The following is a 119,988-nucleotide window of genomic DNA, read 5'->3' on the forward strand; positions in this document are numbered from 1 at the left end:
AATTTTAAAAAATCAGGTTGTGCTTTTACCTTTATTAAATGTTTTCCCAGTATCTATTGAGATCGCCATGAATTGTCCTCATCTGACCTGGTAACCATCCTACTTACATTCATGGGATATATCCTTCTTGATCACACTATATTCTTTGTACTATCAGAGTCAACTATATCTTATTTTGGATGTTTGGTCTTGTTCCCATCCCCAAGATATCTATTATATATTTGTGAATATTCTAAAATCTGAAAAATCCCAAATCTAAAACTTTGGGATATAATTCACCTTCTACTTAGGGCTAATATTTGACAATTCAAATGAGAAATAAAGGGAGGCCCCTTTATCCTCCTTTCTTTACATTTGCATTGTTGGATGTATATTTCATCTACATAATTAACACCACCACAGGCAATGTAGTGGTTTTTCTTTCCATAGTCACACATGTTTTAAGCAACGTAAGAGGAAAAAATAATCTACTTACCTAGATATTTATATTCTTTATTCATCCACACATTCCCTTGGTGTGTGTCATGTGTGTCATTTTCCTTCCACCTGAAGAATTTCATTTAGTATTATTTAAAGATAGGTAGGCTACCAACAACTTCCCTTAGTTTCCTGTCTCAAAATGTCTTTATTTGCCTTCATCCTCAAAAGGTGTTTTCATGAAATATGGAATTCTGGGTAGCCTATTGTTTTCTCCCAGCACTTTATTCATCTGTCTTGTGCCCTATATCTAAAGTTTTATTTGTCTCTGGTTGATCGCAAGCTGTATTTATCGAGCTTGCTCCTTTTCATGATTTCCCTGACATTCTCTGGCTCTCAAGGGCCCCCCTTTCATGGTCTTTTGATAGAAAGCTGGTGTTTTAGCCTCTCTATATTGTTATATATTTCTCATAACTGGGTCTGCCTCAGCAGAAGAGGGTAGAGAGAAAAGAGAAAGAAAACACGTAAGAGAGATTCCCCAATGCTCTCCAGAGCACAGGGACTCCCTTTTCAATTCCTCTGGTAATGAAGGAGTTTCTCGGAGTGCAGGTGCCTGCAAACTCACCACTGCTGCTGCTGTTGCAGTTTCATGACTTGCCATCAGGTGAGGCCAGGGGCTTAATGAAAGAAAGAGAAAAGGTACATTTTAGATCCTGCAGGGCTCCCCACCTGGTCCTCTGGCTAGAAGAAAAAAGCCTGTCTGGAGCTTTTCTGTTCCCTCCTGCTGTGCAGTTCCAGGATTTGGGCTGCCCTAGAGTTATATGTAGAAAAATAAGAAGCAGGAAACTCACTCCTGTACTGATTGTTCTATGAGTTTTGAGGAAGAGATAGAATGGAAGAATTTTACTCGTTTTAGTCAAAGCCAGAATTCTGTGAGATCAAAATTTGAATAATCTAGGTCCCTGATTACATATGGTGATAAAAGATTGCTAGTGCCACAGAAGCTTGCCAAAGCATATGAAAACTCTTGGAGAAAGGTAACAGAAGTCTAGGCTCAACTTACTAAATTTTTCATTTATAATATCTGGTACTGAATAAAATACAATCAGACATAGTTCCAGAATCCACAGAGCACTGTCAGTTGTCTGTAAATTTTATTCTTTGAATTTGGTAGACAAGACTGGAAAGAAGTTGGCGGGAGCTGCTGGGGTCTCTGCAACACTGGAGGGCATAGCCTGCCCTGAAGAGCTGCCACACACCACTCCATAGTAGTGGAGAAGAATCCGGCTTTGCCAGCTGTGACTTTTAAAGCTGAGGCTGGCAGGCCTCCCCAGCTTGATTAACTGCTAACGCCAAAACAGGCTTTCTTAGCTTGAGAGGCCTGAAGCTTACATATTCCCTGCCTGCCAGAAGAAGTGTAGAAACTCTGATTTCAGTATCTGCTAATATAGAAATTTCGTACCTTTTCAGGCAAGTATATCATTTTAAATAATTTGGTAAAAGATGAATTGCAATATTTTCTGTCTGCTGTTTAAGAATTTTCTTTATAGTAATATGAATAATTACATCATGTAATCTGATTTATAAAAAATGTAACTACTATAATCTGTAAATTTCTTTACTCCCTAAATTGAGAGACATCTATATTTAGATTCCTGTAGATAAAACTTCAAGTGATGGACATGTGCCATGTATGTAGTTGCTTCCTCCTCAAGGGGACTTATGCTTCATCTACTTTACCATCTCTATTTCTTACTACTTTATTACTTATAAAGGGCTTATTTATTATCTAAACAAGACAAAAGCCTGAGACAAAATATTTTATTTATTCAACAAACAACACAGGTAGTTGCAGCTATAAAGTAAACCTGCCACAATTATAGCACTAGACAGGGGTACAGTACTCTTCAGTTAAGGTTATGGATCCTTTGCGTGGAATGAACCCTTCTGTGAACTTTTTTGGGGGGGCTCCCTTAGGAGTTGCTCTTCATACACAAATGTGTGATCAGACACACACACAGCAGAGGGCGCCACAGCATAACACAAGAGCCCTGGGGCCACCAAATAGCTCCGTGATTATTGGGCCTTTGCTCAATTCTTAGCCTTATGGTTTTCTTTCTTTCTTTTGTACCAGGGATTGAACTCAGGGGCACTGGACCATTGAGCCATATCCCCAGCTCTATTTTTTGTATTTTATTTAGAGACACTGAGTTGCTTAGCACCTTGCTGTTGCTCATGCTGGCTTTGAACTCGCAATCCTTCCTGTCAGCCTCCTGAGCCTCTGGGATTACAGGTGTGCGCCACTGCACCTGGCACACTTATGATTTCTTGACCAGCATCTGGAGAATGTTTATAATGTACAAAGCATATTGAGATGCAAAGATGAATTTGATTCGGTTCCTGCTTAAAAGAAGCTTATCTGCAGTCAAGTAGAGGAGATGAATGTGTATGTTAACTAACTAAAATAACAACAGCTTACTTTACACAATGTTTTGGGCACCATGCTTAGGGCTTGACCTTTATTATCTCAACTCTTCAAACTAAGAGTGCTTCTAATTAGGTATTATTGATAAGTCTAGCATCATATTGAAAAGTGCAATAGTAGAAGAATGAGAATGCTTGGGAAGAGATAAGAATCTACCTAAGGAAGTTAATAGAAAGGAAGGAGGAGGTGGCATTAACTATTTACCTGTTTGCTTTTTCCTCATCTGTGAGCTAGTGGGGTGCACATACTATCTTATTCAGTTTCAAACCTCAGTGCCCAGCCTCAATAAATACCTGATAGATAGATAAACAATGTTTGAGCTGGATCTTCAATGGTGAGTAGATTTTCATGAGACAGAAAACAAAACAAAACAAGACAAACAGACAAAAATATCACCCCCTCCCTCAGGCCTACTAAGCAGAGGGTGCATCATAACAAAGCCATTGAGATAGGATGTGAGAGTCAGAGAATATCAAGTAGTTTGAATTAAATAGATTGAATGAAGTGGGGGAAGAAACTGGTTGGTTTCTCAGCAATTGCATAACAAATATCCTAAATGGAGTGGCTTAAACAACAAGCACTTAAAATTGCTTATGAGTGTACAGGATAGCTGGGGGTGAGGGTTCTACTGATCTGGGGCAGACCTGATTTTAGCTGGACTTGGTCATAGATATGCAGTGATGTGGTGGGTAGTGTGGGGCTGGTTTGCTTAGGATGTGAGGTGGTTGACTGATGTTGGCTGGGTGGATAGAAGCAATTGGGCCATGAGTCTTTCATCATTGAATATGACAGCCCTGGATTGTTCATGTGGCAGTGCAAGGGTTCCACAGAGGTGGGTAGATATGGGCAAGGCCTCTTGAGATGTGGCTTGGACGTGGTACTTTATCTTTCTGCCACATTCTACTAGCCAAGGAAAGTCACAACCTGGCTTAAATTCAAAGTTTGGGGGATGGACTACATCCCTTGATACGAGGAGCTACAAAGTCAAATTGTAAACATGGGGTGCAGGGAGGGGAACAGGCTTGGAGACATGTTTGGTTTCAAGCTATTTTAGTTGAGGTCACATACGGTTATGATTTGGATCTGAAATATCCCCCAAAATCTTATGTATTGAAGGCTTGGTCCCCAATGCAACAATATTCAGAGGTGGGGCTTTTAGGAAATGATCATATCATGAGGGCTCTGACCAGTAATTAATCAATTCAATGGGTTAATAATTTGAATGGACTACTCGGAGGTTATAGAAACTATAGGCAGGTGGTGTATAGGTCAGAGTGTTGGGGATGTAGATATAGTTCAGTGGTAGAATGCTTGCCTAGCATGTTTAGGGTCCTGGATTAATCCTTAGTTAATAAAAATGGGCATGGGGAGCATGTCCTTGGGTACTATATCTTATTCTTGGTCTCTTACTCCTGGCTGCCAGGAGTTAAGAAGCTTTCCTCTACTAGATCCTTCCACCATCATGTTTCTGCTTCAGAGACAGTTGACCATTGACTGACCCTCTGAAACCATAAGCCAAGATAAATCTTTCCTCCTCTAAGTTATTTTTGTCAGGCATTTTGATCACAGCAACAGAAAGTTGACTAACACGGATACCAGAGGGTTATCACATCTGAATGCCAAGTATGCACTTTATTTTGTAGGAATTGGAAGCTCTCAAAGGCCTGACATAGGTTTGCATTTTCAAAAGATCTCTCTGGCAGTGGCATGATAAAAAGTTCAGAGGGAGAAAGCTCGAAGGCAAAGTTCCTTTGAGGAGCCTAATGCAACTGTACAAGATAATATGGGTTTGAACAGCATTCATGACATTAATTTATTCCATCTAGTCTGCCGAGTTAGATCAAGATCATCTCCTCTATTCTCTGCCTCCACTAATTCATTTCACACAGAGATTTATAGAAGTGAGTTTAAACATGTGGGTCTAGAAATTAATTTAGATGGTCTCTAAGTTTTTTCCCTATGTTATATTTTCATCATTCTGAGAATCAGAAACTTGTCTATGGTTGTTTCAAATGCTTTCAGCATGAAAACTCTCTTAAAGTCATTATTTTATATGAAAGAATAGTTTGTGGAGAATCAAGAAAGTTTTTTGAGCTAGAGAAAAATGTGATCAGAGCTGCTACCTTTGGTAAGTTAAATTTCACACTGGAATAGGATGGATTAATTGGGGAAGTTGTATTGGGGGACCTATTTTGAGACTGCTTTGGTTTGGATCTGGAATGTCTTTCAAGGGCCTGTGCATTAAAGGCTTGGCCCCCCGTCTGTGGTGCTGTTGGGAGGTGGTGAAATTTTGGGGGAGGTGGGGCCAAGTGGAAGGAAGTTGGGTCACTGCGGGCATGCCACTGAAGGGGATATTGGGACTCTAGCCTCTACCCCTCCAGCCCCTTTGCTTCCTGGCCACCATGAGCTATGAAATCTTACCTGCCACTTACTCATATCATGATATATTGTGCTACCACAGAACCAAAACAACATGGCCAAGTGGCCTGAAACATCTGAAACTGTGAGCCAAAGAAACTCTTCTTCCTTCTAAATCGACTATCTCAGGTATGTTGTCATAATGATGGAAAGATGGTGAATACAGAGACCAAAAGAATAGTTCATATATGAATTCATAAGGACCTGAATTAGATAGGGAGTGGTCAGTGGAGGGTGAGCTGTAAGAGTGGGAAAGGAGGAATGGTCTGCATAGTAGACCTAGTAAGATTGAATACTAGGGTAAACTGTGGTTGACAACAATTATTTGCATGTTTCAAAATAGTAAAGATGATTTTCAATGTTCCCAACACAAACAAATAATAAAGGTTTGAGGTGATGGATATGTCAAATATCCTGATCTGATTTTTATACATTGTATCCATGTATTAAAATATCATTCCATACTCCATAAATATGTACAGTTGTTCCATGTTTTATTCAGATTATACTCCAAGCACTGATTCTGAGAAGGTGAATTACACGGTTAAAAGTTCAAACATTCTTTTGGGCTTCGTGGCCTCGTGATCTGACTTTCTTGTTTGGCTGTCCATATAAATTAAGCAACTAATCGTGAGTTTCCACTGTGTGATCTGAACCTAGGAGACTCAAGCCTGGCTCTAGGCCAAGCAGAGGTGAATAACATTCACTTTGTCTGTTCTTTTCATCCCTTTCTCTTTCTTCATTCCTTGATGAATCTGCAGAGAATGTGCTATGCAGGCACTGTTCTGGCACTACCTGAACAAAGAAAGTAGGATTCCTGGCCTGGAGGAGCTTCAAGTCTGGGGAACAATTACAATTTGGTGACACTGTTTGTAAAGGACAGGCGCAGAGCTGAGCTGAGGGAACAACAGAGAGCTTCCTCAACCAAGACTTGGAGGTTCAAGGATTTTCAAAGGAGCTAAAATTTGAGTTAAGGCAAGCAGAGGAATTAGACACTGGCATGAAATTGGCTCCACCATTGCTATGTACTAGATGTAAGACCTAAAGCAAGTTTTAAGCTTCACTGAACCAGTTCTCTCATACATAAAATAGGGATAATTACGCCTACTCCACAAATTATTGTGGAGGGCACAGAGAATGCTTGTCAAGTATTTGGTACATAATGATAATAGTAAACAATTGTGTAGCATTTACCTGTACCAACCATTATTCTTATTCAACAGTTATTTGAATTTCTCAGGCAGTTATTCTCAGGCAAGTAAGATCATCAAATCCTTATAAAAACCCTCGGATGTGGATGCTTCTTTTCTTCTCATTTTATAAATGAAGACACTGAAGCCAAAGGTGTTAAATAAGCAGCTAGCTTTTTCGTCACTCATAAGTGGTTAGACTGGAATTTTTAACCTATGCTTTTAATTGCTATCCTATAGAGTCTCCATAAAAAGTGCAAAAATAATGGGTTATTAGTAAGAAGAAAAAACACACAAAGCAGAAGAAACAGTATGTTCTAGCACAGGAAGTAAAATATAACACTGTGGCTTATGAATAAGACTGGTTCTGGTGTGATATTACTGTATTCAGTTAGGATTTTTATTAGCCAGATAAGGAAACCAACTCAAATCAGCTTAAGATAAAAGAGAATTTGTTAATAATGTCAGGGGCTCACCTGATGGATAGGAGGTTGAAGAACCAGGCTTTAGAAACATTTAGGATCCACAGAAGCCTATGGATACCAATAGGCATTGTGGGAAGGGAAGAGTTTAATGAGCAGCACCTAGAAAGAACAACACCTACCCTAGCCCAGCTGGCTCAAGTTCAAAGCCCTTGGAAAATGCCCTAATGGTCGAGCTTATTAATGTGTTCTAAGGATGGGGGAAGGAAGATCTGAGCTTCTCATCTTCTACTAAGGGAAATGGTTTCCAAGAATTATCCTCTCTCCAAAACACACAGTGAAGAGTTATCTCCCACCAGAAAACTGGGTGCTATTGGCATGGACTATTAGGTTGGGATGAATATCAAAAGCTCGGTAATGACCTGGAGATGTACGTGTATTCAGATTAATGACAGTTGATAGAAGTGTCATTCCTGATGTCATCCAATAAGTATTTATTTGAACTCTGAGGCTTTGAGTTCCCAGAAGAGACATTTGATCATTTTTTCTCACAGTCATAAAAGTCGACATAGCCTCATTACTCTTGGGGGATTTGAAACATTTCTGGAAAAAAGATAATACCCAAAAGATTATTCTTTTTTATCATATTTGAAGCCTAATATGTATAGCTCCCTCATCCTCAGCTTTGAAATGACAGTTTTTTGGCTTTTTCTCTCTTCTTACAGTTCCCTGGTAAAGAGCTGATTCTTTAACTAAAATTAAGTTAGATGAAATATCCCAGAAATTACATGTTCTGTTTTATGGCTGGGCTAATCTTTAATACAGAGTGAGAGAATTTTTAGAAGTGGAGGAAATGTTAGAAATTGCCTAATGTCTTCATTTTCTGGATGAGGAAACTAAGCTCCAAAGACTTCTGTGGCCAGCCCAAGGTCAAACAGAAACAAAACTCAGGTTGTTGATTTTAACTCCCTACTTTTTCCATTCTGATTCAGATTCTTCAGTAAACTGTCTGAGCTTCAAAATTTTCAGGGATTATATTCTCTCTGGGGATTATAAAACGGCTTCTCTCCATTTTTTCTGCATCCCAACATTGTCTCTTTTTAGTTTCTACCTCATTTAGCTCTTGCGTCTGGCCAGTGAGTATTTGATCATATCGGAAGGATCATTATGTTCTCTACACTCTGAGTATTAGTTTCTTTTCCTCTGCTCCTTTATTTTTTTGCCCAGATACTTTGTGCCACATAACAGTATTTCAATACATGTGTGAATGGAAATTTGTAGATTGACTAGTTTGATTTCCCAGTCACTCCCCACCTCCCCCCAAATTCTGTACTTCAAGCCTCAGGCTGCCCGCATGCCCGCTATGGCAACCTACTCAGGCTACAGCCATGTGTTCATCTCTTTCCTACTCTGTTTCTAACCAACAAAATGAACCCACCATCTTGGGCTTAGTTACCCTTGTTAACTTTGATAACCTCATTATTAGGCGTAAATGGAGAATGTCAGTTTCAGATACCTACAGCTGCATCATAAACCGCCATGGAAATTAGTGGCTGATAAACCCAATCATTTAATATTTCTCATGAGTCTATGTTTGGATGCTTCTGCTGCTGTGGTAGAGCCTGGTTAATCTTGGCTTGTTCAAGCATCTGCCGTTGACAGACCAACCGGGGACGGGTTGATCTAGGATCACTTTGATAAAAACAGTGTGGCTTTTACCACCTGGTCTTTGGCCTTCTGGAAGGCTAACCTAAACTTGTTTTCATGGTAGTGGCCAAGCTCAAATAGAGAAGCAGTGGAAAATTCAAAGGTTCATTTTCAAGCCTCTGCCTGTGTCATGTTGATACTATTGGTGAAAGGAATGCACAAGACAAGCCAGTTGTCAGTGGGGGAGAGTAGACAGATTAAATTCAGGAAATTGTGAAAATTGGGATGGTCTAGTACAACATCCAAATTGAATTAAACATCAAATTTTGTGTGTGTGTGTGTGTGTGTGTGTGTGTGTGCACGCGCCCACACTCTGTTTTAGTACAAGATAATAATAGTAATCAGTGGAGTGTACTTTAGTTGTTGCTTTGGCCCTCTGATCCTCTGTTCATTTCTACCATTTCTTGCAAAAGTACCTGTTTTCCTCAGTGACTCCTCCTCTTCGTGGTGTATGTAGTTTGGGAGAGTGGCACATGACCACATTTCATCAATCAGAATACCACCTCCCCCTAGCCACAGTGTTGTTCAGGGATGGACATACTTCTCAAGTAGGGCTAGTAAGGGTCTGTATTCAAGATCTTTATTTGAAGCAGCCTTTCCCAACAAACTCCTTGTCAGGGCACAAAGGTAAAAGTATCAAGCTTCGTTGCTTTAGTTACTGACACTGTGGAGCCAAGAGATGGAGACAAACTCAATTCAGTGATGTTTTTTGAACCGTTAGATGTATCTATATCTGAAGCTAGATGTATGACTTATTTTTTCAGTCATGTGTGTAACCAAAAAAATGCCAACCCTAACCTCATTTTCAGTCATGTGAATTAATAAGTCTTGTCTTTTTATCTAGATGAGTTCAAAGGTTAAAAACACATAAGTAATTAGATCATTTATTGAAATAATAAGCACTTGATATGTGTTATTGCTTGTTTATACCAATTTGAGTTGGGTTTTCTGTGGTTTGCAGCACAAAGAATCCTAACTGATGCAACTAATGAGAAAGATGTCAAAAGGATCCATTTACAAAAGCAACAGGAAAAAAACTTAAAAACCAAAGCTATAGGGATTAACCTACTGAGAAATAAGAGAGACAAAGATGAAGACAATGACAACACTTTATTTAGGGACCAGAATAAGACTTAAGTATTTGGCCTGGGAATGTGGCTCAGTATTAGAGTGCTTGCCTGGTATACATATGGCTCTGGGTTTGATTCCCAGCATCACAATAAATAAATAAATCTGAATGAATGAATGAATAAATAAATAAATAAATAAATAAATCTGAATATTTGAAAAGAAGCAACCAGAGCCTGAATAGGAAATTCCTCATTTTAAATAAATCAAATTTCCATAAAATAATCTACAAAAAATTTTCTTTATTGGCGCCTTCTTCCTTTCCTATACCCTGATCCACCTACCCCAACTCTTTAAACAGAAACTCTTCTCCTTCTGTAATCATGGACTAATTCCTTCTGATTTACTCTTTCAAACATTTTCTGAGTCTGTTTCTTCTTCTGCATGCCTGCCCCAAACTTTCAGTTTGGGTCCCTATAAACTGTCACCCATAGTGCAATATCAACTTCCCAACAATCTTGCAGACACCTATTATTTTTCTAAAAATTTTACTGGTTCTTTTTAGTTGTACATAATGTTCGGATTCTTTTTGACATAATTATAAAAATATGGAATATAATTTGCTCTAATTCAGTTGCCAGTACTTCCCCTTCTCCTCCCCTGCCCCTCTCCTTGTTCCCTTCTCTCTATTCTACTGATCTTTCTTGCAGACTTATTTTTGATGCTTCAGATTCACCCTCTAGTCCCAGCTCTTTAACAAAGCATTGAAGACCTTCATCATCATCATTGTCATTCTTACCCCACACTCCCTGTTGTCTGACAACACTCAGTGGCTTGCAATGCTCTGCCTAGACTGCTCTTCCTTGCCTTCATCCCTTAGTTCATGTGGTCCCTGAGAGTGGCTTCTCCCACGGCACCCAATGTTCAGCAACAGACATTCCAGTTGCCTCCCTGAAGGGCAATGACCTGTTTGTGTGTCTACCTCCCAGCTTAGTTTGCAGGTAAAGAGTGTCTATCATTCATTTTGGTATCCTGGTGCCTAGTACAAGGCCTGGTAAGTAGCACACCTTCCATTAAGACTTGCTGATGAGTAGATGAAAGAATGCATCTACTCATTGGCTATCCAGCTCTCTGATTGCACAAGAGCAGGAGAAGTGACTATTTCTTTGATGGATTTTCCAACTATATAATAGGACCATAAGGAAGCCTCCTTCAGGCTGTGAGTGGGAGGAAACAAAGAATATTCAGGGTTGAGCAGTGAGTTGGAAAATGAATGTGGTCACTTGTGCTGAAACTGTCATTCCGTGCAGCAGCAATAATAACAAAACATAAATATTCATGTTCATTATACAGAGAATTATAAAGTGTTGGCAGGGGATGTGCTGTCTGGAACTTTTGCTTCAGTACCTGAAGTTATTACTGATTAAAAACAAAAACAAAACCTAAACTAAACCCAGTGGTCTCTGAGAGCCAGCAAGGTGATGAGAAACTCTCCCAGTAATGGCTGAGCAAAAGGAGGTTCCTGGTGAGCACCATTCCAGAGGGCTCCTGTCTGCCAAGACTTTTATTGGGAATATCATTAGGGTCAGCCCCAACTCCTGGTGGCAACCGGAGCCTGATTGTTTAAGACAGTTACTTCTTGTCTACCAAAGAACATGCATACATGTTGGCTCCTGAAGCTATTCTTTCTTTCTCAGAGAGTATTATTTTATTATTTAAATGAAAAAAAAATTTAAAGATTATATGCACTATATATACTCATGGAAGAAAATGTTGAAAAAATAAGATGTATAAGATAAAAGTAACCACTAATCCTTCTACTCAAAGATTACTATTTTAGCATATTTTCTTTCAGTTATTTTTCTAAAAAATACAGAATTTAACTGCTGAACTGGTGGGATCTGGTTGTATCTGGAGAGGGTTAAAAAAGCTGGTTTTGCAACATACTCTTGCCAGTTGCTGACTGAAAAACTGTGATTGGGGCTGTTCCCATTATCATTATTTTTAATAACTTAAGTCATCTAGTGTCAGAAGTCATCCCATACTCCTCCCTATATTGCATCACTATAACCAAGAGTTAGCAAATTCTATTGTTCTCACATAGTTTGTACTACTCAAATAAATTTCCTCCACTTTGAGGGACACAATCTTATTCCCTCAATCTCTTTGGTTCAGGCCCTTGAACCAAACCTTGACCTAATACTTGACCTCATAATCAATGCAAAAATTAGCTCAGAATGTATCACATATTTAAATGTAGAGTATGAAACTATAAAACTTTTAGAAAACAAATGGAAAATCTTCAGGTCTTAGGGCTAAATAAAGAATTCTTAGGCTTAGCCAGGCAGGGAATGCACACCTATAATTCCAGCTTCTCAAGAGGCTGAGAATTGAAATTTTGAGGCTAGCCTGGGCAACTTAGCAAGACCTTGCCAAAAGAAAGAAAGAAAGAAAGAAAGAAAGAAAGAAAGAAAGAAAGAAAGAAAGAAAGAAAGAAAGAAAGAAAGAGGGAGGGAGGGAGGGAGGGAGGGAGGGAAAGAAAAGAAAAGAGGTATATAGCTCAGTGACAGAGTTCTTGCCTAGCTAGCTTGTGCCAGGACCCTGTGTGTGATCTTTAATAACACACACACACACACACACACACACACACACACACACACACAAACAAAACAAAACTTACACTTGACACCAAAAACATGATTCATTAGAGGTACATTGATATATTGGGCCTCACCAAATTTAAAATATTCTGTTTTGAGAAAGACTTCCTTAAGAGGATGAAAAGAAACTACAGACAGGGACAAAGTATTTGCAAACTGAATACCTACCTGACAAAGAATTAGTATCTCATATATACAAAAAGAAATCTTAAAATTAACCAAACAATCCACTTAGAAAATGGGCAAAATCATGAACAGACATTTTACTACAGAGGATATAAAATGGCAAATAAACACATGAAAAAAGATTTTAAATCCTTTGTCATTAGGTAAGTGCAAATCAAAACCACAATGACACATCCCTGTACCTCTATCAAGGGATTGGAGATTGAACCCAAGAGTGTTCTACTACTGAACTACACCCCCATCTCCCCTTAAATTTTTTTTTTTGTAACAGGGTCTTTTTTAGTGGCCTCAAATTTGTGATCCTCCTGTTTCAGTCTCCTGTCTCAATTTTCTGAGTTACTGGGATTACAGGAATGTGCCACCTACCCAACTTCCTTCTATAACATTCTTGAATTAATCAAACACTAACAATGGAGTGGTTGCCAGGGCCTAGAAACAGGGACTGAAAAAGGAAAATACATACAGCTATAAAAGGACAGTGCAAAGCATTCATATGGTATTGGAACCATTCTAAATATTGACTGTGATGGTGATTGTACGATTTTTTTTTCCTACAAACATGAAAAACACACAAACACAAACACACACTTCCAAATTAGTACATGTAAATCTGGTAAAATCTGAACAAGACAAATGGTTTGTTATTGATGTCAATTTTCTGGTTGTTATATTGTAGTACAACTATACAAGTCATCATTGGGGAAAACAGAACAAAGGGTAGATGAGATTGCTTTATGTTATTACTTATAATTGAATATTGTATGAAATACAATTCTTAAGGAGTTTAATAAAACATGCTTTCAAAACTTGGAAAACACCTAATTAATGTGATTAAAAATGTTAATCCATAAAAACAAATAAACCCACAGAAAATTAGTGGCATTTTAGATAGATCCTGTTTAGATGGTCCATGTATACATACTTTTGTGTAAATGGAGGTAATTTTTAAAGAGAGGACCCTTCACATTTATGTAATTTATTCATTCATGTTAATTCAGTTTATATTTAAAAAGGGTCAGGATTTAAATGGGTAAGAATGAGCAGGGAAAAGACATCAAGCCAAGAAATTAGCTATGTGGCTTATAATAAGGATACATATAACCTCAAATCTATAACTTTATAATGACGTTTAAGTAGCTTTCTTGTAATTGGCATGTGTTTAATATTGTTTTAAGTTCATCATGTTTATTCTAGATCATGAAAAAAAGGTTCAGATTATTGTTATTCTGTGTGATACTCTTTGGTTTATTTAAGAATGGACTCTATCTTGTTCTGCAAATGTTTTGTTCCTCTCTTAAAATAAGGTCAGAACAGTTGAACCCTCAGAATTGCATTATTTGGGTTATATTGTTGCCTTTAAAATTCCTGGGTTCATTCGAGGAAGCACAAGGCTTTTGAAATAACTTCCACGAATAGTCACTTTTATTGACTGAATTAAGCCCCCCAAATCCAATAAGATATATTAGAAATAGTTATTTGGGGCAAATTAAGGAAAAATGAAGTCATAAAGGTGAGGCCCTAATCTAATAGTATTGGTGATCTTATAAGAAAAGATCTCTTCCTCTCTCCTCCTGTCTCCATATGCATGCAGCGAAGAAAGGCCATGTGAGCACAAGGTGAGAGGTTGCCATCTGCAAGCCAGGAAGAAGGCCTTCACCAGAACTTGACCATGCTGGTACCCTAATCTCAGATTTTCAGCTTGCAGAACTGTTAGAATGTTGTTTGAGCCACCCAGTGTATGGTATTTTGTTATGGTGCCCTGGGTAGACTAATACAGTTGTCATGGTACACCTAGGTAGTTCTATTCACTGAGAGGAAAACTTTGACTAACAAGAGTTTGTTTTCTCCAGCATCTAGGAGACTGGCCATCCTGACAGACATCTTGAGAGAAGGAAACTCTTTGAAAAAGGCCATCAGTGGGAATCTGTACTTGGGGCAGCAGCAGGTTTGGCTATTATAGAAAGGTTCCTAAGAAACATTCGAGGTGGGGAGGCAGCCCATCCTCCAAGGCTGGTGTCCAGGGTGATGGCCATCCTCCTCTATGCTAACTTGTTTGCACCTCCAGAGATGAAAATAGAATGCACAGTGCTTCTTTGTTTAGGGGTAGGCACAGGGTCAAGTTACACTAACAGTAAAGTTAGGGAAAACAAAGGGTATGTTTCATTCATTTCTAAATCATTAACAGCTAAGGCCAAACCTTGTCAGGTTTCAGTGGAGAGCAACCAGATCAATATTCTCTAAAGCAGTACTTCTCAATTTAATGTGCACATAAATCACCTGGTGAGGATGTTAAAATGAAGATTCTCAATTCAGCTGGTTTGAGGAGGGGCATGAGGTTATTAATTTCTAACAATGCTCATGCTGAGGGGACAAAGACTGTATTTTGAGAAGACCCTAGACTATGAGGTCCCTGAGAACAAGGCCAATATCTTGTTTCTAATTTGATCCTCAGACTTGCCACGATGTCTGGCATGAAAATAAATTTTTGATAAATATTTGCTGAATATTTGAATTAGTAGGGACACTGGCTATAAGGACAAATTTTATAGATTAATTTTCTGTTAGAATAAGCTCCTAGCTAAAAATCAAATGGACAAAAACCAAACCATAATTAAACATATATTTATTACTTTGGAGTTTCCCAAACACTTTAATTAATAATACCTTATTTTATTTTTGCTGTTACCACAATCCTTTGAAGAGCAATTGTCATTATTATTTTATTACGGATGGTGAAGCAAAGTCAGAGAGGTTAAGTCAGTGACTTAAGGAAGGCCAGAGCACATACACTGACCAGTACATGTTTTTTGCTGTTGTACTCTGCAGAAAAGATAAAACTTGACCAAACATGACCAAAAAAAGATACTCTTGGTATCCTACAGTTTGAGTTCATGTCTGTATTTTTCTGTATGTTATACACTTGGCTCAGAAGAGCTAACATGTCAAAAATGTAGTATGGTGTGAGGATATTTGTCAAAAATAGCCAGTATGCTCTCTGGGTTACTTGGACAAACCAGCTGCCACTGAAGGCTCCTTTCTCCCAGCAGAGTTTGCACCCGGACTTAGCTTCCCCTAAAACCAAAGAATTTCTTCCCAAGGGCAACATCCCACAGACCAAGTGTTGGGAGCCACTCTGGACAGGAGCTATGTATACACCTTTAAGTCCTGAGTGTACTGAACTGGTATTGCACCCATTGCAATGCAATTGGACCTTACCTCCACTTGGATAAAAGAGGTGGAGCTCTAGGAGTGGGCGTCACCTGATGGAGTTGGATTACACCCACATGTTCATTGTAACCCTACCCCTTGCTCCATTTGAATGGCTTCTCCTTAATAAAACCAGGTGTGCTCTTTCTCTTTCTTGCCTACCTTGCCCCCCTCGTGGGAGCTGTGGCTGAGGAACAGTCACTGAACCCAAAGAAAAGGTACTTTCTGTGCGTCTTTATTTAGTCAGCCCAAATTCACTTGGAATGACCCTGATTGGTTTTGTTGCGTGACTCCCATCCAAGGACTCCAGGTGCTGGGCTCCACCTGGTTTCCAACCAGCTGGAGGTAGGTCCAGCTTGCCTGGCTCATCACTCCTCTGACACAGCTGCTTTTCTGCTCACCATAAAAGAAAGACAAGTGTGATATGTCTCTATATACCTGAATTCATATCTGCTGTTAGAGTTTGGATCCGAGGTGTCCCAGAAAGCTCCCCGTTAATGCAGGAGGTGAAGTGATTAGATTAGGAGAGCGTTAACATAATCAGTCCATCTTAGTTTGAATGAACTAACTAAGCAGGGAGTGGTTGAAGGAGATGGATCACTGGGGATGTGCCCTGGAAGAGTTTATCTTCCCTGCAGCCCCTTCCCCTCTAACTCTGCTTCCTGGCCACCATGAGGTGAACAGCCCGTCTCCGCCACCACCCTTTCACCATGATGTTCTGCCTCATCTTGGGACCAAAGTGATAGGGTCAGCTGACCTTGAACTGAGACTCCTGAAACCATGATCCCAAAATAAACATTTCCTCCTCTAAATTGGTCTTTTTAAAAATATTTTTTTAGTTGTTGATGGACCTTTATTTTATTGATTCATTTAAATGTGATGCTGAGACTCAAACCCAGTGCCTCACACAAGCTAGGCAAATGCTCTACCATTGAGCCACAACTTCAGCTCTCTAAATTGGTCTTTGTCTGGCTTTTTGGTCACAGTGATTTAAAGACAATACCTACAGTGTGTCTAGTACAGTACCTGTCAAGCCTTGGGGCAATGGAAAGCACTCATACCTTCCTGTCTTGCTGATTCTGACTTCAGAAATTTCCCTAAAAAAGCCTGTTTCAAACCTGGAGCCCCGTGATGCTGCAGAATGCATCTGAACCCATGTGTGCTAGGCAATCAGAAAGGGACCCCTTACCTGGCACTGCACAGGGGGGTTAATTATAGTTTTACAAGTTTAATTTGTTTTCTCTTCTCTTTGACACACTTTCCTAATTGCCATAAACCTGTCTTCTATGTCCCAAAGCATAGCACAGTCCTAGGTAACAGATGAAAATAGCCAACATTTCAGTCTTGTAACCTTGCCCTGACCCTTATCTTTACCATCTCTGCTGAGTTTCCATGAAATATCCCAGGGAATTAAGCACAACACCATTTCTGTTAGTTTTTCTGATTAGCAGCATTCTGGAGGTTATCTTAGGTTGATAGGTCACTAGAGAGATTTTCTTTCTGAAGAGTGCACCTGCCCAAAGCCCCTGTATTTCTCTTCCCACAGAAATGCCCTGCAGCATCTGGCCTGAGGATGCCCTCAGCCAGGCTCCACAAACCCAGCTTGATGAGGTTTCCCTCCAGGGAGCAGGAATGAAATATGCAGCACTATCCCACCTGCCTGGGAAGGCAAGGACCAGGAGAAAGAGCTTAAAATATTGTCAAAACTGTCGTGTATCAAAGGGAGGAAATTCTGATTAAAAAAAATGTGGGAAGTCCTGAGGAACAGTGAGGCAGCATTTGTGATCTGCAGGTTTGAATTCATCTTGCAGATATCTGAGCAAGAAATATTTATTAACACACATATTGCTTGGGGCAGTATGGTGTGTGTGTAAGTGTGTATGTATGTTTGTATGAATTTTTTTTTAAAGTGGGAGAGGAATTCTTTTTTTTTAAGAGAGAGAGAGAGAGAGAGGGAGAGAGAGAGGAGAGAGAGAAGAGAGAGAGAATTTTTTAATATTTACTTTTTAGTTATTGGTGGACACAGCATCTTTGTTTGTATGTGGTGCTAAGGATCGAACCTGGGCCGCACGCATGCCAGGCGAGCGCGCTACCGCTTGAGCCACATCCCCAGCCCGTATGTTTGTATGTATAAGCACACACATGAGTGGGTCTGAGCATCGTAGGTGTTTATAATCCACCAGTCACCTGGAATAGTAGAGAAGAACTCTAGTTAGATAGATAGTATAGCATAATGATTAGATGTCTGGGCATAAGGCCATTTACCTCAAGGTCTAGCTTTTCCCTTTACCTTTCTCTTGAGACCCTTAGCAATAAGTCAAGAAAAGAAAGTAAGAGTGCACTACCCACAATCCCAAAGATTCAAAAGCTGAGGCAGGAGGATCTCAAGTTTGAAGTCAGCCTGGGCAATTTGGTGAGGCCCAGTCTCAAAATAAAAAATGGAGCTCAGTAGTAGAGTGCTCCTGGGTTCAATTCCCAGTACTAAGAAAGAAAGAAAAGAAAGCAAACAAAAACCGTTTGATTTCATAGATTGTCAGGAGATGACACAATCCTGGGACATGGCATAAGAGCTCATTAAATCTTAGCTCTTGAAATGGAATCCAAGCCAGCATCTTTTCCTTCTTCTAGGACTTAATGTTATCTCTGTTCTGCTTTCCTGCCTTTTGTCTCTAGATTAGGGAAATTATCTCTGTTACTTCCTGGAGAGTTAGAGGCTTGGCTTTGATACAGTACTTGCCACTATGGCTCAATTTCCCACATGTGGATGTGGGCTCACTGTGCTGAGAATTTTAACTTTTCTTTTTGTCTGTCCCCCCTTCTATCATCTCCCATCCCCTGTCCTCACACTGTACCAACTCTGGTCCAGTCCTCACTCCCAATTTGAGTCTGGTCCCTTATGTTTTATGGGTCAATGTAATTTGTAGCCACGAAGTTGGAGTGCCAAGTTTTATTTCCCCATTACTAATTTTGGCACAGTTTTTGAAGTTGAAATTGTCAGCACAGTCTAAGCCCATACCTTTGAAAGGTCTCTATGATTTGGGGTAGAACCCTATGATATACTTCTCTTGCCAGAGATCAGAAAGTGAAAAAACAAGGGTTGTATTTGCCTAACAGAGTTGAGTGGACAATTCTTACTTACATTTATCTCTTGGTCTACTGTGGTCACCTAACATCACAGTTTCTTAAACTTCCCAGTTTACCTTGATGTACTAAAGAAATTAAGAGCATCTTCTTTATCTTTCAAAAGTGACCTGGCTTGGAAGATATGCTATAAAATTCACTCTGTCTTTAGGAGTTGGTGTATAGTTAAGTTTCTTTTCAAATATAGGAGAAATGAAGACTTTTTCCCCCCCATTACATTAAAATAACAAGAACTGTGAGAAGGAAAGTCAGGTTGAAGTCTCAAGTTCCAGAAATGGTGCTTCAAAAAAACATTTTTTTTTCTTTTCCTGTAGTCCAAGCTGGAATATATTTTAATCATAGCAAGCAGTATTTTAAAAACACTTGAAAGAAGCTTGCTACACAATTTACATTTTACGTGGTCAATCCTTGTTCAATGGAATAAATATAAGCAAGCTAAAAATACTCTGGGGAAACACATGCGTGCGCTTGCACACACACACACACACACACACACACACACACACACACCACATTTCTGGAGCTTTTGGAAGCTCTCTTTCTCACCTTACTTTGTGTTACTGGGTAGCAGGCATCTTCCAGAAAGAGGTGTGAATGAGAAATCTAATAATATTCAGAACTAGGAGGAGTTGGCAGAGCTTTTTCAAAATTGTGCAGCCATGTTAAGATACAACAGAGAGACAGCATTAAAGGAGCTGAGAGGGGAAACTCTTAGCTTTGTTAATGTCAACCATCTCTACCTGAACAGAGGAGACATGAGCTGGTGTAAGTGCCACACACTATCAAGCCATAGCAGTGACATGGGACCACAGTGGATAGAAAGAGACAGTGCCCACATGTGGCTGACAGAGGCTGAGCTGCATATACAATAATGCCTTCATCTCCAGCAGCTGCAGCTTCACTGGCAATTGAGCATTCTCAAGACAGGCTACTTAGGAGGCTTGCCGTTTCTCACTTCCCAGGAGAGGAATACACATTCTTGTCATTACTCATGATATGCATCACATGTTAACCAACTCCTTCTCCTCTGCATTCTAAGAAAAGGCAAGGGATTCTAACAGAGGCAATGCAAGATGCTGCCACCAGGTACAGGATCAAAAAAAGGCAGAAGATGAATCACACAGTCCTGGAGGAACTAGATTAGGAGAGGAAACAATGGGTAGTATGTGTTTTCCTCAGCTGTCTAGCAGTGGCCAAGCAAGATGGTATAGGAAATAAGGAAGAAAAAGCTGGATCTTATTCTTTCATTAAAGCACCATAAGACCTTGAAAATAAAGAAGTCTTTCAGACGTAACACATGCTTACTCACACCCAGTTAATCTGAAAGATGGCATGATTTACAATCAGCTTCAGGTCATCAGTCTTTGACATTCTACCAGATCACATATTTGCAAATTCAGAAGCTGTACGAGCACAAAAATTATTAATATGAAATCTACTCTCCGTTACAGTAGAATGACATGTAATTTATTCATATATCTGACAGTTAGGCAGTACTCAAAATTCATTTAAATAAGCAAGTGATTACACAAACATCTAATAATACTAAAATTGATAGTCTGAAAGTATAAAATACCATGGGTATGAAATGCCATGGTAAATACTATTCAACAGACTACAATCATAATTCCAAACTAAATCACATTTTTTAAAATGATTTTTAGCAGTTTTGGAATGATTTCACTTTACTTTTTCCAAGCAATTTAATTCTTCCACTGATAAGATCATTATTTTCAAGAAATATTGCAGAATGATATAGTTTTGGTTTCTATATTGCAACATATTTTCTTGCAAATTGTTTTTTAATATTGCCCATTGACATAGAAAACAAACCAGTCAGCACTCAGTTCCCCAAGCGAAGATGCTTGGATCAGAACAGTGCTGGGGGATAACTCTGAGTTCAGCAAGAGGCGGGCAGTGAAAAACCTTTTGCAGCTTTTGAAATAGGCTTACTTCTCTTCTGAGGCTCCAAGAATCATGAACATATTTAGACACCCAAGCCAGTGAAACTATGAGAATAAAAAAAATCATTTGATCACCAGATGACCATGATACAATTGCAACTGGGGTTAAGATACAAAATAATTCTGCAGAACTTCACACAAAAACAGCTCCTACCTAAAGTTACTTCTTGTAAGCCTCATTACATTTTTGTGAAGCACAGCTATGTTTGCAGGAAGAGTTTGGCTTATCATGTGTCTGTCTGTATTATGTTAAAGTCTTATACTTTATCAGAAATGAGGTCCAAGCATGAACCTGGCTTGAAAAGCTAGCAGCAGTAGTCATGAAACATATCAACAAATTAAAAGGCTTTCACAGAACAAGATTCAGCTAAACCTCTTACATACAAAATACAGCTAGTGAAATCCAAGTCTTTAATGTTGAGTTATGAGGGGGAGGAAAAAAATTTAAAAAAATAGAAAACTCTTTCCATACCTGGGTGTCAAGGCAAGATGTAACACTGCATAATGCCATAATATAAGCAGTCACTGGAGGACAGATAGTCCAGAAATAGCGATATTTGGGGATCTTGGAATTATGACCAAGAGATGAAAATACTGTATCAAAAGGCATGCATATAATCACTGTGTGCATTCAGTGTGTGAGCTGTGACCTAAGCAGAGACCTAACACGACAATGAGGCAGTGTTCCAGGGTATCCATTAAAATCAGTGTGGGCGACTACATGTTGATTAAACCTTCAGAGGCAGCAAAATGCGGGCACAGCGCCATGTCTGGATTTTGCAGCTGTTTTATGATCCTCTTGCGGAATTTCTCCCTCACACGATTAAATTCCATTATGTCCATGGGATCTTCTTCAATCCAAAACTTGTGAAATTCATGCATCAAATAGCCTGTTAGAGATAAGGCAGTGATAAGAACACAAGAGATAAAGGTTCTTAAACATATTAAACAACCATCCTGAATGAGTTAGACCAAAATCACAGAACCCATGGAGCTCAAAGAAATTCAAAATTTAGCAAATAAGACTATTTAAGATTATTTTTGGGGTTGGGGGGTAGCTTGGTGTTAGAGTCACTTGCTTAGTATGCTTAAGGATGTGGGGTTTGATAATCAGCACATCAAAAAAAATTCTTTATTCTTTAAGACCAGTGAAGCAGAAGCTAGCAATTGGTTAAGATTTTTACAGTTGGTCTTAGAATTATTCTCAATTTCAGGAAGCAGGAAGACAAATCAGTTCTGCCATCTCTTGAATATGGATCACATGGGGAATATATTCTGAAAGGCCAACAGTGACTACTTCATCCTTCTCCTCCTAATTAAATTAATATAATGGTTCAATTTTTCAAAATTACTCTGCTCCACCTTTTCTGTTTTGACTTTTGATTTAACTGCTTTTTAAATTACCATGACAAATCAAACAAATGCATTTTGACAATCTATTATGAGACAATAAGAATGGTAAATCAACTCTGAACAACACAGACTGGTCATTAAACTATGTGAAATTGATAATAAGACTTCCTTGCTCTGAAGCATAATTTCATATTCGAATGCCTTTGTGTCTCAAAAATGTTATCTATGAATGATCTGGAGTGGGAAAATTTTGAAAAAAATGTGAAGACCTTGATACAAGAATCTACTTATTGTGTCTGTTTCCCATAGTGCCCCCTCCCCTCCACCACATTTAAAATTGAAATGTGGATTGTTTTTTTTAAAGACAATTATAGGTATTTGTATGTAATAAATTAATTGCAAACTCTATCTTAGAAAAGATAGAAATCTATCTTAGAAAAGAGTATTTAAGGAAATAATCCTATCAAAACAAACATTACACAAGCTTTTTTGTTTGTTAACTTTAGAAAGTATTTGAAAACAGGAGCCAAGACTGGAGTAAGACACCTGGTTTAAATATCAGCTCTTCTACCTCTTTATGTGAACAGAAATGAAGAATCATATTAGAAAGAATATACTCAGTTTGAATATTAAAAAATTAACAACTTTTGTTTTTCTGGTAACTAACAATGATTGGGAATCCTTTTGACAAAATTCCATAAACAGATTTAAAAAATCTTTATTCATATATATAATACAAATTAGAAGTAACCTCCCCTCAACATATATGGCCAGGTGTAGACCCACTTGTACTCCTGTTCCTCCCATCATATTCTTCTCATTATTTTTGTTAGGTATGCTCATACACCCATAAGTACACGGTCTCTACACAAATATAGGACAGGGAGAGAGAGTATTTATTTTATGTTTCTTTTGGGTTCACTGTTCTATTTCTTTTAGGATAGTCTGTCTTTGGGCTCTTCACATGCAGTAATTGACATGACTGCTTTTAACATTTCTGATAAGAGACACAATCTACCCTCACCCAACTGGCCCATGGTTACACACACTAGGGCTGACAATCAGAAAATACTCAGATCAGCAGTATCAGTCACCTGGGAGCCATCTTCTCTGTCTGTGTTCATCTGATGCTTGGATTCCCCAAGGCAGCCCAAGGTGGCATCCAGGCTTGATGGTTCCATGGGTGAGAAGCTTGTCTCTTAAAACGGTTCTCACATGGAGCCTAAAGCTTTAGGTTTTATGGAGCAAATTCAATCCTCAGTCAGATCCTTCAGATCCAAGTATCTGAAGTGTGCTTTAAGCCCAGTGCTTATCTCATCTCCAGGCTGGGTATCCCTATTTCTCCTCACCATTTCCACATACCCTGTTGGAGTTTATTTATCAGCCTGGTTGTTTTGGTGCACACCAAAGAGAAACTTGTTTCCTCTAACCTCAGTCTTATCCAATGAAAAGAAGTCAATAATCTGCCCATTTTAGTAACTAAACAAATTCTTAAAATATCCCAGGAATGATTTGGGGTACCTGTTAATAATGCAGGTCCTTCCAGATTCAACCAAACTTGCAATCCATTAAGAATCCTGTGTTACTAAAGTTTGAGAACCTATGGTCTAGAAGATGACATCTTTTTAAGTGCCCTTGGCTTCCTTCTAAATATTAAGATTTCTATGGGTCTAAAAGAAATCTATGATAATGTATAATTTCTTCTCTTTTCTTAGTATATAAAATACGCATAATTTTCCTGACTGGTTTTTGAGCTCAAATAAACATATCTGAGCTATTTTGCATGGAAAGTCAAGTTTCTAATACTATGAATTAAAAATGTCCATGATGTATCTCATTAGTATCTTATAAGTAACAGCATCTTTACTCCTGTTGACAATGATAAATACATACTGTGAAAAGTCATCTTTTAAAAATTTTATTTTTAATTGCACTATTTATAGGGTACAATGTAATAATTTGATACATGTATACAGTGTGGAATGATCAAATTAGTGTACATAGCATTTCCATCTCAAATGTTTATCATCATCTTTTAATAATTAATTTTTCTGCAACATACATAAAAATGTTCATTCTTCTATAATGTGTAGATATATTTGGCAAATACTCTAAAGATGATGTAGTGTGGCACAGAGTTCTAAAATAACGCAGTTCCATTTAGTTTTTTTTAATAATGCTTTCATTTACAGTATCTTTTATATATTATATATATTTTTAAGTTGTCGTTGGACCATTTATTTTATTTATATGCAGTGCTGAGAAACGAACCCAGTGCCTCACACAGGCCAGGCAAGCACTCTACCGCTGAGCTATAACTCCAGCCCAGCTCCATTTAGTTTCGCCTGTTTTCTACCTTATGCACAATTACAGAACATCATCTTGGAAGTTTTAAAAAATTGGCTAGATGAAGTGGTTCATATCTGATACCACTCTCATGATACCTCCTCTTAAGGCTACAAATTCAAACTGTAGAGCTTGTAGACAGATTCCCTGGGATTCTCTCTATTCATTAGGAAAGCAATTAGAGATCATATAACATGATTGTAATAAAAATGCAGAAATGGTGGCCCAGAATCCCAGGTATATATTACAGTCATAAAACTCTTCTCATTTTATATAATGTGGGGTGTTCAAAAATTCATTTGACCAGTTGGTCAGGTAACCCATCCTCCAATTACAAATATGTAACTGATACAACATTAGGTGCTGAGGATGAAGAGAAAGGTCGAGTTCTGTGTTTCCTAATTTCTCAGTCTCCTGGAGAGAGGGAGACAGGTATGCAATTTCAGCTGATGATCTGTTAGCTCAGGAAGCTAACAAAGCAGTGAGGAAAGCAGGAGAAAACAGAGGCCAAGGTATGGCTAACAGTCTCTCACTTAATTCTTACAACAGCTTTGTGGGGTAGGCAATGTAGATTTTATATCTCTATTTTACACCAGAGGACACTGGGCTTAGATAAGATTCTTGAAGGGTGCATAGTTACACAATGACAGCAGGAAATCAGGACCACAAACCAGTTGATTTCCCACAGCTGCAACAGCCAGCCTTTCCTATGCATTCTGTTCCTCTGGTTCTTATTCTTACTGAATAGTTTTTCTTCTGAAGGTCAAAGAAAAGAAAAGACAATTCCTTTTCCTCTTCCGGCCATTGTGTGTTCCTTTGCTCACTAGCCTAACCTCACTCCATTTTAATGGGGCTGTGTGTTCAGTAGAGCTTTAGATTGAATGCAGTTTCTGTAACATAGTCCCTTGGCAGTGCAGTGTTCACCGAATAATACTGTGAAGTCATAATGATGGAGCCATTATGTTCTTATATTCTTCCACCTAGATGAAATACTTATTTTGAATACTAATTTGGCTTTCCATCTCAAGCCTGCAGCAAATTTATTGCTGCTTCAATGTGTCTTGGTTTTGCTTCACTGCATCGGGTTACTGGAGAGCAGAGAGATGCGCAAGGACACAGGTAATTGCAAAAATATTACAGAGGAGACGTGCAGAACTGATCATAGTTGGTGAAGGAATAATGAAGCTAGGGCACAGTTTGCTTTCTCTAAAGACTCCCCAGTTCCTCTGCCTATGAGCCAATCTACAGGGAACTGCTGCTGTTTCCAAAACCTGAGGAGTGCCTTGGGAAATAAGTAATCCTATGGCATGCTTACTCATCTGCTCTGGGATTCTCAGAAACATTTCAATCCAGGACAAGGCTAAAATTTTCCAGATCATATAGTGTCCCCTTCACCTTATAAAGAACATTGCCCAATATTGTAGCTTCCTTTCCATTCACCCATCCATTCATCCATGCATCCAATAAATAGTTACTCAGTGTTTACTCTGCACGAGGATCTGTGCTGAGGGTATGGCAGTGGACAAAACAGAAATGCTATTTCCCTATAATTTTAACTTTGATTATTTTCCCGGGAAATGCCCTTCACTGTGTGGCACTGATTTTCTTCCTCAATGCTGATGAATTTCAAATCTGTAGCTTGTGCCATTCAGATTCTTCAGAGCTCCAGAGCCTTATATTAGAATGTCCATTCTGTGGCTCTACATGGATTTCACTCTGCTTGCCTAAAATTAAACTCACTTTATTTTCCCTCAGAATTTCCCTTATTTCCATAAAGAGCATGGAAAATACAGAATAGGCTAAGTGTAATGGACTAAGGAAATGTAGCATGAGGTTTTATTTAGCTACACGTTCATGCTCTTTAATGTGGCCTTCAAAGCTCTTTGGGATCTGGCCCCATTCTACTCTAATATTCCCAGTATCACCTCTAGTCACGCTCTGTCTCCTCCCCGACACTCTCTGCTCTACTACTTGATTCCACTTTCTTCTGTTTTGTGACCTTTGCCCTGCCACTTCCTCTGGCCCAACCAGTCAGCTACTATTGCTTTATTTTCTGTCACTTGTCCTTCAGGTCTCATTGAAAGTGGCAGTTGCTTCCAGGAGCTTTCCTTAATTCCCAGACTTAGTGAACTTTGAAAGCCATAGGTGTTTGCAATTTTTAAAAACTAGCTTTACTTTCTCAATCACAAAAGTCTTCCCAGAATGTTTTACTTCCTTGTTTAGATGTCTGTCTTCTTCATCCCAGAACCTGACCTGCAGTAAAATCTCAATATTTGTTAGAGATGGTCAGAGTTATTACAGGAGTACATATAATCATCCAATTGTCAAAATAGGAGCTGTAATGGCATTATATGTGGGACTCACATTTTCTATGGACAAGTTATAAAGTATATGCATCTTTAAATTTCCTTTTAGTTTCTAATCTAAGTTACACATGCATATTGTTCAGAGTCAAATAGTTTAACAAGTCTAGTTGCAAAAAAAGAGAACAAAACAAAACAAAATATTCCAGTCTCACTTGCCCTAATTCTTGCATTTCAACTCTTTGAGCTGATTATTTTGACTACTGACCTCTATAGTTCTAAATAACAAGATTTCCATTGCTTGATTTTTTTAAACTCCCTTTTATAAGAGATGAAGACTTAGCTCCCTTTCACCCACCTAGACATATGACCATTTATTTTCTCATCTCTTCTTAGATTTTTAAAATTGCCTTATTTTTTATTTGCTTAGTTTTCCACTTTAACCTTAAACCATCTCTAAAGTACGCTAATGTCCTCTTAATGTGCTTGAACGTGATAGATACTATATTTTTTATGGTATTAGGAATGGAACCCAGTGGTGCTTTACCACTAAGCCACATCCCCACTACTTTTAATTTTTGAGAAAGGGTCTCACTAAATTGGTAAGGCTAACCTCAAACTTGAGATCCTCCTTCCTCAGCCTCCCAAGTTGCTGGGTTTACAGGTGTATGTCACCATGCCCAAACAAAAAAATGGTAGATAGTCTATCAGTTTTATAGTCTTAAAACAGTCTACTAGAGCCTTCTGTACCTGCTAAAATACAAATTTCTTAGAGACTATTGCACAGACTTTATCTTGGGCTTTCTCTTCACATTACCCTAAAACCCCCCTTCACTTCTCTCATGGGATAAATCCTGTCTTCTGGATCCATTTATTCATTTTAAGATTATTTTTAGGGCTGGGGATGTAGCTTAGTTGGTAGAGGGTTTGCCTCCCATGCATAAGGCCCTGGTTTCAATCCCCAACCCCACACACACCAAAAAAAAAAAAAATATTCTCTTATTGTGTGGAATTACATTCTATTAGGAACTTCCTGATAAAAGTACCAGGAAGTAAACTGTTCAAGATCTTGCATTTTAAAAAGTGTTTATTCTATTTCAGTATTTAACTGGTAAGTTAGACCGGGACTAGAATTATAAACTGGAAATCATATTCCCTTCATGTTTTCTTAAATATTTGCAGACATTATCCCATTGTCTTCTAGACTACAACGTTGCTATTGAGAAGTCCAATGTCATCTCTAGTCCAAATTCTTCATATGACAACTTTGGAAAATTTCAAGATCATATCTTTCCAGTGTCATGATATTTCACAGTGGTATTTTGGTGTGGGTCTATTTTCATCCACTATGTTGGTGCTTAGTAGTTTAAATATGAAAGTCCATCCTTCAGTTCAGAAAATTTTCCTGATCTATTTCTTTGGTTCCCTTTCCTTTGTTTTCCTTTTTTCCAGGACTCCTGTTTTTCAGATATAAAACTTCCTGGAATAGTCTTTTCTTTTTCCACCTTTATTTTCTATTTTTTATCAATGCCTTTTTTTTTTTTGTTTTTTTTTTTTTGTTTTTTTGTTTTTTTTTGGTTTTGTTTTGTTTCTGGGCAAGGTTTTCAACCTTATCTTGTAATGTTGGAGATTTCATTTCTGCTAAAACATAGATCTGGCAGTCAACTCAGGCTGTGTAGAGAGCTGTACTCTTGAGTGCTATGCCATGTGGGATCATAGGGAGAGAGGCACTTGCAACATCTTTAAGTCAACCAGAAGCTGACACATTGAATATCATGCAAAGCAGGAAAGAGTCAAATTCATGAAACCTAAAAATATGAGTGTAGTTTCTGAGTGAGAAAATAATCTGTTTTAGTCAGATTTTTTTTTTTTTTTTTTTTTTTTTGTCACTGTGATCAAAAGACCTGACAAGAACCGCATAGAGGAGGAAAAGTTTATTTTGGCTCATGGTTTCAGAGATTCAGTCCATGATTGGCTAACTTCACAGCTCATCATAACAGAAGGGTGTGGCAGAGGCAAGCAACTCAGGTTATGGCAACTGGGTAGCAGAGAGAGAGAACTCTGTTCACCAGGAACAAAATATAAACCCCAAGGTCATGCCCCCAATAACCTACTTCTTCTAGTCACACCCTGTCTGCCTGTAGTTACCACCCAGTTAACCCACATCAGAAGATTGATCCACTTGATTAGGTTGCAGTTCTCATGATGTAATGAGTCATCTCTGAGTATTCCTTCTATGAGTGGGGGATATCAAATAAAAAATTCACAACCAAATAAAAAATTCAAAACCAAAGGAAAGATTTCAAAGGGCCCAAAACAGCACAAAGATTTCTCAGCTTTGATCCTTTTCTGGAGTGCTCTATAGACACTTGTATTGATAATTAAATGACAGAACACTTACAGAACGTTTGTTGGAAGTGAGACAATGTTGGAGCTTCTGGAGCGATGTTGTAGAAGTGGGTTTTTAGTGCTCCACTGACCAGTAGATTATATGCCAGATCGGTTATATTGATGCCCACAATTGCAAATGAGTACCTGTGAGGTGAAAACCACAAAACCAATAGTGTTGCATATATGGGAAATAAGCATTTCAAAAAATGATAACTTGGGTTTTCAATTCCTATTACATTATCAGAGTGGAAAATTGCTCTTTCTTCTCCACCCCATCAAAACTTTGACTTTTATAATTGATCATATGGTTTAAATAATGCATACCCAAAGAGTTGAGAGTTCATATGGTTTGACTTGGTAATTCTACTTCCAAAATATCCAAAGTGGCCTGGCGCGGTGGCACACACCTGTAATCCCAGTGTCTCAGGAGGCTGAGACAGGAGGATCACGAGTTCAAAGCCAGCCTCAGCAATAGCAAGGTGCTAAGCAACTCAGCAAGATAATAAAATACAAAATTGGGCTGGGGATGTGGCTCAGGGATTGAGTGCCCCTGAGTTCAACCCCTGGTACCACCCCCCAAAAAAATAAATAAATAAAAATTTAAAAAGCCCAAAATATACAATGTGGGCTAATGTTTACACACAGATATTAATCACAGCATTATTTATAATAGCAAGATGTGGAAACTATTCTTAAAAATAATGACTAGAGAAATAGATTACAGTAATCTCATATACCATATTACAGCTGACTAAATCTATGTTTTTAAATCCTATTTAAGCAGGATATAAAACTTTATGGATTTAACAAGCCAAGTTTAAAATATATACAAATGTGCATGAAAAAAGGCTAGAATGAAATGCCACAAAATATTAATGTGGATACACAAGAATAATAAGATCAGGGTGATATTTTGGTTTACTTTCTATGCTTCAGAATAAATCATATATCATTTAAGTGAGAGAAATTTAAATAAGCATATTATCACAAAATGTATTTTATAGTCCCTTTTCTACATGCTTATTTAAAATGAAAGGAGAAATAAGTTTTAAATCCTCTTTCTTATTACAAACCTGCACAAAAATATTTTTGGATGAAATGGGCATTTTAAAAAAGCTTCTAAAGTAAAATTTTATCTAATAAGTTCAATACTTTGTAAAAATCCTTCAAAGAAAGCTACCAAATCGAATTCTGAAAATCCCTCCCATACAGTTATAACTATCTAAACCTCATCAGTTGGTTCCAAAGTGGTATAATGAAGTCATAGAAATAAATCCCAACACATATAAATAGTCCTTTTTAAAATTCAACAGGCTTACATATTTCCATCAGGACAAGTGGAGTTCCATCCTTGTCACCTTTCACAGCACTCTTGGGGCACTTTTGCTCTGCTTGTGGTTTAGTCTGTCATTCTTTGTGTATGAAATTCTATACTCACCCAATTGCTTTATCCATCCTTTTCTTCTCCCATTCTGTTTTGCTGAATTTGCTGAATGAATGAATGAATAACATTTAATCCTTTATGGGTTCTTGCTTTCTTTCACTGCTTATGTTAAAGTTGCTAACTGTATGCAGAGAAGTCTAGAACTTGAATCAATTTGAGTATTGTCAACTTCTAAAGCAACAGTGAAATACAGCCTTAAAGGCCAAACATTAAGTACTCCTTTACACACTGTCATTACTTATCAAGTACTCCTCCTCTGAAAGTTTGCCTGGCATCTCCTTTCCCCTAAACAGAGGTTGCCTTACACACTCATGTTTCCCCACCGAATTTTGGTTGGGTTTTCATCTCATGGTATTCATCCTGCCCAGCCCTATATGTGATGCCTGGTTCACAGTAGGTGCCAAATAAATGTTAGTAAGTAAATTATTGAGTTAGTAAAAGAAAGAAAAGAAGGAAAGAAGAAAGGAGGGGGGAAGGGAGAAGAAGAATGGGAAGAGGAAGGAAAGACAGTAGATAGGTTTTAAAAAATTCTGTTCTCCAAGTGCGATGATACTTCTTCTGGTTGAGCTCCATTTTAATCTATTTTATAATTTGAGATCCTGAATATGACTGTTTGAAGAATCTTCTGAAAATCCTGCCTTACATTCTATTATTTTGCATACTGTATATCTGCCCCTTCCCAACAACATCTTGTAGGCAGAATAATGTTCCACTCTTCTTCTTGAATGATGTAACCTTCATTCAATGTTTTGTGCTGAAAACTGACATTAGCACTGGAATGAAATAAAATGCAAAAACTAAAGACATGAATACTTAGCTTCTATCTAAGCAAAAGAAAGGAGAGTTCTCTCAAATACATGGCAAAACATGCAGATAATACACACAGCACACAACCACAAAAACATTAGGCAAAACTGATATTTAACTCTGTGTGCTTTCTGGCTATGTAAATGACTGGCTATAATTAAAAATAACTGCTTTTAATTCATTTAAATATGCCATCTGTTTTTAAAGTATAACTTCTAAACAACAAACCAGTCTGGCCAGAGAGGCTTCAGAAGATTTTTCCTTATAATACTCATATACAGCTGTGCAAAGTGGCATACACCTGTAATCCTAGTGACTCAGAAGCCTGAGGCAAGAGGATTGTAAGTTTAAGGCCAGCCTCAGTAACTTAAAGACCCTGTCTCAAAATAAAATTTAAAAAAGGGTTGGGGATGTAGCTGCATGGTAAAAACACCCCTGGATTCAATACCTAGTAACAAAACAAACAAGCAAACAAACAGAAAAAAAAAAACTCATTCAAATTAAAAAGAATTTTATGTAAAATTTTAAAAAATTGTATGAGAATTTATAAGCATCATTTCCTTTTTAACAAAGTCTTTTTAGCAAATAGTGTCTCTGTTTGTTAAATTAAATCTTTATTTGCATTGGAAAGTATTGAAAAGGCCGATATCTTCCAATTATTTGATTATAGAATACAATCCTACAACCAACAACAAATGGGATCATTTTCTTCAGAAAAAATAAATCAACATAAAAGCTCACAGTTATAATTCTCCTTATAAACTGATTTACTTGTATCCCTCAAGTTCTTTCTAGACTCTAAAGGTAGATATTTAGGACAGCAGTAATACATCATGCTTGCTGAAAGACAGGGAAAGAACTTTCTCTAGTGTGTATGTTGACTTTTCACTGTTGAGCACCTGAAATATTCAGGGTCTGACATAAGCCACGTTGATATCATAATTGACTTCTTTCAGACATCACTGAAGAAGAATAGGAATATTTTCAATACATTTTTATTTGTATCCAGTGACATTTACCATCAATCTGAAACAATAAACACACAAGCTTTCTCTAATCAATTGTATTGTAACTTGAGGGATAAAACATGGTAATTTTACAAATAAATTTTTTTAAAAAATTATAATTTTATCTTATGCTTAGCAAGCACAGGACACACTCACTAGTCTCTTCTTAAATGAGAGTAGTCACATAAACCTGCAAGTAATTCCTCTCTGATGGTGGATACAGGAGTTAACAACTATAAAATGATTTTTTTTTGAGAATGGTTCACAGACAAAAATCTCTTTCCAATGGTTAATCAAAAATATTTTAAGCTTGACATGAGTCAACACAGAGGAAGGGTGGTACAGTTGGCATAAGCTCTTTTAAACAGATGTATGAATGCTGCTATAAAAGATGTAGGTGTTCAACCTGAAGACATATCCTATGTCAACACACATGCTACTTCCACACCATTGGGAGATGCTGCTGTAAACAAAGCCATCAAACATCTTTTTAAAGACCATGCATAGGCCCTTGCAGTTTCTTCAATGCAGGCAGCCACAGGACATCTTCCGGGAGCTGCAGAGGCAGTTGAGGCAGCTTTTGCTGCATCAGCTTGTAATTATTGAAATCTACCATCTACTTTAAACCTGGATTACACAGAACCAGAATTTGATCTCATTTATGTTCTGCTAAAGGCACAGGATAGAAAACTGATAAACGATGTATTGGACCCATCAATTCCTTTGGTTTGGGGGATACTAATGCAACACTTTGTATTGCTGGCACATAGTCATTTTTAATTAAACATTGGTTTTTAAAATGTTTTTAAAAATATTTTAAGCTTATTGTTACTTTCCAGACCATGAAGGGTTCATGTCTTCTGGCTCACACTTCTCTGGCACCACAGAGCACACACAGACTCTCAGCCAATTTTAATTACAGAAGTATAAATTCAGATGAAGTTACAACTGCTTGATTTTAACCATCTAACAAATCAAGAAAGAACAAAGTAATTTTAGTGTTTTCTTAAAATAAATAAAAGTAGGTCTCTCCATTCTTGAGCTAACCCACATTCTACCTGGAGTGTGCCTACCTTCACTTTTCACTTTCTAATAAAACTCTTCCTTCTTTTGCTAAATAAATGAAGCAAATGAATTTTCAGTCTTATAAAAGATTATAAATGTAAACCTAGGAAAGTGGTTCACCAAATGGAACTGTAATGAATATAATAAGGAGTGGGAGTCTAAGCCACCCTCTCCTGAATTTTGAGAAAGTTATGATAAAATTTTAGATTTGTTTAACCAACATGAACACTAACAACTAACCTGCCATCATGCTGAGGGAAAAAAAGTGATACAAAACCATGACTGCAAAATAGTGAAACTATTTATAAGAGCAACTAATAACACACACAGACACACACATTAGCTGTTATATACAATCAAATCAGATACATAAAACAGAAGGGAAGATTTGCTCTATGTAATGAAATTCCCACATGAAATGTCCTTCCTGGGGTCAAGTGTTACCCCTCGAGGTAAAGGGTTTAAAACTTCCTGAAACTGGGTACAGTCATGGCTATCAAAAGGCACTTTAATATTTTCCATCAGATTTGTTTAATCAGATTTTCAGCTCATTGAGACACAGCCCCCAAATAATTAATTATAACATAAAAAGTTGAAAAATGTTTGCTTTTTGAACATTTTTCATAAATTTATATTTCCTTTAAAAAGTCTTACCACTAATCATTCTCAAATAAATAAAAGCAATAAAACATGAAAGCAAAGGGGAAAATACCTTATTTCTTCCTTAGTGATATCCCTTCATGTAACGAATTAAAGAAAAACATTTAGAAAGGTAAATTAAAATGCAAATAAGTTAGAATCCTAAAATTTACAAAAAAAAAAAAAATTAAAAAGCTTCAATAATTCCAGACTTCCTCAGTTGGTTTCTTACTTCATGACTTCTGTTCCTTCTTTCTCCCACCACACTTGCTTGTTTCTCTGAATTCTTTTCTTTCTCCCAACCCCGAACTTCTTCCTTGCCTACCTCTCAATCTTCCTGGACCCAGTGACATTATCAGTCTCTTTAATTATATATCTTGCTTGAATGGTGCCACTTTCCATCCTAAATCCTGGAACAGTACCTGAAGTTTTGCTCCTCCTATTCAGCATTTGTCAAAAGGGCTTGTTTGAGAGAACTTTAAATCTCATTCCTGGTGGGCTGACTCTCCTGATAATCTTTATCTACAGATCCATGTAAGAGGTCATCTTTACCTAATTCATAAAGCCTAATCCATCTTTTATTTTCAACAGTTACCTGCATTTTGGATGAAGAGAGTCAGAGAGGACCTGCTGAGCTGCTGTAGAATCCCTTTCTGCAAAATACCTGCAGTTGAAGAAAAACAAAACAAAACAAAACAAAAGCCATAATTCTGTACCAGCAGAATAAATTCACTTTTATCCAGTTTGAGGATATTTTGAACTCAGAGATGGGTACTAGCATAAGATTATTACTAGTTTCAGTTCCTTTAGAGAACAGTTTTTTATAATAGGTGCCCCCCACCAATCTAACATGGCAGGGTGGTTGTGAAAGCCGCAGTTTCTATGTGTCAACTAAGGCAATGTAAATTGCTGTGGGATTTAATTTGCAGAAAACATCTTTTAAAAAAGCATAAGAGGTTGAGGTTCATTGGGATTTTCAGAGAAAAGGAAGAAGGAAGCTAGCCCTGATGATTAAGACCCCACTCAGCCAGGTGCAGTTCAAAGCCAGCCTTAGCAACAGCAAGGCACTAAGCAACTCAATGAGACCCTGTATCTAAATAAAATACAAAATAGGGCTTGGGGGGATGTGGCTCAGTGGTTGAGTGTCCCACCTCAAAAAAAGATCCCACTCAGCATGTACTTTTCTGCTCTGCTCCCCCTTCCCTTCCCTATAAAAGTCTATTATGTTCCTGGGTCCCCCAAGATGAAGCTGTGAGGATACAGCCCCTCCATCTTCTTCTGGGCTGGCCCTTGAATAAACCTGATTCCTTCCTGCCAACTCTGGTTTCCTGAGTATTGGCCTTTGAGCAGCAGCAGCACAGACCTTGTCCTGGTTACACTGTTCATATTTCTTTATCTAGTGTATCAAAACAATTCTCAAATAATAAGACAAACAACCTCACAGAGAATAATGGGCTGAATGGACCCTTCATCATTTATGTGAGTGCCAATCTTGTCTCATTTCACTTTCTCTTTTAAAAATATTTTTATTTATTTTTTGTTCTTTTTAGATATACATGACAGTAGACGGTTCATTTCACTTTCTTTAAAAAAACAATTATTTTTTAGAAGTAGTTGGACATAATACCTTTATTTTATTTATTGATTTTTATGTGGTGCTGAGGATCAAACCCAGGGCCTTGCCCGTGCTAGACCGGCGCTCAACCCCTCATTTCACTTTCTTTATGGTGGCTTGGCTCACAAAAATAATCAGTTTTAATATGTGAAAATTTTTAATCTTTTTTTTCAGTCAATACTTTTTTTTTTGTCTGTCTGTAAGAGATCCCACCTTACTCATATATCTTAAAGATTTCCTCCTAAAGGTTAAAAAACCTTGTTTTCACTTTCAATTTTTTAATTGAGATGAGGTAGAGATTTAACTTTTATTTTTTCTAAATGGAAGGCAAATTGTCCCAGTTCCACTTCTTCAAAAACTCAGCCTTCAACAGTGGTTTGTATCATCACCTTTGTCATTAAGGTCTGCTTTCTATTCAGTCACTTTACATGATAATGTAGCATTTCAAACATTTTATAAGAAAATAGGTGATGATTAAACTTCCTAAATTTAAATCAGAGGGAAGAATCTAGGGAGAAAATGGGATGACACAAAAAGTGACTAAGGTTTCATTCCTTTTAAAAGTATATTACTCCCTCTCCTCACTAATAGGGTTGTGTCAAAAGACAGAAGAACTTATTCAAAAGGACTCTCTTTGTCTTGAAAAATAATGACTAGTGATAGCTGAATTTAATCATAAAAAATATTAAGTACAATTAGTCGGATCACAGTAAACATATAAAAGCACAGAGTTAAGGAGCAATATTCTAAAAAATAGAGAAAGGAAAAAAAATGTCAACCACTAACAAGGGAATGAAGACACCAACTTCCCACCTGAGAATTGGCAACTAAATAGAAAAATCAACATTCTCTCCAGCTGTATTTTAGAGAAACCAAATAGCTATAGTTAATAAGAAAAACTTCTTACAGAATTCCAGGCAACAATTGTGGGAAGAATAGCAGTAGAAAGGCTTTTTTTTTTTTTCACAATAAATTAATTGGTTCAGCAAAAACCATGGAAGGAGGAAAGGCTGATGGGGGATATACAATACAGCCATCAGGCCATGACCCATCCCAGCACAAGGGCTGAGAGTGCTGGGATGACACAGACTCCTGCTGTGATGTCAACCTAAATCTCTTCAAGCTTTTCTGAATACCTCCAATTTTCAGGAAATTCAGGGATGGTTACAAATGCAAGCAGACAAATCTGGACCATGGGACATTTTACAGGACAATTGACCTGAAAGCTTCTCCAAGTTAATGACAGAGGAGAAGAGGTGAAAGAGGGAACAGTGGACCCAAGGGACATATTCACTAAGTGCAATGCATAGGTCTTATATGGGACTGCATTCGGACAAAAACCGCTGTAAAAGACATTTTTTTGAGCTGGGCATGGTGGTGCATGCTTGTAATCCCAGTGGCTCTGGAGGCTGAGCAGGAGGATCAGCAAGTTCAAAGTCAGCCTCAGCAACAGCTAAGCGCTAAACAACCCAGTGAGACCCTGTCTCTAAATAAAATACAAAATAAGGCTGTGGATGTGGCTCAGTGGTCAAGTGCCCCTGAGTTCAATCCCCATACCAAAAAAATTTAGAGAATTGGGCAATTTAAATATGGACTAGTTATACATTGTTAGCAGTGATAATGGTATTTTTGTTAATGGAATGCTGACACTTTTTAGAACTACCTATGGAAATACTGAATAAGATTGGATAGGTAATGGTCCCCGATTAGGGAATTTTTCAAATGTAAAGGCCATTCCATGAAAATGATCAGAAAAAATTCCAAATATTCCAATCAAACCTTTGTCCTGGGGTGGAGGTAGGAGGGTGGGGGTGCACAGAAGGGAGAGGGAACCTGAATGGAGGTTACAGGAAAGTTCAAACTCAAGGTCTATAAATGCACAGCCAATTAGAAGGTCATGGGCAGAACCAATACCATTGGTACTTTTCCAATACCTGTTTTGCAAAGATTTTGACCATTAGCTTTTGTACTTTTCCAAGACCTGATTGGCATAGATATAGATCAATCCCCCTACCCAGTAGCTGTATCAGCTCCTAGCCTAGTATGCTTAAGTGGCAACCCCTACTGGGTCCCCTCTCCCCCTGCAAAAGCTCTCTCTCTCTCTCTCTATCCGGTATGGGGATTGAAATCAGAGGCACTCAACCACTCTGAGCCACATCCCCAGTCCTATTTTGAATTTTATTTAGAGACAGGGTCTCACTGAGTTGCTTAGCGCCTAGCTGTTGCTGAGCCTGGCTTTGAACTCAGTGATCCTCCTCCCAAGCCGCTGGACTTACAGGCCTGCACCACTTGCACCCGGCTTTTTTCCTTTTCACTTGAATAAATCCTACTCTTTTGCCTTACTCTTCCTTGTCTGTGGATTTCATTTTTTGAATTCAAGATACAAGAACCCCGAAAGATGCCACTGGCAGGTAGTTGGGATCTGCTGCAACACTACAGCAGCAGAGGCTGAAAATCCAGTTTCAATATGAGGGGTGAAATGACAAACAGTATAGGATTTTCATTAACATACTTCTGTCAGAAAAACAGGATTGCAAGTATTTCAAACCTTGACAATTAATGAATCTAGGTGGTCGATATAAGATGTTATAACATCTTCCTTATTTTTTACATATGCTTAGAGTTTTCATTTTAAAAAAGTAAAAAATATATTTGACATCATTTTTAAAAATATGTGAAGTCTGCTGAAATAGAAGAAGATGCTAGTAACTTTTTAAATTTTATCAATGTGAATTACCTCTGAGAGAACTTGAGTGTTTTCTTGGACTTTTTGGAAAGTGACTTTTATAGCAGTAACTCCACTTTGTCATTTCAAAACATCACTCTAACATTCAACTATTCTTCATTTTACTTACTGCAAATTGTATAGTCCCAGAAGTCCCATTCCTCGAAAATCTGTCTTAGGATCATCACCTTGGAAACCTATTTCACACCACTGCTTAGAAATGCGAGATTCCAGTGGAGTATTAGGCTTCAAGAATTTCCATAACTGAAGACAAAGAAAAGAGAATTTCCCTGTTTATATGCACATGTAAATATCCTTTCCTACTGGTTTAGATCATGAAAACTACATTATGAGAAAGGAATTTGCAAAGCTGAATATGTGCAAATATATTATAATTAAAGATATGACCGTCTTTCAGTTATCTGCAATAGCAGTTCTCTAAGTATGGTAAAGTAAAGATCCTTGGAGGTACCAAAGACCTTTTCAGCATAGGTAGTAAAAAACCAAAACCACTATTCCCTAATAAAAGTAAGAGGTTAGTTACCTTTTCACCCTCATCTCAGGAGTGCTCTGAAGGCAACAGAATGTGTACTTGTGTATTTTAGCATTTTAAACCTTCCTGATTTGATTTCTTAATGGAATTAGGTAGGTGACAATCTCCCACAAAATAAAGCTCTTTGGAGTTCTCTAAAATTTTCAAGAGTATAAATGGAAAGGTGAAAATTTGAAGCCATTTATTATTCAACTCCTCAGAAAACACATTTCTAACATTAAATTAAGACATTTAGCTACATTGTTAACAAAAAGAAAAGTGAAATTACTTGAGTTTCATTTATTAAGTTTTACCTCTAACAGGAGTGAGTTACGTATTATTGTCTAGCTGAACAAAGGAATACTGGTGAAGTTCATGATTAAATCTCAAAGGATATTGTCATATTTAAGAGTTACCAAAAAGAATATCAATTAAAATCAATTATATTCTAATGGAAAACATAAATTATAAACATTTTATACTCTTTACTGCTTACTAAACTAGTTTTATTTTTCTAAGTTTTCTATAGAAAACCAGATTTAGCACATATCATTATGAGAGAGGGAGGGAGAGAGGGGGAGGTAAAGAGAGAGATTGAGACTTACAGTTATATAAATATATAATACTTAAATTATTCTTTATTTAGAGAACAGTAATACAAAATTACCTTGATTTACAGTGAATTGTGCCATGTTACACAGTATAAACCATAATATTCAATGACAGAAAGTATGAACAAATAGAAATTTGCAGTTCGTTTTCCTTTTTTTAAAACTCATTTAAAATGGATTCACGACTTTAATCTATCATCTTCTCTATTTTTGTGTATGCTGAACATTTTTCACAATAAAAAGTTTTTAAAAATTACATAGGTGTAGGTTGAAAGAATATTTAATGCCAGAATTTTTTGCTTATAATTGTAACTTAGTATCCATTGATCAACCTTTCCTCATCCTTCCCTCTCTTCCCCAGCCTCTAGTAGTCCCCGGTCTATTCTCAACTTATGTCAGATCAATGTTTGCAGATTCCACATATGAGTGACATCATGCAGTACTTGTCTTTCTATGTCAGGTTTATTTACTTAACATAATGATCTCCATTTCTGTCCATGTTGTTGCTGATGACAAGATTTCATTCTTTTTAATGGCTTAACAATATTTCATTGGATATATGTCCCACACACTCTTTTATTTCTTCATCAGTTGATGGACACTTTAGTTGTTTCCACTTCTTGGCTATTGTGAATAGTCACAGTGAACATGAGAATGCAGATGTCTCTTTGACTGATTTCATTTTCTTTGGATATATACATACTAGTGGGATTGCTGGATTATATGGTGGTTCTATTTTAATTTTTCGAAGAATCTCCATACGTTTTTTTCACATGGCTGTACTAATTTGCATTTCCATCAACAGAGCATAAGTATTTCCTTTTTTTCCAGGTTTATGCCAGAACTTGTGCTTTAGTCTTTTTAAAATTTTTGTTTAAAAATTCTAATCTGCTATATATGACAGTGGAATGCATTACAATTCATATAGAACACAACTTTTCATATCTCTGGTTGTATACAAAGTATATTCACACCATTTGTGTCTTTATACATGTACTTAGGGTAATGATGTCCATCTCATTCCAACATGTTTTTTACCCCCATGCCCCTTCCTTTACCCTCCCATCCCTTTGCTCTATCTAGAGTTCATCTATTCTTCCCATGTTCCCCTTCCCTACCCCACTATGAATCAACCTCGTTATATCAGAGAAAATATTTGGTATTTGGTTTTTTGGGATTGGCTAACTTCACTTAGCATTATATTCTCCAACTCCATCCATTTACCTGCAAATGCCATGATTTTATTCTCTTTTATTGCTGAGTAATATTCCATTGTGTATATATACCACTTTTTTTATCCATTCATTTATTGAAGGGCATATAGGTTGGTTCCACAATTTAGCTATTGTGAATTGTGTTGCTACAAACATTGATATGGCTGTGTCCCTGTAGTATGCTGTTTTTAAGTTCTTTGGGTATAGACTGAGAAGAGGGATAGCTGGGTCAAATGGTGGTTCCATTCCCAGTTTTTCAAGGAATCTCCATACTGCTTTCCATATTGGCTGCACCAATTTGTAGTCCCATTAGCAATGTATGAGTGTGCCTTTTCCCCCACATCCTCCCCAACACTTATTGTTTGTATTCTTAATAGCTGCCATTCTGACTGGAGTGAGATGAAATCTTAGAGGAGTTTTGATTTGCATTTCTCTAATCGCTAGAGATGATGAATATTTTTTCATGTATTTGTTGATTGATTGTATATCCTCTTCTGAGAAGTGTCTTTTCAGGTCCTTGGCCCATTTATTGATTGGGTTATTTGCTTTTTTTGGTGTTTAGCTTTTTGAGTTCTTTATATACCCTAGAGATTAGTGCTCTATCTGATATGTGAGGGGTAAATATTTGCTCCCAAAATGTAGGCTTTCTATTCACCTCACAGATTGTTTCTTTTTCTGAGAAGAAACTTTTTAGTGTGAATACATCCCATTTATTGATTCTTGATTTTAATTCTTATGCTACAGGAGTCTTATTAAGGAAATTGGGGCCTAATCCTACATGATAGAGATTAGGGCCTACTTTTTCTTCTATTAGACAAAGTGTTTCTGGTTTAATTCCTAGGTCCTTGATCCACTTTGAGTTGAATTTTGTGCATGGTGAGAGATAGGGGTTTAATTTCATTTTGTTACATATGGATTTCCAGTTTTCCCAGCACCATTTGTTGGAGAAACTATCTTATCTTCAATGTATTTTTTGGTGCCTTTGTCTGATATAAGATAATTGTAATTTTGTGCGTTAGTCTCTGTGTTCTCTATTCTGTACCAGTCTATTTTGGTGCCAATACCATGCTGGTTTTGTTACTATTTCTCTGTAGTATAGTTTAAGATCTGGTGTAGTGATGCCACCTGCTTCACGCTTCTAGCTAAGGATTGCTTTAGCTGTTCTGGGTCTCTTAGTTTTCCAGATGAATTTCATGACTGCTTTTTTTATTTCTATGAGGAATGACATTGGGTTTTTGACTGGAATTGCATTAAATCTGTATAGTGCTTTTGGAAGTATGGTCATTTTGATAATATTAATTCTGCCTATCCAAGAGCAAGGTAGATCTTTCCATCTTCTAAGGTCTTCTTTGATTTCTTACTTTAGTTTTCATTGTATAGGTCTTTCACCTCTTTCGTTGATTCCTAAGTATTTTATTTTATTTTATTTTATTTTTTTGAGGCTATTTTAAATGGGGTAGTTTTCCTCATTTCCCTTTCAGAGGATTTGTCATTGATATACAGAAATGCCTTTGCTTTATGGGTGTTTTATATTTTATATCTTGCTACTTTGCTGAATTCACTTACTAGTTGTAGAAATTTTCTGGTGGAACTTTTTGGGTCTTCTAGGTATAGAATCATATCATCTGCAAATAGTGCTAATTTGAGTTCTTCTTTTCCTACCCATATGCCTTTAATTTCTTTTGTCTAATTGCTCTGGCCAGTGTTTCAAGAACTATGTTAAATAGAGTAGTAAAAGAGGGCATCTCTATCTTGTTCCAGTTTTTAGAGGGAATGCCTTCAATTTTTCTCCATTTAGAATGATGATGGCCTGGGGCTTAGCATAGATAGCCTTTATGATGTTGAGATATGTTCCTGTTATCCCTAGTTTTTCTAGTGTTTTGAACATGAAGAGGTGCTGTATTTTGTTGAATGTTTTTTCTGCATCTATTGAGATGATCATATAATTCTTACCTTTAATTAATCTATTTATGTGATGAATTACATTTATTGATTTCCATATGTTGAACCAACCTTGCATCACTGCGATGAACCCCAATTGATCATGGTGCACAATCCTTTTGATATATTTTTGTATTCGATTTGCCAGAATTTTAATTGAGAATTTTTGTATGTACGTTCATTAGAGATATTGGTCTGAAGTTTTCTTTCTTTGATGTATCTTTGCCTGGTTTGGGAATCAGGGTGGTACTGATCTCATAGAATGAGTTTGGAAGTGCTGCCTCTTTTTCTATTTCCTGAAATAAATTGAAGAGTATTGGTATTAGTTTTTCTTTAAAGTTCTTGCTCTTAAAGAACTTGGCTGTGTATCCATGAGGTCTTGGGCTTTTCTTTGTTGGTAGGATTCTGATGGCATCTTCTATTTCATTGTTTGATATTGGTCTGTTTAAAATGTGTATATCCTCCTGATTCAATTTGGGCAAATCATATGACTCAAGAAATTTGTTGAGAGGCGAGAAGATGGCGGCGAAGGGAGTGCAGCACACCAGTACGCTGCGCCACTGTGCAGGAGAAACACGAGGTGAAATGGCTGAAGGCTACCTTGGTGGGAATCCCCAGTGAAATTGAGGTGCTCCAGAATCTAGAGGACAGAATTCCAGCGCGCGGGATTCGGCTGCAGGGGCTTGGTTGCGAGCGATTTCTCCGCACGGAGGGAAGCAGTACCTGGTCGGCGGACCGCCCCGGGGACGGAGTCTGGGACGCGCCCGAGTTAATTAGCCGCGAGGTACCAGAGCGGGATTACAGCGAAGCGGATTCTGCAGGCTCCTGCCAGTGGCACACTGGCCGCGCTGAGTGCTGAGTTCCAGCTTTGAAATAGAGGAGAGAACCGGTCCAGTTCGATTCCTGACACCGGTCGGAACACGGAGGAGGACAGCAGCCGCCATCATGGAGAGCTGATGCAATCATCCCTGTTTTCTACTGATCTCAGCTCATTCAACTACAGAACAGGTGATTCCAGGCTGGTATTTGCCTGCGTCGCGCAGACAGATCGCTCAGGCTCGGGACTGGAAACTCTGAGGAGAATACTCTTCAGGCCTCACCCCTGGCAAGGCGGGCGCCGGGCTTTGAGCGGCCAGATTCTAGTTCCCCAGGTTGCTTTGGCCCAGGGCGGGAGATCCTTCGGGGACTCTGGGCGGAGGACAGTTACAAGTGGATTGTGCGCTGAGGGGCGGCGTGGCTCTAACTCCTGGAACAGTTTTGGCCCGGGGCTAGGGAACCCGCGGCGACTGCGTCTTTGACCCTGCCCCTGTCAGAGCGTACACTGAGCTGGGAGAGGTTGGAGCTGCCAGGCTCGGGCTCCTGGGGCCGCCTGGGCCTGAGGCTGGGGTACCTCTGTGGAGCCTGCTCCGAGCAGAGTGTGGCAGGGATCGGAGAGGCTGGGTTCTGGCTCTCGTGGCTGCTTGAGCCCAGGGCCGCGGAGCCTGCGGGGACCGCGAGCTGAGGCCAGCCACAAGTGAAACTTGCGACGAGGGGCAGCGGGACTCTGTCTCCTGGAACAGTTTTGGCCCAGAGCTGGGGAGCCCGCGGGAAGTGCGTCTTATACTCTGCTCCCAGCGGAGCGTGCACCGAGCAGGGAGAGTCTGGTGCGGCCAGGCTTGGGCACCGAGCAGGAAGAGTCTGGTGCGGCCAGGCTTGGGCTCCCGGGGCTGCTTTGGCCTGGGATTGGGGAACCCGCGGTGGTTGCCCTGAGGAGCCTGCTCCTAGCAGAACGTGGCGGGGAGCGGAGAGACCGGCTCCTGGCTCCCGAAGCGGCTCTGGCTCAGGGTTGGGGATCCTACAGGGACTGCTTCTTGGTCCGGGTCCTGCTGGGTGCTGCGGGGGCCTGGGGGGCAGAGTGGAGCTGCCTCCTGTGCCCAGAGCAGGCTAAGGGTCCTGCCGGTGTGGTATCGCGACACCCCAACTGCAGCTGGGGCCGAGGAGAGTAGCCGCCCACGCCTGGAACAGGACCAACGACCCGACGGCAGGGTAGCCAAGTCAACCCACTTGGAGTGGAGGCCGTGAAGAGCTGCCGTCTGACCCTGCAAGGTAGGCAGTCCTGCGTCCCACTGGCAGGACAGGCTCGGCAGCCTGCCAGTGTGGTGGACGAGTAGCATCGAGGCAGTTACGTCACACTGGTTGGAGTGGGGGTTGAACAGAGCCGCCGCCAGCGTCCGGAAGGAGCCCAGAGACCCGTTGGAGAGGCAGTTAGGTACCCCCACTGGGAGTGGGGGTTGAGCAGAACTGCCACCCAGGCCCACAGGGTGGGCAGATCTGAGACCCACCGGCGGAACAGGCTTGGAGGCCGACCAGCGTGGTAGACACGTCACATCAATTGGAGTAGGGGTGGAGAAGAGCTGCTGCCCACATCCGGATCAGGACCAACGATCCGAGGACGTGGTAGGAACGTCACCGCAATTGGAGTGGGGGCAGAGTAGAGCAGCTACCCGTGCCCGCAGGGCGGGCAGACCTACGACCAACCAGCATAGTGGATAGATCACCCTGATTAGAGGAGGATCATAGCCACTACCCGCCCTACAAGAGAGATATCCCAAATATACAAGAGCAACATAAATAAACAGGGGGAAAAATTTCAAAAACACAACAGTTTCACCAAGCAGAAAGAAACGCAAGCAACATGAAAAGACAAGGAAAGAAAGGACCACAAGCAATGCAGGTCAACTCAACTCTAGAAGAGGTAATAGCTGCAACAGATGGAATGTCAGATAAAGAGTTCAGGATATACATGCTTCAGATGATCTGAACTCTCAAGGAAGACATGAGACAGCAAAATCAGACAATGAAAGATCACATTGACAAGGAACTACAGAAACAAATCCAGGAAGTAAAAGATCAATTTCACAGGGAGTTAGAAGTAATAAAAAACAAACAAATAGAAATCCTAGAAATGCAGGAAGCAATAAACCAACTTAAAACCTCAATTGACAATACTACCAGCAGAATAGATCACTTAGAAGATAGAACATCAGACAATGAAGACAAAGTATTTCAACTTGAGAAGAACATAGACAGTTCAGCAATACTGCTAAGAAACCATGAGCAGAACATTCAAGAAATATGGGATAACATTAAAAGACCAAACTTAAGAGTCATTGGGATACAGGAGGGCACAGAGCTCCAAACCAGAGGAATGAACAATCTATTCAATGAAATAATACGAGAAAAATTCCCAGACTTGAAGAATGAAACAGAATCCCATATCCTAGAAGCCTACAGGACGCCAAAAGTGCAAAATCATAAGAGATCCACACCTAGACACATTATAATGAAGATGCCCAACATACAGAATAAGGAGAGAATTTTAAAAGCTACAAGAGAAAGAAAGCAGATTACATTTAGGGGCAAACCAATCAGGATAACAGCTGATCTCTCAACACAGACTCTGAAAGCTAGAAGATCCTGGAATAACATTTTTCAAACACTGAAAGAAAATGGGCTCCAACTAAGAATCGTGTATCCGGCAAAATTAAGCTTCAGGATGGAAGATGAAATTAAAACCTTTCACGATAAACAAAAGTTAAAAGAATTCGCAGCTAGAAAACCATCTCTTCAAAAAATCCTTGGCAAAACATTACAGGAAGAGGAAACTGAAAATAACATTGAAAACCATCAGTGGGAGGTAGGACAGTAAAGGGGGGAAAGTAATCAAAGAGGAAAACTAATCAGGTTTAGTAACATAAATAAACAAATATGACTGGAGGAACAAACCAAATCTCAATAATAACCCTAAATGTTAATGGCTTAAACTCACCAATTAAGAGACACAGGCTAGTCGAATGGATCACAAAACAAGATCCAACAATATGTTGCCTACAGGAGACGCATTTGATAGGAAAAGATATACATAGACTGAAGGTGAAAGGCTGGGAAAAATCATTCCACTCATATGGACTGCGGAAACAAGCAGGAGTGTCCATACTCATATCAAACAAAATAGATTTCAAGCCAAAGTTAATCAAAAAGGATAAAGAGGGACACTGCATACTGCTCAAGGGAACCATACACCAACAAGACATAACAATCATAAATATATATGCCCCAAACAATGGTGCAGCTACGTTCATCAAGCAAACTCTTCTCAAGTACAAGAGTCTAATAGACCACCATACAATAATCATGGGAGACTTCAACACACCTCTCTCACCACTGGACAGATCTTCCAAACAAAAGTTAAATAAGGAAACTATAGAACTCAACAACACAATTAACAACCTAGACTTAATTGACATATATAGAATATACCACCCAACATCAAGTAGTTACACTTTTTTCTCAGCAGCACATGGATCCTTCACAAAAATAGATCATATATTATGTCACAGGACAACTCTTAGACAATATAAAGGAGTAGAAATAATACCATGCATCTTATCTTATCATAATGGAATGAAACTGAAAATCAACGATAAAAGAAGGAAGGAAAAATCATGCATCACGTGGAGAATGAACAATAGGTTACTGAATGATCAATGGGTCATAGAAGACATCAAGGAGGAAATTAAAAAATTCTTAGAGATAAATGAAAACACTGACACAACATATCGGAATCTATGGGACACATTGAAAGCAGTTTTAAGAGGAAAATTCATTGCTTGGAGCGCATTCCTTAAAAAAAGAAAAAACCAACAAATAAACGATCTCATATATCATCTCAAAATCCTAGAAAAAGAAGAGCAAAACAACAGCAAAAGAAGTAGAAGGCAAGAAATAATTAAAATCAGAGCTGAAATTAATGAAATCGAAACAAAAGAAACAATTGAAAAAATTGACAAAACCAAAAGTTAGTTCTTTGAAAAAATAAATAAAATTGACAGACCCTTAGCCATGCTAACGAAGAGAAGAAGAGAGAGAACCCAAATTACTAGCATACGGGATGAAAAAGGCAATATCACAACAGACACTTCAGAAATACAGAAGATAATCAGAAATTACTTTGAATCCTTATACTCCAATAAAATAGAAGATAGTGAAGGCATCGATAAATTTCTTAAGTCATATGATCTGCCCAGATTGAGTCAGGAAGATATAGACAGCCTAAACAGACCAATAACAATAGAGGAAATAGAAGAAACCATCAAAAGACTACCAACTAAGAAAAGCCCAGGACCGGACGGGTATACAGCAGAGTTTTACAAAACCTTTAAAGAGGAACTAACACCAATACTTTTCAAGCTATTCCAGGAAATAGAAAAAGAGGAAGAACTTCCAAAGACATTCTACGAGGCCAACATCACCCTGATACCTAAACCAGACAGAGACACTTCAAAGAAAGAAAACTACAGACCAATATCTCTAATGAAACTAGATGCAAAAATCCTCAATAAAATCCTGGCGAATCGGATTCAAAATCGTATCAAAAAAATTATACACCATGATCAAGTAGGATTCATCCCTGGGATGCAAGGCTGGTTCAATATACGGAAATCAATAAATGTTATTCACCACATCAATAGACTTAAAAATAAGAACCATATGATCATCTCGATAGATGCAGAAAAGGCATTCGACAAAGTACAGCATCCCTTTATGTTCAAAACTCTAGAAAAATTAGGGATAACAGGATCATACCTCAACATTGTTAAAACAATCTATGATAAGCCACAGGCCAGCATCATTCTGAATGGAGAAAAATTGAAGGCATTCCCTCTAAGATCTGGTACAAGACAGGGATGCCCTCTCTCACCACTTCTGTTCAACATAGTCCTCGAAACACTGGCCAGAGCAATTAGACGAAAGAAATTAAAGGCATAAAAATAGGAAAAGAAGAACTTAAATTATCACTATTTGCAGACGATATGATTCTATACCTAACAGACCCAAAAGGGTCTACAAAGAAACTATTAGAGTTAATAAATGAATTCAGCAAAGTGGCGGGATATAAAATCAACACGCATAAATCAAATGCATTCCTGTATATCAGCGACAAATCCTCTGAAACGGAAATGAGGACAACTACTCCATTCACAATATCCCCCCAAAAAATAAAATACCTGGGAATCAACCTAACAAAAGAGGTGAAAGACCTATACAATGAAAACTACAGAACCCTAAAAAGAGACATAGAAGAAGACCTCAGAAGATGGAAAAATATACCCTGTTCATGGATAGGCAGAACTAACATCATCAAAATGGCGATATTACCAAAAGTTCTCTATAAGTTCAATGCTATCCCAATCAAAATCCCAACAGCATTTCTTGTAGAAATAGATAAAACAATCATGAAATTCATATGGAATAATAAAAGACCCAGAATAGCAAAAACAATGCTAAGCAGGAAGTGTGAATCAGGCGGTATAGTGATACCAGACTTCAAACTATACTACAGAGCAATAGTAACAAAAACAGCATGGTACTGGTACCAAAACAGGCGAGTGGACCAATGGTACAGAATAGAAGACACAGTAACCAATCCGCAAAACTACAACTATCTTATATTTGATAAAGGGGCTAAAAGCATGCAATGGAGGAAGGATAGCATCTTCAACAAATGGTGCTGGGAAAACTGGAAATCCATTTGCATCAAAATGAAACTGAATCCCTTTCTCTCGCCATGCACAAAAGTTAACTCAAAATGGATCAAGGAGCTCGATATTAAATCAGAGACACGGCGTCTGATAGAAGAAAAAGTCGGCTATGATCTACATACTGTGGGGTCAGGCTCCAAATTCCTCAATAGGACACCCTTAGTGCAAGAGTTAACAACCAGAATCAACAAATGGGACTTACTCAAACTAAAAAGTTTTCTCTCAACAAAAGAAACAATAAGAGAGATAAACAGGGAGCCTACATCCTGGGAACAAATCTTTACCCCACACACTTCAGATAGAGCCCTAATATCCAGAGTATACAAAGAACTCAAAAAATTAGATAATAAGATAACAAATAACCCAATCAACAAATGGGCCAAGGACCTGAACAGACACTTCTCAGAGGAGGACATACAATCAATCAACAAGTACATGAAAAAATGCTCACCATCTCTAGCAGTCAGAGAAATGCAAATCAAAACCACCCTAAGATACCATCTCACTCCAGTAAGATTGGCAGCCACTATGAAGTCAAACAACAACAAGTGCTGGCGAGGATGTGGAGAAAAGGGTACACTTGTACATTGCTGGTGGGACTGCAAATTGGTGCGGCCAATTTGGAAAGCAGTATGGAGATTCCTGGGAAAGATGGGAATGGAACCACCATTTGACCCTGCTATTGCCCTTCTCGGACTATTCCCTGAAGACCTTAAAAGAGCAGGCTACAGGGATACTGCTACATCGATGTTCATAGCAGCACAATTCACAATAGCTAGACTGTGGAACCAACCCAGATGCCCTTCAATAAATGAATGGATAAAATATGTGGCATCTATGCACAATGGAGTACTATGCAGCAATAAAAAAATGACAGAATCATAGAATTTGCAGGGAAATGGATGGCACTAGAGCAGATTATGCTAAGTGAAGCTAGCCAATCCTTAAAAAACAAATGTCAAATGTCTTCTTTGATATAAGGGGAGTAACCAAGGACAGGGTAGAGAGGAAGAGCTGGAGAAGAAGATTAACATTAAACAGGGATGATAGGCGGGAGGGAAAGTGAGAGTTAAGGGAAATTGCATGGAATTGGAAGGTGAGCCTCAGGGTTATACACAATTACATATAAGAGGAAAGGAGGAGTAGGAGAAAAATTATATAAGTGGAAGAAACGATTTATAGTAGAGGGGAAGGAGAGAGAGAAGGGGAGGGGAGGGGGGACAGTGGAGAATGGGATAGACAGCAGAATACATCAGTCACTAGAAAGGCAATTTGTAAATCAATGGAAATGTAACTGATGTGATACAGCAATCTGTATACGGGGTAAAAATGGGAGTTCATAACCCACTTGAATCAATCTGTGAAATATGGTATATTAAGAACTATGTAATGTTTTGAACAACCAACAATGAAATAATTAAAAAAAAAAGAAATTTGTTGAAGCCTTTGATATTTTCTATTTTATTGGAGTACAAGTTTTCAAAATAATTTCTAATTATCTTCTGTATTTCTGTAGTGTCTGTTGTGATATTTCCTTTTTCATCACATATGTTAGTGATTTGGGTTTTCTCTTTCCTTCTCTTCGTTAGCATGGCTAAAGGTCTGTCAATTTTATTTATTTTTTCAAAGAAACAACTTTTTGTTTTGTCAATTTTTTCAATTGTTTCTTTTGTTTCAATTCATTGATTTCAGCTCTAATTTTAATTATTTCCTGTCTTCTACTGATTTTGGTGTTGATTTTTTTCTTCTTTTTCTACGGCTTTCAGATATAATGTTAGGTCATTTATTTGTTGACTTTTCCTTCTTTAAGGAATGAACTCCATGCAATGAACATTCCTCTTAGTACCGCCTTCATAGTGTTCCAGAGATTTTGATATGTTGTGTCAGTTTTCTCATTTACCTCTAAGAAAACTTTTTAATCTCCTCCTTGATATCGTTTGCAACCTATTGTTCATTCACTAGCATATTATTTAGTCTCCAGATGTTGGAGTAATTTTTATACTATTCAGACGTCCCAGTCCTCAAAATCCTAATTTATGATCTCTGTAATAACTATTTAACTTTGCCTTTGTAGTAGGGTGGCAGGCAGATACTATATTAAAACAAATGCATGTGGCTTTGCTCCAATAAAACATTACTTATAAGCATGGATGGAAATACAAACTTAGCCACAGACCTTGGTTTGCTGACTTTTGCTCTGAATAATTTTGTGAAGTAGGTAGCAAGGGTATTCTTATCCATCTTGAAGATAAAGAAGCCAAACTTTGGGCCATTAAACACAAGCCATGGGTCAGCCCCCAGGAAACAAAAATGGATAAAACATGGTTTCTCTCCCAAGGACTAGTCCAGTACTACAGTTAACAACCCTTCCTAAACATGTGAGTTTGCACAGTCACTCAGCACTCAGCCTCAGTTTCCTCATCTGAAAAATGGGAAAAGTACCAGTTATATCAACAAAGCTTGTTGTGACAACTAAGTAAAAATGCTATAATATTAGGCTGAGGATATATCTCAGTTGGTGGAGTGACTGCCTTGCATACACAAGGCCCTAGGTTCAATCCCCAGCATCTCCCCCCCCCAAAATGCTGTATATTTGGTCCACACCAAACACTCAATGAATGTTTTATTTTCACTGCATAAATATCCCATTCCTATGTTTGCTTAGAGAGCTAGAAAAGGTCTCCAAATTCAGGGAATGAGGATTTAAAAAACAAGCTGGCTTCTGCTGTGAAAATAATGGGTAGCAGAGGGAACAGCATGAACAAGTTCATTGGCATATGGGATGGCATGTCCCATTCTAGGTCATGGTGACTGACAGAGCATGGCAGAAATGCACTGTCTGTAGTGGAGATGCATAAGGTGTCGCTAAGGAAAATATAGTGAAAAGGGGCCAAATGCCAGGCTAAGGTTACATGGGCTTTCTACTATAAGACATGGGAAACCTGAAGGGTTCGATGTAGGTAATTATATGGCTAGATCTGTATTTTAGAAAAATCCCTCCAGCAGTATTTTAGAAGATGGAAGGGAAGAATATAATGGTTAGTGACATAATTAAAAGGCTATAACACCCCACTTGGAGATGATGGCTAGAATAAGACAGCAGGAATAGAAAACACTTGAGAGATATTTGGGGATGCTCTATGGAAAAGACTGGGGTATTTTTGTAGATGCAGAATATATCCCAATTAGCCTGCAAGTCATTGAAAGGCAGAAAAGAAGCCTTTCCTCAAAGTGCCTAACTCAGTGCTGGACATCACTGCTTTATCATTTATTAAATATGTGAATTAGAACCTGGGCTAAAACACTTATAGTTTTCTCATCCCCAAAATAAAGATAGCAATCATTCTACTGCTTACCTAGCTGTAACAACCAAAATAACACATACATAATAAAATTATAACCACTGATAAAAGTCATGTCATAAAAATTCTTGACATGAACTAGAATACCTCAAACATTCACCTTTATTTGTTAAAAACCTACTAGTGTGAGCCCACATGCAATAGATCAGCTAAAGATGCTGCGTAGCAGGCACCTACACCAGAATTTATTAATTCTGAGGCTGTCTTAGCCCTTTTAATGTATTGTTCAGGCACTTCTGACCAGTCTGCTAATTATACCACCTCTTCTTTTTACTTTAATTCACCTATTAATTCTCACTGTTAGATCCTTTCTTTGAACTTGACTACCTGAATCAGAAAATGGTCAGGGAAAAGAAGGCAAAGAAATAAGATGGAATTCATCCAGTGAGTTAGCTAAAATTAAGCAGCAAAAAAAAAAAAAAAAAAAAGGAAGAAAAAAAACCATTGCCAAGAATGAGACTTCTTCAATTTTTAATGATTCACATTAGATACTGCACTAATTAGTAAAGACAAATGTATCATTTGCTTAAGTACTTATATACACAAAAACATATGCTCCTTCACACAAAACACAACAGAATACATTTTTAAAATTATGTCTTCTATTGACATTTTTCAGTAAAGCAAAATTAAGGCAGCTAAACAATGCTTCCTTCCAATTTTGTTACTATATTTTATAATTCTAGGAAGAGGCAAAGAAGCACCCTAATTCTTAAAATCATCTATTTTCAGAAGTGAATATACCAAACATTTCAGATAACTAGTTCTAAAGGTTGGTCTGAAACCTATCCTTTGGTCTTAATTTCTTTAACTAAGAATTCATTTTTGTTAATGGTTCTGGGGATTTAACCCAGGAGCATTCTACATGACCTTACCAAGTTGCCCAGGCTGCCCTCTAACTTGTGAACCTCCTGCCTTATTCTCCCAGGGGAAAAAAAAAGTGTGTGTGTGTGTGTGTGTGTGTGTGTGTGTGTGTGTGTGTATAAAAGGTATAATATCTATAATATATATAGGTATACATCACCATGCCCAGCAAAAATTCAGCGTGTTGTGGGAAAGTTTTATTAATGTTTCATAATGCACCATTGGGGGATGAATTTTAGTGGTAGAGTGCTTTTCTAGTATGTTGAGGCCTTGGGGTCAATCCCCAGTACCAGAACAAAACAATACATTATGAGATTCTCTAAGATTTTTAAGGTTTTCTTTGACAGCCAGGAATAGTTATTACTCCATATTATTTTCCAACAGTTTTAATATGCCAAATATAAACCTTTACCTCCTCTTTGAACACTCTCCAAGTCACATGAATAAATAATCAGCATTAAGATCTTGGGTAATTTCCCCAGAGAGCTGTTGCTGAAGCAGAAATCAACTTCATCTTGTTTGATGTGTATTAAAAGTCATAAGTGAAAATCTCAGGACACTCTTTGATAAATGTTATTTCTCCTATTGACTTTCAACACACGTGAAACAATCTAAACTTGAGCCAAACATGAGAGCCACAGAAATCACCTCTGATGCTTTCTCAGATTACAAAGTAAACTGGCTTTAAAGTCAACTTCTCATATGACTTTTCTGACAGGAAATTTACCTCCAACCTCTGACCCAGAAAGAGAACTCGGTCTTACCAGCCAGTCACTGTGCCCATGTCTTACTCATCCCCATATCCCCAAAGCCCAGAGTAATACGTAGCACATAACAGGTGCTTGGCCAACGTTAGCTGACTTACGTGACAGTGTATTCAAAGACTAACCTTCAAAAGCATTTCTTCATGTTGGGGATTATCAGAATCATAAGGTTCCCTGCGCAGTTTTTCCACATCTGCGATAAGGTTTCTGTAACCAACGATTTGAAGAAGGCAAGCCTGAAGAGAGATTCCCAACCTAAGGTGTTCAAAAAGAGAGGAAACACCCGTGAGGAAGAAATCAGACACGTACTTTGGCTTTTGCCCACATGACATATACATAATAGAACTTTTCATGTAAATAGAATATTCAGGAAATTGTTCAGATAGAACCTATTTAATAGAAGCACAGTATTTACTGAAACTTCACACATAGGTAACTTAGAATATGGCTAAAATTTGTCTCCCATTCTGACTTTTTCTTAAGCTACACTATGACAGTTTGGCTTAAATACAAGGGCACTCTTAATGAAGGTGACTTGAAAGTATGTAGAAAATATAGGTAATGATAATGTAGGTAATAGTGGGTTCTTAGGGATCATGTAGACCCCTAGGTGAGTACATCAGAATCACTTGAGAAGGATGTATATGAAAGGGTGAGGGAAAAGGTTAAGGGGGAGAGAAGAGTGAGAGAGTGCGAGAGCGCCCCCTACAGGGGCTTTTGGGCAAGAAGATTTCAAAATGAAACAGAAGGAAACAACCCTAGCACCACTGTTATCTCTGGGGAGTACACCCAACAGATGAGCCAGTGACAAGAGAAGTCACAGCTTTACAAGATTTCCCAGCACATTCAAATCACTCTTCTTGTCTGAACACACAATCTGCTTTGCTTATTATCAAGTAGTTCAAATTCTGTCCTCTGAGGAGATTCATTTCTACCATTCCCCAGCTCTGCCTTCTTATTTTCAAATAGTTTCTTCTAATCTCATTTCCAGGACTCAAAACAATTCCCTATTCCTTCAATTTTCTCTCACGGGACATGGTTTTTAGATGCCCTGTCATCTTGCTGAGCCTGCTCAGAATGAACACTACTTGGTTAACAGTTCCCTTGAGCCATATCACTGAAACAGGAAGCAATCTGGCCACACACAGAGGACCATCACTTCCACCCATCAGAGCACCTTTTCCCTTTCCTACAACATAGGAGGTAAAACAGAATCTTTCTAAGCAGTCACATAATATTATAAGTTTCATTAAACAGGTGACTGACTAAGCACCAAGATCTGTTTTACATAAAAATACCATCATATAAATGATCCTCCTATGCAGCCTGTTCTCATTTGTGACATTTTAAAATCTAAAGGTAATACTTCACATTTATTTATTATTTTTTCTTTCTTTTTTTTTAACTGGGGATTGAACCCAGGGGCACTTTATCACTAAGCCATATCCTGAACACTTTTTTAATATTTTATTTAGAGACGGGGTTTAAACTGAGTTGCTTAGGGCCTCACTAAATTGCTGAGGCTGGTTTAGAACTTTTGATCCTCCTGCCTCAGCCTCCTGAGCTGCTGGGATTACAGGGGTCCACTACCACTGTTGACTTCTTTATTTATTCTTTCTAAATTCTTTTTTATTTTTATTTCTTTCTAAATATTTTTTTAGTTGCAGATGGACACAATACCTTTATTTTATTTGTTTGTTTATTTATTTTATGTGGTGCTGGGGATTGAACCCAGTGCCTCACGCATGAGCCACAACCTCAGACCCTTCTTTCTAAATTCTTTAGTCATGTATTTTTTTTTGTGGTTCAAAAATGACTGAACGTTGGTAATTTAATCTGATGCTGTCCAATATATTCTTGCTCCTACTTTATTCAATCTGAACATTTTTGTCATAATAGAGATGGTCATTTTAATCAAAGTGATGGTGACATCACCATCATCATCATTTTGGGGGGGTGGGTAAATGAGATGCATAGAGTTAAATCTAAAATTGGGACAAAAGGTCTACTTCAAATATAGAGGGTAATGTTAGAAAATCCAGGAACACTAAGCTCAAAATTATGTGTTCAATTAAATGGCCTTCATCATAGCACTTGTTACCATACTAACAAAAACTAAAAAAAAAAAAAAAAATCAAACCCTTGGGCACTTTACCCCTGAACTCTACCTCAAGATCTTTATATTTTTAATTTTGAGATGGCCTCACTAAATTGCTGAGGCTGGCCTTAAACTTGCAATCCTCCTGCTTCAATCTCCAGAGTCACTGGGACTTCTGGCCAATGATACATTACCTGTCAAGATATTTAAATTTAGGAAAGGACACAGTAGCATTAGTCATTCAGAAAATCAGTGTAGGACTGAGAAGAGAGTTGCTTTTGAGGGAGAGAAGAGAATTAAAGAGGCAGGAACAAGGTTAGTTAATTTTTTTGTAGTAATTTTTAGTACTACTGTGAGCAGCACTTAAAAGAACATAATTAAAACAAAGTGAGATTAACAGTAGTAAATCTTTGTGATTTAAAAATGTTTTCCCCAACTCTAACCATCTATTTCTTTATTTGCTTGGAAAAATATTTAATTTTTTAATATCTGGCTCTGTTAATAATAGTACAGGAGAAAAGAAAAGGTTCTGGAAACCACATTGAGATATGAAAACAAACAATGAGACAAACCATAATGAAAAATGCCTAATGCCTATTCCTTTTTCTAAAGGACATGAAAAGAACAGATATAAAGAATGTTTTCCAATGTCACTTATGTAACTTTCACAGGACAGATAAAGAAAAGACTTGCTATTCAATGTAATCCAATCTCTAAATATGATTAGAGGACTAATATATCCTTTATGCCCAGTTGTTGTCTTCAATTTTTGGTTCAATCTAATTTAGAATGAACTGCCTTTTTATCACCTTCCCAAAGGAACAAAATACATGGCAGAAGGCTTAAAATACATTTATTGCCCAATTAAGTCAACCTTAATGGCTGAATAAGGGAATGGCAGATAATAAGATGAAGTGGCTACAGAAGAATGCTATGGAGAACAGGTAGAAATGGAATTTTTGTGATGAGCCCCTGGACAGCTAGTATCTAGAATCCTTACAAGAGGTGGACCTGTGCCAAGCACACTCTGACACTCCCTTCAACTCCATTGGTAATTAAAAGCCTTTCTCAGAGGTAACATCTAAAGTTCTCATGTACATAGATCTAAAAGACAGTTTGATTGTTACCCACCTAAAACTGTCTCTAAATATATCTGAATTTGAAATTTATTCTAACCAATGTCCTAAGCCCCAAATTTTACTGAAAAATTGCTGTTCCCCGTGGAAAATATAAAACTAATTTTAAATGTCACGAACACTGCCAAATGCATTTTAATACTTCCAAGATGAGAGGAATAAATTATAAAGTTCTGAAGTCTTCATACAAAAACCATCTCTTCCGCCCACACATGCCTGTCTTCTTGATGAGCAGGTAGGTACTGTCTCCAAGAATATCAGCCTGTTGTGAAGGAATATTCATGAGGGACCTTAAGGAATATTCTAGCAGAATCAGTTTAGGTATAGTTATGATTTGAATGTTTACTGTTAATGTAAAACAGGCATTGAATAGATGGGATGTCAATGAATGGGCTTCCTTTGTCTCACAGTCCCACGCCAGGAGTATCCCCCGCCCCATTCTCACATTCATTGTGTCTCAGAAGCTAAGCATACACCATAACAGAACTGTCAAGTTCCTGCCAGTTACAAACATGAAAAGGCACCTTTTTTTTCCTTTATTTTCATCTGAAAGTTGACACACTGCAGATGATTACTTTAGGATGAGAGGGAAGGACAGGGGAGTGGGAGAGAGGGAAGATGAGAGAAAAACAGGTGGCCACATGATTCGTGTTCCAATTTTCTAACATACGAAACATATTCTTACTGTGGATTTATGTCGGGATTAATTTTTTTCAGTTCCATGATGTCGTCTATAGTTTTTTCAATGGCATCAGGGTGAACACTCACTGAAGTCTGCAACAGCTGGAAAAGACACTTTGATCAGTTCCCTTTTGGTTAATGCCAGTGGCTTGAACAGGGTCTACTGGGATAAAGGCTTCAAGTGCTAGTTCAAGCTTTTGTATGAAGGTGTAAGCTAAAAGCAAATACTGATTTAACCTATTTGAATTCTAACAAATTTGAGCTTTTCATGATAAGGTTAGTGCCATTTTCCTGAAAAAGGTAATTGACGTAAAGCAGAAATATATAAGACTTTTGTTTTTACTATTGTCATCAGTTTCAATGTTGTATTTTCTTTTCCTCCCTCGATAAAGTCCCCACTGTTAATGGGCATTCTATGAGTAAACAGGGAAGAACATGGGAAGAAGTTCTTAAGGATGCAAAAATTAAATATTAAGATAAAATAACCAAACAACTTGAAAAAAAGCTTTTTTTTTTTCTGTTATGTGGATGCTCAACTATGTGCCATAAAGGCTAATGAAGTGACTTCTTTGATTTTACTGGGAGACCTTAAGGTTAGTATAAAGTTAAATCATTTGAATAGTGAGGAAATCCTAGAGAGTTAATATTGTTCCTATATTCAAGAAATATTTCACAATGTGAGAAGACATATAAAAAAGGGTTCATTCAACAATGAAACTATAAGTGCCTCACAACTCTGCCTAGAAATTCAAATGTAGAAAGTACAGTGGTTTGTGATGGGCAAATGATTCTTTCTTTTTAACTTGCATTAGTTTTCAATCAATTGTATAATTTTGTTTCTTAAAATTTTTACTTTTTATGATAAGCTTCCTACGCACAGTTGTTGAAAAATAAAGAAACAATTTTACTTACCTTACTTTTAGAATCCCTCAGTGATGTTTCTGTTAAAAAATAACAAAAAGTCACTCAAAAATTACCCTTTACAAAAGGCTTAAAATTACTATAACAAAATTAACATTGTGTCCTCACTCCCATCAACTCTGCATTTTTCTTTTTTCGGCTTACCAATCTTCATGGTTCTAGAAGCTCCAGGTTTGGTATTGTAACAGATCCGTTGCAGTTCACATCTTCCAGTTAGCTTCCTCATTACAAACTTCAGGCAGCGCCACAAAAACTTACAGTAAAAATACAGGCACACCTGGATCAACATTCTGTAAAAAACAAAAGAGAGCACCCTTCCAATAGAACTCTGGAAGAGAACAGAAAGCAGCCACCACCAGCAAGAAAAACAGCCCACAAGAAAATCAGCAATTAGATGTAGGGGTTTGCAAGTGTACATCTGTGACTTTATTTGCAGGAACTACACTTTCTGTATGAAACTCCAGAATCCCCCTTTCTAGAAAGTTTGATATTCCAACAAACTGAGGATGAAGCATTGGAATACTTTGTCCCTCCCTCTGCCTAAAATGTTTTGGAAATAACTAAGTGCCTTGCAAACAGAATTCTTCAATATTTCTGTGCTAATGCTGTATCTAATGTTAGAACGGGGGAAGAAAGTCTTTGCCTTTCCCTTGAGTGAACAGCCTCTCAGCTCACCCTTGTTCTTTTCTAGCCCTTCCTCATGGCAGTTATTTATTTAGCACTACCTGTATTTGTTTCCTCCCCCACTTTCATTCTTTCTTCCTTCATCCTGTTCACCATTAGGCACTGCTATCCTCCCTGAAGACTTGGCTGTGTGGCCACCTTTTTCTGCCAACCAATCCCAGCATTCCTTGCACTTGTAGGAAGATTTCCCTATCAAGTCACTGAATGAGCACTGCTGACCTTCAATTCTCTTCAGAAGTGACAACATTCCTTGATTAAACTTTTCAGAAACTATTTTAAAAAAGTCTGTTCTTGGCTCTTATTATGTGAATTTGTCTTTTATGCTGACTTTTCGTTTTAAAAATGTAAGCGCCTAGTACTTTATGGAGACTACTGGTTCCAGAGCCTCAAGTGACTCAAAGTTTTAGAAATAAAGAGGGCTTGTCACTCAGGACCTTACATTCAACCCATCTTCTCTTTATACTATTCATTCCTGGGAGGCAGAAATATTTCTATTACTTCCTGTCAGTGTCATTTCTAAAAGATTTTTTTTTTCCTCAAATGCTCACTGAATTCTACCTTCAATCACTGCCCTGCCTGGGTTCTGAAATAAGGTGATCCAAGGCCATTTAGATTAGTTAGAATAGTTAATTAATAGCCTTGAAAATGTGATCCATCCCCCCAAATGAACCAATTCCTTGGTTGCTCAGATTGTTCTGGTTCCAATATCTTTAATAGCCTTGTGTTAAAAATAAAAATTCCAACACGTCTTATTTGTACAAAAGCACAGGGTCTATATCTTAAAGTGAATGCAAAGAAATATATGACCAAGCTGATACATTAAGATAACAATGCAGGCAATAACAGTGTCCTAGAATGTCTAATAACATGAAAATGTGCAGGATATGTTTTTCAAGTAGAAAAAAGTTACAAAAAGATATGTATAGAATGATTTCTTTCTTTAAAAAGCAAAACAAAAAAGTTTTAATAGTGATATATAAATACAGGGGGAGAGAAGGGTAGGATACCCATCAAAACTGTTAACAGTGGTATCACTGGGTAATGGTATTCTCAGTAATTTTTATTTCCTTTTTTTGATTAAGTATATTTTCTTTTTTATATAACATATATATTATTTTATTGAAGAAAAAAAGAAAGTTATAACAAAATTTAGAATGCATAAAATGATCACCCAACACCATTACAATAGTGCATATGAAATTTCTATGTATAGTCAGTTTCTATAAAATCAGTTGGATTCTGCTCAGACAAAAAATGAATTTACTATGTTATAAAGCCTAACATTCAACTTCTCAAGTCAAATATGTTTTAAGATCTGTTAGGATTTAGGTTAACAGCTTAAAAAAAAGTAACACTAAAAATAAATTTCGTGGAACATTTTAATTAGACAAGTGAGAAGATTTATAAAATCTCAACTTGTTCTCTTGGAAAATGTTCTTCATTTTTCAACTATTGGATAGCTATGCCAGAAAAAAAAGATTGAGCAGTGTCTTTGTTAACTGGTCCCCTGCCAAATGACAATGATATTAATTACTAGGAGACATTATTCCTATTATTAAGTCAGGGATAAAAGCTTTCCACGATTATCTCTTTCATATGCAATTTTCAATAAAGTCAGCCTCACACATGAGCCAGAAATCAAATGAAGCCATGTTTCAAGTCTGTGGATTAGAACTTTGGCACAGGTGGGATCACACGATCATCCGGTTATTGTAGTACTAATTCTTCCCAGAGGAAAGGGTCCTGACAATTGTTTATGGAGTGCTACATGGATCCTAAATGTCCCTCAAAGGCCCATATGCTAAAGGTTTGTTTCTCAGGGTGTCACTATTGGAAGGTGGTGGAAACCTTTCAGATGTGGGGCCTACACATGAAGGGGCTGTGGAACTCTGGCCCTCTCTTCATTCTTTTTTGCTTCCTGGTCAAGAAGGTGAGTGGTTTTTCTGTCAGGTGCTTCCACCATGATATGTTGCCTTGCTACAGGCCAAAAGCCATAGGGCCAACCAGTCATGAACTAGAACCTCCAAAACTGCCCCAGGTACTTGCTGTCATAAGGAAAAGTTGACAAACACACAGAACATGTTTATATTCATCCTACTTAGGATACAAGGCACAAACTATTTTATAGTTTAAATTAAGCTATAGAAAAATTTTCCCCATGATCATTATATCAGATCGATGCAAAGATGTGGCTTGAGGCTTAGAAGTGTCATTCTCGGTGGCAGGAAGTGCCTATAAGTAGAATGACCTATAATTTCTCCCACTGACCTCCTTGTGTATGGGAAGAAAATTCCTGTATTGCTGTTTTTGCATCAATACAGTTTGACATAAAGAGGGAAACAAATTCTGTTGGATTTTATCTTTTTCTTTTTTAACTTCTCTGAGGATGTTCATACCATGAGATGGGAAAAGTGGTGCAACCCAGTAGAAATCCCGTCAGGGTTAAGAATGCAGCATCATTTCTGAGGGTTCAAACACTCTGTGAAAAGTATGGCATCCTCTCCCATAACCACATAAACATTACAAATCATGGAAGAAAAAAATGCCCATTTTATTGATGCAATGACATTTATATACTGTTACCCTTTTGTAACTTCTAGGCCAGCAGTCCTGATAATGCTATTTATTATCCAAGATATATTTAAAATTTTTTCTTTATTTTTCTAATGGGCCAGCATGCCCACAAATATTTCATTAAAAGAATGGCTTGCCTTGCTGGGCATTGTAGTTTTTTGCTTGCTAAGTACTATACTTTTTCAATTCAGATAATTAGATTAATGTTTTGACAGATATAATTTCTTTTGCATTTAGGTCATAAGCCTGGTCCAGGAAAGACATGGTTAGAGATGGAAACACCAGAGTCATCTCTTATGTATTTTTGATGACAGAAACAATACTCAATTGACTCCCTCATGAAAGGACGAGATGAGCAAATTTGCCATATGCACAACTCAGGATATTGGTGCTCACCTACACTGCCAGGAGCTCGCTTCTTAAATTATTTGAACCTGTTTGGCTCCCTAAGTCATAAAGTTCACAGGAAAATTGTTACAGGTTGAAAGCAGAACAATAAGAACAATTAAGTATTGAAAGACTGATAAGTTGGTTTGGTGAGTTTACCCTGAAAAGGAGGAATCTAAGAAGTAGAGTTGCAAATGCTCTTGACTAGTTGGTGTTGGAAGGAAAGAAGGAGGGAAGGGAAGAAGGAAGAAAGGGAGGAACAGAGGGAGGAAGGAGAAGAGGATGGGAGGAAGAAAAGACACATCTCTTTGGAAGTTTCAGATTCACTGTACACTTTCCTCCTCCTAATTTCCTTTGTTTTACATCCTGATCTTTCTGACTGTGTTCTCCCAGAGGAGGCTTTTCAAATAGACCTTGAGACAGACCTCCTTTGCTTTCACTTGCACAGACTCTCACCCTGTCCTGTTCTACATCCTCTCCACCTCAGCTCTGTTCCTTTCTCCTCCCAGCCTGAATCAGCAGATCAACAAAGCTGAGTTTTAACTGGGGCAACTTTTGCTCTTTTTTTCTTCACAATTCTAGTCTAAGTGTTTTTAGTTCTGTTGGGGGTTTTCCACTCACTGCTGATAAGGTTAATTGTTAGGTTTCATATGAACAACAATTACACCTGAAAGTCTAGAAGGAGAAAATACTGACCACCACTTCATATTTCTAATCACTACATGCATAGGCAGTGTCTCTTTTGCATCTGTTTGTTTTTTTAATCACAGCTTTTTGACAGTGTTCCAAAAAGCGTTGCTGCAGCTTCCCAAGATGAATACCACACTTAAGCACTGGGAGAATTTGATTCAATAATAATAGCTACTACATGTCCCATTTCCAATATTTTCTGTTACTGCTGTTTATTAATATGCTACAGAGTGAAGTTTATGGCTGAATTCACACCAGCCTTTTTCCAGAAAGCAATTATGATCACGATTATTATTTAACATCCATTCTCTAGCTTGAAGTAGAATAGCCACCCAAAGTAAATTATTTAAAATGGATCATATCTCTGCCACCAAATAAAAGTGACCTCCTGTCTTGTGCTGCTTTATTAACAGAATCCATTCATCAGGGATGGGTCTGGAAAACAGGACATTCACCTAGAACCGTGTGGCTCCTTGCCTGAGGGTGAGGGGAGTGGGTACCTGTAGTGCAAACTACTCCATCATCTTAAATTTGTGATTCAGATGTCTTCTTTTGGAAAAATAAGAGAAAAGTGGCTTATTTTGAACAATTTCAATGAATGTGCTAATGAAAGTCAATTCTTGCTTGAAGAAATCCTGTAATAAATAAGAAGTATACTATTGGTGAGAAAGGAGACATACAAAAAGAAAAAAGAAAAAGAAAAGATCACATTTCTTAGCTCAAATCAGTTTCCCAAATGAAACACTTTTCATCTAAATTGCCAAAAAAAGAAGCGCAAGGTTCTCAATGTTTCCAGAATTAAATACACTTTCAAAAATGACTTTTAAAAAAAATTTTAGTTACTCCATCGAAGTTCCTTATTAGGGATACTGGCAATTGTTGGGAAATTAATGTATCAAAAAGTGTTTGGCCTACTAAATGGAGCCATCTCTAGAAAGAGCTCTCGACTGTGAAGAGATGCTTCAGAGAACTGGACACATGAACTGAAAATGTAAAATTCCATAGAGAAACATCTAAGAGCTGCTAAGTCAACAAACATTTCCCTCCCATAGAACAGGGCTGAGGCACCAAGACCCTGTGCCCAGGTATATTGAAGTCCCAAAGTCTTTCCCATCCTTTTTTATCTACAGAGATCACACTGCCTTCTGATAAGCAAAAATTAAGGGAGTTGAAGGATAAATATCTATCATAGACCAATATTATTCCAATTCTATTGCTATAGCAAAGGGCACTATCTTTACATTCCTGGGAAATTTTATCTGTGGGCATGGAGAGCAACAGTTGATTGTGGGATAATTAAAATAATAAGTTAATGATTTATCTTTTTCTGCTCAAGGAAAAGGAGACACAGAATAATAAATTTAATCTATTAATGACATTATTATTCGAATTAAAAATCTGATGCTTGGATACATGTATTTTATAAGATTTGTTTTTAAAAATCAGATTTTTTTCCTTTTTGGATAATATATGTAAGGGAAAGCAGCAAACACATTATACTTTCACATTTATAAAGTATTTAAGTACAATCTCAAATGTACACTTTTATTGGTAAATAAAAATATTTTTAAAACAACCAAAATTAAATACATATGTAAATAAAGGGTTGTCACCAAAGAGTAACATTAATCCTTCATCATCCATTATAGGCCTCAAAATAAGGGATAAGGGGAATAGCCCTGTTATTATTATAGATTTTCTACTTAATTAAAAAAATTTAAACCACCAGCTTAGAGGAAATTAAGTTAATTTCTGTCTTAAAGACCTAAGGAAGTTGAAGGAAAGTGATTATGAATAAATTGAGGAGAAGCTGAAAGAAGGTAACTGGAAGGTAGTTTACTTATTCCTTCATGGAATGGAAAAAAATCCAAAATGAAACTGGCAATGACATATAGAAGAAAAAAAAGGAGGCACTATGGTAGTGGAAAAAGGGAACAAGAGCCAAGGACTTAATTTTACTTCAAGTCATGTGATGCTGCCGTAAAGGAAAATGACAAGAAAAGCTTGTGGGAAGCCATTCTGACACGTGATTGGGTGACTCCCGTTAAGGGCCTGAGGCGCTTTGGCTCTGTCGAAGCTTTCCCGACCCTTTCCTGATGAGAGAGCCCATCCGTGTGGGGGTGTGCCTGACCACTGACCCTGGGGACCCAATCACTGACCCTGACCTTGGAGTGCAGCCCCCCCCTCAACCTTCATTGGATGGAATTCTCCCCTGAATCTCTTGTTCCCCAATAAAGGGCTACTCCCAGGCGTGTTCGCTCTCTCTCTCTCCTGCTAGCCCTGAGTAATCCTTGCTGCCCTGCTGGGCGGCTAGAGGTGGGAACCAGAGAGGTGAGCTGTCTCGGACCTAGCAATATAAATAAGGTAGTGTCTGTGTGTTTTATTTCGATCTCTTCTAACTAACTTTATGCCTAGAACCTCATTAATGAAACCACTGCGCAGGCCGCGTGGTAGAAAAGCTGATGATTTGAGAGAGAGGAGGTGAAGTACCCTCCACTGAGACTGGACAGGAAGGTAAACTCTTGATTGTCCTGCAAGGAGGACCCTCCTGGAAAATCAGCATGCCTTCTCACTTCAGAACAAGAGTGAAATTGTAGATACATGAATGAAATTCAAAGCAGCATTTATTGAGTGCCATGGCTTTCAGTGATCTTGTTAATGCTCTGCAGGAGGGGCTTAATAAACAGTTACATAGCCAAAGAGTTGCCCCTGAAAAACTGAGGGAAAGCAAAGGGCAGGAGAACTGGGATGTAGACGACAGAGCTCTAACAGCATCCCTGGCATCAGCTCGGTGGCAATAAGCAGGCTCTGGGGAGGCCACCTGCAGGAAATTGCCTAGAAAGAGATTTAGGTGAATGGATTTTAATGAGTGTGAAAACAGTTTTTGTTTTGCTGCAGGGAAAATAATTTAAAGTATATATGTGTATACATATGTGTATATTTGTGTGCATATCTATATAAATGTATATACACATAGTTTGTGGGGGTGTATAAATGTGTGTTCTATATACACACATATAAATATAGTACATACATGTGTATATTTGTCCTAAATGAGAAAACTAACTAGTGGAAATACAGTCTATAGTGACAGACGAACTTGAGTGCACAGGCCAAAAACTTTGCCCTTTTCAGGATTCAGCTTTTACATCTCATAAACTCATTCAATGTCTCAAGCAATGCTAATCAAAATCTGGGGCAGCTGCACAGGCATATGCCTTCTGCACTTCAAAAGCAGTGGTGCTGAACAGAAAGTATGACTAGACAGTCTAGAAATCACACTTCAGATATAGTCCCCACTTGCCACTATTGAGCTATGTGACTTTGGACAAGCTACTTTGTTTCTCTGGTGAGTTGTAGGGATTGGAATCGATTTCTGGCTCTAAGAGAAGGCTAGACGTGTTGAAACAGAAAAAGGTTTTTGTCTGACTCTCCCTTCTCTTGGTGAAATCGGGGTAAAAATGCTACCATACTTCAGGGCTATTTTATTCTGGTTGCCAAGGTATCTAAGAACTTGAACTCTGCAATGTTTTCTACTCAAGTCTAAACAGAGTCTACATCCCACAAACCTGGACCACTTGTGCTTTGGCACTTAGTCATACTTTCTTTGCTTTGTCCACAGTATCTTTACCTCCCATGCCCTCTATCCTTATTTCAAAATATTAAAGTTCTAAGGGGCCGTGCATGTAGCTCCCTGGTGGCCCTGGGTTTCATCCTCAGCACACACACACACAAAAAAGTCTTAATCCTCTTTATCCCTCAATGAAACCTCTACATGGACATTCCTTCACAAAATGCCTGTAACCTGCCATGGATCACACTATGTTTTATGTCTTAGTTTTGAATGTGTACACTTCATCTCCTTACCAGACAGTGTGTTACTTTGGAGCAGAGACCATCTCATATTCATCTTTGTATCACCCACAAAGACTCCCAATGGGCACACAGCAAGAGAGTAACATGAAGCACAATGAGAAACAGGCCTGTGTTCAAATATCTTGTGCCTTTGAGCAAGTTACTTAATTTTGCTATGCTTCCTTGTCTTGCTCTGTAAAATGGGCTAGTAAGTCCTATTTAATTTCTATGAAGAGAAAATAAAAGTAGCATAATACTGGCATTATTAGCAGCAAATGCTTACTGAGTGAATCAGAGGACCAAGATTTTAGTCGAGAGTGAATGACTTATAAAATCCCATTTACAGTTATTTTTGCTAATGATATGCCTTTATTTACCTAATCATAATAGTAAAATACTTTCCTCCCTCAATTGCCAGGATGAAGGGATAAGTCTGCTGTATGGCTCAAACATTCTCTCCCATGGAGGTTTGAGCTTGACAGATGTTTTCCTTTATTTGCATCTGCCTGAGGAAGGAAAATCGGCAAAGAGGTCCTTAGTCAAGAAGTTGAGGTTACAAAGCTGGAATGGTTGGTAGCAATTATTTATATGGCATTACTTTCAAATTCCATTTATTAGAATTTTCCAAAATTAATAATGTTCTGATTATTTTAAAAAATGTATCTTGGTCTGAGGATGTAGCTCAATGGTACATTGAATGTAGGTAGGAGAAAATGGATAAGTACCTCATAGTCAACCATTTGACTTTAGCCATGTTCTGCATGAAAGGAAAACAAAGTATAAAATGGATAAGAAAATGTGCTTGTGGTTGAGAATGGTGGCACAAGCCTGGAATTTCAGCAACTAAGCAGGCTGAGGTAGGAGGATTCCAAGTTGCTTAGACAACTCAGCAGGACTCTGTCTCAAAATAAAAAAATAAAAAGAGCTAGAGATGTAGTTCAGTGGTAGAGAGCCCCTAGGTTCAATCCCCAGTACTAGGGGGAAAAAAAGAAAGAAGATCTTCAGTACAAATCTGTGTCCTATCTATAAAAGTGTATCAATTGAATTAAAATTCATAAAATATACTATAAAATTAAACTCTACCCTTAGTTATATTTGGGGCTTAAAAAGTGCCCTCTCACCACATAAAATAAAGATTAAAATTCCCTCTCTTTTACTGATTACCTGTAGGCTCTTTTCCCCCTCCTCCTCTTCCTCCTTCTCTACCTTCTTCTTTTCTTCTTTCTATTCCTCTTCCTCTCCTCTTCCTCCTCCTCCTCTTCTCCTTCTTCTTTTTTATTTTTCCAGTACTGGGGATTGATCCCAGGGTCACATTTCCTGTGATCTACATCCCTAGTCTTTTTTATTTTTGAGGGTCTTTCTATGTTGTCCAGGCTGGCCTCGAATTTATGATCCTCCTGCCTTATCCTCTTGAATAGCTGGGATTATAAGCATGTGTCACTGTGTCCAGCCACAGGAACATTTTCTTATCTATTATATCTTTTGTTTTCTTTTCATGCAGATCTGGCTAAAGTCATATTTGGTTAGTATGAGGTACTTATCCAACATCCCATATGTACATTCAATTTGAAACACACTCTGGCCGGGCACAGTGGCCCACACCTGTAATCCCAGAGACTCACTCGGGAGGCTGAGGTAAGAGGATCACCGAGTTCAAAGCCAGTCTCAGCAAAAGCAAGGCACTAAGCAACTCAGTGAGAAACTGTTTCTTAATAAAATACAAAATAGGGCTGGGGGTATGGCTCAGTGGCTGAGTGCCCCTGAGTTCAACCCCTGGTACCTGCAAAAAATAAAAACAAAAACAGAAACAACCCACATTCTTTAAGCCAGTGTGTTGGCTCACACCTGTCATCCCAGCTACTCAGGAGATTGAAGCAGGAGAGCAGGAGTATCACAAGTTGAAGATCAACATGAGCAGCATAATGTACTCCATCTCAAAAAACAAAGAGCCATACACTTTAGTTGAGTGTACTAAGATTGTAGTATTTACTTCTTTTATCCCAGGTAATTCTTTTCAAACACCCTAAATGTTTTCTCCATTATTTCATACTCACTAATGTATCTAATGGTGGCAGTGAGCCACCGTTGGTGAGGCTTGAATGGCCCCACCAAAACTTATATTGAAATTTCATTCCCATTGTGAGGTATTTAGAGATGGGACCTTTAAGAGACGATTAGGTCCTGAGTGCTTTGCTTTCGTGAATGGATTAATTCACTCACAGATTAATGGATTAATGGGTTATCTTGAGAGTGAGTAATCTCTGTGTGCCCCTGTTATCATATGATACCCTGCATAGTCTTGGGACTGCAGAATTCCCACCAGCCAGTAGGGCTTTACCAGATGTAGCCCTTCAACCTTGGACTCCCAGCCTCCAGAGCTGTGAGCCCAACAAACCTTTATTTATGAATTCCTTGATTTGAAGCATTTAGTTATAGCAACAGTAAACAAACTAAAACAAGCACCACAAATTTTAAAGTGAATTAAATCTCATTCTTTCCTGAGACCTGCTTTTTTTCAGATTAGCCCAGTTTCTTCTGAGGCTGGGCATACAGCATTTCATTCTAGAACATCTCAGAAGTTGACAGATTAATTTCTCTGTGGGTTTTTAAATAATGCTGATTTCTCAGTAAAAGTCAGCTTCTCATTCTTCATAATATATTTGCTGAGTTCAGGATTATCACCTGATTTATTCAGGCCATGTTTACATAACCTTCTCCGTGGTTCAGATGAAAAGATTGCCAAGATTGTCCAACATCTGTGGGAATGGACTATAGGGAATAAATGTCAGTCTAAATCTGATGGAGTCAGTGAAGCAGGATTATTACTTCTTGCCCTCTTATCCTTCCAAATTCCATAAACATTAACATATAGTGAAACCACACATGTTATAACTTAATAAAAATACTAGAAACAAAAGCTAAAGGATGGGTAATGACTGAATCTCCTTTTATTACTTTAAAAATCAATGGTCAATTAAAATCCTAAAATTTTTTTCTTGATGCAATGTTATCCTAGCTTTTGTTTCACATAGTCAATGCCAAATAATATTTAGAAAATGTGAGTGCCAAGTTAAAAGAGAAAATTTTGTATCAGAATACATAACTGATAGGATATACTGGTTCTATTATCCTTGGTGCTGGTCTATGCAAAATTGTAGTGGTAGATTTTCACTATACCAGTTCTAAATCATTATATACAAATTGATTCTAAAATATAATCTCTACTAAATGTACTGTTGCCACTATTCAACAACAACAACAAAAACTAACGGAATCAAAAGCTACAATCTCTCCTAAAATGGCTGGTTCTGAGTCCACTCAAGTTTTTCTAAAACAAATGAGACACTGAAGAAGAAATTCAAGTGCAAGGCTTGGCACAAACCTAACCACCACCATTACCTCTTAGAGCGCTCCTGACTTCTAAGCTTCAGCTAACACTAAAGCTTTCTGTTAACATGCTTCTACAGTGAAAAGACCCACATTGACATTGGAGAGGCATTCATAAATACAAATTTTTCACGGATGTGTAAACAGATGGGTTAATTACCATGGCAACCAAAAACATAACAGGTCAAATACTTGGCTGGCAAATGTCTTAGTGATATTTCAAGTACTATCCTTTAAACATAGCTGCAATAAACAGGCTGGAGAGTATTCTGTGCAATAAAACAAACTGATGTCTGGAAGTGGTTTCACAGTGACCTGCGGATAGGTTTCCACAATTCTAAGATCCAGTAAACACCAGCAGCCATGTCAAAGCACAGTAAATCTACACAACCTGTCTGTGCCTCCAGAGACAAGGGAACCAAGATCAGTGGGGAAAATAAAATCTTAGATTGCAGCCACTGAAAGAATCAATTTTCTAAAAGAAACAAGCCCACTAATGATTTCCTTAGAGAAAAATCAGAGCAAAATAAGAATGTGCATTAAGGTTAAGTCACTATCTTGAGGCAGAGAATGTCAGTCTTCTGGAAAGTGTGTTGAATTTTCTAACATTCAGGATGAGAGTGACTTTATTTTGCTATATTTTAATATGATATAAAATTTCACAGGGAATTCCATTAGTCCTCTTGAAAATCATCCTAAATACAAGTCTCAAAACAAAAACACCATAAACACACCATCATACAACATACTCAAGCTATTCAGTCTTCAGAAAACCAATCATAAATACAGATTTCAGAAATATCATTGAGGTAGCAAGAGCAGAGCCTAGAAGAAACTAGGCTAATCTTGTTCAGATTGGCCAGCCAACCAAAATCTAAATTAAGGGATATTTAAAATTAATTATTTCAGGAAATAATTTTATACAAATGTATTAGTTGGTTCCTTGACTGCTGGCTCCTTAAACCTCAGCTTTCAGCCCAGCAGCATACCATACCATTCTTTAGAGACACACGCCATCAAGGTTGTCCATACTACTCATGATTTTGTGCCCATGTTCTTTTGTCTCCTACAAGTGCTCTGTCACAGGATCAATGTGCATTGAGGGTTGCCAGAGGAACTTTATGATCAAATTATTCTTGTCCAAAATGACAAAACAGCAGACCTGGTCATAGGATTACAAATGGTGAACAGAAATACTACCCTAACTGGAAAAAAGGTTTCTTGGCTTTAGTGGGCTCATCCAGGAAGCCACAATCACTTACCTCAAGAAGTGCTTCATTGTGCCTCTGTTGACTATCCAGATGCTAGGCAAACCGTGCTTCCAAATCTGCTTTTGTCAAAGTAAGTGTGAACTGTGGGAAGAAATTAGATATATTTACTAATTAGAGGACAAAAGACCCTAAACCAAAAATTTCTGCTACTGAGGCAAGTGGACCAGAACACCATCCACACAGTTCACAGAGTAGACAGTTCAAGGGATGAAGATTACAACTATAGCCTCTCACTTTATAATTATATAATAAACCTTTCATTTTAAGTCACTCGCTGGAGAAATTATTAGTTTCATGAGCTTCAATACTAAGGTTTTTTCCCCTCTATTTTGGGCATTATTCTTGTATCTTGAGGAAGGGTTTTTATAAGGAAAATAAAAATAAAGAACAATAGATGTAACTAACTATCTTGATTTCCAGATACCCACCTTGGCAGCCTCAACCCTTCAGAAGTACAATTGAAGAAGAACTAGAAACAACTGATAATGTTATTAAGCTCATACTATATGCATATTTGAAAATATCACACTGAGCCCCACTAAAAAGTACAATTAATACAATATTAATAAAATAAAAAAATAACTATAAGGAGTCAAGTACTCCAAACAAATAAATGATTCTCCAGGTGCTATTTTCTGGGGCATGGGGTGGGTAGAGCTATAAGATTTTTATTTGCACAGCACTTCTAAGTTTACAATTTGCTTTCACAAAGCTTACAACATCAGTCTTCTTCATTCTGAGATGGGATAAGACAGACTGGAGAACACAGAGTGTCTAGGAAGTGACAGCAGAGAGGAGAGGAGTCACCTCTGGAGAGGAGAGACAAGCGGAACAGCAGCTCTAAGAGGATCGTGAGGAAACGCGTATATGAACAAATGGCAGAAGACAGACACACAACTACCAACTAGAATAGCCCAGAAATGGGGGAACTCAGCCCCAATCAAAGCCAGTTTTTCAATAATACATTTTTTTTCTGCAAACATTCCATGCATAGTTGAGAGAAATGTCTATACAGCAACTTAAGATTGTGGTTGGTTCATTACCTTTGGGAAAAGACTCAGGGCTTAAGCATAGGGAGAGGGAAAATAACCTTTAATTTTATAAGTTTTTTTTTCTTAAAATAAAAATGTAGGAAAATAAAGAAGGATTATTCATTTTTGGTGGTGGGAACATACATTATTTTTTGCAATTTTGTGGCTTTTAAATATGACTCTGAATTTTCATTTAACTTGGTTAGTGCGCACCCAGCACTCTGATCATGGCTTATAATACATTCAACAATAAAGGGACCCAGGGATCCTTGGACAATAGTTTATTTAGGGCCGGGGGAGGGCAAGATGAACCTGAAGTGCTCAAAACAGACAATGTAGGGTATGTCAAATAAACACAGCTGCAAACTGAAAGAGCTCTCAATGCCCCAAAATTAGAATAATCTAAGCAATGAAAATAAAGTAGTATCTGATTATGGCCCAAAGCATAACATAAAGATTCATGGTTTCAAACTGATGTAAATATATGACCAAATAAATAAATGTGGAGAATATATAAATCTCTTATACAAAAGAATTCAAATAGTAACTCCTTACCCTTTAAGTGAAGGCAGGACTTACAGATTTTCCCAGTACAGTATGCAAATTGACCCCCCAAAAAAAGCAAAGTAGAGAAATCTGACAGGTACTGCCTTGGCTAAGTGTTGAAGGCTAATATCACCAGTGAGACATCAGGTCAACAGCAGGTAACTTGACATGATATGATGAAAATGGTACTTTACCCCTATGGTTTCCCTTCACGAAGCCCCCCAAAATCTAGTCTAATCATGATGAAAACTTCAGATGAATTCTAATTGGAGAACATTCCACAAAGTACCTATTTAGTACTTCTCAAAACTCTCATGATCATAAAAAAAAAGGAAAATCTGAGAAACAATCAAAGGAGATATATGCCTAAGGAGATAAAACTTTTAAATGTTATGTATCCTGAATTGTATCCTCAAACAGAAAAAAAGACATGAGATAAAAACCACGGAAATCTGAATAATGTATGGATGTTAGTTAATAATAAGGTGTCACTATTGGTCTATTAGTTGTGGTGAATGTCTTAAAGTTAACAATATGGGAAGCTGGGTGCCAATATAAATCTAAACTCTAAATCTAAAACTATTCTAAAATAAAAAAGTTCAGTTCCACGTCAGCTCACAGGTCTTGGGCATTTTGTGTAAGACATTTATGACTAAGTAGTCAGCAGACAGGGACATTCTGATGGACTATCATGTCAGCCCTCCCAAGGAAGCTGTCTCTAGTATATGGCAAGGAAGCAATGTTCAACTACCAATAAGTATTTAGAAGACTGAGCTGTCATCCACATTTGAGAAGGCTATGTGCAAAGTGACCCTGTGTATAACAACCAAGTGGAGCCAAGAGGAAAATGACCTTTCCTATGGACCAAGAGCCAGGCTCCCTCCCATTTTCTTAGGAATTTTGTAAAGTCCAAAGAGAATAACCGCAGCTGATAATTGGACTCATCTTGGACCCTAGTCAAGTTTGGATGCAGTCCTCTGTGTGTCCTAAATAGCACAACTTCCTCTAGTAGTCTGTTCCACCAGCTTCTTGATCATCTTAGAATGTTCTGAAGCACCAAAACTTACACCCAGACACACACCTTGCTTTGCATGATCCTGACATATATATAGGAGAGAATTTAACCCTGTTTTACCTGTTGTTATCAGGGATCTACAAACCATTCTTGGGGACTGGAATTCCCTGAAGGAGACTGCTCTGGAGAAAGGGATCTCAGAGCCTGTGAGAGAAGATCTGGAAGAGCAGGCTTGAACTAAATGGTTGACTGGATGGTAGATGGAGCAGTGGATTATGATAGTGATTTACAGATAGTTTCACATAGAAAAAGCAAAATGACATCTCTTGCATCTTGAATGTCAAGGAGCTAGTCATACTCTTCTATGGGCAATAACCTAATTGTTACTCACATAACCCATTACTCAAGTTCTGTTGTCATTCTCTTTTTAACCAATAAAGAAATTAAACCCTAAAAAAAAATAAAATAAAAAAGTTCATTAAAATGTGTAACTGATGTGACACAGCAATCTGTATATGGGGTAAAAATGGGAGTTCATAACCCACTTGAATCAATCTGTGAAATATGGTATATTAAGAACTATGTAATGTTTTGAACAACCAACAATAAAATAAAAAAAAATATATCCTTATTTGCTACGTGAAGAAACTGAAGAAAAAAAAAAGAAAAAGAAAAAAAAATGTGTTAATAACTATTATACTCTAGACACAGAGTTAGGCACCAGGGGTCAGGGTGAACTAAAAGGGCATGACTCTATCCTTCAGATTCAACTATCTTGAGGGAGGATGGGAGAGAAGATGATATAGAAAAGCAAACCATATGTAAAAACAGCATTAACCCAGGAAATGGGTGACAGTGAGTAGGAGAGATGCCAATCCTAGCTGAAGGGCTTAGGGTTTCCCCAGACAACATATGCAAAACACTAGAAGCAAAACAAAACACAATGTGTGCAGGGAGAAATGTTCAATGTGACTTAACTCATTGAGAGATACAGGGAAAAACAGGGATGGCAAAATATGGAAAGGTAGACACTCCAGAAGACCCCACCTACAACTGTTGAGAAGAGAAGCTGAGAATAATTTGAACTGCAATGGAAATAATTCTTTAACTTTCATCAAAGTTTATTATTATTATTATTATTATTATTATTATTATTATTATTATTATTCACTGTTTAATTGTGACCTTAATGCTACATGGACGTTTATACAGTTTCCTATTTTTTTTTCTTCTCATCTCTAGCATTTTTTGAAGCCAGTTATTTTACATGGATTAGTTTTTGTAAACTTAGGATGTCTGATTAGTATAGTTTAGTTTTGTTTTATATTCTTTTATTTTTATTTATTTTTGGCAGAGCTGGGGAATTATTTTTTTATTTTAATTTAAATTTTTACTTTATATAAATATTTTTCCTATTTCCTTTGATTCTCTCTTTTCTTCTCCTAACAGTCAATCTCTATTATTTCTTTCTTTAACTCTTCCTTTAACCTTTCACTTCAACCTTTCCTTCTCCCTCATAATCATCACATCCCATATCACTTCTGTTCTCTCCCTGTATACCATTTGAAAATGTAAACCTTTTTTGCACACTTGCTGTTTTTATTATAGGCATAACTGATCATATCATTTCTGTTTATTGTGATAATTAACATTGTAGATGTCACAATAGGAATTATTTGGTTCAATGCTGTAAATTGTTTGCATTGGTTGTTATTATTTGTCTCCCCCTAAATAGAGGCATGGAAAACCTTCAGGAACACTATAAGTCCACAGGGTAGAAATTCTACTGCCTCAGATTCATACTGTTAGATGGGTAGACACACAAACAACATGAAAAAGCAAGGGAACAAATCACCCCAAGCAAACCAAGATACTCTAATAAATAGAATCTGTTGATACCACAGTGGAAGAAATGTCAAAGATGGAGTCTAGAATGTACTTAATTAAACTGATCTGCAAAGTAAAGGATGATGTAAGAGAGCAAACACTGGTAGCAAAATATCACTTCAATAAAAACATAGATATTCTGAAAAAAAAAAGCAAAACAGAGATCTTTGAAATGAAGAAAAAAATAAACCAAGTTAAAAATTCGATAGAAAGCATCACCAACATGCTAGACCACTTGGAAGTCAGAACCTCAGGCAATTAAGACAAAATATATAATCTTGAAAATGGAGTTGACCACAGAGAGAAGATGTTAAGAAACCATGAATGGGACTTTTGAGAATTATGGGATAAAGAGACCAAATTTAAGATTTATTGGGATAGATGAAGGCGTGGAGATACAAACCAAAGGAATGCACAATCTTTTCAATGCAATAATATCAAATTTTCCAAATCTAACGAATAAAATGAAAAATCAAATACAAGAGGCTTACAGGACCCCAAATGTACAAAATTATAACAGACCCACACCAAGATACATTATAATGAAAATGCCTAGCATACAGAAAAAATAAGGATAAAATTTTAAAGGCTGTGAGAGAAAAACATCAGATTACAAATAGGAGGAAACCAATTAGAATCTCAGCTGATTTCTCAACCAAGACCCTCAAAGTTAGGAAGGAGGTCCTGGAATAACATATATCAAGCTCTGAAAGAAAATGGATGCCAATCAAGAATCTATTCTATATTTGGCAAAATTAAGCTTCAGATTTGAAGATGAAATAAAAACCTTCCATGATAAAACAAAAATTTTAAAAACTCACAGCCAGAAGTCCTGAACTTCAGAATATTCTCATCAAAATACTCTATAAAGTTGAAATTTAAAAAAAATGAAAATCAGCAAAGGGAGAAACTACACTAAGGAAATATTAAATCAAAGAGAAACTAATTCAAATTAAAAACTAGAAATAAACCAACATGACTGGGAACACAAATCATATCTCAATGATAACCTTGAACATTAATGGCCTAAACTCATCAATGGATTGGATTAAAAAACAAGACCCAACAATATGCTGTCTCCAAGAGATTCACCTCACAGGCAAAGACATCCACAGACTGAGGGTGAAAGGATGGGAAAAAAGGTATCACTCACATGGATTATGTAAACAGGCAGGGGTTTCTAACCTCTAAAATAGACCAAGTTATGTAAGCTATGTAATTGTAATTATACAATTGTAATATTACCTTAATACATTTTTAGGGGTTGTTTTGATAGCTTCCTTTCCACTGATATTAATTTTTTCTTGATTAGACTTATTAGATTTTTATCAACTTTTAGCTGTATTAATTCTTTTCTATTTCACACATTTCTGCTCCTACTTTTTTTCCTTCCTTACTACCTAATTTGAAAATAATTTGATTGTTAATATAGCTTCTTTCTGATACAAATACTTTAAGTTATAAGTGTTCATCTGAGTACTATTTTGTTCCCAGAGATTCTGATATTTTAAGCTTTTATTATCACTTAGTTCAAAACACTTTTAATTTACTTTTCTTGTGCTTTCTTCATTGATCTGTGAGATATTTATAAGTGTGCCATTTAATTTTGAAGTAGTTGAGATGTGAAGGGGGGTTCTATATATCTTAAGGTGATTGATTTTCCATGGAATAAATCATGCAGGAAATAGTCTATATGCTTTCAAACTTTTTAAATTTCTCAATATTTATTTTATGACAGAATATAGTCTACCTTATTAATTTTCTACTTGTCATTTTTGTGTATAGTTCTCTGTAATAACAAGTAGGTCAAGGTGGCTGATAATGTTTAGCCTTCTATATCATTACTCCTTCTTGCAAAGTGAAGGGACTTACAATCTCTAAATATGATTGTGGATTTGACATTCTAGTTTTATTAATTTTTACTTTATGTACTTTGAAATTTTGTTATTAGGTACATACACATTTAGGATTGTTATACTTTCTTGAAGAAGTTTCCCTATTCTGGTTATGAAATGTTCCCCTTTATCTCTGAAAATACTTTTTCTTGAAATTTATTTATATTAATAGCTCTCCTTCAGATTTCTCATGCTAATTTTCCCCTTCTTTTGCTTTTAACCCATTGGTATATTGATATTTAAAGTTTGACATGTAGTTATTGTTTGCTTTTTACAAATGTTGAATAATTATACCTTTTAATTATAATACCTAGTTCATTTATATATTCTTTAAAATATTTTCTTAGTTGTCAATGGACTTTATTTTGTTTATATATAGTGCTGAGAATTGAACCTAGTGCCTTATTCATGCTAGGCAAGCACTCTACCATTGAACCACAATCCCAGCCCTAATTCATTTATATTTATTATTGATATTGTTGGAAATAAAGAACATCTGACATGAAAGGCAGTGAGAAATTGGGTAAATGATAGGTTTGGTGATGTAATATTTTGGAAAATGGGTTAAATAGTCCTCCTGTCAGGTTCAGAGAGAAGATTGTTGGAATGCTTTCGTTGCAACGGTCATTCTCTTATTTGTCATTTGGTACACAACAACAAATTTATTTTATTGTTTGTTAACACTTTTTATTTTGCAAATAAAAATAATATATACAAAAACTTTTAAAAATATAGAAAGGTAAGGAAGGGTCAGGTCACTTATTTCACAATGTCAAGAAGTTTGAACCTTATTCACTGTGAAGGAGGAACTACTGAAAGCTTTCAAGCTGAGATGTGAAATGATTAGATTTCTACTTTAAAAAAAATATACTCCAATTGTAGTATATGAAGAATGAATTGTACTATCATTTTTGGTAGCGACACCTTTGAAAAGCTTGCTACAGTACTATAGGCAAAAATAATGGAAGGATAAATCAATGGACAAAGAGTGTGAAGGATTTGACAAATATTTAGAAGGTAGGATTGATGGGACTTTTAATTGACTGATTAATTGGTGGGTGGTGAAGGAAAAGGAAGAATCAACATTATGCCCATGTTAATGGATGGCAACTGGATAGATGTAGAATGAGTCACTAAGGAATAGAACTTTGAAGAAATACTTATGGGGGTCTGAATATATTAGAGATCATCTAAAAACTCTCATTTCATAATGATATGAATAAGGGAAAAAATATAATCTTGAAGTTAAAAAAAACACAAAGCTTGCTTTTTTCTGTATGATGGATTCTAAATTTATCCATTAAAAAAAACTTTCTTGAATGCTTATGTGCTGGGCACTGTGGTAGTAATGCAATATGATTTAAATACTGCAAGGAAGCTGTACTACTCAAGGTTAAAAAATTGGCAAATGAGCAGGGACTGTGTATGGTGGTTGAGAGCACTAGTTTTGGAGACAGAGTTTATGTGTCGGATCTACTACTAGCTAACCAGTAGCTTTAGGCAAGTTGCCTAATCTCACTAAGGCTAAATGGGGAGAGTAATTATAACTACTTTGCAGGGTTTTTCTTAGGGTTAAATGAATTAAATAAAGCATATAGGGTACTTAGCATAGTTACAGGCATGTAATTGGCACTCTGTGAGTGGGTACTCATTGATATTATTAGTTTGTGATTCTTATTATATCCTCATCTAAATTAAAAGACGATTTGTTCAAAAGTCACTTAGGATTGTCAAATTCTGACAAGTTGAAGTGATTTGAACTGGGACAATGAAAGAAGTGAGGAATACAAGTGAACAGAGGTGAAGAAAATTTAGGAGGTAGAATCAATTGAAATTACTGACTGGCTGGGGAAGGTGAAGGAAAGGAAAATAAACATTAGCTTTAATTATCTGTCTTCCAAACAGGAAACAAAGATAACAATTAGATGTAATGTCCCCCAAAGAAAATAAAAACAAAAAATGACTTTGGGAGATTGAAGACATTCTGTGCAAATGCTATTTAATTCATTTCTTATTGGAAACTCACTACAAAACTTTGCTAAATGTTTTATGTAGAAAAACAAAAAATAATTTAATTTAAATTATTGGGTTTTTTTGTTTGTTTTGTTTTAAAGGAGGGTCACTTGTTAATGCCCTATATGGTTAGCTGGATAATTGGTGTAATAAATCATAGTCTGGGTGCAGTGTATGGTACTCTGAGCCATTATTGTTAAGAAATACCCTTTGATACGCTTTTCCATGAGTGGTGTCACAGTTTATTTACTCATTTGTGACCAAATCGGCATTTCCCAAGTGGCTGTGCAGGGCATACAGATGGGAAGAATTTAAATTTGCTCTTCATCTGTACCATACTCTAACAACAGCGTGGCCACATAAACTTCTTAATTACTTTACACACCAGCTTGTTAACTCTAACTTGGTTAAATGTAAGTTACTTACCTGGTTTATATCTGTTTCACTAATTGAAAGATACAGATATTAACTTTGTTTTATTAACAAAAGCTATGCTACCTGTTTCATAGTAATCAAGGAATACTGCTGTGTGCTCTCTCTTCTGCATGATGTCCTCTCCAAAGGGATTTTATCCTGGGATGGACATCAGAATTATGGGCTCTATTTTAAATCTCTAATAGTGTTCCAAAATGATCTGTTTTGTTTCTTTCTCCTCTGGACTCCTGTGGACTGGTGTAATGCCTGGCACAATGAGAACTCAATATGTATTTGTCAAAATGAATGTTGTATCTTTTTAGAAACGTACCTTCCCAAATGGAAGAAAAATATGTGTATCTTCCTTTAATCAAAATAAAGAATACAATCATAATCCTGGGTTTCCTAACCCCCTCAGTGTAGTGTAGTGATTTCTTTCCATGTGTGCGAAGACATTGCCCTGAACTCATTCAAAGGGAAGGATCAAACGATCGGGCTTGCCAGATCAAACACCCCTAGAGATCAGTTGACACTACAGTGCTGGGCTGCCGTTACCTACCTCTTCATTATTCTTTTTTTCCAGCTGAGAGGAAAGAGACAGCAATGAGTGGTCTGCTACTTCTGAAAACTCATCTTCCCACCTGACATCAGGGGACTTGCCCTGTCTCCTTTGAGCAAGAAGCCCCCTGAGGTTCTTTGCAAAGTACCGGGTACCTCAGGGTAACCCTACCTCTTAGAAGTCTATCTATCTATTGAACACCCCAGGGAATGAATTAGAGACTCAACTAGAGGGAATAGAGCTTCTTTCTTTAAAATCTTAATTCCTACATGAGAGAAAAACCTCCTTTCTATGGACCTTTTCAAATTCTGTATCGTTGGTAACAAGCAAAATATTTGTGGACTCAATATGTTTAAACAAACCAAAAAAGACAATCTACAAAGTAAATACTGTTTCATTCTATAATCTGCCTGATTTGGGATTATCCCAGAGTTGAAAAAATGTTGTATAAGGAATATTTTTAAAAATCTAATTTGAAACATTCTCAACTTAAGGTTTTGTGAAATTAATAATAACAGTTAATGTTTACACAGTACTTGCCAATGTGCCAAGCAATATTTTATGGACTTGACTTATATTGGCACAGTTAATTTTAGCCACTTTATGAGATGAATAGTGATTATTATCTTTATTTTTCAGCTGAGGAAATGAATACACAGAGAGGTAAGGAATGTTCCAAGGTCATACGGCGTAGCTAGTATTTGGCAGAGCTGAGATCAAACCCAGGCTGCCAGTTTCATAGGCAGTGCTACTCATCACTGTCATATGCTGCCTTGGGAGACCACTGAGGCATACTTCTGGGTTGATATCAAAGAGTGGAGAATGCATAGCATATTCACTTTAAACTAAACTGCAGAGCTAAGGATAATCAAGGTCTGAGTGTACACCTGCACCTCAAAACCTAGTGTTCTCTGGGAGCTACCTGGGGAACTCCTATAGACACTTATTACCTGGTGTAACCATATGTACTTGTGGTACTTTTATACTGCAACAAGATCATGGTGGTGAAATCCCTCAATCAGGCCATCGGGTAGAGGTTTGGGAATCTAGCAGAAACATTTAGGCTTCTATCCTGTTCCCCAGTTCTTCAACAATGACTATGTCTGGGTGGAGAAGGTAAGATGAAAACGAAAGACAACTATCCTGGTAAAGGCCAAGACTAACAGATACCTTATGCCAGTGTAGTTTAAATATGTATTTAAATCAGCTTCCAGTTCCCATTAGCTCTTTATCATGCCCTGCATGTGTGCATGCCTGTGAAAGATTTTCAGTAAATTTGAAAAAGTTCTTCCAAACAAGCCTGCCATCAGGAAACACATCTGTGTGGGCACACAAGGCAAGGACACAGGTGGTTTGTAGATAAGCAGTACTTGGGAAGAGGTTGGGCTCTGGCTGAGGCAAACCACAAACACAAAAGGGTCAGTCTTAAATCAGCTCTGTCTAGCATCAGACTCAGATTGGGTGAATAGATGGGTCTGAATTAACACATTCAGACAGTGACTGTTTTCATCTTGCTTCATATTTCATTAAGTTCTAAGGAGCATTCTGTCTATGCAAGGGAAACCAGAGAGCTGAGGAACCTATAGTTTTCAAGGATATAATGCAATAAAACTTTACCATATGAAACAAAAAGACAAAGAAAGGAAGGAAAGGGAATGGAAAAGAAAGGAAGAAAAACATTTTCTAAGGCTCTGAGTGTTTGAAGCATGTATGAAAGAAACATAATTTTTGACTTTATACAGATATGCACATGAGGAAAAGAAAGTAGGCATTATGAAAAATTACCACCCCAGAGAAATGAAAAATCTTTCAAATTGTGCATTTACAGTTCAAACACGCTACCCAGCACATCACATTAGAGGTATAATGCTCCTACATAATGATCGCTCTCAGGCCACATTCCAGAACCTTCCATTCCTCCTTCTCTGACAAATAGCTTGAAAAATTCTCTGCTGGTATGCACTAAAATGACATGTAAGAGGGTTTTTTTCCTCCTTTCTTGGGGAATAAAAAACTCATCCAGAGTTTATTTTTGTGGTTTATAGCAATGGAAGTTCAAGCCAACCCTAGAAATCAGGGCTGCCTGTAAATTTACTTATGATCTGCTTCAAAAGTAAAGTGGGTTTTCTGACTTTCATTGTGGTCATCCACAACCAGACACTGGTTTCATGGAGGCAGCAGAGTGTGGGGTGGCAGGGGGAGTAGGGCTGATGAAATTTGTTCTGATCTACAAAAGAATAGGAAATTTCAAAATATGATAACATCAATCCATTTGGCACAAAAAATAATCTAGATTTTGTATGTTCTCAATTATATATTCTAGTTTTAAAAAACAAATTTCTAAATAAAGTCACAATATAAAATGGTAAACTTAACATTTGCATAAAAATTAAGTGGATTCAGTTTTGTTGCTGTAGAATGATGTTTTGGTAAGATTTTTGCTTTTGTATGATCAGAACACATTGGAGGCATTTATCTAGAAACATCTGACAGAAAGACTAAGTAGACTGGGTCATCTTCAAGACCTTGGAGGCAAGCAAGGTACCCTGCTCTTAAGGTACCTGCTAACCCTGACCACACAGAGGAGGTCATAGAATTCATTTATGAACTAGACTATTATATGGGGCTTTGCAATGAACTCCTACTGTAAAACCAACAACAACAAAAAAAATAGTTTTGACTCACTTTAGAGCTATGATTATGCGTGACTTGATAGATGTTTTCTGAGTGATTTACAGTGTTAAGAAACATTGAATATTTATTGAGTAAAAACAGTGATATTGAAGAAGGAAAAGTGGATGCATATAAGGTGTGAAAGGTAAATCTTCATATCTGTAGTAGATCAGTAGACCTGATACTTTAAAATATTGAGAAGTAGCAGTCAGAACACAGGAGACAGGATCACATGTCTGTCTGAGGCTAGCCTCAATAACTTAGTGAGACCCTGTCTCAAAATAAAAAATAAAAAGGACTGGGGATATAGCTCAGTGGTAAAACATCCCTGGGTTAAATTTTTAGTACAAAACAAAACAAAAACCAAACCAAAACAAAACAAAACAACAACAAAAAAGCTGTCAGTCAGTATAAATGCTAGAACACAGCCGAAGAAACAGTTAAAATAATTAAAATGGGTTCTCTTGAGAAACAGAAATCTGGAGATGGATTAGGCCCTGAAGATTGCTGTCTTTCCATTGTAAGTCCTGCAATACTATGATTTTCTTTTTTATATTGGGGACTGAACCCATTGACCTACACTCCCAGTTTCCCCCAGCCCTTTTTTAAGTTACTGAGGTTGGCCTCAAATGCATGATCCTCAGCTCTCAGCTTCCCAAGTCACTGGGATTACAAGTGTGTGGCACCATACATGGACTGTGATGTTTTAAATGATGTGAAAGTGTGATTTTAACATAAATAAAAAGTAAACTTAAAAAGAATGCTGCTGGGTATGGAGGTCCACACCTATAATCCTAGCTACTTGGAAGAATGAGGCAGGAGGATCACAAGTTCTAGGCTAGCTTGGGCAACTTACTGAGAGCCTGATTCAAAATTTTAAAAAGGACTGGGAATGTAGCTCAGTGGTAGAGTGCTTTCCTAGTGTGTGTGAAGCCGTGTGTTCAATCCCCAGTAACATACAAACACACACACACACACACACACACACACACACACACATATACACACACACTTCCCACCCAAGCAGAGGTACTAGAGATACAGTACCAATAAACCTCTTGAGATACAGTATCAATAAACCCTTACCCACTGTTTTCAAAAACGAAGAAACTAAGTCTCAAGGAACTATAGTGTTGCATGCAACAAATGGATAAATTAACAAATGCAAGCTACTTCTAGAACAGTATTCAGCCAGGCCACACATTGCAGAATTGTGTTGGATTTGATATAGAAGAGGCATGGGAAATATTTAATAGGAATGTGGAAGAGTTTGAGTTAAGAAACATTGACATGGTTCAATGTGATAAATGCTCAGTAGCTACCAAAATGTCCATGTAATCAGATATAGTAATTATGAATCCTCCTTTGGGGACCAAAAATAATCAAGTGAAAAAATATGTCTTTTCTGGAGAATACATTGGAAAGAGCAAGAGTGTTATTTACATAAATCCTCAATGAGAGAATATAATCAAAATAAAGTACCAGAATGAAAATATAGAGATAAAATAGAAAATATCAGATTATTGCAGATCTGTGATATAACTTTTCAGTATCCTACAAATTTCATAAATAGAAACCAGTGGATATTGAAGTAAACCTACTTCAGTTTTCCTTTCAAAAACCTCCATACATAAAAATGAAGCTTAAAACCTAGTTAAAATAAATGAAAATTTTGTTTATTAAAAAAGTACCACAAATTATAAGTATTTTTCCAGAGGTTTAATAAAAATATTGTTATTATGTATTTTTTATATTTTGCAGTGCTGGGGATTGAATGAAGAACCTTATGTGTGCTAGGCAAGCGCTCTACCACTTACCTACATCCCAGCCCCATGACTAATTATACATATATTTTAAAGTCCTTTAGAGACTTTACCTTTTAGAGATACACACTGAAATGCATACAAATGAAAAGATGATACCTGGGATTTGCTTCAAAATAAAATGGGTGCAAAGAGGGTAAGTTTGTAAGAGATCAAACAGCATTGGTTATGGGCTAATGATTTTTGGATATTGGGATCTATCACACTAGTCTACCTACCTGTATGTGTATATATATATATTTTTTTCCAAATATGAAATAATCAAAAAAGGTGTTATCCACAAAATTGAGAATCATTGCAAGTAAGCTAACATTTTCTACAACCAAGAAAGATTATGATGAATTTGTTCATAACAAAAGTTAAAGGTAAATTGATTACTCTTTAACCACTTTGTGAAACTATGAAACACAATAAAAATATTTAATTTGTGTTTAACTCACATCATTTCCATGATTGACTTAGTTCTGTTTAGATCTCTTTGAATCCTCTGGTCTATAGCTCTCAATATGCATAGTCATTATTTAAACAATTACTTAATGAGTTTTTACTTAGTGGTACAAAATATAATAATATATATCAATGACATCTTAGGTTCAATGAAATATAGTAGATGAGTTGAATAGATAAAACTAGCAATTAAGACGTGACACATTCTAACAATACTTCATAATTTTATAAAGTTAAAAATGAAAAAAAATGTGCCTCTTGGAATTGATGAAGCATAATATTTATTTATGAAAAATATCTTTTATTATTCCAAACCTTTACCTCCATACTAAATCAATCTTTAAAATCAATTGAATTATAAATTAATATTTATCTCCACCTTAAGTTTGCCAGTGGTATCCCTACCTCCTCCTACTAACCCCATATCACTAGTTTGAAGATACTAGCTTTGTATATCTCTCTCCTTTTGTCCAACGCCAAGCAAGGTGCCTTATCTCATAAATAATTAAGAGAATGAATAAACACAGACTACATTTCAAAGTGCTATGTGCTCAGTAGGTCCTAGTGACTGACAAATATCCCTCTGTAAACATGAACGTAAACCTTGCACCAGTCAGGGTATATTATTCAAAAACAGAAACTAGCTCTACCTATTCAAGCAGAAAAGGAATTTCTTCTGGAGATGGGTAACCCACAGAATCTAGGTGGGCTAGGGAACTAGGTTTGCAGGTTATGTAGCCAAAAATAAGGCTTGAAATGATGACACAGAAGAGTCCAGTAAAGACACCTCTACTGCCACCACCAGGCACAGACTGGTACTGTCCCCATTGACCGTCAGGCATTGAATAAGGGACTTTACTGACTTGAACATGGGCCATGAAAGAGTTTGGACTGTGGGCCCAGGTCTATGGTGCAAGGATGTCTAGGAAGGAAACATAGGAATAGGTTCTGCCTTATAATGCAGGAGAGCTGGTTAATTTTAGGTGTCAGGTAGATTTGCCATGGAGTACCCAGATTCAACATTACTTCTGGGTAGTCTGTAAAGGAATTTCTGGATGAGATTAGCATTTGGATTGGTGGACTTGGTAAAATATATTGCCTTCTACAATGTGGGTGGGCATCATCTCATCTGTTGAGGGCCCCAAAGAGAACTAAAAACTGAAAGAAGGCAATAAGGAGAAATGAGATCCTTGCCTACTGGTCTTTTCTTACCCTTGGACTAGAATTACTCTACCAGCTTTCCTGGATTTCCAGCCTGTACACAGTGTATTATGGGATTTCTCAGCTGCCAATTCTTCATAGTACAGTTCTTCTATACATATCTCTTATTGGTTCCCTTTCTCTGAGAACCTTGACTAGTAACAGTCCCTAACATGGGACAGGGGTTCAGATGGCAGTGTTGGAAAGAAATAACAAGTGTCCACTCTACATTATAAACAAATACCTTTGAAGCCAAACCACAATACAGAACGATGATAGAGTACACATAGAGTACACTCAAGAGCAAACACATATTCACCTGGTATACATACAAATGAAAAGATGATACCTGGGATTTGCTTCAAAGTAAAATGGGTGCAAATAATTTGTATGAATTATAAATTAATATTTATAATTTAGTGATTAGGTGCACTGGGCAATTTATTTTAGAACTAAGACACTTAGCTATTTTATAGCTAATCAAAATAAATATAATCATTTGAAACTAAGAATTTCAAATATGATCTTAGATTATTTTTTAAATGTCTAGAAATTGACACTTTAACCTAGCAGTAGTAGTTACAGAGTAGATGCATTTATTTTAAGTTATAATCAGTCAATTACCTAGGAAATAATTCAGTGGAAAATAATGTTTTATATTCATTATAAATCAAAGAAATGAAGTACAATAGTTACATATATGTCAATAAGGCTTAATTAGACATTGTTTGTAGGTGCCTGGAAATTCAATTTAAACTGCATAACCAGATTTAGAAGATGCTTTTAAGATCATCAAAGCTAACATCCCACCTAGTAAAGGCATTCTTTCTTACTATATCCCTGACAGGTGGTCCAAAATGCATCACTTTATGGACAACATGCTGTAATTTTTGTTGCTGACCTTCTTTAATCTGGACTTTATTCATCTATGAGTCCAAATAAAGTATAACACTAATTTCTTCTCTACTATTAGCTAATATTCAAGTGAACTAAAATTATTTTTAACAATCCAATTGTTGGTAAACTAGGACTTCAAAACCCAGTTATTGGTGACTGATTTTAGAAACTAAATGGACCTCACATCTATCCCTTTGAAAATATAATCTTAGCTTCAGTTCTTGCTCTAAGCTAAGAGACATCAAGTTTGAATCTGGTTGTTATTCAAATTCAGATATTTTTGAGCTTTTTGAGATGATTTATGCATATTTGAATCATTTAGAAAATTTTAGAAATGTTATTATCAAGTAAAGAATTCTAAGGCAGGTCAATAGAAATCTTCTATGTTGGCTTCCACCTCTATGAACATTCTTTGGATACAGATGCCCAGCTATGAGATGACATCTCAAACCTCATTTCTGCATTTCACTCACAAAGATTATTTAAGAGCCTAGTTGATAGCTTTGCTGTGTATATGTAAAAATTGTATGCGTGTGACTGTATTTTAAATACTCTAGGTTATCTTAAAGTTAGAGGAATAGTAGGGGAAATACTTGGTCCTTTACAGAACTCTTCAGTGAAGCAAAAACTATAACCCAATCCATCTGTTTTATAAGTCTTGATTTTCATTTATTGGGCTCACACATTGGGCTATGTACACACACACCATACATGAGACAGACTATAAAGTCAAAATTCCATGTTAGGTATTTGAGTGAAGGTTTTAAAAATGTAAATACATGTATATACATTCCAATTGAAATAGTTCTGATAAATGTTTACCATTTTAAGAGATTGTAAAGTTAAACTTCTCAATTAAAAGCATTTATTTATATTTTTGCTAATTTAATGGATTCTAAGGCCAAAGACAATCTGAAATTAAAATGTAAGTGTTCTGCTGAAATACAGAATCTTTAGAAAATCTGGCTTCCAAATGATGGAGGGGTAAAATATTTCTCTGCTCCTTTTAAAGAAGAAATGTATAGTAAATTAACTCCAGAGATTGATTTACATTTTAAATATTTATAAGGCCAACTGGCAAGTGAAAAAGATTTAGGGAACAGAGTTTATGTCGATGTTGATATCTGTGAAACTAAAATACAGCTGTAGAATAAATAAATTATTAACTTCATCATGAATGAAACCTTTAAAACATATGGCAGATTTTCACCAACTACTTGCACAAAGAAAAGTAGGAAGGAGAACTACAGTAGCTGAAATAAACTCTTATACCAAGCATTTTAATTAGTCAAGTCCTAATCCCAAAATTAAAATAAAAGCTACAGGGGCTGGGGTTATGGCTCAGCGGTAGAGCACTCATCTAACATGTGTGAAGCCCTGGGTTCGATCCTCAGCACCACATAAAAATAAGTAAATAAAATAAAGCCATTGTGTCCAACTACACCTAAAAAATAAATATTAAAAAAATAATAAAAAGATAAAAGCTACATTAAAAAGCTATGTAAAGAACTTTGAATCTGCAGTCACAAACTTGTTTGACACTGATTTTTTTTTGAGAGAGAGAGAGAGAGAATTTTTAATATTTATTTATTTATTTATTTATTTATTTATTTATTTATTTTAGTTTTCGGCGGACACAACATCTTTGTTTTTTTTTTTTTTTTTTTTTTGTATGTGGTGCTGAGGATTGAACCCGGGCCACACACATGCCAGGCGAGCACGCTACCGCTTGATCCACATCCCCAGCCCCGAGACTGATTTTTAAAAAGGGAATTTAATGAGCTTTCCTTAGAGATTTATCACAATCATCTCACTTTGCACCAAAAGAAGGAAAAAAATAATTTGTAAATTATTTCAATGGCATCTGAAACATCGTATAGAGCACACAGACATTATACAAATTCTCTAATTTCATTAAGAGTGAAGCTCTCCATCCTTAGAGCCCTAGCAACATTTAAAGCTCATTTTATAGATATAGATATTGGAGTTGACACAATATTATTATTTTTAATGCTCATATCTTCCAATCTGTAACACAAAACTGACATTAAATATGATTTGATTTGCTCATGGTTAGCATAAGTGAGCTGAAAGGTTAAATCTCCCTTCAAGAACATTGTGTCTTTAGGATCTTTAAATTCAAAGTTTTTACTAAGGACTTAGAATGTGAACTGAGGACACAATTTCAGTTGAGGCTTTCCCTGGGTGATGGTCCATATAAATTGTCATTTGAGATCAATAAAGTAAGCCCTTCTTCAGTAAGCCGTATCCATATGAAACCTTGTTGAAAATAAAACCAATGGTCTTTTTGCCTTGAAATTTTAGCAACTTGAATATGTCCTGATCACTACTTTTTTTACATATACTCTCAAAATTATTATGTAGGACATGTTGATACTGCAAAGAGGAACCATATAAATAATGCCTTCTGTATTTTGAAAGATGATTACTTGATAAGAAAGTCCCTGATGGGAGCGGTCGTGCATGCCGGTAATCCCAGCGGCTTGAGAGGCTGAGGCAGGAGGATTGCAAGTTCAAAGCCAGCCTCAGCAACTAGTGAGGCCCTAAGCAACTCAGCAAGACACTGTCTTTAAATAAAACATTTTTAAAAAGGGCTAGGATGTGGCTCAGTGATTAAGTGCCCCTAAATTCAATCCCTGGTACAAAACAAAAACAAAAACAAAACACTGATGACAGCTTATGTGGACTATCACCCAGCGAGAGCCTCAACTGAAATTATGTGCTCAATTCACATTCTATGTCTTTAGTATATACTCTGAATTTAAATGACCTACTCATCAGATATTTTGCATAAAGTAATTTTTATGATTTCAAAAACTTATTGTAAAACATGAAGTAAAAATTTAACCATATATATAGATACTCAAATATATGATGAGGGCCTTCTGAAGAATGGTCCCTATTCCAAATTTGTTGACAGCAGTATAATCTAGAATGGTACTTTATTATCAGTTGTTGTAGTTTTCCCATTTGGAATCTTCAAAAAAATGAGTTACTGTTCTGTGCCTAGACTGTGTTGGTCTGATCTTAGACTTCCCTCGAATCTTCCTATCCTGAGTAATTGTGAAAGTACTTCTGGGTCTTCAATGACACAAATGTAAGTGGTGTGCTACTGCTTTGGAATTAATTGCATTTGGAACACTCTAAGTAGGTACTCTTGGATACTACAAGCATATGGTCGCTTTCACATAGTGCTATTTCTGTAAAATATACATTCTTCCCATCATCAAAATCTGCTTCCTTAAAGATGGATCAACCAAATCAGAAAATGATAGCAATTTAATGTTTTTTATCTACTTGAAGCAACAGATTTGCTAACATCAAAACATCTGCTTATCTTATTTCAGGAATTTGTACCAGAAGTAAACTGAATATTGATCAGCATCTCAAACATTACATTTAAATATCTACTTTTATATAAAAGTAATAAAACTTTTAAAGAATACATTCCCATATCATGTCATCACATCATGACTTTCCCTGAGGAAACCAGGATAGTAGTGGAATAGTGAAAGAGCACTCAGTGTGTTCATCAAAGGGTAGATCAACTGCTTTTTGGGGGTGGGGCGGGGGAGGGTACCGGGAATTGAACTCAGGGACACTCAACCACTGAGCCACGTCCCCAGCTCTATTTTGTATTTTATTTAGAAACAGGGTCTCGCTGAGTTGCTTAGCACCTCGATGTTGCTGAGGCTGCTCTTGAACTTGTGATCCTCCTGACTCAGCTTCCACTGGGCATTACAGGCATGCACCCAGCCAGTATCTGCCTTTTAAAATGCAATGAGATGCATTCAGCTAAGCTCCAGTACCAGTCTCTGCACTTTTCCTTTTCTTCTCCCTCCCATCAGCAACTACTTAAACTTTTTCTTTTAGATTCTCCTTCTCCCTTCCCTCATTCTCAGCAAACCTCTGTGTCTTTTGAGACCATCAGGTAAAATTCTTCAATTTCCAGTTCTACTCCACTATCCATAAACCTATGAGTTTGTTTTTTTCTTCCAGGATAAGATCTCACACTTTGTTCTAGGCCAGCCCAGTCAAAACTGCTGGGCATCTCAATTGTGATTGGAGCTGTCCAGCAGAATTCAGTGTCTCTCTCAGGCTCCTACAGCAGACTCCCTTCCTCTTACCTCCTGCTTTTAGCATAGCAAATCCCTCATCTTATGTTGTAAATCCCTTTCCCACCCCACTTTGCATCCTTGGCACCTCCCACAAAGCCTAGCAAACAGAGGTATTCAGCAAATATATATGGAATGAAACTACTCATTTTTAAGCATGGGTTATTTTCAATAGCTTAAACCAGCACTGAGCTTGTCCCAGATTGTCTACAGAACAGCATATGATTTCTGCTCTACTTTATTTTTTTCAACCCATAAGTGACCCAAAAAGGAGGAATAAAACATTTCCATTAACTAGAGTTGCTAGGAAAAAAATACAGGCTGTCCTGTGCAAACTGAATTTCACATAAACAACTAATTTTTTTGCATAAATATATCCCAATTATTGTATGAAATATATTTAAACTAAAACAGTATTCACTGATTTGAAGTTCAAATTTAACTGGGCAGGGTGGATTTTTTTATTTGTTAAATCTGGAACCCCTACTAGTAACTGTTTAAAAATTCTCAAAGGACTCAGGTATTGCTTCCTTAAGACACCTAGAAATTTGTATCTGAGCTCTTCAAACTTCTCAGATAGCTAGATTTTATGTATGTTAATGCAGCTGTGTTTATATCTGAGTAGCTCAGTAATACACTTTAGGAAATGCTGCTTATTATGTAAGATTTTCACTTACTGTGTTAATGTCATTGATTCCTTTTTAATACCATCTATCAATTATTTTATACAAAGAATACTATGATTTTGGCTCAAAATCCTTGAAAAGGTAATATTTATAGAGTTATTACTAACCTAAGTTAAGTCCTGGCTATATGTATTAATAACAATTTTTGAAAATGTCCTATTTTCAAGTAAATCAGCAATATACAATAAGAAATGTATCTAAAGCTCTCATTCTGGGATTTCTTTTCTTTATTAATCAAGCACAGCAATACATGCTGTTCTCACTAACAGACTCAGAGAAACAGTCTGGCAGGCGGAGGAGGAGCCAGTGATGTAACTGCAGTAGGTCTTTGTTGGGAGAGCTCTCCCTAAATGTGAAACATCTGTAAATGGGAGAGCTTCAGCCTCACTATGTTGGGCTGGCAAGAGAAAAAGAGTTCTTCTTTGATCATCCTGTCCTGGGAGGTGTGATATTTTAGTTAACAGAGGAAATCCTCATGGATCTTTAAGAATATTAAGTGGACAGGGGTAGCAAGGAGTACCATTTTAGAGTACTGACTGTGTGTCTGTATACCTGTTTTCTGATTAAGGGTAATGGTGCAATGGAAGTTATATTCTAAAGTGTAGGGGAAAATGACTGAACCTGTTTCTATTCTGAAGTTCCCTACAGTAATGGGTTCTTTTCTCAGTGTTCTTGACAGTGATGTCCTACAGAGAAGGCATCCATTTCTTATTCCCATGAAAGAGATTAAGGAGAGAGAGAGATATCTCCCAATGCAGAGGGATGTACAAGAGTGTGCCTTTGCCAAAATTTCAACTAGACTGTCCTCAGAGAAAACTTCTAGAGAGAGAGAGAATGACTAAGTCTGCTGTAACTACATGGTATTGTAGGATGATAATGAATTAAGATGTTTATCCCAATACCAGCACACTACCTTCTTTCCACCATAATGGCAGCACCAGTAAAGGACGGTTGTCAAGCGACGGACACAATACTGCACACACTGCAGAGATGCAGAACAATGCCTGGAAGTCTGCCCAAAATTGGTCTTTCCAAATGACAGGTTCAATTTATGGTACCAATCTAGAGCTCACTGGGTGTTAGTGACATCTTTTTCCTCCTTGATGAGGGAAAGCGATAAAATTTAGAAGGCTCACGGCACTGGTTTGGGGCTTCCACCTGCCTGTGCAGAGCAAAAAGGCTGACAAACATACTCATTAAACTTGATCTGAAGCAAGTGAGACCGTAAGGTCGTTTCTGAAATATTCATAAGGCGTGTTACCGGACTCGCCACTTAGAGGTCGAGCTGAAACACCGGGAGCCGGAGCAGCCAGTGCCCACACTTGGAAAAAGCACTTAGAAACACAGCAAGACCCACGGCTACACTCCACTGTTCGGGTTTTAACAGCTCTGTCCCCCACTCGCCTGTTTAATCCTACCTGCTCTGGAAAGAGAGCTGTTTTAAGTGCAGAGTTTCCCAGCAGTTGGAGGAGGCGCCAGCCCCTCATAGCTCCTCCAGGTAGAAGCGCCAACTACCCTAGCCCGGCGACTCCACTCAGCTGCCTTGCCCAGCCTTAGTGACCAAGCCCACAGGGAAGAGGGTTCCTCGGGATCCGGACCGGCCACTCGTCCCACCCAGGCAGCCCTTTGTCCCAGCTTCCCATTTTGTCCTCTGCTTTGGATCCCTCCCACCCGATTCCGGTGGCGTTCAGTCGCTAGGCGACCTGCACCCAGGCCGAGATGCAAACAGCCTCTGCGCTGACCTGCGGCGCGGCTGGTGTAAATCTCAGGGGGCAGGATGAGGAAGAGGATTATGATCCCGGGTGACCCCAGAGCTCCTGCACCGAGATAGTGTGCACTTTCATCCAGGTCCCCTCTCTGCCTCCAACCCTTAGAATTTCTGCTTCGCCCCAGACAGCGCAGCTCGCACTATGCCTGACGTCCTCGCAGCCACCTCTCTCCTCTTCAAGGGCATTAATCTTGCCCCGTGGATCTTCTGGGGTCACTACTCACCTGAGCTTTTGACAGTGAAGGGCTCAGCAGCTCCCAGCGCTCAGCAGGGCGGTCTCCATCTCTGCTTCTTCCAGCGCTCAGGCGGCGCGCTGCGCGGCCCTAATCGACGCGGTTGGTCCCTGGCGCCGAAGCTGGACAGAGGCTGCCGCGGCTGCCGCACTGGCTGCGGGCGCAGGAGGGGCGGGGGCGGGGCAGGAATCTGGGTCGCGTGGAGCTGAGCAAGTCAGGATGCACCCTGGGCGACCGGCTCCGAGGAGGCGACCAGGAGCAGATGGGGAGGGCGTGAGAGGTTTCCCTGGGAGCACCAAGCGGGCGGCGACTGAGCATGCTCAGTCCGGGAGCCCGGGGCGCGGGCGCGGTGCAGGGGGAAAGAGCGTGGCCCCCAGAATCAGAGTCTTGAGGGAAAGGGTTAAATCTGCGGACCTGACTTCTGTGGACCCATTGGCATGGTGTTGATTGCAGTGGCCCTGTTTAATTGTGCCTGGGTAGTTGAGTGGAGGCGTCCACGACTGGAAGATGGGTGAACTCAGGGTGACTTGTCAATGGGAATTTCGAGCAGTTCAGCGCAAGGTGTTTTCCCTACCCGCTTTCTAGAGAATTGTCCAGAAGTCAAAGTTTGTTTTTAGTTTAGCTTCAGCCTCCGACATCCCACCGAGCCCCAGGCACTTCCCCATCCAGATACCCAATCCTCATCTGTTTTCCTGTGACAGGAGACCTCAGACAGACAACCTCCCCCGCCTTTCCCTGACTCCTGGACCTGTCAGGTCAAGTTGTCAAAGAGCCAGCTCTTTAATTAGGAGTAATTAAAGAGAGATCGTGTCAGTCTTCCCAGGTCCACATCTGCGTTTCAACCAGGGCTTATGAAATAATACCTTAAGCCCGCGGTTAATTATAATGGAATGAATTATAGGCACAGTGATCTGGGGCTATTTGGGGAACATCATTTCGCAGGGCAGTAGGTTGGCCCTAGAACCCACTTCCTCCAACCCCACCCGCATGCTCTTGTGTGCATACTTGCGCACGCACAAACACACACACACACACACACACACACACACACACACACAAGGAAACTTGACCTTCTTTCTTGGGGATTGTATTTCGTGTTTCATGAGACAGCACTGGGTTGGGCAAAGAGGATGAGCTTTGAATTTAAAGTTGATTTCAGTCTTATTTTTCACCCTCAAGCAGATTATTTGGTTATTTAGCCATTCTGCACCTCTGCCTCCTCATCGTGAAATGGAGGGTGGTAATAGCTACCTCTCTGAGCTGTGTGGAGAATTACTCCAGGCAGCAGGCTGCCAGAAAGCCACAGAAATCAGTTCTGGTAGAAAAAGCCCCTGTCACATAGTAGATGTTCACTGAATAAAAGTTTGTGGGTTCTACTTCCACTATTCTGTTTTTATGAAAGTTTGGTTTAGTGAGGTCCTTAAATGGTGAACGTTTACCTACCATCCCACACAGTGAATGGAAAGTGATGGGGGAGGGACAAAAAGTTTAATCTCCATACTAAAATATTTCCTTTCTCTATACCCAAGGACAGCATTTCTGTAATTGCCAGTGTCAACCTGGATTCCTGGACTCATGTCCTAATCAACTCTTCCAGGATCTTATACCACTTGTAGTCCCTTACCTTTACCCACCTTTAGCTTCTATATTTGTCAATAGTTATTCCCTCTGTCATATATCTACCTACTGTTTGAATAACTTCAGTTTTTCTCTCTGATCCTCTTATTGTCTGACAGTGAGGCAGACTTGGCACCACTTAGAACCAACTTATCCAAAGCATATCTGTCTACATGTACTCCATAGCAACTAGTGATTACCTTGCCATTGTTACAAGTGAGCAACTCCAGGCCAAGGTCTCATTCATCTTTGTATTACAGAACTTAGAAGATGATCAGCATGTATGCATGTTCTCAACTCTATTTGCTTCCTCAGACCATAGTTCTTTTCTGATTTGTTAACTCTAGAATTAATTCACTAGCATTGGGATCTATTTTTTTCCTTTTCTTGGTCTGTTAATTTCCTTCTAGTCACAAATCTGTATGTTTCTTTACTTCTGGATGCTGAATTATTTTTGTATAAAAAATCTTATTTAGCAGATTAACGCACAACAACAGAGATGGTAATTGTAGAAATTGAGATTATGTGATCTAGCATTTGCAAGTAAAAAGTAAAGAATCCATAGAGGAAAATGTTGTGCCCAAAGTTAAATCAGGAAAGTGGAAGAGGAAGGGGAAGACTTACGAGCTGCTGGGCTGTGTCATCCACTTTGACTTAACATTGGCTCATTACAAGTGACACAGAGGTTAAGTCTTTTCCAGGCAGGTGGATATAATTCTTTGTTCAGGAGATCTCTTATTGAACATCATCCTGAGGAATTTATTTGAATAAAAATTTGTCCACCCAGAGATTTATTTCTTTAGCAAGTTAGATTGAGCAACAGGCAAGTAGGAATTTCCTGTTTGAATCATTTTGTGGGTGGGGTAGAAGTCGTGGCCCATTTTTATTTTCAGTCTAGCTCTGATCCTAAGCATTGTGACTTGGGGAATTTGTAGTAGGAGACTATTCTTTAATGCATTTGTTTGATAACAAATCTAGAAAGAAAGCCTCTGGATTTAAAAAGTATTGAGCCTTGTCTAATTTTATTTAATTGTGTAAAGTTTAGAAATTGATATAAACCTCTCTGTCTTCCAATATAATGAATTTTATAGACCTATGGAGTTCTGGGTACAAAACCGAAGTGGCAGTTGGACTCAACATGCCTATTAATTAAGCTATAGTGATAAAATTGTGACTGGGTTTACATGCGAGTTAATCATCACTTTAGAGAGCAATTTAAACCAAATAAGCTATGACTCTTAGACATGCTGCTGTGGCAGTAGTTCTTAAAATGTGATCTAGAGATAGGGCTTTCCAGTGGCCCAAGGACTGGTCCAAAATGCAATTCATTTAATCATATATCCCCAAGTATATATGCCATGCTAAATGTTGGAAATACAAAATGGGTAAGACACTGTCTGTGATCTTGAGGTATTCATATTTGGAAAGTTGCATCTCTCTCTCTCTCTCTCTCTCTCTCTCTCTCTCTCTCTCTCTTTCACTGTGAGATTTTTCTTAAGGTTTGTTTCTAAAATAGAATTAAATTCGTATTAAACTCCCTTATCTTCTCAACTCAATCATCTAGACTCTTTTGTGTGTGATCTTTGTTTAAGATATCATTCTCCCATAACAAAGACCTTAGTTTTTAAACTCAGTTGAATGTTGGTGTACAAGTTTCTACTCCTGCCAGGTAAGTTTAAAGGAGTATAATTCACCTTGAAAAATAACTGATCTTGCAAGAATATAAAAGAAAGAAACTGATGTCAAAGAATGGGATAAAACTTTAAATACTTCGTGACTGACACTGTGTATGATGTTCCTGTTTAGAAATCATAATGGACCAACCCTTTATTAGTTTTTACTAATGGGAAGCTACTGAGAAAGGCATTGATATTTATAGGTGGCAGCTCCTATATCAGAATTTATTTTTAAGGAGGAAATTTACATTTTTAAGGCATAAAGTTTAGTCAAGTCTAGCAAATGGGATAAAATTTAGGCTTCTGTAAATCTATGAATATCAGGCTACAAATCAGATTCAGAAGCTGTATTATTTCTTCCTGAAAATAATGCAGTGTTGACATGAAATCCTTTGGTGAAACTCTGGAATGTTTTGATGCCAAGATAAACTTTGGGGACAGTGTAAAATTCCCACAAAATATTTGGCATGACCAACAAATAAAAAATGTATCTCTTGAAAATAAAGAAACTAGATGTGGTCGAAAATATACAAAACTAATCAGCTGAGCATGGTGTTGCACTCCTGTAATCCCAGCAGCTCAGGAGCTGAGGCAGGAGGATCACAAGTTCAAAGCCAGCCTCAGCAAAAGTGAGGCACTTAGCAACTCAGTGAGAACCTGCCTCTAAACAAAATATATAATAGGGCTGGGGATGTGGCTGGGTGGTTGAGTTCCCCTGAGTTCAATCCTTAGCACCACCCCCTCCCCCCAAAAAAAGAAAATATACAAACCTAGGTGGGACTATCATTTACTTTGTAAATGGTGCTGGGCTAGACTGGCTGGCTGTGATATCATTTCCCTTAATGGACCAAAACGCAGCCAGTTTCTTTGACCTTAGCAGTGGTATAAAGGAAGCTCAAGTACTAACATTTAAATTGTTCATTGCTGATCCTAAGTCTGAAATTATCCCAGCATTGTTTTAGGTGGAGTAGTGAAATCTGCTATCATTATCAATGCCATCATTAGTGACTACTGAGAACTAGAACTCACGGCCTCTCTGGTGGTCAGGTTTGAAGGAATCAATGCCTTGGAGTCTCAGAATGAACTAAACAACATCTAAATTCCCTTTACTTCTGTTGTTGACTTGGAGGATAGAGTTAAAATGGTTATGGCCAACATGGCAAATAAATGGCCCCTTCCTTCTAATCCACTGGGGAAGGAAATCTTCATCCTACAGGAAGGGACAGGCCCCTTATCACTGGGAAGACAATAGTTATCCACTAGGTAAAAGAAAAAAGAAGGGAAGGGTGGAGGAGAGTTTGTAACGAGGAATGAAGGATCTCATATCTATTCTTTTCTCAGGAATATATATCTAGATAACCTAATAATTCTGATTTCACATGTAGTCTTCATGACCATAACAACCTCTTTTTTCATGTTATGGTCTCTATCAAAGTAAACCTGTCAGTAGATCATACTTTGCTGACTTTGGCACAATTCATATAGTCAAACAATGAGAATATAGTGAAAAATTAGAATCAGGTCATTTTAAAATTATTTTTTATTGAGGGGGATGGGTACTGTGGCTTTACATTTCATGGCATCATGTATTTAAATGTATTAATTATAACATTGAGCCACCTGGAGTGAAGTGCCTTTGAAAGTCTGACTTTTCAGCTTTTGAAATTCCATAAAATAGATGTGTTTAGAGTACCTGTTCTTTCTTTTGTTGTTGTAGAAAGGGGTTTCTTCTATGTGAAGCATATAGGAAACTCAACATTATGACTGCACAAGCATTAAATTCCTTCATTTCAGCAAGCATTTCTTGAGTGCCTACTACAAATAAGACTCACTTCTTGGGAGGATTCCACATATTTAGGTTCTAAAAATTAGCCATAGTCCAAGGATAATATTAACTGAAGATAACTTAAAATGTTAAATAACTAGTACTTATACATGTTCTTACTATATGCCAGGCACTATCTGAAGGACTTTACGTATTAACTAAAATGACATGAGGGATTCCACTAATCTCTGACTTAATTGTTTTCCATAAATTTGGGAATAAAGGAGATCATAAATTATGTCAATGTACCGAGAAATAGTTCCCTTTTAAAATCCCTCTTTTTTCTGCTCTCTTCAGCCAGGTTTTCTTACAGCCTTTAAGGAAGGGACTAATTTAGATAGCTGGATTATTAATATTTTTCGTGGGTTTTTTTTTTTGGTAATTTTTAACTTGTTCATTTTAGTTACACATGAGAGTAGAATGTATTTTGACACATTATACATACATGGAGTATAACTTCCCATTCTTGTGGTTGTACATGATGTAGAGTTACACTGGTCATATATTCATATATAAATACAAGAAAATTATGTCCAATTTGGTCTACTGTCTTTCCCATTCCCATCCTTCCTCCCTTCCCTCCATCTCCCCTTGTCTAATCTGTATTAACAATTTTTAAAAGCAGAGAAGCAGCCAATGAAAACAGGGAGAACTTGGAGGCTCCGGAGCCATCAGTGGGTGAATTAATATGTCTTTTTATTTATAACAACTATGCTTTTTTGAAACTAAAAAACATGCTTTAGTTAAATAGAATAGAATCCGATTATATTTTTCCTGGTTTCTAGTCTGCTCTTATCTCTTGATCAAAGTCCTTAGTGACTTGAGTTGTTCACATATGAAGGTAGACAACTATCCTAAAATAAAAACGTGGGGGATAAGCAAGCATCCAAGAGCAAAACAGAAATTGCAACAGCAATGCCATTATCCTTTCAGCATCCCAGTTTTCAGGCAAAAGAAGTGAGTTGCAGTATCCACAAAGGCTTTTGTTGTTTTGTAATTCTCAATAAAATAGCAGAAGAACCCACTAGAATAATGACTAGAAGCTCAATCTTAATGAAATATAACTCATAAATTCATGGTATATTGAAAGATGAACTAAAGACATTTTCGTTTATGAGTGGAGAACCTGATAAGAAATTTCTAGTACACTTCATTATTTGGGCAGTGCCATCAAAATCATGAATAGTCTATATTCCAGTTTAAGCTGGTTTTTGTTGAAGAGGGGAAAAGGGTCCAGGAATGCTTGGAAGAGTAGCTCTGATTCAGAATCACTTGGGTAAATGTTTTCCAAATAAACATGCCAGAACATCACCTAGGCCTCATGAATCAGAATCCTTGGGGAATGGGGCCCAGGCCTGAATATCTTTTAAAAACTCCCTCAGGTGATTCTAATGCACAAAGCTGATTAAGAACTGCAAGGAGATGAGCCAAGTCCTCTAAAAGCAGCCACTGAAGCTCATTTGTTTTATATTTTATTATATTCTTACAATTAAATAATAAAATTTATATGTTGCCTCAGGCTGAACCTTCTAAACAGGCCTATTGTGGATAGACTACATTGTGGTTATTTCCTTTCTTTGCCTAAGTGAAACAAGTATTACTAGCGTAACATGGAGAACATTTAATGAGCACTCCACAGAGAGAAGCAAGAATGCTAGTTTCCCCCAAATACTTGCCATCCTTTATCATTAACATTTATTAGGCTGTTGTAGGCATGGTACGGCCACAAGGGACTGGGTCAATTTATTTACAAGGAAACATGATGTAGCAGACAGAGATGGGGAAAGAGTTTTATAACAAAACATTTTTTTGTTTGTTTAGAATAACAGCCAGCACTAGTAGAGCCTTTCTGCCAGGCCTTATTCAGAAAACTTCACCCAAATTATTTCATTTTGTACTCAAAGTAGCCTTAAAGGTGGATTTTATTATTATACAAGACCCACATTATAAACAGATGAGGAACCTGAAACATAAGGTTGCAAATCTAGTGTTGATGAAGGGAGCAAGATCAGGCAGTCTAACTGGGGAGCCCACATTTTAACTACATGTGATATTGTCTCAAGGCCACATTAACTGATAGATATTTGGTAAGAAGGAATGGAGGGTATAAGTTTTATTCTGGCTTTGTCTTTTACTAGATTGTTAGTCAAAATCAGTCTCATACATAGTGGAAATTTGGATGTATTTGAGAATGGTAAGGAAGAGTGGATCTCACCCATGCCAAGAGACCACACACTCCTCTTCCTTTAATCCTGTTACCTTCTGTGTGCGTGTGTGTGGGTGTGTAGGTAGGGTTCCTGGGCATCCAACCCAGGGCCTCATGCATTATCACTGTGTTCCCAGCCCTCCTTTCCTCTTTTCTCTTTTTTTTCTTCCCCCATTCTTTTTCCTTCTCTATTGGTTAGACCATTAGTCCATAAATGCTACCCACAGAAACTGTTTAGTGTTATTGGTGATCCTCAGGTATAAATAGCCAGGGGTAGTGGGTGGAAGGACAAACACTACTTCAGGCAAAAAGGAATAATAAAAGCACAAGGTAAGAATACTCCGGAGGAGAAAAGCATAAAGAACCAGGAAGGTATGTAAGCTGAGTGGAGGGAGGGAAGCGTCCCAAGTGGCTCTCCTAACAATTAGGACACCAATTAGGTTTATAGGAATGCTAGAGGGAAGGGAGGAGCCTACATATTCGAGATGACTGAGCCTAGGTTTGCAAAAGAGGTATGCAGTTACATGCAAACCACATCCATGCAAAAGTTAGAGATGTCTCTAGAGGCCAGTGAAGGTAAAAGGATGCACAGGTCTTAGACTGGGATGGACCACTACCAAATAAGACACTTGTCTTACTTCAGTCTCAATGAAATTACAAAACTATACACTGTTTGAGTGAAAGGGACCTTTGAAATAATTGAGTCATGATATTTGAAATTTAAGACAAAGAACCTTTATAAGTGGCCTTCTACTGTGAACCCCAGACCTCAAAAGCAGGTCTGCTCTCAGTAAAGTTGGGGAAGGTCAGTGTTCCTCTCCTCTCCTCACTCCACTGTGTATTGTAACTACTTCTTGGGAAACCCAAATAAGGCTGGCCATTTAAAAAGCAGTGGTTTGGTCCAACTTCACTCCATTACAGAGAAGCAACTAAGGTGCAGAAAGGAGAAAAGACTTGCCAAAATAAAATTCTCCTCACTTATACCCCCTTGCAGTATGTTCTCTGCTGTGTCATTCTGCCTTTAAGTTGGCCAACAGAAGGTTAGGTGCAGGGGTGCACATCTGTAATCTTAGTGATTTGAGAGGCTGAAGCAGAAGGATCCCAAGTTCAAGGCCAACCTCAGTAACTTAGTCAGACCCTGTCTTAAAATTAAAAAATAAAAGTTGACTGGGGATGTATCTCAGTGGTAAAGCACCTCTGGGTTCAATCTCCAGTGCCAAACAATAATAACAACAGAAAACAAACAAACCCCCCCCCCCAAAAGCAAATAGAATAAGTCAACCCATATATACTTAGCACTATCAATGTTCAGGACTTGATCCTGGATGCTGTAGCCTTCAAAGTGTTTATAGCTTAATTAGGGAAAACTGAATAACAATATGAAAGTAAAACAGCAGAAAGAGACTGGGAGGTGGTGGTTTCTCTTCTCTAAGGATTGGTTTGCTTGCTTTGTTTCCACAATGGGAGTTTCTTGAGCACACCTGGAGTTGCTTTACCTTTCACCTATAAGTGCAAACATGCCCAGTTGTTACCCTCAGATCTGACCCAAGCAGTAGGATTTAAAATCCCCACAAGAGGGCTGGGAATGTAGCTCAGTTGGGAGGGTGCTTTTCTTCCATGTATAAGGCCCTGGGTTCAATCCTTAGCACCACACACATACAAAAATCCTTATAGGAAACTTCCTTATGCCAAGTTGCCAAGTCTCAGGTTGCTTAGCTAGGTTTTTAACAAGAGCTTCCTGCTTCATATTATTATTATTTTGGAGCCCACACTATGCGAACTTAATTTCTCTGAGAAGTGAAATTCTGCCTTGCTTTTTGAAGGGTAGGGTACAAAGTATAAGCTGTGGCCTTCAAAGTGTTTATAGCTTAAGAATTCTCTTAAGGAGTGGACTTTATTCTCAACTGAGTCCTGAGACTTTTTATCTGAAGATGCTTGCTGGAAATTCCAAGAATTGCCTGTTGTTGAATATTTTGTTTTGTGTGGTCACTTGTGTTGAGATGACTCTGCTACTGTATGCTGCTTGCATGCCACAAGTCTTCATGCCCTTTAGACATACTGTTTCCTGGCAATACCCCATCCCAATGGACAGATGTCTAGTTCTACAAGTACTTCAGAATCTTCCCTTTGGGTTTCAGTGGATGGTGCAGACAGTGACTGAAGAGCTTGGCTGTTCTAGCTGATGGTCTCTCCTGGTCTTAGCAGCTATTGAACTGACTGAACATACTGTGTCCCTATTTGGGTGCATATATACCTTTCAGGCTTTATTTTGTTATGGGCTGATTTGAAAGTTAAGTCAGGCTGACCCCATTCTGCTCAGACATCTCACCCCTTGCAGAAGCTGGCCCCCCTTCCTGTAAGAGCCAAGTCTCATAAAAGCTGACACCCCCACCCACTTGTACCCTGACCACAATGTCTTTAAACTATGGAGCTTGTGCTAGCTTAATTCCTGAGTAGGTACAAGAGGTGCAAATTTCTGAGCACATACTTGTGACTATACTTGCCTTTCCCGCCCCCTCCCCTCCTTTGTGGTTTTTCTGTTTTTAAATGGTCCTTCCATTTGCATTCAGTGCCTTGAACTGCAGAACTGTCTGCTTTCTGTTCCCTTGCCCCTGGCCAGAATAAATCCTTTGTCTTTATTTCAAAAAGACCTGAAGTTTTATTTGGGATTTTGGAATAGTACCTTAACAATTTCTAGTAAGGAATTCAAGATTTTGTTTTGATAACCTAATTTGCAATGAATAAAAGCTGTGGCTCTGGTGTGTAGAAAAGAAGTTGCCACAAGAGAACGCTGTTCAACAGCTTTATAGCTACCTCCTCACCAAGGAGGACTGACTCCTGAAGACCCAGCATTCCAGACATGCTGTCATGGTGTGACCTACTTCACTGAGAGTTGGACAGGTGGAGGAGCTACAGAGTTCTGTCTAGTTATTTGGGTGGACATGTCTATTTTTAGGGCCTAGAATCTAGTAGCAGATTATCCTCTAGCAACTGACTAGAGGATAGTTAGGCTCAAAGTCTTTTGGCTGGGTAGAGAGTGGGGGGTTAAGAAACTTGCTGTGGAACAACCTCCATTCAGTGCCTCTGTGATAGCATTTATGGACAAATGCTGACAAAGTTTTGGGGAGAGGCCAGTGATAGTATGAGAAGCAATAAATTAACTTTTAAATTCTAAGCCAGAGATCTTTCTCCAATGGAGACTGTATCATGGAAAAAAGCTCAAGCCACAAGTGTTTGCTGTCAGGGGCTAGAAGGAAATTCTCCTTCATAGAATAGCCTGACAGTTACAAGAAACAGCCCCCTGGGAGACATCCTGCAGCTACCTATCTTCCTGAAATATCCTGAAACATCAGGAACCTCAGACATCCTGCAGCTGGCAGTTTTACCACCCACATCCAGCAACTGCTGATTAGAGAGCTTCCCCATCCCCAGCATATAAATACCCCTGTGTGAACAATAAAAGTTTGCAGCTTTATCAGAACTCCTGTCTTGCTGTCATCCCTCGTGTCTCTTGTCCCTTCATTCCTCCCCACCTAGGTTCGCCGCCCACGTTGATGTGTCCTGCCTTTGGGTTTGCAGCAGACCCCTGTAACTATGGCAGTCTGAGACGTCTAGCCACATGCCCGGTGTACCAAGGGTGGAGATAGCTCTGCTCCATACTTAAGGTCTGCTCTGGTTTTCTCTGTGTCATCCACTTCTAGCCCTTAAACAGACTTGAAGCTCTGACTTCTTGGCCAATGATAGGTATGGAGAATACCTTGTTTGGAGGGATAGGACTGGCATTTTTCTTTTTTCCTCTTTCCACATTTTTTTATTGGTACATTATAGTTGTACATGCCCTCTTCTAATAGGACTGGGTCTTTTCCAGCCTTGACTATGACTTTAGTGCTGTTGGTTGGAGACTAAATCTCCAGGTCCATGTTGGCACTTGCTTCTCAGATGTGTTCTATTCTTAGTACTATTTACTTGGCTTGGAATATTTCAACTTTAACTTTGTACACCTGACAGCTGGGTCTTTGCAGACTGTCACTCCATAGTCTCTGGTCTTTCAATGTGGAGACCAGTGTTCTATCACTAATGAGCAACACTCTCAGCTTCCCCTTGATGTTTCAGGAGCTACTGGTATTCTGTCCAGGTGTTTCATGGCCTGAGGGCCTAGACCACAGTGATGAAAGTCAGAAGCCCAAATCTTTCGGATTTCCTTGAGGATCTATTGTCCCATTTGCACTGTCTCTGTGGGGCACTCTGATGTGGCATGCCTGTCATCATCAACCTCTGGACAAGTTATATGGCAAGGAAGTGTAAGGGTCCGGCGGAGCGTCGGAGAAAGAGACCACACGAGACTAGCTCCATGCAATGGCAAGGGGGATTTATTAGGGATCCGTTCCAGCGCGCTGGGGCTCTGTGCTCACTCAAGAAGGGAGAGCAGCCCAGAGCCCAGAGCAGAGGTCAAGCAGAGCTTAAGTACACTTTTTGGAGAGGGCGGTGGGCTTTGCATACATCAGAACAAATCATCATGAGGCGCGGGAAAATTGAACAACAATTCTGATACATGATTAGTCCATTCATTGGAGGGAACAGTTTGGGCAGGGGTGATTGGTCACTTCCAAGTGGGGCACACATTCAAACTGATTGGTCCTGGGGCCTATATGCGTACGTGCCATGTTACCTGGAGCCCTTAGCTATTAAACAACCAGGGAATCAATGGAGATATTTACTGAGCAGCTCCCGCATTGTCCTAACAACTTTACAGACATTACAGGTTCCGGGGATAGCAGGGGAATTGTTTACTTTTTAGCCCAGGCCTTGCAATCTAGAAGCTTTACATTGCCCTAGTCTTTTACACTTTAACTCAGACTTTTGCAGCTTAGAATCAGCTTAGAAATTTTACCTTTACAGAAGGAGGCCAAGCCTGACCAATAAGGAGACTATTATCTTGGAACCTGATATTAAAGAGGACTATTTGGACCTATCAGTACTTCTTTATAGCTCTTCTGTGTATCTCATGCTGATCACTATCTCCTATAATAATAAAAAAAAAGACAGGTGACTGATTCTTATTTAATCCTGGGCTCTGAATCAGCTTAACAATCCAATGAATACCTGTTAGTCTCAACCTGAAAAACATGGCCAACAGAAGTCATACTCCTAAAGTACAATTGCCCTCAGGAATGTAAATGGATCTCTCAGACAGATCTAAGTGTTTTGTTTGGAACACCAAAGGTTCTCTTCATCAGTACAGTTTGGCCCCATTTCACTACTTTCAAAGTCCCTAGGTATTTAAGCCTCCTATCACCATCCCTGTTTTGAATTTTTCCAGAAAAAATAAGGGCAGTTCTAGACAGTCCGGAGACCAAGCCATGTTTTACAAAGCAGCACAACCAGGAAAGTAAGGCATTGTACTAGAAGCGAAATTCTTACTGTAGGATCTCTCCTTCTTCTGATATTAGGTCTGATTTCCCCTCACTGTCAATCACCTCTTCAAGATATTGGGGAAATCTTCATTGACCTTTTTTAAATTGGTGAATTATAATTATAGACAATAGTCGGCTTCATTGTGAAGTATTTGTACCTGTACACATGTTTTGGTCATTGATCTTCTTTAATCTGATTGGTTAGTCCCTCCTTTCATTCCTCATCACTACTTACTTTAACAGTTATTTGGCAAGGAAGGAGGCAAGATCTACACCATCAGATTTTTATCTGCTCTCAGCGATACCTAATATGGGCCAAGAAACTGAATTCCCCCAAATACATCATCATTATTTGGGATTACCAATACAGTTCCTAGGTGGGACTTCTGTTCTCCCAGGAGGCCTGCCCTGTGCTCCCACCACTACTTTAATAATTGGTGTGAACCAGAGGTCTTGCCCAGATTGTCAGCCCTGGAAACATTTTCAGTCCAGTCAGATTTATGTCTTGCTTTGTTTGGGGACTTGTGGCTTAAATCCTAGTCCATTTTCCTGCTTTTTATTTCAGTGGTTCCCTGCCTCTGATACTTGTAGTTGACTTCTCTTGTTATTAATTGGGATAAAATTGGAGAGATCCTTTATTACTGTGGCTTAGCAACATCAGCTAAAAGACTTAACCCTTGATTGTGGGTTAAGGGGACTCCTCTCTTCACTCTGAACAGAAGCCTGGATCACTTCGTGGAAATGGCATCTTCTAAAGACCTCCTACCAGCCAGAAGCAGAGCCCTTGAGAAGAAATCTTTATTTTCCTGTACTGATATTTGCCTCAGGATTCCATTCTCCCTACAGACATTCCTGCTTCTATTGCTGCCATCTCCTGGTGGAAGATGATGGCTACATTAAAACAAAAACAAAAAACCCAAACTGGGCTAGCAACTTCCTGTTTTCTTTAGGCCTTAGATCCCCATGTTTTTAACAATTTGCCACTAAGACATTAAGAATTCTCAGCCAAGTCTTGTGTAACCACTCTATCTTATCCCAATCTTCTTGGGTTTAGAATAGAACCAATTAATGTGAAGTTACTGCTGCCATACATTTCTGTTAATTTTATTGAAAGAACATTAAAAACTGGAGGAATTTGTAATAAGGAGAAAGACATAAGGAATAAATCAGATAGCTCTGTTTGATGGCGCAAGCCTGTACCCTGCTCTGGATGGGATGGGAGTGCTCTGAGCCAGGAGGATTGAAAGCTCAAAGCCAGCCTCAGCAACTTAGTGAGCCCCTGTCTCAAAAAAAAAAAAAAAAAAAAAAAAAAAAAAAAAAAAAATTAAAAAGGGCTGGGGATGTGGCTCAGTGGTTAAGTGTCCTTGGGTTCAATCCCTGGTATCAGAAAAAGAAATCAGATACTCAGAAATCCCAAATGATGAGATACATTAAAAACACGCGTTAACATAAGGTCATGCTCTTCTGATACTACCCAGGTCAATAGTTCAACTTCACAAAACTTCATGTCAAATAATTCTTGAAAGTAATCTATTTTTAATTTGGTACATGTCTTGGCCTATTTTTGCTACTATAACAAAACACCTTATGCATTATCTAGTCTAAGCAATAGAAGCTATTTTGTATATTTCTGGAAGCTGGGAATTCCAAGATCAAGGCACTAGCAGATTCAATCTCCATTGAGGCCCTGTTCTTCATGAATGGCACTTTCTTTGTGTGTCCCATGTGCTGAAGGATGGAAGGGCAAAAACACTTCTTCCATCCTCTATTATTAAGGGCACTAATCCCTTTTAATCTCTTCCTAAAATTCACCATCTCTTAATAATATCAGGGATTAAATTTCAACATGAATTAACTAATAAGGATGGGGAAGGAATGTCACCATTTAGTGTGGGAAGCCATTTCTGACACGTGATTGGGTGACTCCCGTTAAGGGCCTGAGGCGCTTTGGCTGTGTCGAAGCTTTCCCGGCCCTTTCCTGATGAGAGAGCCCACCCGTGTGGGGGTGTGCCTGACCACTGACCCCGGGGACCCAATCACTGACCCTGACCTTGGAGTGCGGTCCCCCCTCAACCTTCATTGGATGGAATTCTCTCCTGAATCTCTTGTTCCCCAATAAAAGGCTACTCCCAGGCGTGTTCACTCTCTCTCTCTCCTGCTAGCCCTGAGTAATCTTTGCTGCCCTGCTGGGCGGTTAGAGGAGGGAACCAGAGAGGGGAGCCTTCTCGGACCTGGCAATATAAATAAGGTAACTGAGTCTGTGTGTTTTATTTCGATCTCATCTAGCTAACTTTATGCCTAGAACCTCATTAATGAAACCATTGCACAGGCCGCGTGGTGGAATTTAGATTACAGCCATCTGTTAAATTTCATGAAGAAATGGTAATTAATTATTCTTCATCCTGAGGAAGTCAACAGACTTTCCTGGAAATATTGAAAAGTAAATTCCAGATCTGGTAAACTGACTTGACTACATGATTCCATAAGACTTATTTTAAATAGGTGACAAAATGAGGCTATCCGATCTTATGTTTGACTTGGACATCTGAGACAAGAGACTAAAACAATGCTTTTTTTAAAAATAATATAGCACATAAACTTTCAATTAAGATTCTGTATTCGCTAGCTTCTCTGAAAGTTTCAAAATTACACTATGTAAATTTTTCTTGTATGTGCTTGCATAACAGATGAACTCACTTCAACAAGACGCTTATCATATTGGTCATGTCTATATTTGTCTCATTACACTTGTATAAACCTCAAAATATAAAAAAGGTATATCTTCTCATAATGATGTCTGTCCCTCAGCAATAGTGCACGAGGTCAGTCAAGAGAAGTAACTTTGGATTGGATCGTGGTTTCATCACTATCTGATCTTGGGAGAGTTGCTTAACCTCTCTGAACCTCAGATTTCATTTGTAAAATTGGGAGAATTAGACTTTTGAGTTCTTTTTTTAAAAAAAGAATTCAGTAATAGTGTATATTCAGTATTTCGTACTCACTACTTCAATAAAAGTTAGCTGTAGCAAAAGAGGTATGTGTTCTATAAACTGCACCCCTTTATTCATAAATAAAAATACACATAAATGTAAGGCAATCTTAAAAATATCTCCTACTTATATACTCTTAGTTGCTACATGTGCAAAATGGGATATGGTAATGCCAATAATTAGAATTATTTTGAGACATAATTTCATGGATTCTTAAAAAATTTTCTCAGTTTTGGGATCATCAAAATTCTTTGTCCTTTGTACCTTAAGGAATTAAAATATTCCAACTGAAATGAAAATTCCAAATATAATAGAAATCTGGCAGCTGGTCACCTTTGGGAAGGTTGTTAGACATTTATCTGTATTAATGAATAATGTACAGTGTTTTTCTTCAATGGTTGTACATTTATAATAGAAGCAGGCCTTTTTGATAAACATGCAAATTACTAGACTCCAGTCCCAGAAATTCTGGAGTACATACTATAATTCATTGATGTTCAAAGAAACTATTAACATCTATATTTGTTCTCAATTTCCTCATTATAGCTTGTCTGGTCATAAATTACATTTTCAGGGGCCAGAGATGTAGCTCAGTGTAAGCACTTGCCTAGTAAATACTAGGCCCTGGGTTTGATCCACAGCACCAAGAAAACAAACAAAATTACATTTTCAGGACTGGGGATGTGGTTCAAGCGGTAGTGCACTCGCCTGGCATGCGTGCAGCCGGGGTTCGATCCTCAGCAACACATTCAAACAAAGATGTTGTGTCTGCCGAAAACTAAAAAATAAATATTAAAAAAAATTCTCTCTTAAAAAAAAGCTACATTTTCAATAAGTACTCCAGTGATTTAGTGAGGCAAGTAGTCTAACAACCACCCTCTGAGAAACATGCCCTAGTGCAGTGGCCTCTGAGGGTAAGTATGTATAACTTAGAGGATCTGGAAGATTATATTGGAAATTCTATTCATAGACTAGAGCCTTCATTAGGTCTGAAAGTCTGATTGTCATGAACTCTGAGAGATGCTGTCAAAGAAAAGCAGAGGGGTGCTCACAGGCAGGGGAACTGCCTCTGACACCTCCCTCTTTTGATTTAAGCAAGACATGATTTTTTTTTTTTTGGTCTGGTAAATGGATGAAATAATGCAAAACTACTTTTGCAAAATGGACAAGTGGGTTAAAAAGCTCCAAACTCCTTACAGTGAAGTGAATAAAGACAATAATTCAAGCCCAAGTAACCAATACAAAGTGGTAAAATGATGCTCTAGTATGGGAGCTTAGTTAGTCATAATGCAAGCAAAAGCCAAGACCATCTAATCAGATCTCACAGAGTCGACTCTCCAAATTAGAAATGATCGCAAAAGCTATGTGAAATACAAATTTATACCCAGTATAGATAATGATGCAGCTTGCACTTTTGGGGCAAGTATCTTTGGGTCTTAGGATTAAGCATAGCATGAAGCCATCAAAGTAGCAAGACACTTTAAAATGAAGTATTTATAAATTCTTAAGAGATTTTTTTTCTTATAGAGTGAAGGGAAAATATTTTAAACATTATTTTATTGAAACCTTTAAAAATCCACAAAATCTATTCCTCTAGCCATCCCCAAAGATTTTCCCTCACTTTAAATTGCCTACTATTTCCTTACTCTCTTCTACTTGAAAAATATGTTGCAGGAAAAAAAAATCTGCAGTGTAAATAGGTCTTCAGACTTAAGAATAACAAACTATCTTTGAGAGGTTAATGCTTCACAGCTTAAATTTTATGTTTTGCAAGTGACCAAGATATAATCCTCCAAGATGAGTTTTATGTTTTGTATTACAGATTAAAGTTTGGTTTCATTTCTTCTTCCTCTTTTTTTTTTTTCTTTTTTGGAGTGTGGGGGGTGAGTGCCAGGAAGGTTACTTTTTGCCTCTAATTACTGCACCAGGAATACTTTTACCATCTGACTTATAAAACTGCTAACTTTTCATTGAATTTTTATTACCATAGCATGAATAATGCATTTAGTTCTGAAATGTCACAGTGAACATCAAATGGTTTTACATAATGCATTCTTGCAGGAGTTTCAAGAAGCTAACAATCCTGGGAAAGAGTAGTGAAGACACAATCTTGGAAAGGAAACTTGATACAAATTTGTCATTTACCCAGGAGGGAAAAATAAGTAGCAGAAGAGTAAGTGGAGAAGAAAGACTGTGGAATACAAGTTTTTTTTTTAACCAAAAATAAGGGAATAAAAGCAAAACATGTACACTTGCTTCCGGGGACAAGTGGAAGAAAAACCTCAGGGAGAAAGAAGCAAATATGGGAGCAGGGTGGGTAGGGAGAGGAAGGGCAAGAGAGGTTAGAAACTTCATAAATACAAGAATTAAGTCCGCATTTAATACCTTGAAAAAGACTGAAATTGAATTTGAAAATATAGAAAAACCGAATAATAGTTTGGAACCACAGTATGTGTAGAGACTATGAGAGCCATTTTCAATTTTTTTCTGATTGATGTATCTGGAAGAAGAATGCAACAAGATGCTGTATTAATTGATGAAAATGCTCATACATCTTTTAGGTTTTGAGACAGACTATATTATGAAAACCTGACCAGAAATAAGTGGTAAACCCCCATGTCTCCCTAACAGAATTCTAATAGAACTCTCTATATATTTTTAATTTTTTTTGTAGATGGACACTACATCTTATCTTTATTTTATTCACTTATTTTTATGTGGTGCTGAGGATCAAACCCAGTGTCTCACATATACTAGGCAAGTGCTCTACCACCATGTCACAACCCCAGCCCAGAACTCTATATTTTTTAAAGCTGGGCCCCAATATTGCCACAGTGCCACACCCTAGGTAGAGCCTCCATCCTGTGGTGGAAAGTGGTTAGAAGAGACCCCCCCAATACACCAACCTCACTGCAGCCACTAGAACTTAGCTCCACCAAGAGGTAGCTGGGGCAGCATGAGAAATGCTAATGTTGGACTCACTTTTTGATTCCTCTTCTCATTGGTTTTTATATATTCTTCCTTTAAAACATCTCTCAAGTTAATCTCTTTCTTTCAAAACAAAGCAAAAACAAAACAAAACAAAACAAAAAACAACCAAAAAACCTGGAAACCACTGTCCTACTTTTTTCCCCACAAAGCATAGTGTATCAAGGTCTTTTGATCTCAGGGAAGCTTCATCATAGCCCTATAGAAGAAATCCCATGATTGGCCTTAAAGCAATCATGGTAATTCTACTCCCCTTACCTAGGGATTGATCTGGGGTAAGCATATGTATTAATTTTCTATTCTGCTATAAAAAATTGCCACAAATTTAACAGTTAAACACAAATTTATTATTTTTCAGTTCTATAGGTCAGATGTAAGGGGTATTAGTTTAGATGATTTCCCTGCTCTGAGTTTCATGAAGATAAAATAAAGATGCCAGCTGGCTAGGTTCTTATCAAGATGCCATGGAAGGGATCTGCTCCCCAACTTATTTAGGTTGTTGGCACAATCCATTTCCTTATAATTATATGATGAGATCATCTTTCCTTTTTTTGGCTATTAGCTGGGTACAGCTCCTAGCTCATCTGAGGCCTCTCTTCAGTTTGCACAAAGACCCTTGTATCTCAGCAACAGTGTTGACATCTTCAAACTTAGCATCATTCTGTTTAAGAAATTGTGTGGTTTCTTTGGACCCTTGCATAATCTAAGATAGTCTATATTAGTAAAGTCTGCAACTTAATTATATCTGCATATTTACAGGTTGCAAGAATTAGAGTGTAGATGCTGATGGGGCCCATAATTCTGCCTTCCATATTATACAACTTGTACACAGTTAAAAAATAAACAAAACAACAATAACAAGGGGAAGTCCATTGGAAGCTTCATTTCCTGGATCAAAAATGAAAAGGAGGAGACACTGCTACTTTTTTTCAGTTACAGGTGCTAGTATACTGGGAGACATTAAGAATTAGAATAAAATGTCAATACACCAAGGGTGGTGAAGCAGGGGATTAGAAAGTACTTGGATTTTTTATGACATTTTTGAGCAGCAAAACCAATGACAGTGATTACCTTTGGGTAGCTTCTAATTTAGAGAAAAACAAGTGTTCAATAAGACCAGTTTTCGGGAGACAACATGGCGGCCAGCGAGGAAACAGCACTGTCAGTACCTCTGCTGTAACAGGATCAGAAAGAATACACCCACAGGCGTCCTACTGAGAAACCTCTAGCAAAATTCAGCTGAAAGGAGACCTGCCTGGAACTAGTAAGTGTAATTGGAGGTGGCAGCGGGTCCCAGACGCCTGAACCTCGGCAACGCAGAGCTGGGACACAGTCCCGCCGGCTGCCGCCAAATGGCGGCAGTCCACACGTTGCGGTAAACAGAGAAGCGGGCGCTGTCTGCCTAGTCCCACGCCGGCGGTTCTGGGAACCGGCCCCAGCCGCTGGCTGCAGCGACCTTGGGGGCGGGCGCTACCTGCCTGGACGCATCCCGGTGGCTCGGTGAACTGGCCTTGGCCGCTGGTTGCAGCGACCTTGGGAGCGGGAGCTCCCTGCCTGGAACCAAGCCGGTGGCTCTGGGAAACGGCACGGCTGCTGGTTGCAGCGACCTAGGGGGCTGGCGCTACCTGCCTGGTCCCACGCTGCGGCTCGTTGAACCGGCCCCAGCCGCTGGTTGCAGCGACCTTGGGAGCGAGCGCTACCCGCCCGGACACACGCCGGCGGCTCGGTGAACCGGCCCCTGCCGCTGCCCATACGTTGCAGTGATTGTGGGAGCGGGCGCGGCCTGACTGGACCCGCGCTGGCGGCTCTGTGAACCTCCGCCAACAGCTGCTCACACGTTGCAGCCAGTTTAAGAGCGGGCACTGCCTGCCTGGGCCCCCGCCCATAGGGCTCTGTGAGTGGTCGTCAGCTGCCGCCAAACGCCCACTGCCCACACGTTGCAGCGACAGTGGGGACGGGCGCTGCCTGCCTGAGCCCGAGCCCGTCCAGCTCTGTAAATTGACACCAGCCGCAGACAGGCGGCCGCTGCCCACATGCTGCAGTGAGTGGGGGAGAGGGCACTGCCTATCCGGCTCCAGCAGGCCCAGATCTCTGAACCCCCTCTGGCGGTACAGGGCTCCAGACGACCACATCCAAACTGCCAGCCCAGAGCCACAAACGACCCCCGCCGGGCTAGGCAACAGGCCCCGCCCACAGGGCGAACAGCAGGAGTGGAGACCCGCCCAGTCCGGGTGGAAGATCTGCTGCACAGAGATTGAATCCCGACCACTGAGAGGAGGATCTTGGCCCGGTGGCCACAGCGCCATCTACTGGAAGAACAGTTAATCGCACTCTAGGGCTGCATTTATAAAATTTTTTTTTTTTTTTCTTCTTTTTTTTTTTTTTTTTTTTTTTTTTTTTTTTTTCTTGTTAATTTTTTTTAATTTAATTTTATTTTATCTTATTTTATTTTTTTTTATTTTTTTTTTTTATTTTTCTTATTAATTTTTTTATTATTAGTATTATTTTTTTTATTGTTACTGTCTTTTTTAAATGATATTTTTAATCCATTTTATCTTATCTTATTTTATTCCATTTTTAAACTTCATCTCTCATTTCTATTACTATTATTTGTCCTTAAATTCTCTTTAATTCTCTATCCTTTTCTCTCTTTCCTTCTTTTCCTCTGTCTTTACATTTCTTTTCAATTTTCTTATTCCCCCTTCCTTGAATTCTACCTGCTTACTCTCATTCTCTTTAGTGACCTCCTCTCTTCCCTTCTAATACCTTTCATCCCAAGCATCAAATAAATTTATAGGAGTAAACACTAGCTCAACAGTCAAACAGAACAAGAAGCAATATGAGCAGCTTCAAAAGGCAAGGAAGAAAAGGAGTACAAACAATGCAGGATAGCCTAAATATTCAGGAGGACCTAGAGTCATCAGAAAAATGGTCATACAAAGAGCTCAAGGAACACCTTAGACAGATGGAATGGAACCTTAAAGAGGATATGAGACAGCAAATTCAAGCAGCGAAAGAACACATTGAGAATGTATTACATAAACAGATAAAAGAAGAAGTTAAGCATCTGTATCAGGAGATAGAGATTATAAAAAAGAATCAAACGATAATCTTAGAAGTGAAGGAAACTATAAACCAAATTAAAAACTCAAATGAGAGTATCACTAATAGAATGGAGCAAGTAGAAGCCAGAACTTCAGATAATGAAGACAAAATATATCATCTTGAAAAGAGTCTAGCCAACATTGATAGGACGGTTAAAAACCACGAGAGAAACATCCAAGAGGTATGGGACAACATAAAAAAACCAAATTTAAGAGTGATTGGGATAGAGGAAGGGATAGAGAGTCAAACCAAGGGAATGAGTAACCTGCTAAAAGAAATAATTACAGAAAACTTTCCAGAAATAAAAAAGGAAACAGATATACAAATTGAAGATGCATACAGGACACCGAGCACACAAAATCACAGTAGACCAACGCCAAGACACATTGTTATGAAGATATCAAATATACAGAACAAAGAGAAAATATTAAAAGCTGCAAGAGAAAAGAGACAGATTACATTCAGGGGTAAACAAATAAGATTAACAACGGATTTTTCATCACAGACGCTGAAAGCGAGAAGATCCTGGAACAACATATTTCAAACACTGAAAGACAATGGATGCCAACCAAGAATTCTGTATCCAGCAAAATTAAGCTTCAGGTACGACAACGAAATAAAAATCTTTCATGATAAACAAAAGCTAAAAGAATTTGTAGCCAGAAAACCAGCATTGCAAAGCATCTTGAACAAAACACTACACGAGGAAGAAGTGAATAACAATAACCAAAGCCAACAATGGGAAGTACCTCAATAAGGACAGATGGTGGGGGGAAAGCTAACCATGGAGAAACAAACTAAACTATAAAAAAAAAAAAAAAAAAAAAAGAGATAAACAATCAAACATGGCTGGAAGTACAAAATATACATCAATAGTAACTCTAAATGTTAATGGTTTAAACTCTCCAATAAAGCGACATAGGCTGGTAACATGGATTAAAAAAACAAATCCAACAATATGCTGCCTCCAGGAGACACATCTGACTGGAAAAGACGTACACAGGCTGAAGGTGAAAGGTTGGGAAAAAATATATCATGCACACAGTCCTCGCAAGCAAGCAGGCGTGGCCATCCTCATATCGAATAAAATCGACTTCAAGACTAAATCAATCCAAAGGGATAAGGAAGGACATTATATACTGTTAAAAGGAACCATTCACCAACAAGATATAACAATTATCAATATTTATGCACCAAATAATGGTGCTGCGACGTTCATAAAACAAATTCTCCTCAAGTTCAAGAATCAAATAGACCACAACACAATAATTATGGGTGACTTCAACACACCTCTCTCACCATTGGACAGATCCTCCAAACAAAAGTTGAATAAAGAAACTATAGAACTCAATATCACAATTAATAACCTAGACTTAACTGACATATATAGAATATATCAACCATCTTCTAGTGTATATACGTTTTTCTCAGCAGCACATGGATCCTTCTCAAAAATAGACCATATATTATGCCATAGGGCAACCCTTAGTAAATATAAAGGTGTGGAGATAATACCATGCACTTTATCTGACCATAGTGGAATGAAACTGGTAATTAATGATAAAAGAAGGAAGGGAAAATCCTATATCACATGGAAAATGAACAATATGTTACTTAATGATCAATGGGTTACAGAAGACATAAAGGAGGAAATCAAGAAATTCCTAGAGATAAATGAAAACACAGATACAACTTATCGAAATCTATGGGACACAATGAAAGCAGTTTTAAGAGGGAAATTCATCTCCTGGAGGTCATTCCTCAGAAAAAAAAAAAACCAACAAATAAATGAACTCACACTTCATCTCAAAGCCCTAGAAAAGGAAGAACAAAACAACAACAAATGCAGCAAAAGGCAAGAAATAATTAAAATCAGAGCAGAAATCAATGAAATTGAAACAAAAGAAACTATTGAAAAAATTAACAAAACTAAAAGTTGGTTCTTCGAAAAAATAAATAAGATTGACAGACCCTTAGCCATGCTAACGAAGAGAAGAAGAGAGAGAACTCAAATCACTAACATACGGGATGAAAAAGGCAATATCACAACAGATGCTACAGAAATACAGAAGATAATTAGAAATTATTTTGAAAACCTATATTCCTATAAAATTGAGGATAGTGAGGACATCGATAAATTTCTTAAGACATATGATTTGCCCAAACTGAGTCAGGAAGATACACACAATTTGAACAGACCAATATCAATGGATGAAATTGAAGAAGCCATCAAAAGACTACCAACCAAGAAAAGCCCAGGACCGGATGGGTATACAGCGGAGTTTTACAAAACCTTTAAAGAAGAATTAATACCAATACTTTTCAAGTTATTCAAGGAAATAGAAAAAGAGGGAGCTCTTCCAAACTCATTCTATGAGGCAAACATCACCCTGATTCCGAAACCAGACAAAGACACCTCAAAGAAAGAAAACTACAGACCAATATCTCTGATGAACCTAGATGCAAAAATCCTCAATAAAATAATGGCAAATCGGATACAAAGACACATTAAAAAAATAGTGCACCATGATCAAGTAGGATTCATCCCTGGGATGCAAGGATGGTTCAATATACGGAAATCAATAAATGTTATCCACCATATAAATAGACTTAAAGATAAGAACCATATGATCATCTCAATAGATGCAGAAAAGGCATTTGACAAAGTACAGCATCCCTTTATGTTCAAAACATTAGAAAAAATAGGGATAACGGGAACTTACCTCAACATTGTAAAAGCTATTTATGCTAAGCCTCAGGCTAGCATCATTCTGAATGGAGAAAAATTGAAGGCATTCCCTCTAAAATCTGGAACAAGACAAGGATGCCCG

At 38.0% G+C, this 119,988-nt stretch overlaps 1 protein-coding gene across 1 annotated transcript; it reads right to left on the reverse strand.

The window, feature by feature from the left end:
- Positions 1-20,486: 20,486 nt before the first annotated feature.
- ELMOD1 (ELMO domain containing 1) lies at positions 20,487-95,570 on the reverse strand. The gene is made up of 11 exons (XM_081282200.1): positions 95,328-95,570; positions 72,105-72,194; positions 59,410-59,555; positions 59,257-59,285; positions 58,349-58,446; positions 54,555-54,684; positions 38,691-38,824; positions 34,816-34,884; positions 30,697-30,747; positions 29,269-29,402; positions 20,487-21,755 (listed from the first exon to the last, which is right to left on the reverse strand). The coding sequence occupies exons 2-11, from the start codon at positions 72,119-72,121 to the stop codon at positions 21,583-21,585; spliced, it is 981 nt and encodes a 326-aa protein (XP_081138326.1). The 5' UTR covers positions 72,122-72,194; positions 95,328-95,570; the 3' UTR covers positions 20,487-21,582.
- Positions 95,571-119,988: the final 24,418 nt, after the last annotated feature.

The sequence above is a fragment of the Spermophilus citellus genome (genome assembly GCF_964194105.1).
Source record: "Spermophilus citellus genome assembly, chromosome: 2".
Classification (NCBI taxonomy): domain Eukaryota; kingdom Metazoa; phylum Chordata; class Mammalia; order Rodentia; family Sciuridae; genus Spermophilus; species Spermophilus citellus.

Excerpts from the sequence above, each read along its gene's own strand:
- ELMOD1 (XM_081282200.1), bottom strand. Across the intron at positions 30,748-34,815 it reads TCTCTTCATCCAAAATGCAG|CAAATTCAGCAAAACAGAAT; the intron begins GTAACTGTTGAA and ends TCATTCATTCAG. Across the intron at positions 29,403-30,696 it reads AGGATGGATAAAGCAATTGG|GTACTCATTTGCAATTGTGG; the intron begins GTGAGTATAGAA and ends TTCACCTCACAG.